We start from the raw sequence: 144,179 nt of genomic DNA on the forward strand, positions 1-144,179 counted from the left end.
CACTTCCCATAATCCCCTGCCCTCATCACTGCCAGTGTCATTGTTTCCACCTGTGTTTAATTTACTCATCATCCCTGTGTATTTAGCCCTGTTGTTTGTTCATTTGTTGTCGGTCGTTGTATGTTATGGTTGTCCTCTATGTGGTTTTCCCCTTGTGGATGTTTTGTTTGTTCCCTGTGTTGTTTTATTTTTTGTTATACTGTTCACCTTTTGCTCCATCATTAAACAGCTGCATTTAGATCCTCACTCCTCGTCTGCCCTCGTCTGATTCATAACAGATAATAAAGAGATGAACCGAGCTCTATTCAAGAGAATATCAAATGTCCAATGTCAAAGAGAGGAAGTGAAGGAAATGTTTCAATTGCTCAACTTGTGAGTATTTGGTGTTTGTATTTTAATTGTACAAAATTTTGTTAATTTACAAAAATATGATAATTATGGATTTAATTATTTTTGTTGAAGATGCCATATTAATTCCAGATGGGTTTTTAGCAAAGATCTTCACTTAACTCAGAGAGCACCTCTGAAGTTCTGACCATCAACATCATCAGAGCCATGAGCACATCAGCACACCCCCAAAGTTGTTGACCTGGGTTGGGGGAAATCCACCACTGAGTGAAAGTCAGATGGGACTTTAAAACAATTACATAGTGTCAAAAAGAGTTTATCTTTATCCATTATTTCTCATTATTTTGCATTGCATCAAGGTTTTTATGATGCTAAACATTTTTTAGTTTTGTTTGCAGTGTCTCAGGAATGAAGCTGAAATGTGTGTCAGCCAATCCGAATCAATAATTCAACAATGCCACACAATAAGATGAAATATACGCTGCATAGATTTTAGAATTAACCTGCTGCTTGAAGCATTTACACGCTTTATCTTACAATATGTTTTTTTTGTTTATAGGAATAGTTCACTCAAAATGAAAATTACCGCATCATTTACTCACCTGCCATCCCAGATTTGTATGACTTTCTTTCTTCAGCTGGTCACAAACAAAGATTTTGGAGAAATCTGAGCTCTGTATGTCCATTCAATGCAAGTGAATGGTGGCTTTAAAGGTCCAAAAAGCACATAAAGGCAGCATAAAAGTAATCCATCCAACACCATTGGTCAAATCCAGGTCTTCAGAAGCAATATAACTTTCACATTCTTCCTCTTTTGTTTTTGGCAATTCACATTCTTTGTGCATGTCGCCACCTACTGGGCAGGGAGGAACATTTATAGTAAAACAGACTTTAATATTGATTTGTTTCTTACCCACACCTGCTGTATCATATCACTTCAGAAGACATGGATTAAACCACTGGAGTCTAATTGATTAATTTTATGCTGCTTTATGTGCTTTTTGAAGCTTCAAAGTTCTGGCCACCATTCACTTGCATTGAATGGACCAAAAGCATTTAGATATTCTTCTAAAAATCTTAATTTGTCTTTAGCAGAATAAAGAAAGTCATCCACATCTAGAATGGTATGAGTGTGAGTAAATGATGAGAGAATTTTCATTTTGGGGTGAACTATCCATTTTTTAAATAATGTTTGATATAACAATCATTTGGCATATCTGGATGCAGTGTGATAGAATATTCACATTCAGTCATCTGATTCAGATATGTGGGTGGAAGGTAGGATACTTTTAGGGAGTACAGCTTCTCTCTCTCTCTCTCTCTCTCCATTTCTGTCTCTTTTAGTTTCCATGTACCATTTGCAGGTATGAGGCATTACAGTACTTCCTGTTGCTGTTTCTTTGTGTGGTCAGCTGAGAAACAGGGGGGTGTCCCTGGCTAGGGTGATGATGCCATCACAGTGATGCCATAAGCCCCCTGAAGTTCTGACAGACAACAATGAACTGTGGTGCTCTAAAAGTCAGACCCCATTAAATCTGTTGACAAAGGCTTTACGGATCTCCTGCTGTCAAGACAGGACGACCAGCAAAAAGCACCAAGCTTAGAGGAATTAAAAGCTTACAGAATCAATGACCCCTTGCTCTTTTTAGTCCGAACAAAACAAAAAACATATAGTTACACAATAGGTCCATAATGTCCAGTTAACCAAACATCAAGTGTACAATGTCCAAGTGTAAAGTGACTCTTGCATTTTTAATAGACTAATAGGTCTCACTTTATATTAGGTGGCCTTAACTAACACTGAATACATACAAGACTATGTGTTTACTGTGTAACTACATGTTGTTCTGCAAAATTCCCACATTTGCTGCTACTGAGGTTGAGGTACGGGTGGGTTTAGGAGTAAGGGTAGGGTTAGGATGAGGGGTTAGAATTAGGTTTTGCGGTAAGAATTAGGTTAGGTTTAGAGGTAAAATTAACAGTGTAACTACAAATGTAATTCAATGCAAGTACTTTAAATGTAATTACAATGTAACAACATGTTTGTACATCATAAGTACATTGTATCAAATGGTTAAGTACAAAGTAGTTAAGATGACCAAATATAAAGGGTCTGACTAATTATTAAGTCTAATTAAACTAAATTAAACTAAAAAACAACCTACAGTAAATAATATTAGCAATATCTATATAGACAAAGACTACAAAGAGAGAAAGATACTGATACTCACCCGTAATCGTGTTGATCAGAGGTTTTTAGATGAGAAACATTAAACGGAATTCAGTCTGTTCATTCCAGCATGGCTGTATGTGTTTAACGTGTGTGTGTGTGTGTGTGTGTGTCCAATCGCAGGTACTGTAGGCTAAGGATTGATATTGTGTTAACGTTCACTAGCAGGCTGCCCCTCTTGTTGTATCTCCCTCTCTTTCTCTAATGCTATCACTCTCTCTCACCCCCCCATCCCTCTCTCTCTCTCTCTCTCTCTCTCTCTCTCTCTCTCTCTCCCTCCGTGTTCAGCCTGTCAGAGCTCGGCTGCCCTACTATGTATTACCCCATGTACAACAGCCACACAGTGTGCCCCCCCCCACACACACACAGATCAGCTGTTGTTCCCCTTTGACGAACATGTGCAGCTATCATTGCTGACACACCATTTACAACTGACTCCTTGCCAAAATTAGTTTTAAAAGTACAGCTCATAGTGTCTGCTAACACTGTTAAAAAAAAGAATTTTAAGAATAAGTATTTTGGCTCTTTCAGGTAAAATATTTATCCTTAAAACAAGATACATTTACGGAAGAATCATTTTTGTAACCTCACTGGCATTTAATTATTTTATTTTTTTTCAAGCATAAAAAAAAAAACATTTGTGAGGTTTCCTCAAAACATGTCTGTGTTGTACTACTATCCCCAAGATGCTGATATTTATCCTTTTTTTCTCTCTCTCTCCATATTTCTCTCACGTTCATGTTGCAGTAGGAATATGCAAATCACAAAATCTCAAAATCACAAAGTCTCGTCCCACACCTTTTGTGCTTCAAACATTGCACATTACTCAAATATTACACTTAAACCTTATTAATATGTTAATATGTAAGACCATTCATATTGTAATTAACTTGATGAGCTCAGAGCTCATTTTTTCTATATTATTAGGCCCTCCAGCAGGGGTCTAATTACTCATTATTGTCTTGATTAATCAAATCCCACAATCTAGTTCATACATGTTCAGTTATGCCACAATTGGGAAATAAAGCTAAATAATATTCCATGATTAAAAACATATTGTTGCACTGCCTGTCCTGACCCACGGATTTCAGGTCATCATAGAATTAATTCCTGATGTCTAAATAGACCAATATAGTGTGCTGGATTTTGCAAGATCGGTTCTTTGCTGTGTGTTGCAGCGCGTGGTTCCATTCTACTTTAACGAATCAGCAGTCTGGAGCTAGTACAAAAGTGTCCATGGCAACGGGCTGAACCCATGCCAAGATATTTGGTCCTAGCGGGCTAAAGATAGACCCACACAGGAAATCCCATGAGATTGCAAACCATGTTCAGTGCCTGTAACTCATACTGTTAAAGCACAGAATGCTACAAAACAAAAGGAAATTGACTGATTGTGTATTGTTCAAGACGATCTGCTGTTATTAGAGTATTTATATCCCTTACTATACTGTTGAGTGGAACCATGGTTAAGTGATGGTATCAAATGGTAATACGATGTTACTTTGATACTGTATATAGTATACCATGGTATTGAATGATTCACGTTCAGATATTGCCAAGCTGACATCACAACAGCCGATTGTGAGTGTGAATATGTTTTAATAGTTCTGTAGACAAGAAGGTAACATTGAGTAACAAGTCAGTAGTAGAATCCAGTCAGAAACCTGTATATAATATAAATAATGGTATAATACTGGTTCCACAAGGTAGTGTACTTTAAAGTGCACCATGGTATTATCATGACACAGTACATGTCCTAAAAGCTATAAATGCTTAACAATTAATTAACATTAGTAACATATGAAAATGTACCTTAATAAGTACACACATATGAATAATATATTAAGGAGATGCCAATCTCAAGAACCTATGTACAAAAAGTTCAGTATGTTTTTATGATCATTATGCTTTATTAGATGCTTTCTCACCCATGGTACTCTGAATTATCTCAGAGATTACCATGGTATTATCTTGGTCCCATGATAAAATCTAAAAATAATGTGTCTAAAATTATTTCTAAACTGGTTGCTAAGACGTTTTATTTGGTTTTAGTATGTTGCTATATGGTTATTAATGAATTCTGGGTGGTTGCTATGTGGTTGCTATGTGGTTCTAGACTCCATCAATCCCACTGTTGAGCAATGCATCTGTTCTGTTCACCTCTATCACAGAAAAGTACCATAATATGGTACACATAATAGATTCATGACTGACATGATTTGATGACAGAATAAACTAATTATTCTACGGTTTATATCTCCATATCACCCTTACAAAAAGTGCTGTGGTGGTACCTTGGTGCAGTGATGGTTTCAGATAGTAATACCATGATGCTTTGATATAATACCATGATACTTACATGGTACTCTTAAGTATTCCAAAAAATAAAAATGATTTCTATCACAGTATTGTCTAAAAGAATGATTCACTCAAAAAAATTTACTTTCACCTTTGTCAGTTTTACTGACACCTCCTTTTGTCTTGGTTCTGGAAGTATTTTCCCCATTCATTCCTTCCATAGACTTTTCATAAAATCCTTAAAAAAAAGAATTGTAAGCCATGAACCAAACCAACCAGCTTTGAGGTGAATCACAACATCACAAAATTAGTTTTGAGGCAAAATAGTATTGGAAAATGTTATTGATTTTAGGTTGTTATTAGAAGTATAGAAACATATTTTAAGTTTATAGCAGAATATTCCAATATATACAAATAGATAAGTAGTTTAAGGGTAGAAGCGACACTGACTCAATTATGTCATTCACAGTGCATCATGGGAGTGGGTGGTCACTCTGAGGCATGTTTAACTAGCTTTGTTGCCAAGCTTTCTCTGATCGGTAAAGCATTTTTTGCTGGACCATGGGTAATGTAGTTGTTTACCATGAATTCCGCTATATATTTGGTTTTTTTGATTCCTGGGTTGTGTGTTATTTCCTAATTGCTCATGCCTCAAAAGTATAGAAAATGGCTATTATTCCCCACAAACTTTGCTTTTGTGACCAGGAGAGTGATATTTTGAAATTGACATATGTTCCAGAAAATTACAGATAGATTCGGTGCTGAGTAAACTTGGAGAAACTTCTAGAACTTTCTAGAAGTTTCCAGTAATATCAATAGTATTATAAATACAGGGGCCTTCAGCCCACCAGTTTAGTTTAGTTCCAGCTGACTAATTGGACACATTTTGCTATGTCTGTGGAAGCATCTGCTAAGAGGTGTGATCATATTTCAGCATGCCTGTCGGGGATCAAGACAAACCCTGGGCACCTCATTTCACCTGCAAGCACTGCAAAAAAAACTCTGGATGGTAAGATGGACAATTTTTGCTTGGAGTTTTATGTTATAAAATGTTTTCATTTTTTTTAAATTGTAAAAGTTTAAACTTTTTAAATGTTTTACAATTTTCAATGTTTTTGAAAAAATATATCATATATGAAAAATGACTTACACATTAGTCATGGGTGAAATAAATGTATTTTTGTAGGATGGTACAGAGGAGAAAAGAGAGCCATGAAGTTCGCTATCCCAAGACGTTTGTGGGAACCCACTGACCACTCAAGCAACTGCTACTTCTGCGTGGTGGACCCTTCCAAACGTCGGACTGGCAAGAATGCACCTACTGTCATGCATCCGGACCTTCTGTCATCCATCGCCCTGGTGCCACAGTGCCATGAGCTCCCCATACCCACTCCTGGCTCCTCTTTATTGACAGCTCATCCAGGATCCTCAAAGTCGTGGTGCTCCATAATGGAAACAAGTTCTCTTCCCCTGGCTCAATCAGTGCACCTCAAAGAAGATTACAACAGCATCAAGAATTTGCTGGACACCTTGAATTATGATGAGTACAGTTGGGGGCTTATTCGTGAAAGTGAATTACAGTATAATCATAAATCTCTTTTATAGTCATTTCTGAATTACTTTAGTCTAAATACATGTTAATTTAGATTCATTTGTTGATTTTTTTCTGACATTTTGTGAACGAAAAGACACAGATTAGCCCTTTTTCTCATTTGGAAATAGGTACATTTCAAACTATTACTGTCCTGGTCACAAAAGCAAAGTTTGTGGGTAACAATAGCCATTTTCTATACTTTTGAGGCATAAGCAATAAGGAAATAACACTTCCTATCCAGGAACAAAAATTGTGTTGCATAGTGACTCTTGTGACTTTATGTCTATAAATGATCATGCTGTCATTGAAAATCAATTACTCTATGAGATGAATGATTGGGATGTTTACTTCCAGAACCAGACAGTTGTGCTCTATTGCTATGCTAATGATAGCATAGTGTTTCCCATTAGCATTTAGCATGCTGGCATTCACTTTACAAGCTAGTTAATTGCAGAGATTCATTTGAGTTAACTTAACATATTCTTATTTAGTTGGATTTACTCAATTCACCATCACTCTACTTGAAGTATTTAGGTTGAGATTACATGGACGTTTTAATTTAATAAAACTGCTTTTTAACACATGGAACCACCATGATTGAAAGTTCAGCCAAAGTTAAGCCAGAGGTTTTTTTGAGTGTACAATGTAATACCATGGTACTTTTTTGCATGGGTCTTGGATAGGACACATTAATCATTTTTGGAGATTTGATTCTTACAGTAGCTAGCACATGCACACAGATACAAGGACAGCTTGCAGGGTGGACACACCAATGTGGGACATTACTGCTGGCTACGCCTTATACAACACTGTTGCAGCCTGCCACATTCCCGCTGGCCGTCTAATGAACGGAAACCCAGGGCGGATCTGTCACCAGAACGTTGTCCTGCCTCTCAGCAGCCGGGGACTGACTGACACTCAGCCAAGCTGCCTACACACACAGTCTGTCATGAGAAGAGAAGAGAAGATATAATAATCAGAACATGCACAAATAAAACTGTAACCCCATTTCAGCTCATGAGATACAAACTAGCCTATTATGAATTTGTTTGTCAGTTTTGTGTTGCAGATGCAGCTGAGATGTGATGTTGATGATTTAACTGAGGTGGACTATCTGAATGTCAGGTTGATGTCTTTGAAGCACCAGTCAATGTTTGATTGTTGTTTCAGACAGAAAGACACTCTTTCACAACCCTTCAGGAGAGATTGAGAGAGAGAGAGAGAGAGAGAGAGAGAGAGAGACAGATAGATGGATCCTTTAGAATGTCTTTCCCTCATCAGAGACACAAAAAGGCTGTCGATCTGCCTCCCACAACACATATACAACCCACAATTCTCTTCTGATGTCACTGAGCTGTCAATCACACAGGAATTGATTACAAATGTATGTGTGTAGCCTAATTCATATTTCTGCTAAAGTTGCATTGCACATTAGGTCAAATTCTGTTGTTTTAAATGTAATTTATAAATAAATATGTTTGAATTAATTTTACTATTTCATTTTATTATATTATTTTTTATATCTAATATTATACAGTATATAAAATATATATTTTTATAGATTTCTTATGAAAAAAATATATTTAATATTGTTTTAATTATCTGTATATGAACTGAAATATTGCCCACTCTATATTGCCTTGGCAATACTGTACTTAGCCAATAAAGCTTCTTTAAACATTTCAGATTTGACTGCATGGATCAATTATCCAGATAAATATGAAAAACACTTAGCAGTTGTCTACTGTGTTACAGAATTCAAAGATGTCTTGAGCAAACAGTTTGAGTTAGTTTATCTGTCTTCATACCAGGATCAAATAACTCTGTTGTTCTAAGACCATTCTAGATATTTATTCTCTAAAATGCATACAGATTTCATCCTGTTTACTCAGTGTACATTAGACTTAATTTTGTATAATGACATTTGGCTACTTCAACAACCAACCGCACAATGACTCTTAATGATCAGCATGGAGCTCTGCTTAAAGTAACATCTAGAGCCTGTCTAAAAGTGTGTTTCTGTGTGAAATTGCAATGCAGGCACCCGTGAAATGCATGTGCGTGGGTGTGAAAGAGACTGAATGATTAAAACAAGACAGATTTAACCTTTACTGGGAGCTTTGCATGAAAATCAAAATAGCCGATAATGATAACAAATCAAGCTTAACAAGCTTACAGTGGACATTAGATCAATAATGAGACATGCAATGTAAATCCATCCTATAAATCCACTTATCTGTGCCTCATTTAAAATGCTTTTCATCATCACTTACAATATTAAAGGAATACCCAAAAAACCCTGTATGACTTTCTCTCATCTGTAAAACACTAAAGGAGATGTTAGGCATTATGTTAGTCTCAGTTACCATTTACTATTTTTGCATTTTTGTTTTTCATGCAATGCAAGTGAATGGTGACTATGGCTGTTATTCTGCCTAACATCTAACATCTAACATCAGTAAGCCATAAAGGAACAAAGTGAAGGTAAGGAAATGATGACAGAAGTTTCATTTTTGGGTGAACTATCTGTGGATATGGGGGCGTGGCCGAGCGATGTCTGTGGAGAGTGTGCCTGGGAGGGGAAGAGTGGTAAGGATAGACACCTGTGGGAAATTATTTCTAACAGCTGTTTTGTGTTACAGCAAGAGATGGAGAGGGATAAAAGAGCAGTCCAGACCACCGGAGGGGAGAGAGAGAGAGATGTACACATCAGTGTTTATGTGTGTGTTCCTTTGTTGTGCTGAAAAGCAAACCTTGTTGTGTTGCACTGAAAAGTGTGTAAAAATAAAGACTTACGTGAACAGTTTATCCGGCCCTCACTTCCTCCTTCACAAAGAGAGCTAGTGATTTGTCACACTATCATTTTAAAACCCTCATTCACTATGTATTGTCCGTAATTGTCTCTGAATGTTTGTGTACTGTAGTTGTTTGAAAATTTTATACTTTTACTTGAGTACATTTTAAGTGCTGTAACTACTTTTACTGAGCTATTTTCCCACCGTCTGTGTTCACTACTTCCCTGTCCTAATTTAATTTTTATCTATCAACATGATTGGCTAGGGAGAGTCTTGTGACTCCCATCAAATCACATGCAGCTGTAGATTTGGTGCCAACTGTTATGGATGTGGAGGATGTGTCAAGCACAGTTTACTTGTGAACATCATGGCCGCACCTGGAAGGGCTTTTCGCAGTGAAAAAGGCCAATTGCTTGATCGTGTCATGTGAGTTTAACTTGCTCAAGCCAGATATCAGCATTAATCCTGCCTCTAATTTGAAGAAACATATCGAGGTCAATTTCATATTTCTGCTTACTAGATTCTGTGTGTCTATAACGTAGCCTGTAATTTAACTATCTATCACTGAGATTACTGGGCTGCTGTGAGAGATTAATGCAATGTTATCAATAGGGCTGGGCAATTAATAATCTAGATGTTTATCGGAAAAAAGTGAGATGTCCTCGATCAGATTTTTTTGTAGTTTTCTATATTTAGCCTATGATCTACATCTAGAACAGGTGTGTTCATTAGATTTATTGTGACAGAAAGAGCACCACTGTTTGATTGATCTAGATGAAATATAAAAGATTGACTTTTTATTTCCTGATGTCTGTAGCTGCTGCTGTTTGATTGACAGGCGGCTAATGTTTGAGCGCTAAAGCGGTTACACGCCTAAATGGTCAAATACACTTTATAATTCTGCCAATGCCCATCTTGATGAGGATTTAATGTAAACGCAGTCGTTTATGTCTAATTTGAATTTAAACAGTGGGACAAAATGCTTATTTGCATAAAAATGTCGGACTTGAAGTGTACATGTATCTGAATAGATCACTGTCTCGTATGTCATATAAAGGCAATTAATCAAACAACAATAACAAGTAAACAAGAACAACACTCACTACTTTTGGCTGAATAACTTGAGTAGCTTTAAAATGTAATAGAATATAACAGTGACATTTTTTATAATAATATTTTTGGAAAATATTGTTCATTTTTATAGAAATAATGACCACTGATGTAGAAAGTGTGTTAATTGGTATAATACATTTCCAGGAAAGTAGAGATAATAAAATTATTTATAATTATGCTCAGCCTTAATACAGATAGGGCTTAAAAGATACAAGATCTAAATCAATGTTGAACATTGTATCTCAAAAGGAGGACAATGTGGCCCCCCATGTGCTACATAAATAAATAATTCACACAAAAATGAAAGTTTTTCATTTACACTCATCATTTACTCACCCTCATGCAATCTAAGATGTGTATGACTTTCTTTCCTCAGAAGAACACAAATTAAGATTTTAAGAAGAATATTTCAGCTCTGTAGGTCCATTCAATGTAAGTGAAGAGGTGCCCATTTTTATGCTCCAAAAAGCAAATAAAAGCAGCATAAAAGTAATACAAACATCTCCAGTGGTTTAATCCATGACTTCAGAATTGATATGACAGGTTTGGGTGAGATAAAGGTAAATATTTAAGTCCTTTTTTGCTAGAAATCTCTCTGCCCAGTAGTTGGCGATATGCATGAAGAATGTGAATCAAAAACACAAGTAGAAAGTGAAAGTTAAAGTGGAGATTGACTGAGCAGGGAGGAGAATTAATAGTAAAAAGGAATTAAATATTGATATGTTTCTCACCACATCTATCATATAGTTTCTGAAGTCATGGATTAAACCACTGGAGGCACATGGATTAGACTACTTTTATGCTGATATATGTGATTTGTGGACTTCAATATTTTAGCACCGATTCACTTTATTTGTATGGACCAAAAGAGCTGAGATATTCTTCTAAAAATCTTAATTTGTGTTCTGCAGAAGAAAGAAAGTAATTTCTTTCATTTTCGGGTGAATTATTCCTTTACAAGCGTGATGTAGCCCCTGTACCAAACAACTTTTCCCAAGCCTACTCTACCTCCTCTATTGTGCAGGACATGTTGTGCCAAGTTATCCTGCTTATTTAGCATTTTTTTGCATTCCTTGCATTGTTTGAACATGTTTTATGCACAAAAATAATGCTCTGTTGGAAAGGGAAATTTAGACCCTAAACATAAACTGATTTTAATGTAATAGTTTCACACATTATGATTTATAATGGTGATCAGTGTATTGAAATAACTTTTTAATCTTTCATTTCTTTTATTTCCTTTTCTCCCTTTTAATTTTTGGAATCAGATTCATGTAGTGTTTATCATAGATAGGTGATTTATATTAAAAGTTGGCATACAGTGTTCATTATAATGGGGCATAGGTTTTCAACAATTATACAGTAGTACTCAATACTCACTAATCATGAGTAATTTTAAATGAGCTACTCTTTTATTCTTACTTGAGTAGTTTTTAGGACAGCTACATTTACTCTACTCACACAAAATTTTTGGGGAAGTAACAGTACTTCTACTTGAGTATGATTTTTCAGTACTCTTTCCACCCCTGGTACTGTATATATCAGAGCTGTTATGCTCTCATTTATGGGGGTGATAGTGAGACATGTGATTGTGCTGACAAAGATCTCAGAGCTTCCTGAAAATGACACAGGAACACATGGATTGCATTCAAACCTGTGAATCACTGCCACACAATGGCACATGTACAGATAGAGTTTGACATCTATTGCTTATAGTGTTTCAGATGTTTTATGATGACAAAATCCAACAAAGATTTAACTGTTAGCTGCAGCCCAGATCTTGCTACATGTATTGTTTCTGTTGCCATGGCAGCCAGAAACCCCTGCTGTGAGGTGGTCAGAAGGTTCCCCCTCCTTCAGTGTAAGTCAATGGATTTGTGTGTGTGTGTGTGTGTGTGTGTGTGTGTGTGTGTGTGTGTGGGTCTGTTTCATTGTATGCCAAGGTGAAAATTGTAAGTGTGATTGCTAAGAAAAGTAAAAGCACACTTCTCCTTACCAAGCCACATGATTTGAGGCATTGTTTATGTCTGTAGCACAAACTCATACATCTAAATATGAGCAATAGGAAATGTGATGCTTGCCTTGGCTTAACATGCACAGCTGGTATTATAATATAAAACAAATAACTAAACTGTGTCATATTGTGAATGGTTAAATATTTTGTACACCTGATTTTTCTTAATAGGATATATCCAAATGATCTACCACCTGTGCTGGGTTTAGTGACATGGTTTAAGTGATGTAAGGTTGTGTTTGTGATAGGATTTGGGAGCTGAAGGGCTGCATTTCTGCCCATGTAATGCTGGATCAAAGGTATTTAAAGGGAAGTGAATCTCTGGCGAGGATATAAGACATTCCCCCGGCCTGATTTGAGGGGAACATTCCTCCTGAATGAAATCATCTGGCAAGCTATCAGATAATCTCCATTGCTGATCACAGTGAGTTCCAGGATATAAGAGGTGAGAGATATTCCATCACTTTTCAATGGATAAACTGTTAAACATACATGTTAGTTGTTAGATGCTGACATCTTCTCTAATACATGTTTTTGGTCCATGTGTTGAGTTCAGCATTAGTGTTTTTCATGTTATTGTTGCAGTTTAACTTATTGTAGAAAATGTATTATTTATTTCATGGAAGATCAAATGGCAATTGCATTCTATTGCATTTCAAAACATAGAAAATAATGATAAAATAAGTTGCAATTAGTCTCTGCAAGGTTAGTACCAATACAATTAAATGTAACTTATCTGTATCTAATCTATCCTGAAAAACAATCAAACAAACACAATCTTCATTTCTCATATCCAATCTACATATCCATTATGCAATATGTCAACATTTCCTCCAATAAAGACTGAGGCTGATATGATGTAGGCTGTCTGTAGTAAGGCCCAGCCACCAGCAGATGGCAGACAAGCTCAACTGATCTTGAGCAACTGGTTTCTGGATGACATGAACTAAACTAAACAGCTTGTTTACTGAAAATGGCAGAAAAGTGTTTTGCAGCAGCAAAAATTACCATTAAGTGTTTGCAAGTGGAAAGCACACCTTTGTGTATTTCGTAAAGCAATGTATATTGTATATATAGTATTTCTGACGTAATTTAATTAACTCTTTAATGCAAACCTCAGGTCTTGAGTAACCTGGGACCTCATTCCACCCCTATACATCATCAGTGTTTTGGAGTTGTACCCACACCTCTTTAGTATTCCTCAGCCTTTCTGTTCTGAAGAGTGTAACAGGGCAAAATGGCCAAAAAAATAATATATTTTTTTAATGACTGCTTAATTATAAAGTGTATTGGGTCATTAAAGACACAAAATATGTAACAGTGTTGCTTTTTTGCCCTTCCAAGCTTACTATCACAGGATACATATTTATTTGTCTCTTACAAAGTCATATGAGTACTACAATAGTACAAATGACTACTATATGATGTTGATTTTCTGTGACAATGATGCATTACAGTATTCAATATGCATGTACACATAAATATTGTATGTTATTTCATACACAACGTGATGCTGACTGACGTGTGTGTGTGTGTGTGTGGGGGGGGGTTCACTACCCTCAGTGACTGTAGAAAATATGCACTGCATCATACATGTGGTCACTCTTAACAACAATATCAAATAGCACCTGACCCAGCTAAAACAATGTCCAAACGAACATGTAAATTTACAGCATTGCACACAAAAAAAGAAATAAATAAAATGCTGGGAGACAGTATGATGGTATAAATAAAATAAAAAAATCTCTTTAAACCTAGCACATGAGTTTTCATTTCAACCATCTTCACATGGCTATATGCAACATTTTTTAAAGTAACTAATTATTTTAAGTAATTATTAAATAGATCTAACCACCTCACCAGACTTGTGGTTTTGCATTGTAATTTTTAATTATTGAAAATGTTCAGTAACTGCTATATAGAGTATGTGTACTCTAATATCAAATGCAGCCTACTAATTATAGGTGAAATTAAAGCAGTTAAGTTGGTATTGTGAGCCAGCAGAGGGCAGTTTCCTTTGATGGATCAAACAGTCAATCAAAGTTTCACTTGATCTTTTTCTCCATCTTATCCATTTCTTTTTGTGGTTCTTTCTCTTACCTTTTTGAACCGAAACACTTGCAGACTTTATGCCGTAATCATAAATTTTACAGTAAATTAGTCATGTGGCATAATGCTTGATCAAGATAGGGCGCTACTTTGATCAAACTTAAATCTACTTCTTCATCCACATAAACTGAATAGAAAAATATGTGTGCCTCTATCTCTCTAAATGTCAGCATGGTGGTTGAGGTCATTGCAGCAAGTAGTTTTACGGATCAGTGCACTGATAATTGTGCAACACCTCATATGAAAAAGAGTCATGTGTCATTTGCCAGAAATGAGGTCAAGTCTTTATGACGTGTGTGTGCATGTATGTTGGAATGCAGGTGTAAAGGTGCAATTTCTGACTTACCGGTTTGTAACTTAAACACCAAATATGACAACATTTTTGTATATTATACTACCATCATGCTAAAAGAACTATTTCTGCTGTATATTGTATGTATTAGAGGTAGATTAATCAGCGCCGATATAGTTGCTTTTTGGAACTATCGGTTAATGGCAAAAATCAATGCCGATTGTTGTGGTTTTCATTTTTCAATAAACCTCATCTGGTAAAATAAATATATATACAAAATTGGTGAATATATAGGCTATATGAGTCTTAATTTTTGTCAATACTTGCATATAGAGCATTGTAACGGAACCAAGTCTCCATCATTTTAAGACAAGATGTCCGGTGTATTTTAGGCTCGTCTATAAAGTCCTACGTTGCACACCAAATCTTTATTTTTCTGGATACGATTGGGATTTTTGTTGCACAATAAACTGCTTTTGTGATTTTAATAAAAATGTCTGTGCCCTTCATAGTAAGGAAAGATTAAGACATTTTGTATCATTCTATAAATCGATTTTAAAAAACTATTGTGCGATTAATCAGTTATCTGCCTTTTCCACCAGCTTTTTTAATCTGGAAACTCCACTTTCAGACGACCACTTGTATGTTTACTGAATACTCAGTATATGGATGGCTTATGAAGTCAAGTATACAACAAGAGCACACATTGCAAAATACTGTATTCTGCTATTCAGTGTGTCCTCACGTGTCACGAATGAACACATTTTTTTAACATCTACAGTATATATTTGTTATTTTATGATCGGACTGTCAAAAGTTAAAAAAAATAAATAAAACACTAATAAAACTTAATACTGCAAAATAACAATTTATTTTAGAGATGATAACAGGACTACATTTGCTGAATTAAACATGCAATGAAGTGAGGTCATACTACTGTTATACTATGTGAGTAGCATACTACTGTTTAAAATAAACAGTAGGAATTTACAGTACATCCTATGCAGTAATCAGTACACTAGTATAGTATTCCATTCCAAACATAGACTTAAGATATAAGAAATCCCCTTCAAAATGATTTGTACAATGTACAAATGAATAAAATGAAAAGACCCCTGGTCTTTCTAAAGCTGCATTTCTTTGTTGAGAGAGCAGCTCGTAAAAGCTGCTGCGTTGAAATGCTCTACATCCCTGAGGGTGATAATGAAAATATATCATCCCTTTCCTGCAGAATAACTGTAGTACATTGACTAGCGTGTGAATTGCATGTGGTCTTTAGAGAGGAGCAAACTGCTTTTTTCTTCCATTCATGTTTTTTGTGTGCACCAGGGACCACATCTCGTCACTTCACAATTACTATATATTTTTCACTGGGCCCAGAATTTGAAACTTTGTTTTTGGGACATTTTTGGCACTCTAAGTTCTGTAGTATTATGTAATAATCCCTTTTTGTCATTACTGTAGCAACACTGCACTGTTACAGGCAAATTAAAATTAAAAAGGAGATTTTATGTTATTTTGCTCTGGGGTGTTTGTCTTCTAAACAATGATTTAATTAAAATGTTAAACAGCTGTTTCCAAAAACACCTCGGTTATGTCCCTGGTTCCCTGAGTGGGAACAAGATGATGCATAATTGCATTGGGACACACCCTGAGTGTCACGTGATCGGAAGCCCTTGTACAATCATGCCAATTTATTGGCTAGTGGCATTTAAGCCCCTATGGAGTTACATCAAGAGCTTCATAAAAGCGCTCTCTTTAGCGCCATCAAGTCATATTTTCTGCAGTAAGGTACTCTAGCTGCTAGAGAGTCTCGTTCCCACTCAGGGATGTTCCATTCCATAGGAACACGAGATGTGCAATCGCATTGGGAACGATATACATTCATGCCATATGAACAGTAGCTTCCAACTGTCTACCTGTGAGGCAAGCATGTAGTGGCACACAAGCGAGCAAAAGTTTCTGAATAAAACAGAAAATTATGAGTTTAATCATGTTCCAATAGAGAGAACCTGGGAAGCAGGTGTCAAACCCTCATCCAGATTATAAAATCTAACAAAAACATGTGGAGAGGACCACCCTGCCACCTACAAATGTCCTCAATGGATGCACCTCTATCCAAAGCCCATGAGGATGTTATGCTCCTCGTATAATGGGCTCAAATACCCGAAGTCGAAGGTAAACGGTGCACTTTGTAAGCACTTTTTTTTGCATCAGTAAGCCAATAAAACAGCCTTTGCTCGGACACAGAAACATCCCTGTTGCGGCAACCAAAGCAAATTAACAACTGTTTTGAGTTATGCCACTGGCTAGTACGGTCAACATAAACTCACAGCGCCTGAAAAGGGCAAAGCATATATAATATTTCATGCTCCTCCGACTCAAATGGGGGAGGATGGAAAGCCTGAAAATTCATAGTCTGCAAGCAAAATTATGTAGAAACGACATTGGGCAAATAGCCCAAATGAGGTCTTAACACCAGTCTTAAACACCCTGGTGCAAAATCCATAAATACAGGATTGATCGACAAGGCATGCAAACACCAACACTTTTAAATGATGTCAATGCTACTAGCAGGGTCATTTTAAAAGTCAGAAACTTATAGCGACTGTCGCCAAAGGCTCAAACATAACACCCAAGAGTGCCTCTAAAACAACAGATAAATCCCATAAAGGAACATGGATGGAAGGAAAAGGTCTATAAAAGGTCCGAATAAAACAAGAGCCAACCGACAGAGACTCCATTGATAAGCGCACGGTCAGTCGCTATACCCAAATTATTGTATTTAGGCATAAATGATGAGCGCCCTAAATGTATCTGTACTTGGGGGAAAACTGAGCCATATTCTGGTTGTCGGACGTTCGAGGCACGTACAACGGCTAACTCATCCCGATATTGATCGAAGGGCAAACAGGAGAGAAACGGGTACATTTATACGGTCCAATTTCGTTCAATGAATAGGGGCTCACCTTTTGTTACACAGCAGACAAAAAAAGAAAAATGAGATAAAATGCCTCGCATCTGATAGCATCCTGAAAGTATAATGGCAACGACAAAGCGATCACGCATTGGTTCGCCATCACTTTGTTGGGGAATATTCTCTTATTCCAGACCCCTCATTTTGTAGCTGGGCTCATTGATCCCCTCCACCACAAGCAATATGCTTCAAACGGGGAGGGGAGGGAGAGAGAGGCCGAGGCCAATTTGTTTCCTTACCTTCAATGACGAATTCTCTCATACAGCGTTTTTAACAGTAACGGCTCAAGACGCGCATGGCAACTCTTTCGCACAATTGTTCATCTGAAAATAGCCATTGAGTTAGGCCTCAGAGCATGTCCAATTAGTCCAATTGATTACATTTATGCTGCTTTTATTAGATTTTTGGAGATCCAAAGGTCTATTCACCATTAACTGTCACTGAATGGACCTACAGATCTAAAAGAACCATGCATACAAACTGTACACACAGACAATTTGTCACCTAAAGTGTGAAGTAACCAGTCAAAAGTGCCTGACCTGAGGCACTCATGCATTGCAAAATGGACTGGCCACTGGCTCTCATGCTCACAGCTTTGTTATATTCACTGACTGTCCTATACCATTGCTGCCCTTATCCTACTATACAATATGATTTTAAGTTGTGACCTTTAAATGCTCATATGCTATGAGGTAAATTTGAGATCAGTGATTTATAAATAAACTCAGTGATGCTGATACATGGTTATTTCACTAAGGTCACTGCGGCACTTAAACTGCATTAATTAGCATTTACATTTCTAACTGCTGTGGAAGGAAGCAGCTTTAGTACTGAGACATCAAAATGGTAAAATGCTTGTGCAAAAGGAATTTTACAACCTTGATTACCCTGAAAACTTGAAACTTGATTGCTACATAAGCATCATAAAAGTATTAAAACATTGCTATTTATTTATGTAAGTTTTTGTCAGGATACACTGAAACAACATTTAGTTGTACACCAATACAAAAGGTGTTAATTAACAGAACTTCTTACAGAGTATCTTAAAATCTTGAGCTTACTCAAATCAAAGTGCTATGTTAAAAGAACACAGTTCACCCCAAAATGAAAATTCTCTAATCATTTTCTCACCCTCATACCATCCCAGATGTTTTTTCTCTTTTTGTGAATTTATTTATTCTGCTGTCACAAACAATGGATTTTAGATGAATATATTAGCTCTATTGGTCCTTACAATAAAAGTCAACAAGAGTCCAAAACTTTTAAGCTAAATTAAAGCCCATGAAGGCAGCATTAAATTAATCCATATGACTCAAGTGGTCAAATCCATATATCAGAAGCGATATGATAGGTGTGGTTGAGAAACAGATCAGTACTTAAGTCTTTTTTTACAATAAATTCACCTACCTACCTAGTAGGTAGCGATATGCAGGAAGAATGCTAATCGCCTAAAACAAAAGAAGAATGTGGAAGTGACAGTGGACAGTTATAGTAAAAAATGACTAAAATATTGATCTGTGTCTCACCTATTGTATAGCTTCTGAAGACAAATATTTAACCACTGGAGTCGTTGGGATTACATTTAAGCTACCTTTATGCACATTTTGGACCACAAAGGTTCTGGCCACCATTCACTTGTATTAAATGGACCTACAGAGTAGAGATATTCTTCTAAAAATCTTTGATAAATTTTCTGCAGAAGAAGAAAAAAAAAAAAAATGACCCATGCATCTGGGATGGCATTAGAGTAAGAAATAAGATAATTTGTGTGTTGAATGCAAAAATTATCCTAAATGTTTACTACAGCCATTTTTAATTACTTCCAAATTGTGTGAGTTTAGACTTTTTAAAGAAAAGTGCAATGTAATGTAATGTTAGCAAAGGTGCCATCCGACTCTCATATTAATTGATTTTGGATGAGCACTCAAAATGTTTCCGATATTCTGATAGGTTAGCAAAAATTCTGCCATCACCTAAACAATCACACTCATTTCCATCTTATGGGGCGGCTCTGGCTCAAGTGGTAGGGTGGGGGTTGGCCACTAATCACAGGGTTGGCGGTTCGATTCCTGGCCTACATGACTCCACATGCTGAAGTGTCCTTGGGCAAGACACTGAACCCCAAGTTACTCCCAATGGCAGGCTAGCGCCTGGTTTCACTAGCTGCCAAGTGGGTATTTCGCTGGTTTAGTCTGCCAACTGGTCTCCCGAAAAACCACGTGACAAGGCTGGGAGACCAGCAAACCAGCTTAGACGTTAGCTTAGAGGTTAAGAGGTTAAGTTCATAAGAGATATCTACAACCCTTTCTACTAGGGGAGTAAGGGAATCTTCAGTTTAGAGTTTGCACAGTTTTATTTTCCTTTAGTTTACTCATAAGCTCCTTGGAGAGGAGTTGTATCCGGCAGCGCTCACATTCAATTTAGGTCAATTCACCGACCTACTTTATATTCCACGGTTTAATTACACACGGCAGTCATAACGAGACCAACGTTTCACAATCACGAAGGGAGCTTTGTGTGTTTGTGTGATGTTGCGCATTCTTGATCTGGTGTGAAATTAATGTTTCTTTTAAAACACCCTCATCAAATGCATAGCCATGGGATCAGTGCTGCATGCCAGTTTTGGTTTGTCTAATTCAAGAGATGTTGGATGGTTTAGGGGAAGGGATGTAAGTTATCTGACCGGGCACATTTTCGGACAGAGTGCATTTGTGCGAAAGTATACACTGTATACTGCTTATTATGTTTTAAAAATATGATGTGAAACTGAATGTATTATGCAACGATAATATGGTTCCAGTTATCATCTTGCAAATAAATATGGTGTCACACTTTTTTATACAATGTCTTAACTATTAGCAGTCTGGTCAAATAATGATTTTTTTTTTAAATTGTAGTTGATATTACTTCAAGTTTATTTATCACATTGGAGATGGGAGGTCAAGTTAAGTGCATTGTGGGACATTGTATTCCATGCAATGTGCTCTGTTGTATACGGCACATTTTGGGAAATGTTAAATGGGCATACTGTGCACAATATGCATACTATGTACTCTAGAAATAGTAAGAGAAGTATGGTATGTTATTCCAAATATTCCCAGTGTAAGTCTGCAAAATTTGTGTCAGGCATTTTTTAAGCCAAATGCAGCAGTGATGAAGAAACAATTTAGGGGCCGTTCATACCAAGCACGTTATTGCATTAAAAAGGCTACCATGGCGAAATAAATAGAACAGAATGCAGGTGTCTCTAGAAATTTTTTTCAAAGTTCTTTTTAACTCGACATAGCATCTAAAAAATGGCGCTTCTGTGCAAATCAAACTGAAAAAAAAAACTGAGAATTTGTCACATAGAAACATTCTGTCACAAAGGCAAATTCCTAGTGTGTGTGTAAGCATACTTGGCAATAAAGCACATTATGATTCTGAAAACAGTGCAGACGGGCACTAAAGCGTCTTTGGTGTTAACGGCCCCTTGCAAAGCCATTTTGTGGTTGAAAAAACAGATTACCAGGTTAAGTAGCAAATGTTTATTCAAATACTAATACAACAAAGTTTTCTTGCTCTACCTTGTTAATTGAGTAAAACAAATAAGTAATGTTTGTGAGAAATGGACTGTATTCTCAGGGGTGATGTACATTACGTGTCAGTTTGCTGTGAACACATAACATCACTATAACAGGTCTGATTGGATTCATTCCTATCAAAACTAAACCTCATAACACATGTTGATGACAGTTTCACAGAGTGCTACAGAGTAAGAGTTTCTTCAACACACACACACACAATTTTTTAAATCATGATTACACATTAACCTAAAAACTATCTGCTGTGTTAGAAATACTGTAACATACAGTGTATTCTGGTGTGATTTAAATAAGATAATCTACTGTATAAAGATTGTCAACAAGTGTTCTATATTTGGCATAAATAATCACACTTGCAGCTGCTACATTAATGCATAATTTACAAAAAGGAATCAAAAAACCTTTGAAATCTCAAACTACCATGCAGTGACTACAGCTGTCCTGACACAGTTTCTGGGTCAGTTTATAAGAATACAGATTTTTATAGAAATGTTTTAAAACAGAGGCTCTTCCCTTTAAAATACCCTTTGCCACATAAATGTACAGTTTATAAAAATGTACAGTTTATTAATATGGACTCTACAGTATGTTTGCTATAGTTATTAATAGCTAAATTGACACTAGATTTAAAGGGTTAGTTCAACTAAAAAATGAAAATTCTCTCATTATTTACTCGCCCTCATTCCATCCCATATGTGTGTGACCTTCTTTCTTCTGCTGAACACAATCGAATATTTTTAGAAGAATTTCTCAGCTCATTAAATCAATACAATATAAGTGAATGGGTGCCAACATTTTAAAGCTCCAGAATCCACACAAGGGCAACATAGAAGTACTCCAGATGACTTTGGTGGTTAAATCCATATACTGTATTCTGAAACACTAAACATGAGTCATGTTTCTGGTGGATGAATCTCATGATTTGAGATTACCTGGACATGGCCTGTGTGTGATCATGACTGGAGATATTCAAAGACGGAGTCATAACGTGCTATTTTCATGTTGATATAATTACGATGAGTTTAAACATTTACAATTGAAATATTACTTGCTTTGATGAAAATAAACAACACTCATTCACATATTTTGAATGTATGAATATTACACTAATAGCGCTTTTCTGACACTACACTCAAAGCGCTTTTACATAAAGAACAGGGGACTCAATAACGTCAATCAATACCAGTATATTTTAATATAATATTTCAAGTGTTTTACCTACTATTAATGTTTGTATTGTACTACACTTACCAATGTAAGAGATGATACTCGTGATACGGATGATAAAAGTTCAATGGAAGACTTTGTTAATGTTATATTATATTGTACAACCTCAGCTGATAATGCAAGTGAACCGTAATACTAAAATAGTATGTCTATGAATGCACACAATAACACAGTAAACTAAAAACATAAACGAGGATTGAATAACAATGGGGATAAAATATACTTTATTAAAAATGAAAATAATATGCTTAAAATGCAATATAACAGTTTACAGACAATTTCAGAAGTCATAAATATCGGTAAACATGTCACAGTAACGCCCCCCGACAACGTAGATACATCGCGATCGGTTAACACAAAAGTATTGTTTGATTCATACAAGCATAACAACCAATATTAGCTTCAACAACCCTACCAGACAACATATCCGAGCATTATAGCAGGTAAACCACTTCACCAAATGGACAACAGATAAACGTCCATCCAGATTGTTGCCTGGTGATGTGAGTGTGACTGAACTGTAGTTTTTTTCTTCTTTTTACAGCTACTCGCAAACCAAAACCGTGCATTATTGTCATCTACTCTTTGCATGGGAACGAGACAACCGGCTCTTCCTTTGTTCACGGACATGACGTAATGATGCAAGGATATACGTCATAAGCCAGCGATTTCACGCCAAATCGAACCGGATGGCTCAAAATACAAATCCTTTTTATAGGCTTACCTTAGAGAATTGGGGTAAGGTAAGAACATTGTTTTAAACACTGCTTGTGTATGTACTTAATCAATAATGGCAATTTGTTCATAGTGCAGCTTCACATATTGATCTGTTTCTCAACCACATCTATCATATCGTGTCTGAACACATGGATTTTACCACTGGAGTCATATGGATTACTTTTATGCTGACTTTATGTAGATTTTGGAGTTTCAAAATGTTGGCACCCATTCACTTGCATTGTGAGGACTTACAGAACTGAAATATTCTTCAAAATATCATAATTTGTGTTCTGAAGAAGAAAATCATACACATCTGGAATGGCATGAGGGTGAGTAAATGATGAGAGACTTTTAAATTATTTGAACTATCCCTTTAACGAGCAACACTATGTGAACAGTAAAGCCATTTTTATTTTATTTTGAAGTATACAAAACATAATATATCTGTTTGGCTTTAAAAAACGGAAATGGAACTAGTTACAAAATCAACACGGAATATTGGCTGGCTACTAATACAGCTAACCTACAAAATAATTGAGACAGAATTGTCAATCAATAGGGGAAATAAGTAAAAAGTATTATTTTATGCAAATATACACTTGAGTAGAGTGGAAGTTAAAATTAGGTAAGCTTTTTACAATAATACTGAACTCTCACATGGTGTTCTAATCAGGTATAAAGCCAGAAAGCAACATGAACTTTTTAAGTAGATTAGATGCACTGGGTAGTCTCGCCAACAGTTAATTCTCATTGATCCAAAATTCTTCTCTATATAATTGTATATAAAACATCAAATATGTTCTTTTTAGCTGTCAATGTGTCATGCATCACAGCACTTTCGCTTTCAGTGACAGACAAATGACTTGAAGCTGAAAAGTTGTCACATTGCACCTGATTAGGAAATAGGTACAGTGACAATGGAAGAAATGAATATTCGTATTGCAAGTAGTAAACATGAAGTGCATGTCATTTCGAGACTTTCATTTGCTACAAAGAAATTTCGAAGCACTTACGGTAATTCAAAAGTTCACACGAGTGGACATATAGGAAAACAATAACATTTTCCATTTTCCAAGAGCTTTTATTTTTATTTACTTTCTTTTTATATATATATATATATATATATATATATATATATATATATAGTATTCTCAGAATAGGGCAGCATAATTTTTAAAAGCTATTTACAGAATACAAAAATAAGAGTTTCAGCTAGCATAGTTATCAGTGCACAATATGAATGAGACTATGATTTATTAGCGCAATGTGCAAAATTTCAGAGATGATAAATGCTTAATGTGTTTCAATATAAACTTGACACGGTCACAGTTCTAGGTTCGCAATGAGGGTAAAATAATTTCTATGTCATTTATTGCCGCTATACTCTTATGATAACGTTATCACAAAACTAATAAGAATTTCAACAACTTGGGTTTTTGTGCATTTCCTGCTGTTATATAATTTTACATTTCAGTGATCTCATGCATAACAAGTGATGGTATGAGTCATCAGAAAAACAATGTTAACAATTTATATTAATGTTCTATGTTCACATTACTTAATGCAATACTGTAGGTCCTGTATCCTGTATCATAAGCTAAAAATTAACAATCTTTTTTTTTTACACCTTTTGTTATTCTTGGATAATCTTAATTTAGAAATATACTATTGTTCCTTGTTAGTTCAAAATCTCCTTGCATCTCCTTTACCTTTTAACATGTATTAGTAGATAGAAATTAACATGAACAAAGAGTAATAAATGCTGTAGAAGTATTGTTCCTTGTTAAAGTTCAATATTTGTTAAATTATGGTAATGGGTAGAACCTTGTTGTAAAGTGTTACAGAAATAAATATAGTAAATCTTTCCACAAAAACACATCTAAACTCTAATGAGTATTACATTCTACTCTTTGAAAGCCGGCGTGGTGGACGTTCCCTTGTAAAAAATTTCCCTGGTTGTGTCCGGGCTGTTTCCTCTCTCAGGGATCAGGATCCTGTTTTTTCTGCGCAAGCTAGAATCGCAGCTCTCTGGCCCAGACTCCGTCATTCCCATGGGAGTGACCCTGATGGTGGAAATGGTCTGGTTGGGATGGTGGTCTCTGCTTGATGTGGAAATGCTGGGAACAGTTGGCACGGCAACGGCTTTAGGGCCGTTTGTCTTTCTGTCCATAGAACTGTTCCCGTTCCGAGTGGATTCCGAGCTCTCTGAATCTTGATTCAAGTCATTAAGCTCAAATGACCGTCTATAACTATTTTGGGACTTCCAGTTCCAAGAGCCGCTTCCATCTGTGGAGTGTGCATGCACTAAGGGCCGGCCGTTTTCAGGATGGGCTTCCACTCTTATGATGGCCCCTGTGCTGCTCTGGCCTCCAGACTCCTCAGTCAAGCTCTTGTAGCGCTGCAATGGTGCTGTAGAGCTGGTGTGGCTACTGCTCTCAGAACTGGGAGAACATTCTTGCAGAAGACCTTGCTGCTTGGACGTTGCAATGACCTGCATGATTCGTGGCTGACCATTAGAATTAATCCTAACCACCGGTGCCTCACACTTGTCCACACTTCTCTCCATGCTCTTCAGCCATTTGTCCTGAACGCTGCTGCCCATGTTCTCTTGCATCTCCTCTGGGATGTGCACCAACTGGACAGGCATCCGAGTTCCACCAGCGATTCCGCTAGGGTTGTTAGGTAGAGTCGTACTTCCAGTAGCCAATTTGAGGTACAGCGTTCCAGGTGCCTGGTGTTCACAGTCGATTCCCACAAATAATGGTTCAGAGCTGCAGCGGACCTCCATGCTGTTGGGTGGGGATTGTCCAGTTCCACCTTCAGTGGTGTGTAGGGAATGTTTACGATTCTCATTTTTGCTCTTCCATTGTGACAACAGCTGCTTGGATCGACTTGAATCCACAGAGGAGGTGTGAATGGTGGCATTGCGAAAGGCGGACTCATCCATAGTGGGCATATGCACTCTGGGCAGGGTGTTGAAGGTCACCATGTTCTCCTGTGTGGAGACTGTGATTCCACCCGGTCTCTTAAGGCAGCTAAGAGATCGGGCCTGGTGGTGCTGGGCATTCCGGTGCAGGATGCTCTCAGAGCACGATGATGAAAGCCTGTCTCCGCCACTGCAGCTCTTGGCAGTGAGGTGGTGACCCTGCTGGCAGAAGTCAGTCTCAGTTTGGTGAAAATCCCGAACAAAACAATTATTTGTTAGATTCTCCTCGCTGGGTTGGAAATTCCCAACAGCAAACAAACCCTGAATGGATGAAACACAGTATTTCTAATGTTACTGGAATATCTGCCATTTCAAAATGTAATTAGAAGCGCAATAGTAATACTTTGTTTTTGCAGACCAATTACAACAGCAGTTTTTGATTTTATATTGACATATATTGCAATGAATGCAGTAATGCACTAACGTTTTCAGTTGACATTGTAGAAATTCCCTCTTTGAGTATTTGTTGATTAAAATTTAAAACATAGAATAAGTAGTGTTCAGCCATGTCACCATTAGACAGCTTTTGACTGATATGGCCTTAATCTCATGTGAGTGCACATAATTTTAACCATAAGTAATGTATGAAAAGTATGCATTTGATTCCCATGGAATACACATACTGATCAAATGTATACCCTGAATTCACTGTAAAATGTCTAATGAATGCATAAATGTAAATGCAAAAAATTCAAAAAATTATATTATCAAGACCTTTTGATGAAATTGCTCTTAAATGAGTATTCAGGGTCAATAAAAGTCATGCTCAATCAACAGCATTTCTGGCATAAAGTTGATATTCACAGATCAAATTCAAATAGTCTCACTAGGTAAACAGCGATGCCACCACCAAGCAGGAAGCCCAAGTAAACATCAATGGCATGATTCTTGTGCTGTATGATACGGGTCAGGCCGCAGATGATGGCACAGATAGTGAAACAGAAGACCAGCAGAGGCTTCAGCAGTTTGGAAGAGTCCGTCAGTGTGCTGTTGAAGTACATCTGCACGAGAAAGGATGACTGTTATCAGAGTCATACTGTGATGTTTGCAGGCTGGAATAGATTCAGAGGCAGTGAGCCAGAAACATCAGTTTTATCATAGCATGTATTACACTATATCACTTTGATAATTTTAAGATTTTAAAGACCAACATTTTATACTATTCAAACACTTAAAGGGACAGTGCACCAAAACATTTTAATACTGTCATTCCTAGCCTGCACATCTTTCTTCCTTGTAACACAAAAGATGTTAGGCACAATGTTAGGGCCTGGTAGCCTCAAGTCACCCTTTACATTCATTGCATCTTTTGTTCCATGCAATGAAAGTAAATTAGTGATGAAAGAATGGTGAGTGATACTTAAACATCCTGCCTAACATCTCGTTTTGAGTTTCACGGAAGAAACAAATTCATACAGGTTTGGAACAACATGAGGGTGAGCGTTTCGATTTAGAAGAATCAGAATCAGATGAATCAGAATGAGCTTTAATGCCAAGTGATGCCCTTCAGGTAGGCCAAAACCAGTCTCTCAAATGACATCATGACTACATACAAGAGGGTGACAGGTCTGTAGTCATTAAGTCCTGTGATTTTGTTTTTTGGGGACCAGAATGACATTCAGACAGGCAGGTGAGACACCATCTGGGCATGAAGCTTTCCAAGTCTTTTATTTCTGGAAGACCCGACACTCATCTTCCGTACAGACCATAAGTGCAGGTTGAGTAGCAAGAGGGGGGAGGAGGGGGGTTCCAGGAGGTGTTGTTGTGTGTGTGTGAAGTGAAGATCAGAGCAGGGAGGGGTGTGAGACTGGGCTTTTCAAACCTGCAGTAAAACACATTCAGTTCATCAGCCATTTGTTGGGGAGTGTCTTATACTTGTCAACACTTTTCAGGCCTTTCCACACTGATACACGATCGTGGGCTGAAAACAGTTTTTTCAGCTTTCCATAGTAGCTTACTTTAGCCACTCTGATTTCCGTATTCAGTGTGTTTCTGGCCTGGTTGTACAAGATTTTATCCCCACTTCTGTAAGCATCCTTTATGGCATGACAATGCGGTCTGAGTTTTCCTGTAAACCATGGTTTATCATTATTGAATGATAAAAAATGTCCTAGTAGGGATGCACATATCCTCACAGAAACTGATATATGATGTCACAGTATCTGCAAGTTCGTCCAGGTCTGTGACTGCAGCTTCAAAAACACTCCAATAAGTGCAGTCAAAGCAGGCTTGTAGTTCCAGCTCTGCTTCATTAGTCCATTTCTTACAGTCCTTACTACAGGTTTAGCTGATTTTAGTTTCTACATTTTTCAGGAGAAGGTCAAGAGAAGATGAACAAGACGGTGATCAGAGAGTCCTAAAGCTGCACATGGGACAGAGCGATATGCATCCTTTACAGTGGTGTAGCAGTGGTCCAGTATATTTCTTTCACTGATGGAGCACGTGATGTGTTGTTTGTATTTTGGCAAGTCACGGGTGAGTTTAGCTTTATTAAAATCTCAGAGAAAAATGAGAAGAGAATCTGGGTGTTGTTGTTCCGTGTCTGTGATGGGATCAGCCAGCTGTTGCAGTGCTGTGTTCATGCATGCTTGTGGCGAGATGTACACACTAACCAAAATAAACTAAGAAAACTCCCACCACAAGTAGAAAGGCTTACAGTTTATGAAGAGCACTTCTAAATTATGACAGCACATCTTATTCAATGCTGTTACATTTGTACACCAACATTCGTTGATGTAAAAGCATGTTTCCCGATGATTCCGCAAAGTGATCCGCTCTGAACAGCCGGAAGCTTCCGGCAAATGTAGCGCACTGTCCGGGATGGCTTCATTCAGCCAAGTTTCCGTGAAACAGCAGTGTTAGAAAAGTCCTTATTTGTTAGAGTGAGCAGAAGCAGTTCATTCGTTTTGTTAGCGAGGGAGCGGACATTTGCCAGATGAAAACTTGCCAGATGAGTCCTAAAGCCGCATTGATGAAGCTTCACAAGCACGCCGGCGTGCTTCCCTCACTTGCATCTCTTGGAGCACTTGTAGAACACAGCTGCACCTCCAATTAAGATGTCAAATAAAACGTCAGAATAATCACACACCGGCAAAAAATTATCACGTATGCCCTGATGAATATTCAGCGGTTCATCCCTGGTGAAACTGATCGGGAAAGAGTGACAAAAAACATGACAAAAAACAAAAGTAACAAAAAACGCCAGAGAGATCCACACCAAAGCAGCCGTCCGCGGCGCCATCTTGTTATTGTTACATTGTATAACAAAATTCCATCAACTTGAATAGAGCCATCTTTAACAAATAAAATAATAAAAAGCCTAAATATTTTTTTAATATTGTTAAAAATTACACAATTAAATTTTTCTAATTTTGTTATGAAACTGAGTTGCCCTACAAAGCCAAAACGCAGTAACTGTGCCAACGCTGAAACTGAGAAAGTCACTGAAACTTAGACCAAGAGACCCAAATATGGTCATAACTCAGTTTTGACCAGATATGTAGGTACTCACATGCTACTCAAAAGTATCCAATGCTCAATTTTGCTGCTTTGAGAAGCAAATATACTGTAACTGCATACAGTAAAAGCTTCCTGATGTTACTGCACAAAATGCAGTGAGAGAGCTGTAGTCACGTTATCCTCACAGAATTAGGTTTTATGGAAGGTAACATGAGTGCACTTACATTTTTTGTTCACCTGTAACAGCAAAGTAAATTGCAAGTGGCAGTTACTCACCGAGACATACACAGCAGCAAAAGACGCCAGTGTGGCGTGCTGAGACGGGAAAGATTTTCTGCAATAAATGAAAGCAGTTCAGATCAGATTTGGCAAAACGCTGACACATTTGATACATTCCTACACATAAAACATCAAATTTAATTGTCTTCTCAAGATTTAGATACAGTATGGAATTCATAGCCTACACATAATTACATTTTCTCAAAAAACTCAATATGGTTATTTTACAACAGCAGGTGCTTGAAATGATTCTAGGATAACAACAATCGGGAAGACTAGCAGCTGTACATCATCGCACCATTAGCTGGGTAATTCCCAGCCAATCACATGTAAGCTGTTGCTTTATAAGTCAGCTCACAATCTATCACATTGCTGTTTCAGTGTGCTAACACGGCAACCTCCACCACCCCACCACCACCAGTTTAATCCCGTCCTGCTCTGGGGTAGGCTCCTTGGATGTCAAAGCTGTTTCTTCAATCTACAGTCCCTATTCTTAGGCTGCATTGATGCTTGGCATTGATGTGCTCTCATGCCTGTTTCATTGGTAAGAAATCCAGAATATCAGGAGTTCACACTTGAGCAGTACTTAATGGAAAATTGTGTCATTATTGCAGAACCAGCACCACCAGACATAGTTGCTAAATTTTTAAACAACTTTCTCAAACACTTTTCTTGCTTGCCATTGGTCGACAAATAGATAGTCTCACCCTAAACTTACTCCACTGGTTGAGCCAATATTGCTATGTCGAGCTGGCCGGGTGCTCAAACAAACAGAGCAATGTTTTGATAGCACCATAGAGCAACAGAGTTTACATTTTCCATGGACATCAACATACGAATGGTATGCTTATAGTTATCCCTGCAGATTTAACTGGGATAGGAGAAGTATTTTAACATTAAAGAAAAATACTTCACCTTTAAGCAATCAACTTGATTGTGTCAGCAGCAGATGTTCAACTAATCTATTTTTTACATGACAATACCACTGTAATCCAACAGGGATATAAGTCTCTGCTCTTGATGAATCAAGTACAATGTGAGTTGTACCTGCCAGCGTTGATGACGGCAGCATCAGATCCTGAGCAGATGTCCTCCAGGATGAAAGAACTTTCATTGCAGGAGGTGTTGAGGTGGGTGTAACTGGGCTTGCATACAGTCAGGAAGTAGGGGGCAGGGTAACCCGTCGACAGCTGGATGATGTCAGTTATTAGCGCCGTGGCACACAGGCCAAACACGTGAACCCCTGAAAGGAAATATAACTAACTCATAGAACTAAAAAAGAAGAGTTTGAATCCATTTTATTTCCAGGAATGTTTTGAGACATTTTGGAAAGATGCATATTTTGGTGCAAATATTTTGTGTACTTTGTATATTATAATCACCAGCACAGAGCCTGGACCCATAGAATTTGGCAGAAAGTTCAGCAAATTTCTAAACAGCCTTCTAATGTTTATGAAATATTGTGATTCATTTTTGATAATGCTTAAACAGTTCACCCATAAATTTAAATGTTGTTGTTATATTTCTTCTGTGGAACACCAGAAGAGCAATTTTGAAGAAATGCTTTCCGATAAAATATCAGTTCATAATGACCACTGTTGTCAAGCTTTAAAAGGGACAAAAACATAATAAAACACCATAAATGTAGTCCATACGACTCATATATTATATTCCAAGAATTACGCTATTTAACACCTTTGTGTGTGGAACAGACAGGAATTGTAGTCATGATTCACTGATAATCTTTCCTTTCACCAGAGCTAACAAATCTTATTTGCATTTGTGTCAATTAAAACATTGCAACTTTAGATGTGTCATGCCAGCTTTGATGTCATTGACACCAAACAGCATAGGTTTTTGCATGTGTCCTAACCAAATGTGACATAGCAGTTTAAATACTGTATGTGGAACAAAGTAGATTTGGTGAGCTGCAGATGTGTGGTGGTTATTTATTTATTTTTTGTCCTTTTTGGAGATTGACAGCCATAGCCACTATGTACTGTTGTTGCATGGAAAATAGCTGCAAGAACATCCTTCAAAATTTGTCCTTTTGTGTTTAACAGGAAAAATAACAGCATACTGATTTGAAACAACTGATGACAGAATTGTTTATTTTTGGGTGAACTTTCCCTATAACTATCACTCAACCAAAACTGAAAATTCTCTTATTGTTTACTCACCCTCATGCCATCCCAGATGTGTATGACTATTTATTTTTTCCTCAGAATTCAAACAAATGTTTTTAGAAGATTAACAGATCTCTGTAGGTACACTCAATGCAAGTGAATGTTGGCCAGAACTTTAAATGTCCAAAAAGCCATCCATATCTTCTGAAGTGAAATGATAAGTGTGGGTAAGAAACAGATCAATATAAAGTCATTTTTTTTACTATAAATATCCACTTTCACATACTTCTTCATTGTTTATGGTGATCCACATTCCTTTTTACTATAAATTCAGCTCCCTGGCCAGTAGGTGGCATATCTCTCTGGTACCTCTCTCTCTCTGAATAGTTTTCGATCATGGCAAATTTTGATTGGCAGATGTCTTTCGAGGTCCCGCCTCCATGCTCAGCGAGCATATAAAAGGCCGGGAGAAAAAAAGGGCTCATCAGAAACATCTCCTTCAGCAGTCGAGAATGTATCTCTCTCCGGTTTTAGCAGATGAAGTTCTCTTCAGTACTACTAGCAGTACTAAGTTTGCCTATACATGGGTTGCCCAGTGAAGTATATACTAATGATTATCAAAACAGGAGTGGTATTCCTCTTGATAAAATATTGTTTTGTGTGTTCAAATTTGTGTGTTAAAAATTGCATACAAACAAACTGCAACATTGTGATATACGTCCTTTTTAGGACGAGATAATCTTAAGCATATTTGATTAATATTTTCTGTCTTTCAGGCTTAGGCAGCGCCCACGATGAAGCAACATTCAACGATGCCCAATGTATTCTAAACGAATGCATGTGCATTGACATGCTACGCTAGCGGTAGGCATTCTTTTTAAAGCACGCTTCCACGTCTACAGTTTCCAGCAACACCTCTTCTGGGGAACACAGACAGGTGTGGCATGAGGCTCAGATACGGAGCGCGGAGAATTCAGAGAGGTTCCTGCCGGCGCAAGTTTGCGGCTTCCTGCTCTCCATTCGTAAGTGTTTTCACACATGGAATATGCCAGCGAAATTAGCAGATGGACGTAGGGTTAATTATCCTTTAGCATATTCCCAGAAGAGCAGCGTTGGATGGTGAGGCATGTTACAGTTCAACCAAACTGGCATGTATTCCTTCTAGCAAGCAGTTCCCCGTAGGTGCCGTCCTTCCCTGAGACTCATGCCAAACTCTCCAAAAACGTTGCATGTGCCCTACTGGGTTGGCACCTTTACCACGTTAAAACCAGAAAGGAGCAGAAGGGCTTTACTATCCTTCTGCAGGTGGGAGAAGCGTTTTTTATTACACTTATGCCCTGATTCTGCACCTAGTAGAGCCCTTCACTCCCATCCAGATCTCTTAGGAGGAAAATCCTCACGTTCTTCAAAGGGTTGCGCAACAACTTGCATGGCGTGCTACTGACATATCTGGGTGAAGTATCCCTCTTAATAAAATACTGCTTTGTGTGTTTTCAAAAACTTTATACAAACAGAAGGCAACACTCGTGATATATATGTCCTTTTTGGGACAAAATGATCACAAGTGAATTTCCTAGACATTATTCTCTTTCAGGATTGGGCAGTGTCCACCCTGAAGCAGCATTCGGTGATGCAATGTATTATCTATGGATACAGGTATGATTATCAAAAGAGGAGTGGTATCCCACTTGATAAGGATGTTTTGTTTTTAAAATATTTCATTTTTCATACAAACAAAATGTAACACTTGTGATATATACATAATTTTTGGGATGGAATATAGCATGTGTATTCTCTGGAACATTTGTTGTTTTTAATGCTCGCAATATATTGAGCATTAACACACTACACGTTCTCGTCGAAGAACTCTGCCATGTCTGCAGTTTCCTACAACACCTGTGGAGCACAGACAGGTGTAGTTCAAAATTCAGATATGGAACGCAGAGAATTCAGGGAGGCTCCCACCGGCGCAAGCTTTGTGGTCCCCTTGCTCTCCATTTGTAGTATCTTCACCTATGGAATATGCCAACGAAATGATCTGCTAGACAGAGGATTCTGGCATGCATTCTCTCTCTAGGCGAGTGCCCTGATAAGGGGCAATCCTTTCTGGAGATGCATGCCAAGCTCTCCGAAATGTGTCATTGGCCTTACTTGGTTCGCACTAATGTTTTAGGAGTGAACGCCTCTGCTAAAAACAAAATGGCTTAGGTGTCTCAGCTGGGCTTGTTCAGAGATGTGAATATGCTTTCTCCGAAGAATAGCAAACTGCAAGGAAACACTTGCAGTTTATGAAACATTTCCTGCTGATTTGTGTTGCAGCCGCTAAAAAGCCCCTTAGCTCATGATTTTTAGTAGAGGCACACCCTGCCGAAAACAATGCTCCTCCAAATTCAGCCCTGTCAAACAGCGCCGAACTGGTAGTGAGACCACAGCGCCAATGACCATGACACAAAGAGTCACAGCCAGACTCGCGCCACGATGTGGAAACCCACCGTGCCAGCCCAAGCGGCTGCTGGCACTGATTTTAGCAGTCAGGAGCTAAGAGTTGCAAGCACAAAGACTTTTAGCTGGCACATCTGCAGCAACTGGCAATGTGCATGTCCACAGGTGTGCACAGTTATTTAATTCTCCATCACTTGATGAACTTCAAAATTAGGGAAAACTATTACTCTGAAAGTATTTCTGAGAGCACCTAGTTTATGGCCGCATCAGCAGCTGCCACACTATGGTGTTCACTGCACATAAGACCCCTTTGTTGAGTCAGTGCGAGAGGTCTATGGAATGCATGATGTCAAAGGATGATGTCTGCGTTTTCTAATGCCACTATCAGGCAGGTGCGCCAATTTAGTCTCCATCACTTGAAGAAAAATGTACTCCTTTAAAAAGGAAATTCTGGCTCCGAAATTATTTTGACCAGACCTCCAGTATAAATATGTTTATTTAAATGAACAACAGAGTCAGTGGTGACATATATAAGTACCCCAGAGGGAATGATGGTGGCGATTACTGTTAATTTGATGCACCATCCTCCTTGGCGATGTCATAACACCTTTCCTAGTAATGATCAGAATACAGAATACGCTCGCATTGTGCTCAAATCTATTTCCATTCTAAGAAATTTGATTCTTTGAGCCGGTATGAGTACATGAGAACATACCTGAGTTACTGGGATGACTGGCTAATTTTATCACAGCCATAGGCTCGGTGTTGCAAGCACAGAGGTACCTTGCTTGCACATCTGTAGAAGCGGAGTATGAGAGTCAACTGGAAAAAATTTACTCATACCGGCTCAAAGAATCAAATTTCTCAGAATGGAAATAGATTTGGGCACAATGCGAGCACATCTGGCAGACGCACACATCCACTCCATTATCCGCACTTGCAAGTTTCAAGTTGGGGGGAAAATGGCTCCTGAAATAATTTTTTAGAAAGCTCATGGGTTGACGGCTGCCTCAATAGCAGCCACAATGTTGGGTTTACTGCACATGAGACCTCTTCAGTGCGGGGGTCAGTGCGAGAGTACCATGGGATGCATGGAGCTGCGGTAAATTACATCTATAATCTACAGTTCATCACCTCACCTGATGTGAGTTCTATGAAAAAAAAGATTGGCTAAACCTCATCTATGGCAGTGTGACTAAGTGTCACTCACTGTCTCAGACTGCGATGTTCTTCTAAAAATCTTTCTTTGTGTACAGCAGAAGATAGAAAGTTATACGCATCTGGGATGGCATGAGGGTGAGTAAATAATGAGAATTTTCATTTTTGGGTGAACTATCCCTTTAAATAATATGATTAACATATTTTACCATATTTAAACCTATTTAGAAGAATTCCTCATATTTTCCCCAACAAACAACACAGAAAATGCTAATTTCACATGGGCCTAAACATAGGTAATGGAATAAAGATTAATCATGATATTTATAGTAGAAATGTGACCTACCCACAAATCTGACACCTCGCCGGACAAAAGAGTTAAAATTGCAGCCAGCCGCGTTGATATCAGCTTCAGCCCCGCCCCCACATTGTGCTCGGGACAGACAGCAGAACAGAATCCCCTCTCCAATCATGATCTGCAGACATGCAAAGCACCGGTTCAGAGTTGGGAGCAGCTGAAGAGATAAAATGTTCTAAACGGTGGATATCTCTCCTCTCAGACTGCACTCAACTGTCTACTACTAACTTTTCACAAGGTGCACATACTGTGTACCAAATGCACAGTAGTAAGACACATGATCTAAACTGCAGAGGCATCTACCAACATGCCTTTAAATAGAACAACCATAATGTTCTTTTCTACTTGTAAATGCACAGTTTTGATGAGCCATAATGCAATCTGCGCTCACTTGGGTTGGGAGAGCGGCCGTTTTGATCATTGCACACTTATGTATTAATGCCCATCTTAAGCAGGGCTGTCTCTGTTCATCAAAGATGCATCCATCCTTAATCAGCTCCAGATCTAGATCTAAGCACAATGCTGCTTTGATGGAGATTATTAATTTCAGCTCAAATGGTCCCAAGCTTTAGAAAACCTTGTTTAGATCCTCACTCCTTCATCCAAACCTTATGTAAACTTCTCTAAATCTAGTCATACTCTAGCTCCATATAGACCACACTGATGGCAATCTTCTATTCTTTATTGCATTGGTCGCCAGGTGAAGAGTTTAAATCCCAGTGGGATGGTTGGTTGGATATCAGTTGTGCTCCACATTTCGCCTTGGTGGGGAGGTGCTAAGGATACAATCTAAACATTGCCACACAATGACCTGAATAAAATCCCAGAATGCATGCAGATCACACCATCCAATCCCATTTTACCAACTCAAGCCACTCAGACACACATATTGTGTCATGGCACCTGGTGAAACCACAGGAGATCTCAATGCCTGCAGTCACTTCCTGCTTGATACTAAATCTGGCCTGTAAGTAAACAGATTGTAGACCAAAAATGGGTGAAAGAGAAAAGTAATTTTACTGACTGTCAATAGCTGACAGCCAAATGGCTTTTTAGACATGCATACTTTGCTGTGCATTTTTCATGCTGCTGACACTTGTTAGAATCAGATGCAAATGTGGTTAGAGCTCTCTGTGCTTGCATTTCAAACAAAATTATTTAATTACCTGAAATAGCTGGCATGCTGGCCACATGTCACAGAGAAAAGAAGCAGATTGGCCATTTATGAACCCTTTGTACCCTTATTTGTTTAGTAGGCTAAGTTAAGTCATTACTTGTTGTTTCTCTTAGGAAAGAAAAATCCCAATAGAATGCTCTTTAATATTGTTTCTCCCTGAAGTCTTCTTTAATAGTCGACAGTCTTTTCATTGGCCAATGCCAATACAAATATCTATGATACTGATATAAATAATACAATTTAATGATAGCAAAGATCTCCATTTGTAGTATCTTCACCTATGGAATATGCCAATTAAATTATCTGCTAGACAGAGGATTCTGGTATGCATTCTCTCTCTAGACAAGTGCCCAGAAAGTGGGCAGTCTTTTCTGGAGATGCACTATCTGAGAACTCAATAACTATCTGAGAACTCAATAACATCTCCTAAGCAACAAGACCAACATTTGAGCAATACAACTTAAATAAAATTTGAATAAATCTAAATGTATTAGATATTTTTTTGTTGCTTAGATTGCCTTTGATTCATGATAACCTGAGATGTAAATCGTACAGTATATCATAAATTATAAAGCAAAAACTAAAGCTCTTGTTTGAAATATTTCTTCTGCTACAGAAAATCCATAAGTCCTATCAGTTGGAAAAGATATTAATCAATAACCTAATCAGAATTGAAATGGCTCATAACCCTGTGAGAGGGCCCTGCAAAAAATTGGAGGGGCTGCAGGGACAGCACCATATGCCAGTGTCAAAAATAATAAAAGAAAATGTGCAGACGTACTTGATAGCTATTCATGAACTTAAAATAAAAAAATGCCTGCATTGTGTTTAGGGAATTTGCCAAGGGTGAAGATTATCTGAGTAAGTAACTATCATAAAAAATGCAGAGGATCGGGGCCTGGATATCTCAGCGAGTATTGATACTGACTACCACCCCTGGAGTCGCGAGTTCGAATCCAGGGTGTGCTGAGTGACACCAGCCATGTCTCCTAAGCAACCAAATTGGCCCGGTTGCTAAGGAGGGTAGAGTCACATGGATTAACCTCGTGATTAGTGGTTCTCGCTCTCAATGGGGTGCGTGGAAAGTTGTGCATGGATCGCAGAGAGTAGCATGAGCCTCCACATGCGGAGTCTCCGCGGTGTCATGCACAAAGAGCCATGTGATAAGATACGTGGATTGACAGTCTCAGTAACCATATTACCCTGTAGCTCAAGACTGAAGCTAAGCAGGGCTGATCCTGGTCAGTACCTGAATGGGAGACCTCCTGGGAAAACTAAGGTTTCTGCTGGAAGAGGTATTTGCAGACTGTGTAGGTCCCAATGCCAAAGTATAGTGATGGGGACACTACACTGTAAAAAGGCACCCTCCCTCGGATGAGACGTTAAACTGAGGTCCTGTTTCTCTGTGGTCATTAAAAATCCCAGGACACTTCACGAAAAGAGTAGGGGTGTAACCCTGGTCAAATTCCTCCCATTGGCCCTTATCAATCACAGCTTCCTAATAATCCATATCCATTAATTGGCTCTATCACTCCATTCTTTCCTCTCCACCAATAGCTGGTGTGTGGTGAGCTTACTGATGCATTATGGCTGCCGTCGCATCATCCAGGTGGATGCTGTACACTGGTGGTGGTTGAGGAGAGTCCCCTGTTCACTGTGTAAAGCACTTTGACTGTTGTGTCAGAAAAGCGCTATATAAATGTAACATACATTCATTCACCACAATACTAATTAATGGGAATTGGGCATTCCAAATTGGGAGAAAAGGGGATAAAAAAATCCAGAGGATCAGCAAGAAAGGAACTACACTTAGCTCACTACCACAAACTGCCATTAGCATTGCAAAACCATTTAGCCATCCTGTAATTTCCAAGACAACAGAGTCATCTGCCCTAGGAACTTGGCATGAATTCAAGTATGAAATAATCACGTGTTTCCGCATGGGTGACCACTCTGCCACGCAACCAAACCACACTTGTGTGCTTCATGACTTTACACAGGTACCATAATAGAGAAGAAAATTAACTGTGTCTTTAGGGCATTCTCAGAGGGCTGGCAGATGCTCTGGCAGTGATGTATCCGAGGTGTCATACAGTTGAGGGGAGAAAGATGTGTCTGAAAGCTCACAGCTCATGGTGAAGAGTGAAGCACACTTGGGTATGTGAGCTATTCATGGGTGAAATTTTCCATAGTTTTTTTGCAGTTTGTGTGTCATCTGTGATAATTGACCACAGGATGCAGTAACTGTATTTACCGGTAGTTTCATGTGATTTACCCAAGTAGCACATGACCCAGAATCAACTACCTTGCTGACCCTGGAACAACATTACTATTAACCAGTCAGATTTTAGGCTTAGGTTTAGGGTGGGAAAATATATTTAGAAATGTCTTTGAAAGAAATTCAGGGTTATATTGCTGACATTATTCAGTGTACAATACGCAAAAGCATAGCTAGGGCTAAAGGGGGCATTGGGCTAGATTTTTCTTTGGCCCCCAAGGAACTTCTCGCACCCACCTCCCAATCTGATGAAGAGACAACCACTTGCCCACACTAAAAATCAAAAGGGAGGCTAGGGTGGGGAGGAGGCATTATTGTCCCCACAGACTTTCCTTTGGCCCCCCCAAAAACTTCTGTCACCACACAAAAACCCTGAGTTCTTTGCAGTATGTGTATGTTTGTGTAAGCAGTAAATGGTTAGACTGACCATAATGGCAGGAGCTGCAAAGGTGAGGCTGTGGAGCATAAGGAATGGAATGACCTCATGTGTGGGTTCGATATAAGGCAGACTCAAACTGCGGTCCTGGCAGCTGAAACCCCAGCGGACTGGTTTGAAAATGTCTGTCCATTCCAGAAAATACACACTGGCCACAGATGAGACCAGAAGAGGAAGCTAGTAAAGAAGGGGAGAAAATAAAATATCAAATAACTCTTCAAAAACATTTTTTTTTTTTTCATTTTAATTTTTTTCATGTGCTCATTACATGACCCTATGGAAATAAATGTACATTCAGCAAAGTGAGGGGTCTTGAATGACTCTGATAGGCTTTATTTTGTGATAATGACCTGCTGACTGTAATTTTTCCTGCTTATTACATGGCTACTTACCAAATAAATAAATGGACATGAAATATTGATTTGAGTTGAAATTATTCTATCATATGAGAGGAGATAGACCGCAGAGTGATATTAGTGGCATGCAAAAGTTTGGGCAAATAAAATTGTCTAAAATATTAAAGAAATTTGTATTCTTTAACTTTATGCCTTTTGGAAATCAGGTCATCTTTTGCTCGCTTAGCAATTCACAGCAACAGAAATTTTGGTCAGTGGTGCCCACACTTTTACATGCCACTGTAACCTTAGCGGCTTTCAAAGTGCTTTACACTGTGACTCATTCACCCATTCACACACACACCAATGATAGCAGAGCTGTCATGCAAGGTGCTAGCCTGCCATTGGGAGCAACTTGGGGTTCAGTGTCTTACCCAAGCACACTTCGGCATGTGGAGTCATGTGGGCCAGGAATCGAACCGCCAACCCTGCGATTAGTGGCCAACCCACTATACCACCTGAGCCACAGCCTCAGCTTAGACACTAAATTAACACTAAAATGGTCTTGACTGAGCTGGACTCGAACACTTATATTCATATATTGGTCTTTGATCACTATAATTCAATTTTCAGTTGCAAACGCACAGCCTCTGATGAAGTGGTGATGAAGCCACACATTTAGCAGGTTGTAGCATATTGCATCGGAACAACTCTGTGCCCTTTTGCCATTCAAGTTTATGCTATGTCTGTTTGGATAAAAATTAAATCCGCATTAAAGGAGCAATATGTAACATTGACATCAAGCATTTAAAATAGGTACTGCAGTCCAAATTCAAAATATTGGAGAGAGTTTTCTTCCCCGACTCCTCCTCCCCTGACTCGAAGCTCAAGTGGGTTGCCAGGTTGGGGACACGCAACAGGAACGAGCAAATTGACAAAGGCAAGCGGCGAGGCTTACAATGAAAGTTGATCAGCTAATGTATACGTTTGCAATGTTTTTATTGTTTGCAAATTATAAACCAGCTCATATGGATTTTTTTTTAACTCTGTCAATGTTAGCTATATGTATTGATGGCTTCCGTGACTGCAGTGTGCTGTGTTTCCCCGCTAACTTGTTTCAAATCTGGCAATCCGGGGTGTCGAAATACTATTGGGAAAAGGGCAGTGGGAAGGATCATACAGGCCAAAACACAAACAAAAATTCTGGCCCAAAACTCACATTTCAAAGTAGAATATACTGGCAGTAGCATTGTTTTCGAGAAGCCAGTATTTCAACTTAGCATGTTTCCTAAATCTCTAATAACATATTATGATTATTTTAAGATTTAGTACAGCACCATTAACATAAAAGGACTAAAAAGGACAGTACCATAGTTTAACTATGATTTATTGGATATGAACCACTGAAACACTGGACATTGCATTCTTTATATTCCTTGCTTTTTGGGATAACCATCGTAATCCTTGAAGTACCTTGGGATACCATTTAAATACCATAGCGCACAAGTATGGTAATCATTCAGGACCTTGGTATACAACAAAATTCCATGGTACTGTATTGCCATCTGAATCTACATGGATTTATCTTGTATCTACATGGATTTAAAACTTGAAATCTGGTGTAATTTAAATTCTAAATAAGTTTTGAGGGGTTATATCAAGTGCTCTTACAATCTCTTACAGTATCTCTCAAAAGCTGGTGCTTTTCAAGTCAAGTCAAGTCAAGTGGTTTTTATTGTCGTTTCAACCATATACAGTTAGTACAGTACACAGCAAAACGAGACAACGTTCCTCCAGGACCATGGTGCTACATAATTTTGAAGTGAATATAGGTCAGTGGTATCAGCTTGTCCACAGCACAACTCTGCAGCATCAGCACACAACAGCAGCTGCTCGCTGTAGTCATCTGCATATTAAACACCTGTGAACAGATTATTTGGCTGCATTTAACCTTGCAAGCCAGTAATTATTGTGCACTCAGTGAAAGTTCTTTACAGTAGATTGACCCGAGTAGATTGACCAATCAGTAGATTGATACCTACAGTAGATTGACCAATCAGTAGATTTACAGTAGATTGATACCTACAGTAGATTGACCAATCTACTGTAAAGAACTTTCACCGAGTGCTCATTAATCACTGGCTTGCAAGGTTAAATGCAGCCAAATAATCAGTCAGAAAGAATACAGGTCAGAGAGTTTTGTTACCATGCAAAAATGCTTATATGTGGAATATGGAGAGACTTATGATTGTCTACACTATGAGAATACTTTCAGTTCATATAAATGCAAGAAACTAACTATGGACAAGATGTTGGCTCTGTTCTAAAGGTAAGTGAGATACCACACTGCTTACCTTGATACTTTAATAAGTACAAAGAATTACATAGCATGCACACACAGTGGGTGATCTATAGTTTCTTTAGCCCAACTGGTAGAGCACAGAGCTGGCAATGCCAAGGTCATGCATTTGATTCCCAGGGAAAGCACATAGTAATAAAATGTATACCTTGAATGCATTGCAAGTGGTTTTGGATAAAAGCTTGATTATCTGCCAAATGCATACTGTAAATGAAAAAGCGCATTTAAAGTTATTACTGTAGGTGAAAATTTTCACTGCACATTCACGAAGCATTTTTGTATCGTCTTATCTGTGAAGAATACATTTGATGCTGACTTTAGAATGTGGCCAAAAAAAATTCAATTTTACTAACCCTTACCTAACTCTAACCCTAAACACATACTTTTGCTGCCTCCTTCAACTAAAAGAAGAGGTGACAGTAAAGTCTGAATAATGGATAGCTATAAATGGGAAGGATAGCATTTCTTGGTTGCTATTTCCAGATCTATGTGGAACAGGCACCATCACAGCATGCGCAGATGGTGTCTTGTTGGTAAAGGACCCATTACACTAAGAGTACTCTGCACTTGATGTCATTGCTGAGGAGATGTGCTTGGGACAGAGATTTCTGTGACCTAATGAAGATGCAATTATGTTCTGAGAAGCACAAATATAGCCATTTCTGAGTTCAAGTTAAAGGTGATGTGTGTAATTGTTTTAATGTAAAATACTTTCTCTTGCACTGTCAACCCTAATGTTGTCATTATTGGAAAAATCATGTTTTCTTAAAGCTGAAGTATGTAATTTCTACGCCACTAGCACCACCAAATGGAATTGCAAAAATAAACTTGATTTTCAAAACAGCTTTCGGAATACGCCCCATCTACCATTGGTCAAACAAAGAGATAGTCCTGCCCCCAACTCATGACTGAGTAATGTTGTTGGGGTGGCTCTAATCGGGTCGCTCAAATCAAACAGAGCAATTTTAAAAGTTTTAGACTTACAGTCTCTTCAATGGCAATAATGGTATAAAGCTATAAAGCTCCTAGGTCACATCTGATTTCCACAACTCATGTTTTCGTGAGTTTTTTGTAAACTTAAGGTCCTTGGACAGATATTGTATCAATGTTTTGTCTGCGGAATGATCCAAAAACACTTTAAACTGCAGTACAGCCCATTGGAGAGACTATCCCTCACAGCCTTGTTGTCATTCAGATGGCACTAGTGTGAATAAGGTCCAAGTTAATTAAATAACTGACCTAGTTGTATTGTATAATCTGAATTTGATGAGTCCATCCAATTAAAATGATTATGTTGAAACAATAACATTTAAATAGCAAATCTGAGTTAAATCTACTTACATCAACTTAAATATCCTAGTTAAGTTAATTCTATATGAACACCAAATTAAGTGAACTTAATTAAACAAGTTTTGGAGACGACATCCCTCAATGATAAGGAACGAGTTTACTCAATAAGTTAAGTTTTAGGGTAATTTCCCAATTAATGTGTAAACTCTGTGGCTCTGTGGAGCTTTCAAAACATTGCTTTTTGTGTTTGAGCTTCCCAACCAGCCTGACATACAAAAACATTGGCTCAACCAATCCCATGTGTTTGGGGCAGCCAACCTGTTTGTTCAACCAATGGCAGATGGGGGAGTGTTGGGGAACAGAACTTTTTTGCCATTACTTTTATTTAGTTGACATACATTTCACACTTTACCTTTAAACATAAAGCATTCTAGTATCTCTTTAAAATGTTCAAATATGATATTTGAAATTTTATCCCAATTTTCAAGACTTAACATTATAACATATGTAATGAACATTAATGCAAACCTGACTGATGAAATGCAAATGAAGGAAGGAATAAAATAATGAATGAAAATGCCTGATTCGGCACAACCCTGTATAATTCATGTGAGTACAGGTTTAGATATTTCTCTTTCTTTAAGTACTTGATCCCTTGTGTCGTATACAGCGTGGAAGCCGAACTGCCTCAATTCTTTAAGTCACACTGACCTACATATATGCCACTACCCCATTGTGATGCATAGAGAGTGGAGCAGTACCTTCTAGGGAGAGCAAGCAAGGATGAGAGCATTCATAGCACTGGCTGACAGTAAGCACAGCATCCTAATGCTGACATCACAGTCTCCCAGAACACGTTGGTTTGTGCACATCAAACTGCTTATTCATTTTAAGGAAAATCTGTGATATTTTCATAGAAGTGATTAATGTTGGAGTACTGTAAAAGCCGGGGTACACAGTAAATGCCCAGATCTTCTTCTAATAATAATTAATTTAGATGCCTAGCCATGATGCTGATACAGTATTCATAATGATATCGAATCCAAATATTGATTATATACTTTTTTAATATTTATGTTTTTTGTGTTTTTGCTCTACATATTGCATGCAATGAAATGTGAATATTTTAATGTGACCTTTTTAGTTTCTACATTCTTATGCTAGGTTAATTATTTTAACGGTTCAACAACCAGCTATAAAGAAAAACAAGTATTTTTTTTAACTATATGATCAAGGTGGTATTCCTGTAATAGGAAATATTAATCACAAGGGATATATTTAATATTTTGATTCTCAAAAAAATAAAAAACAATAATATATATATATATATATATATATATATATATTAGTTTATCCCAGACAAATATGTGATAAAATGAATAGCAAGTGAATACTTTTGCTTAAGATGGCAATATTAACTCAAATATTTCTCATAAAATTCTTCTAAGACAAATTATTTGTATAGCTCTTCTCTTCTATAAATATATATATATATATAGTATATATATATATATATATATATATATATATATATATATATATATATATATATATATATTTATATATATTTATTTACTTAAATATGCTCACTCTAACAATAACTAACAATAGTAAAATCACTGAAATATCATTAAAACAATGCAATAGTCCAATATTTCTGAAATTCTGATCTAATAGTCTAATATATGGGATTTCATTGTGCAATTGAAAATCCCATATATTAGATTTGTTAAATTATTTGTCCTGAGATTTGTTAAATTATTTGTCCTGAGATTTGAAAGAGAAATGCATTCTTATCGCATAAATTATTACCTTGCAAATCAAATGTGCAAAGGTAAACAGGCAGACACTTACCTCCACGAAATAAAAGCATGGCAGCAGTGTAACGCTATCTTTGATCATCTTCTCTTTAAGTCTTTCCCTCGCAGACATAACTGTCTCTTCTTTCTCTCCCAGCATTAAGAAGCGCTAATAACCTGTTGTGTCCTTAACGCCGGTCCACTTTCATCCAGCCAAACAAGACGCTTAGATCAGCCTCTGCACGCTCCACAAGGCAGGCATGATGGGGATGCATGCACACAGAATCGTACAGCATTCACTGTCTCAACCTATTAACGATTTACAAGCGCGCACCTATTTGAACTGCAATTGAATATGAATGAAAAGTAATATACAGATAGAGACAGAATTATTGCCGGCAAAATGACATCAGATTTGGTTGGATATGAGGATATCCAGATCCTAAGATATTTGGTTCCAGTGGGCGGAGCATACATTAATATTCATGAATTATCCTGACATGCGTATTGAAGTGGAACTGAAATTGTTAGCGCACCACGGTCATGATTCAAGTTCAACTTGTCTAAATGATTATTTCGAAATAGTAATTAAATGTAAAAGTTAGACTAAACTATTCATTTGTCAAAAGTGCTTTTGATTAGTATGTGTGTTTTGCATTCTTGCATGAATAATTACAGCCACTTTAGGAAACAGGAGAACAAGCTTAAGCCATCAAACCACCCCATAGCTTTTTAAATTCTTAATTGTGTTCTTCTGTTAAGTCATTTTTTGCAACAGTTCATAGGTTGTGTAACATTTTCCACAAAGAGGTGTTTTATTAACAATTAAGGTTTCAATACTGTAATTGGTTGTCAGAAAACAAGAAATAAAAATAAAACAAATGATACTTTCAGTGAGTCAGCACTTTATGGCAAATTTGCATTACAAAGGAGGTTTAAACATTTCTACTGGAAACAAGAAACAAGTTTTTTGCCTTTATCACAGTTAACAACCTGATAGCAATTAATGTGGGTCACTTATCAATATATGTCATAATATAATATAATGTTGCAACATAAAATGTTGATTTATGCTTTGTCATTGTGGCATGTTTATTGTTATTATTATTATTATTATTGTAGTGTGCAGAGGCTCACGGGTTCTCATGCATGGGAATGAGAACCAGCCCAGTAGCTACCATAAGAATATATATTTTAATTGAGATGATAGGAAATAGTACATATGTTATCATTACCAATATTATGAATGTTATGTTTTAGTTTTGTGTTTGAGATGCACTTGTTTCTACAGCAGATTTATGTTATTATTTTGGTACAATTTCAATTCAAAGAAGACACTGTGAATGGACGTTTTAGTGTGTTAATATGAAAAATATTTTGGACATTCAGTTGGCTTTACAAACTTTAAATGTGTATTAACCTGACATGATATTTTAAGAATACATTCATGCTCATGTGATGTAAATGTCACTGTGTCTTTCAGATTGAATGTGAGAGCTGCAGTGGTTAGTACCACTGGCAATATTTTATCCAGGAAAATATGTAGGCTGTTTCATTTATCCAGTGTGCCAAGGCCATGTTTTAATAAACTATTATCTGGGGCACTCGCTAATCTTGTGTTTAGCTTTCATTATCTTACCAAGAAGAACCATGCTCATTGTGACTGCTTCCTCAAATGAGGAGGATTTGGTAACATTGTATCATGTGACTAATATTTACATATAACACAGAAGGCCAGAATAGGTGCAACATGTCTTTGGTGTTTGAAACAGATGATTTTGTCATTGAATAGGATAAACTTGAAAATAAGCAATGAGAAGAACACTTGTGAATGAGACTTTGTTCTGGATCATGTATTTAACTATTTATTTACTGCTTTATTGCTTGCTAGTCACTATCAATTCCTTTCATGCAGTCGACTATATATATATATATATATATATGAAGACTGAAAGAGGTTGTGTATATTGTCCACAGTGCACCACATCGTCAATAAACAGACAATATGGTCTATTTCATGTACGCTATTAGTCCTACAGTCATAGCCTGTTTACAAAATGAACAAACACAGATACTTTTTCATGCGATGGACATTCCTCCAATCATTCGCGTTTATTATACGAATACGGACAATAAGATTATTTGAAGAAATTAGGACTTGTTCTTTCAGAATGTATGATGAATGAAATGAACGTTAAAAAGGGGCTATACAGTATCTGTGAAGAAAATGTTAAATATGGGCAATCAAAAATCAGATATTTTTTTTGCTCATTACACCAAATTCACAGTTGTCAGAATAGGCCTAAATTGCAATACAATACAATGCAAAGCAAAGTAATACAAAGCATTGCAATATAATATCAAACAATTAAAGGAATATTCTGGGTTCAGTTCAAGTTAAGTTAAATCGACAGCATTTGTGGCATAATGTTTTTTACCATAAAATACATTTAAAAAAATAATTTCTATTTTTCTTTTAAAAATAAAGAAATAAATCTGGGTTACATTGAGGCACTTACAATGGAAGTAAATGGAGATAATCTGCTAAATTTAAAATACTTATGGTTTCAAAAGTATAGCTGAAATATGTAAAAAAGAATATGCATGTTAACATTATATTGGTGTGATAAAAAGTTTTATCCAATTTTACAGTTGTGTTGCCATAACAACGTAAGGCTCTAAACTCTAAAATCCCAAAAGGGCTGTAAAACGATTTACAGCTCAAATAATAAGCAAGTTTTAACAGAAGAATTAATATAGTGCTTTTATAAAATTATGCTTCACATTTCTGCCTCCAAAAAATGGTCTCACTGTAACCTCGATTTTTTTACATTTTGTTTTTGGTAATCAACATTATGTCACAAATGCTGTAGATTAATCTTAACTTTTAAACAAGTGAAAAAAACATTCCACTGCCTAAGGAGAATTTGAGTTTTGGGCATAGAAAGTGAATATAAATAATAATTAAATATAATATTACCAAGTGCTATGTATTATTTGCAAATTTAACTCATCCCGGATTAAAACGATTTACATAAATATTGGTCCATTCTACTGTAACAACTTTCTTATGTCGCTATACCTGAAATCAAAAGAACCCAACAGTTGAGCGCGTGTCCTGAGTAAACATGCCTGCCATCAGAGAGGTAAAGTGAGTAGGCCTATATGTAGCCTACGCTGAAGACGCGCCGGCGCAGAACAGCAGCACCGTGTCAGAGAGGGAATTCTCATTAACCGCTGGGTTAAACAGCCAAAACCAAAGCTGTTTTAAAAGTTCATTATACAACAAAACGCGAAGACAACCACTTTTTAATACGAGCGGCGAGCAGCAGAGAATAATAAATGCCATCTCCCTCTTCCAGCAGGGCTCGTTCTGATGCTGTTGTGAAGTCAGACTGGCAAAGGTAGGACTCAATATTTCACTGTGTCGCACCATATACACGCACTTTAAATCATGTGATGCGTTCATTCCATTTACGGCTTTATAATACTGCACTGCGCAGTGCTCGTTCACAGTACACTGTATACAGAAGCACATCGTTGCAGTTAATGCTGTTCATATCATTCTAAACATGTAAGATTGTTTATCAATCAGTCATTCGCTGTTTTGAACACCTGGGTAGATATGGCATGGAATATATTTTGTGACAAGATATTCTGTGGAATTTGTGTCAACAAGACTCAATGTAATTTAAACATTTAACATTTAATTCCTTCCATTTTCATATGAAATGATTATTTCTCCTTAATTTTCTCATTTGTTAAACCTCTCTTTGCTGCATGTATCTTCTCTGAGTTTAGGCCTATATACATATTATGTCAATTACATTCTGGAAATTAAATTATTAATTTATGTAAATTAATATCTGGAAAAACTCTTAGATAAAAATTCTCTCATAATTTACTCACCCTCATGCCATCACAGATGTGTATGACTTTCTTCTGGTGATCACAAACAAAGATTTTTAGAAGAATATTGAATCTCTGTTGGTCCTCACAATGCAAGTAAATAAGTACCAAAATTGTTAAGCTCCAAAACTCCTGTGGTTAAATCCATATCTTCAGTAGTGGTTTGATGAGTGTGGGTGAGAAACAGATACATTTTTAAGTCTCTTTTAAGTATAAATCTCCACTTTAAGTTTCACATTCTTCTCCTTTTCTTTTTGGCAATTCACAATCTTCGTGCATATCACCACCTACTGGGCAGAGAGGAGAATTTATAGGAATAAAGTACTTAAAATGTATCTGTTTCTCACCCACACCTATCAGAAGATATAGATTTAACCACTGGAGTCTAATGGATTAATTTTATTACATGCATTTTGGAGCTTCAAAAATTTGGTACCCCTTCACTTGCATTGTATTGACCTTCAGTACCCCTTCACTTGCATTGTATTGACCTTCAGTACCCCTTCACTTGCATTGTATTGACCTTCAGAGCTGAAATATTCTTCTAAAAATCTATTTTTTTTCTGGGATGGCATAAGGGTGAGTAACTGATGAGAGAATTATTTATTTTTTTGCTGAACTATCCCTTTAAATGACTAATTAGTACATTGCTGATTATTTTTTTCATCCCCTTTTCTCCCCAATTTGGAATGCCCACTACTTAGTAGGTCCTTGTGGTGGTGCGGTTACTCACCTCAATCCAGATGGCAGAGGACAAGTCTCAGTTGCCTCCACTTCTGAGACAGTCAATCTGCACATCTTATCACGTGGCTCATTGTGCATGACACCGCAGAGACTCCCAGCATGTGAAGACTCATGCTACTCTCCACGATCCACACACAACTTACCATGCACCCCGTTGAGAGCGAGAACAACTAATCGCTACCACGAGGAGGTTGCCCCATGTGACTCCCCTCCCAAGCATCTGGGCCAATTTGCTTGCTTAGGAGACCTGGCCTGGCACTCAACACACCCCGAATTCGAACTCAAGACACCAGGGGTGGTAGTCTGCGCCAATACTTGCTGAGCTACTCAGGCCACATACATTGGTCATTTTAAAGTTTGAAGTCATTTTTATGGAGCAGGAATTTAATACAAATGTATAATTGTAACAACTAGTCATGAACTCAAGCCCTTGGCAGATAAACAGATTACATTTAGACTATTATAATAAATGGAAAAATAAATTACATTCAGATTTTTAACCAAAAGTTTCACAGTTGGTACATGGAACAATGTAAACAGTCCTGGCAGGCCTGAAAACGCTTCAGTAGAGTACACTTTAGAGAGGTCAAATGGCGTTTGGGTTGCTGTTTGAAAATAGATAACTCCAACAGTCTTCACTCTTCATACAGTATGTTACTTCATTGATGCCATCCATTATATATTTTCCTTTTCACTGTTTACCTCTGTTTGGCTGTCTTCATCATGTTTATGGTCTATAACTCTCTTGAAAAGACCTTGATGGATTTATGATAGACTTTTGATGAAGTTTGTGAAAAAGACACAAAGAAAAGGAAAAAAACTATTTCGATTTGAAGTCCACTTTAAGAAAACACCTCTGAAATACAAAACAGTACCATGCTTGAGCAGGGGCAACCATCAAAAAGATGATCACTAGCGACATCCAGTGGTTTTGTTGTAAACTTGCACTTGCATATTTAATGAATTCACTTCTATTTCTTTCAGTTCAACAAATGAATGGGATAATGCCACAAAAAATTCACAAGGAATTCTACAAATATCTCACAGTGGAGGTAAGATGCCAAATAAAAGCCATCTACAGTGATCTGCCTAATAATGACAAGTTACTATTTAATGAACATGAAGCTCATACACAACAAACAAGTGAAGAACGACAGCTGGCACATCAGGAACCTATCTGATGGCTCAAAATTTTCCTTATATGTGAATTTAGAAATGTGAGTGAATTAAACATATTTTGCCCTATCGGACAGAAAACACGTTGGGTTCAATATAAAAAGTGTGGAATTGTCAAAGTAGATTAAACAAGTGTATTCTGTAGATATTAAAGTTAAGATTTTTGATAATGAGAGCTGAAAGCAATGAAGGCTGTTCAATCATGGGCTATTATCAGAAATAAGCTCCATAATAATATTGTAATTGGCCTCATCTAAAATAGGAGCATCGTCAACCTGCCAAGGGTGTGAAATGAACCTCTGTGTCCTATCTGTCCATTTATACTTTTTATCACTGTGTGAGGAATACAAATAGACAGCAATTAAAGCCACTTATGGATTTGCAAACAAACCTCCCACACCGCAATGATTGGGCAGTCTTTGTTGGCTGCATTGAGAGTGCAGTGATTACACTTCTACATCAGTAAGTATCTGATGTGGGTAGAGGAAGAAAGGCACCCACTCGGGTAGTCCTCTGCTGCAGAGGGAGGTGTTCTACTGCAGTCTACTGTGTGTGGGTTGAAGTGAGATCCTAGTGCCTCTACAGGGGTCAAAATCAATGCTTTTACAGCCCAGAATTACAGCGTTACTCATCACTCTGAGTTCTGGTCTAAAGGCACAGAATCCCTTCATAGTTAACAGAATAACTTGCTGATGGATTGCAAAAAATTGCATATATTTGGCCTATCAAGACTATATCTAAGTGAGCCTCTTAATGTTTTATACAAATAAGAAAGTCATATATTCTTCTGTATATATCAATGAATATTGTCATTCAGGGATGCATTGTTTAGTTATTGAATGCATTTTATATGCATTGCATTTTTTATTATAGTTTTAGAGCACACTGTACCTTTCAGCTTGATATTAGAATGGCACACATTTCCTACTGAATGCTATAAAACTTTTCTTTGTGCATTTTCCACATGAACGACACTGGGGAATTGTTGGGATGGTTTGAGCCTGGCAGCTAAAGCATATCTCATCATATACAGAGTGGGAGCCATCCATTAAAGAACCCAACTGCTGGAAAAGAAAACTGAATAAATAAATAAAATAAGTAAGAAAGAAATATCTTCAGTCAATCTGTCAAAGTCACTATCATATGTCTAGTAGTCAATCAACCCTCACTTTACATGCAGGAAAAACACTAACCAAAACAGGGACAGATTTCTCATGATGGACAGGTTTCCCCTCCCTGTGTCTAAAAGCCTCATTTTCTTTTAAATCTGTGTTTCTATTTTCAGTGTTTGCAATGCAGCACCGTATTGACATTTCATTCTGGTTAGGGATTGCTAAAACTCTAATCTAAAATATTAAACTTCTGCAATTAATTAATTAAATAATTAATTCCAAACCAGTTAACAAACTCCATAAAAACTAAAGTTCCGTCATGCCTTAGATGCAATTTGCTTGTAAGGTTCATAATGTTTTAAGGAATTTAATTAATTTAAATGTTCTCCCATTGACATATATATCATTATGATAAAATGTTCAGCTTTCAAAAACAGCGAGATGCAGCACAATGGCCAAGATGTCCATCTGACACATCTACATCGAGAACACGTCTGATGCGAACGGCTTCTTAATGCACAGCTGACTTAAAACAAGATGTGTGCTGAGTTTCATGATAACGGCAATGCGGCTTTGATGCTGCCTTTGATTTTCACAGTACAAAAGCTAAACCTATCTAAAACTTCAAAGGCATATTCTGGGTTTAATACAAGTAAAGCTTAAATGACAGCATTTGTAGCATATTGTTGATAAAAAAAAATTCAGACTTTCGTTAAAAAATAAAAAAAATTATGTTACAGTGATGCAATTTAATTTAGTTCCTTCAGATTAAGTCAGTTTCATTGAACAATGTACTACAGTAGTTTTACCTCAACTTCATTAGGTTCATCAAGCTCAATTTAATAATGTTTAATGTAATGAATTTTCTTACGTTTGTCCAACTTATTTATTTTAATTAATCATTAGTATATGCCACGTGAGCAAGTGTAAGAAGTAAGAACATTGAAACTGTTGCACTGTAAATTTGATAGTGAATGCTTATGGAGCTAAGCAGCACCAAATAAATTATCAATTGAATGTGAATGGCCATCCTCAACTTAAGCACATGTGCCAATCTTCCACACAATAGTAACCCCTAAAACTTCAGCCTAACAGACAATCTTTTTAAATTCCAATATTTAAACAGAACATTGAATATTCCCATACCAAGCATTGTAAATGGAAATCATCTGCCCATTTTCATCAATGCTCCAAAAAGTATTCATGTAGCCCCAACTCAAAAGGATTAGTAAACTTTAATTTTACAAATGTAATTGCATAGAATGCAATGAAATCAAGTTGTGACAAAAATTAAGAATTGTGTTGCTTTAGGTCATTATAATTAAAGGGTCAGTTCACCCAATAATGAATATTATCCCCTAATTTACTTACCCTCAAGCCACCCTAGGTGTATTTGACTTTCTTTTTTCAGATAAACACAATCAGATTTGTATAAAAAAAAATATCCCAGCTCTTCCAAGTTTTATAATGGGAGTGAATGGTACCTTAGATTTTGAAGCCCCAAAAAGTGCATCCATACGGCTCCAGGGTGTTAATAAAGGCCTTCTGAAGAAAGTGATGCGTTTTTGTAAGATTTATACAAAAACGGCATATTTATAACTTTATAAACTATAATCACTGGCTTCCTCTATCCTCTGCACTTCCGCATTCGTTACTTCTCACCGGAGATTACGCTACGCCTACGTCATATGCCGGAACTCGATTCTCTTTTGATGTGCGGACGGCCGTTACTGGAAGCCAGTGATTATAGTTTATAAAGTTATAGATATGGATATATTTCTAACAAAAGCACATTGCTTCGCTTCAGAAGGCCTTTATTAACCCCCTGGTGCCGTATGGATTACTTTTTTGATGGATGCACTTTTTTTGGGCTTTAAAATCTAAGGTACCATTCAATCCCATTATAAAGCTTGGAAGAGCCAGGATATTTTTTTATATAACTCTGTGTTTGGCTGAAAGAAGAAACCTGGGATGGCTTGAGGGTGTGTAATGTATGGGATAATTGTAATTTTTGGGCGAACTAACCCTTTAAGTAATCTGAACCTTCAAAAATCCTTTGTTTTTTAGTGTGTTAACATGCATATTGTCTTAGCGTTTACGTATTGGCCCCATCACTTCCATTGTAAATGTCACACTGTCTCCCTGATTTTTGCTTTTTATTTTTAAGAAAAGGAGGGACAAGCTGAAATTATTTTTTAAATGCTGTCAATAAAGCTTAACTTGCATTGAAATATTCCTATTCTTTAGCTGCATTGCAAGTACTGCTATTTCTTTTACAAAATGATAATCTCATTTTAAATGGTATGTCATCCTGAATTTTTTTCTTTTTATGTGTGTACTCCATGGCAATTTTTAATTTTTTTCATCTGATTTCTCTCCCTTTGGTCAATATTTTAAGGCATTTGGAAGCATTATAATCTGCTTTTTACTGCTTATTTAAAGTTTTCATAAATCGCTCATTCGTGCAGTCAAATCTGTATTCATCTCAAAATGCCCCAATCAATAAGTCCTAGAAGCTCTTAATTACTTTTTGGGAGGCAGAGACTCACAAAGAAGCTTTTCGTACAGTGTTCTTGTCAGTGGGGTCAAAGAACTTGATTTCACTGGAGGAGTGCAGCAGAGTCTTTAGTCCCTCCATGATGTGGCAATGTTTTCTGCTGTCCGTAGGGATCAGGGTTATGAGGGACTGTGCTGAATTAGCTTTTGTTGTTAAATGCCTGTAATTAAATGCTTGGTCATCCTCCCCATGGAGACATCCTTATTAATCTGAAGGGCTGAGGCTGACACAGGGCTGCGTAAATGAAACAGTTGTTTGCCGTGCCAATCAGCGACCAAGCCGTCTGCAAATATATGCAAGTTGCAATAGATACCTTGTTGAGATCAGTCTGGAGAAGAGAATCATAGAGGGGCTTTGGTTAGAAATATCAATCAAAAAGAGAAGCGTACTTGACATAACTTCTGTTCTGGGTTGCTCTTGAAACAGAATTATGATTTTCTGTATAATTGCTTTTTTGTGATGCGGAACAGGCAATTGTCAATTGGGTGTTTATTCATTTAGCTCAGATTTCCACTTTATAAAGCTAACTCCATGTGCCAGAAAAATTTATATAGTGTAAATAACAGGGCAATAGTTATAGGGCACAATTTGTCAACTTATACAAATACTTTAAGACAGCAAGATGCTTTAAGTAACGAATTAAGACGATGCTTATTCAAAATAACCACTTAAGAAAAGGGAGCCTCATTTCATGTTCATTTCAATCACATTTTACTTTTGACATTGCATTGCATCATTACCTACAAGTAGTCTATATTCAAATTAATTTCCATTGTGGTTGGATCAGTCAATGTGAGCAAACTTTGGACATTTTTCATTGCAAATCTATTCCCCTCACTATGTGCTTAATAGGGGCATTAAGCCCCTGCAATAGGGAGGCTTTTTACCCCAAATAATAACCTTTCACTTAGTGGACAGTTATTGATATAGATATATAATGCTTTAAAATATTAAATGGAGAGAAATCAGATGAAAAAGAATGAAACATTGCCATGGAGTGATACACTCATGAAAACAAAACAAAAACAAAACAAAATACAGGATGACATACCATTTAAAACGAGATTAGCAGTACTTGCAATGCAGCTAAAGAATAGGAATATTTCAATACAAGTTGAGCTTTATTGACAGCATTTGTAGCAAAAAATAATTTCAGCAATATTTTTCAAAAAAGATTACAAGTGAGATTAAATGGCCTCAAACCTTTAGACTTAACACACAAAAATCTCATGGATCAGGAACATTTTGCAGTGTATAGTAACAAACAGGTTTTAAGGAAAGTGCTGTGGTAGTTTTTGTTGCTATTTAGTGTTTTGGGGGGAAATCAAATCAAAGGAGCCTTTTACCCCAAGGAGCCTTTAGCCCCGTTGAACCCTACATGTCTTTTTGCTGTGAGATCTTTGCTGATTTTGCTGTTGAACATTTTTACTGTAACTGATATTGCGTGCATATATATTTATATACCCACCACAATAAAAAAATAAAAATAGATTTGAAAAACTGAAATAAAATTCTTCACTTTTTTAAACAACAATATAATCTTTAGTGCATAAAAATGATATTGTTGAGAAGTTGTTGTCATGGCCAAACACCCTAAGATTTGGAATATCTGAAAAGTCCAGGCTGTCCTCTTAAGATACCCCAAGATTTACTACTATGGCATGTATGGGCTAGAAATGTAAATAAAAGTAATGTACAAAAATGAATTGCTGGGTCTCAGGAGGATCATGACCTTTAAAGCTTAATCTTTCACATATGAATAAACAAACACATAAAATAAAATACATTTGAGATTTTGTTTATTGGTTTAAAAAACTGCTCCATTAAATGAATAAATAGAATTGTATGATTATTATTTCATAGGCTTTATAGGGCTAAAATTACCAGGTGGTTAGAAGTAATTGAAAAAAATTGCAAACAAAACAAGTTAGTTCTGGAAAAAGTCTAGTGCATAATTTGTTCCAGATGCCACTTTGTTTTATATTTTGTTTGCTAATTCAGTGACATGATAAAATGTCATTTATTTTAAAGTGTGGCTGACATAGGTGTCTCATTCATTATCATCAACCATCATAATGTACCTGATAAGTTGCTATAACATCAGTAGAGCCTATTCTCAGTCAACCTAATGTCTTCACTTGTAGGGCAAGATTAGGAACTGGGAAACAAAAACAAACTCAGGCATGGCTGGGACATGGCATGGGGCAGGCTCAGGCGTGGCTGGGACATGGCATGGGGCAGGCTCAGGCGTGGCTGGGACATGGCATGGGGCAGGCTCAGTCATGGAAGCCAGGATCTGGATAGGGATCGAGAGGAGGACTTTCTGAAGCCAGAGGATCTAGCGTTATCCTCACGTATTCCTTTAATGTGTAGTATCCAGTAAATCTCTCCACCGGTGAGCTAATAGTCCAATCCGGTAAATAGACTCAAGATGGGAGTCTGCAAATCCTGTGAAGCTGGGAATGGCACTGAAGGGAGTATTCCCTTATGGGTATTTTCCACCAGCTCCATTTGGCCAGTTGTTCCGTAAGGTTTGAAGGATGTCATGATAGCAGGATCTAGATGCAGCTTAAATTTAATAGCAAATAAATCCAATACACGGTAAACACGGTAAAGACTAGGAAGTGGGTAACAAAAACAAAAGTTACATCCAAGATAGCAACCAGTACATGAACTGAAAACAAGAACTGACAGACACTGAGCAGAAATCAGATCATTATAGACACAAATGCTAATGAGGAAATGGAACACGGGTGAGAACAATAGGGAACAGCTGATAGAGATGAAGGCAGTGCATGTTGGGAAGTGTAGTCTGGGGAAAACAGAAGACAGGGGATAAACACAAGGAAACACAACAGTAGATCATGACACATACATATGCTGTGCTTTTAATAGATACCCATATTAAAACACTCATGGAATAGTGCATAAATCAACTGTTCAGCTAACAGGTATCCCCTGTAATTTATCTCTCCATCAAAAATCTGTGTCATAGCCAAGGGTTTTCTAATAAAAGCTTGCACTGTCTTAACAAAAGAGAAGACATTTCTGCTTCTCAGGTAATGAGACTTCTTTGTGTGGCTGTTCTCAGTGATGTTCATAAAAATAAGTGAATGCTTCTGGTGGAGGAGAGAGAGAGAGAGAGAGAGAGAGAGAGAGAGAGAGAGAGAGAGAGACATGTGAACAGTGAAAAGCCCTGCCTATGGGTTCTTTCATATTTCCTGAATGATCTCCATTAATATTGAGTTTAATGCTTCATTAACCCAGTGCCTTTTATATGGAAAAACTGGATGATTAAAGTGCTCCATAGAGCATCTGTCTTGAAGCTATGGAGACGTTTAAAAGAATCACGAGATGGATGAATAAGTATCAGAACTGCAGCTCAGTGAATAGCAACAACCTATTAGATGGAGCGAGAGAGAGCCACTGTTCTTACTCATCCGATACATCATATACTGTTGTAGTCTGCTTTGATGCTGGTCTACGTTATGTGTCTGGAACATTCTGCAGGCTCAATGGAGACCGGGCCTTCAAGATCATACAGTATCTTTACAGAGGTATCAACAGAGTATTTATCTCCTAGAGCTGTAGGACATTATTTATGTTAAATTGTGTGCTTTATTAGTGTTAAAATTGTCTCGACCAATGGTGTGAGTTTTGGCCGTGACTATAAAATGTATACAACCAATGGAAAATGGGGGAATCTGTTTGAAAACATTGATTATACTCAGCAGCATGGTGCTAAATTATAAGATAATTTTTTATTTTAACAGAACTGATTCTTGCAAAAAGTGTTTACATAGACTTTAAATTAAGATATTGTATTAATTCAATAATTTTTAAGACAATGCCACTGTAAAGGGATTCATGGAAAGGAGGAGGCAAGAACCAACTTGACAATATTAATTATATTTAATTAAGAACTTAAATGAAAAGACACAAACACACACATATGACGGACAGCTGCCCATAAACGCTCTCTCTCTCTGTCGCACCACCATCCGCAGTCAGCCTTTATCCTTCTCGGAGGCTTGATTAGCCTGATAAGGGGCCGGGTGTGTAGAATCACGGCCCTGCCCTGCCCTCTGCTCTGTCACAGCCACTAATAACATAAAAACTCAACTACACATTTTAACATCAACAACAACCATCTATTAATTACTCTTATTTAAGTCTTACAGGCCTTACATAGCAACCGTTCTTGATTTATTTTCAATCTCACATGATGATATGAATGAATAGCAGTCCAGTTTTTTTTACCAACAATAACCAGCTGAGTCATTCATTGAGGTGGTACGTTTCGTGCTGTAGATTCAAGAGAACTGACTCGTCAGTGTCATTTGTTTGGGAATCAGGCTGTATGTTTTACATTGTAGATTCAAAAGAACTAACTCATGGGAGTCATTCGTTGAGGAATCTGACTACACCGGTTGCGCTGCATGTTTCCTGCTGTAGATTCAAAAGAACCGACTCGTAAGAGTCATTTGTTTGAGAATCGTCACGCTGTATGTTTCGCACTGTACATTCAAAAGAACTAGCTCGCGAGTCACTCGTTCAGGAATCAGCTGCTGATTAAATAGCCGTGCTTTATTGATCCTTTTATGGCTTGGCACAAATATAAAAAAAAAGCATGTTGAAGACAGGGCATACATTTCTCATGTAGCATATTGCAAAGGATAAAGCTCACAAGTTGCTTTGAAGTTTATTTTTGTTATTTTGCATTTTAATACATGCTGCTTTTTTAGAAGCTATAATAAAGACATTTTTGCCCACAAAATAATCTTCTTTTAAGGGGTATTTAGAAGTATTTTATTCCTTTTAGAATTTAGTTTTATTACTTTGTTATATTGTCTCCTCTTGATAATTTTGGAATGTCCTTGTAAGAAATTATGTGGTATTTTACTGTAACAGAGTTCAGATTTATTTGTCATCAGTGTTAACTCAATATAGGTCAGTCGGGTCCTTGGTGTGTTTCTGAACAGTAAAACTGTAGAATAAGCTTTTCATGTTCATTGATGCATCATACACAGAACATGCTTGTATCTAGTAACAAAATTACCAGGATCATGAATCATATTCTTGAGCTCACATGTTAAAGTTGTTCACCCAAAAATGAAAATTCTCTCATCATTTACTCACCCTCATGCCAATCCAGATGTGTATAACTTTCTTTCTTCTGCAGAACACAAACAAGATTTCTCAGATGTCTCAGCTCTGTAGGTCCTCACAGGGCAAGTGAATGGTGACCAGAACTCAGAAGGTTCAAATAGGACATAAAGACAGCATAAAAGTAATACATAAGACTCCAGTTGTCTTTTGTAGTGATATGATAGGTGTAGTTAAGAAATAGATCAATATTTAAGTTATTTTTACTGTAAATATACACTTTCAATCTCACTTCAACATTCTGTAACTTTCACTTTCACATTCAGCCTACTGATTGGGGCTTGTCAAAGGTGGAGGTTTATAGTGATTTATAGTACCCTGGAAATAGTTTTAAAAAATTAATTACCACAGCTGTGAGGGGGTTTCAGTTACAGCTACTTAGAGAGTGACTGTTTATTTGGTATCTTCTCACATTTGTCTTAATCCACCGCTTTGTAATATTTTATATTTTTTTTAACTTCTGGAAAGTCATTCAAATGTAATAGTGGATTTTTTATTATGCTTTTGGAGCAAATGGATAAGTGGAAATAATATTGGCTGTGGTCTCCCATTCAACGCTGTTTACCCTGCAATCGTTTACTTCCATGTTCCAAAACCTGGAGTGTAAAAAAGGTCTATAGTGTAAATATTATTGTACAATAAATACATCAGTAAAATAACTCAAATAAAAAAAAATTAAGACAAATTTTAAATTAAATTATTTGCTTTGACCAAAGGCGGATCCTGGCACATGTTAAACAGGCATCGCGCAGGGCAGCATGGGGCGTGTGCTAGCGCTCCCTCTGCAGACATTAGAGATGCAGCAAATATGAACAGTTTAGTTCTCTGTTCTGCTCACCCCTCTCATAAAAAAGGAACTTGTAATCTTGTGGATTATGTTTCAGTGGCTCCATGTGCTTTACTTTGCCTCCCGATCTCACTTCGACTGTTATCTGTTGACATCACTGAAACAAGAGAACCGAACTGCCCACAGAAAAAGCTTTACCTGCTGAAAGCCAAACGTGGTGAACAGTAAAATGCAGTGTCCTACAGTACAGGTCAAGTTAATTAAATCACAAAATATAATGTGTCCAGTAACTCCAGCACTGCTGTACATTTGTGATTTTTCTTGGTTTATTGGAGTCTTTCAGTATTTGAACTTGAACCATTTCTCGCTGCCTGGTGACATTCACAGTAGGCTAACAGCAGGCAGTCCTGTGATAACAGTAGTACAGTTTTGTATTATACTGTATTGGTGGTCCGTCACAGTTAGCAAGGACAGCTGAGTCTTAAAAAATAATATATTTTAAAAATGATATAAAATTAACAGTTGTGTTTGATAAATTTAACTTAATTTGTGCATAATACATATAGGTATGAACTCAACTCTCTTGTGAATGTGCGGAACGCCGTTACCAGAAGCCAGTAATTATAAAGTTATAAATATGGTTATTTTTCTTACAAAAATGCATTGATTTGCTTCAGAAGACCTTTATTAAACCCCTGGAGCCGTATGGATTACTTTTTTGATGGATGGATGCACTTTTTGGGGCTTCAAAATCTAAGGTACCATTCACTCCCATTATAAAGCTTGGAAGAGCCGGGATATTTTTTATATAACTCTGATTGTGTTTGGCTGAAAGAAGAAAGTCATATACTCCCAGGATGGCTTGAGGATGAGTTAATTATGGGATAATTAAGGAAAGTCCGGTGAGAGTTTTTGATGCTATTTTGAGTTTTGGGAGAAAATAAATTAAATGTGCTTTTAACCCCAGGGGAACTTTATACTAAAAAGAGACGCTCCAACCAGGGGTGGTTCTGCGTGCCATAATGACGACATCCCTAAACACCACCAGTGATTTTAGTCATGTTACAGTAGCTGCAGTGATGGTAAAGTGATTGTGTGCCCCCCTACTATTAATTTCAAATGCCCCCTTATGTTATTCATCCAGGCACCATCACTGTATACAGCTCTGCCACATTACCCTGTCACATATATGCCAGCACTGTAATTTATTCTCTCCAAGATTAACCTGAACATCTGAGGGGGTTGAAGCAGGGGAGATGATTTCTTACTACATTTTTATTAATGTTTTGAAGTGAAAAAATGAATCCCCATAAGACTTTATCACAGCTGTCTGACGCTTTAATAAAGTGTATGAGGTGTGTTATTAAATAAGACATTTCATAACTGAAAAGACCAAGTGACAAAGCTTTTGAGGAAAGGTCACAGTTATTTTAATTATACAGTGTTGCGGTACATCAAGAAGAAGTCATGAAATTGTGAGCTTTTAATTTTATTCTGTTATCAAAAATGCAACTGTGTAACCTGCTATTTAGCTGAACATGATTCATTTATGGACAGTGGTTCCACGTGATTGAAACAAGTTCTCTTAACAAAATGGAATCAATTTAAACACAATAAAATGGACCATGTAAATATAACTTGAATGAATGGTGTTTGTTTAACTTAAATGAATGGTGTTCGTTTAACATGGATCAGTTATGTTCTACTACATTTAAGCCTTCTAATCTAGTTTAGCCTACATGTTTATATCACGTTAGATGAAGTAGATTAGGTCAAGTTACTAGAACTAGGTATAATGCCAGTTATAAATATCAATTCTATTTTCTCATTCTTCAGTGAGTGTCAAACGAGACTACAGAGGCAGCACATGGTATGAAACTACTCCATTTATTGGACAGAAGTTCTGAAGTCTGTTGTATATACCACATTCAAAGCTTAAAGTTATATGTAACTTTTTTGTTAAAAAATAATAATGTTATTAATAAGGGAGTGCAACAAAAATCGATCTTCCAAACCATGTATTTACTTTACTCAAATACACTTTGATAAACCCATAATAATGGTAACATATTCTAAATATTTTAGAGCTGCCGGGATGGATTTCGTGGGAAATTGCATACAAATGTAATTCGTCCATGAGTGTTGACGTCATATCCATACACAGAGAAAATAAGATCCGGCTACTGGAGTGCGTGTGAGGGAGTATCATGAAGCTGAAAGTTTGTTGTCTAAACGAATGAGTAAAATTAACCATGGATCATTGAAAACGGCAAACCTCCAGGAAATCACTTTGTAAAAACAAAGAAAACCAGAACAGAGCAGAGTCCACAAGCAAAAAGGGAAAGCGACAGAGTCCGCTCAGATGACATGTTTTCAGATATTCCTCTTTTCTTTTCTTTCGTTATTTATCTGTCCATTCACTCTGATAAGATGTCCTGCATTCATGTGTACACTGATGCCTCAAACTACTTTCATCCGCACAGAGGAGCAGAGCCCAACCACAACCAAAACAATGTTCTTCCACAAGACACATGCAGTTTTATTTTTTAACCGCTAGAGGGACAAAAGTTACATAGTGTAGCTTTAAGGGATTACTGGTTCAGTACAAGTTAAAGGAATAGTTCATCAAAACTTGTTTTTATATTGTTTTGAAATTGTTTTGGTTTGTGAACGGCACTTGGTCTGTGGTCTAAGCAAGTTTCTCTTGTATACAGTGACGCGCTTCCTGCCTCCTCTACGTGATGCGTGACCTTACTAACGAGCTTAAGTCATCCCTCTCATGAGCGTGTCACAGAGATGTAGGGGCGTGAACATTTGTAGTTAAAAAGTTTATAATTATTGTTTTGTTTCTAAAAATAATAAATCGTTTTGGTTCAGAAGAACTTTATTTGTCGAGTCGAGTGGATCATTTTGATGCACCCTAAATATGCATTTTGGATCGTCAAAAAATGGAGTACATTCACTGAATAGTTTCAAGGAGGAGGCCTGAATTGAAATCCTAAAAATCTTAAATTCTGTTTTGATGAAGAAAGAAACTCGTAAATTATAAGCAAATTTTCATTTTTGGGTGAACTATTCCTTTAAGCTTAATTGAAAACATTTCATGTTGCTTACCACAAAATTATTTTGACTCATCCTTCCTTTTCTTTAAGTTAGGCACTTACAATGAAAGTAAGTAAGTAATAAGTGGACTCATTTTTGGTCAATTGACTGCTTTTACTTTTACAAGATTCAAAACGTAAGTCTCAAGTATGCATATCTTGTTTTTATTTTATAAATTAAAAGAAATTATTTTGGTCCAATCAAAATATGCAATTACTTATGTTTAATTAACCACAACTCAAAATGTAAAGTTCTGCAAACTTAATTAATATATTTATACAACTTAAAAAACATGTGTTTTTAAAATCAAGAATATGCTTTGTATTAAAGTATTTTTTTAAGCCAGGTTAACTTCAATTATATAATTTTAGGTGACTTGAAATGTGCTAGCAGTATTACTTAAAAATAAATTCTCTCTTCATTTACTCACCCTCGGGACATGTATGGCTTACTTTCTTCTGCAGAACACAAATGAAGATTTTAGAAAAATATCTCAGTTCTGTAGGTCCATACAATGCAAGTGAATTGTTACCAGAACTTTGAAGCTCCAAAACTGCAGAATAAAAGTAATCCATAAGACTCATTAAATCCATAACTTCAGATACAATAAACAGAACAATAGATCAATATTTAAGTCCTTTTTTATTGCAAATCTCCACTTTCACTTTCATATGTGAAAGTGAAACTAAACAGGCTTTCAGATATAAATGTGAAAGTGGAGATTTATAGTAATAAAGGACATAAATATTGATCGGTTTCTCACTCACACTAATTATATCACTATAATAGAAGACATGGATTTAACAACTGGAGTTGTATGGATTACTTTTATGCTGTTTTTAACTGCTTTTTGAAGCTTCAAATTTCTGACACCCATTCACTTGCATGGCCTAACAGAGCTGAAACACTCTTATAAATATTTGTTTGTGATCTGCAGATTAAAGTCATACACATCTTGAATGGCATGAATCGGAATCAGAATCAGATTTATTGCCAAGTATGCTTACACATACAAGGAATATATATACACAAACATACATACCCGTACACACATACGTAGTGCAAATCTACATACAAATCTGTTATATACAGTGCTTGGGAATGTAATGGCCGAAGAGGTTGGATGTGTTGGACAAATATAAGAAGACTAAACTGTGTATTGCACATAATTATTGCTCAATGTGCCGATTTTAACTGTTCATGAGATGGATAGCCTGAGGGGAAAAACTGTTCCTGTGCCTGACGGTTCTGGTGCTCAGATCTCTGAAACCTCGACCAGAAGGCAACTAAAAGAATTTTCATTTTTGGGTGAGGTATTCCTTTAAGTTTCAAAAATGCTTAAATGATTTCGAAATATGTGAATAAAGTAATTTACCCCGCATGTTTTGAAGAAGCTTGAGGCATCTTCTCTCAGCAGCACAGGAAGTGCATGAAGCACAGTGGTTCGACTTGTGTGGACACTATGTTGATCCTGAAAGTACATTTGTAATCTAATGTTAAGTGTTGAACATGTTGAATGCGTTATTCAGCCTAAACATTGTGCATTATCTAAAACTCTTCAATTTGCAACCCAAATTAATAGCTTTTATAACCTTCACAATAGTCTGAAGATAGGAAAGCTAAGGCCAAGATATAATCTGTAGACAATTTTGGCTCTTTCTAAGCAGATTTTTGGGAATTAAACAGAGTAAAATGTGTTAAATTAGCCTGAGAGTACTGTACACCTAATGGTTGCTAAAAGCATCACACAATTAGCCAAACTATTTCAGAAATAACATGCAAGTGATGGGGAATTTGTAGAACTTGTAAGAAATGAGAAATGTTGCAATTCTGTTTTGATTCTTTTGTGAGTTTTCTGAACGCGCAGATTCTGTCTGGGCTAATAACATAAACATATTCATAACAACAACATAACATGTGAATACAAGAGGGCAAAGAAACACAGACATTGGACAATAGATAATTGGAAAAGAGTGTTATGGATCTTAACCCCAATGAGCTTTTGTGGGATCAGCTAGACTTTAAGGTGCGTGAGAAGTGCCCGACAAGAAGGCCACATGTATGGCAAGTGCTGCTGGAAGAATATCTGGACAAACTGACAGCTAGATTGCAAACGATCTGCAAAGCTGTCATTGCTGCATGTGGAGGAATTTTTGACAAGGAATTTTTTTTTTCAACTTATAATGGTAATTTTTCCACATTATTAATGACCTGACAATACATTGTGATCAGTTGAATGCCACTTTGGTGAACAAAAGTACCAATTTCTTTCCATAAGAGCAAAATCTGTACATTATTTCAAACTTTTGGCCACTAGTGTAAGTTTATCAGTTAAATTACACAACAGTAACCTTAAAGAAATACTTAATTTAACAAAGAATCACAGGCCATCTCCACTAAACAAAAATTCCTCAATGTTAAAATGTAGATATTGTTCCTCTGTTCATCCACCGAGGAGCTGCTTAAGTTAAGCACATGCTACATGTTTCAAAATAATATCCTGTAGAAGAACAAAACGCTCTTTAGATAACTGTTTTATTCTGCATATCCTAAAATATCATAATTAAACTGAAGTTAAACTAAGAGGTTTCTTCAGTTACCTAAACCAGCAACTTGTGTATGTGCTGTATGTGTCCTTCCAACATTAAGGTGTCTGATCCAGCTCAATATTTTAATGTTTTTAATGTACTTTGCTCATCACATAAAAATGTTAATTAATTTGTTCAATACACAGTAAGATCATTTTATTCATTCAGGCCAAATCCTTTTTAATTGCCGTTATACATTGTATTTTGACAATATAGGGCAATGCAAGACAAACAACAGAATAAAACAAACAATAACAGTTGTTTGTATTTATTAAAGAAGGCAATCCGGTCAAGTTATATTGGCCGGAATGGACATTTCAAAGTAGAATTACAAAGTACAAATTGTGTTTTGGCCTGTGTGATCCCGCCCACTGCTCATATCCCAATAGTTTTCCACACCATGGGTTGGCAGATTTCAAACAAATTAGTGGGCAAACACAGTGTGCTGCAGTCATGGAAGCCAGCAATACATCTAGCTAAAATTGAGTTAAAAAAAATCCATATGAGCTGGTTTATAATTTGCAAACAACAAAAACATTGCAAACGAATACATTAGCTGATAAACTTACAGTGTAATGCTCGTCGCTTGCCTTTGTCAATTTGCTCATTCCTGTTGTGTGTCTTCAACCTGGCAACCCGTGTGATCTTGCAGTGCTCCTGTCAAAACATTAATATAGTTAACAAACTCAATATTATAAATGCCCATATTTAATTCCTCAATATTTAATTTATCTCTTCAAATGGAAACACTTGATGACTATGCCGACTGTGTCTCAACTGATTACTTCCTGCTGCCAGTTGCCCTTATTGAACAAGCTTGATTGAAACAAGCTCTTTCAAAATAAACTCATGGATTTAAGCCAAAGAGTCACCTATTCAAGTCAGTTTAACATGATGCAATCGTGTTTAAACAAGAAACCTGATACAATGGTGTTAAATCAAAATAAAGTGTTTAATTAAAGTGAACAGCCTCCAAAAAAAGTGTAGTTGTGTAGTTTTGTGCATCATGGAAAACATACATTTATATAAGACCATATTTGATAGTTGTTTTTGGATATATTCCCTCAGTCTGGAAGGAAATGTTTCTACTAGTCCCTCCTTTACTTAAAAAATTTTTAAAATAAAATAAGCAAAAATCTATGTTACAGTGAGGCACTTTTACAGTACAATGGAAGTTAATGGGCCAAATCCATAAATGCTAAAACATGTAGGCTACTGTTTCAAAAGAATAGACAATTTCAAGGACTATTCGTTGGTGTTAGGAAGTGATGTCTTTGTCCCTTGAACATTTCATATCTATCTATCTATCTATCTATCTATCTATCTATCTATCTATCTATCTATCTATCTATCTATCTATCTATCTATCTATCTATCTATCTATCTATCTATCTATCTATCTATCATCAAATTCATATTAGATCTTCAAAGATGCATAAATCATTCAAAACCTTTCTGTCATAGCCTGATTTATTTTTATTTGACAGTGGTAGTTTGTCAAGTTACAATAGTTTTATTGTTGTAACAAGTTTTATAAGTTGTTACCCTGGTTAAGAATACCTTTTTCTAAGGTTATCCTACTGCGTGATTAAAGGTGTCATTTGGTGATTGCAGGGAAAGCGCATCTATCTCTCTCACACACTCCTTGAAGCTTTAACCCGTCTAAGCGGATGATGATGAGGCGCGGGCACGGCGCCTGATGTCTCTCCTCCTCATCATTATCAGCCTGGAACGAAGAGCGCGCACATATCGCGCTCAGCCTCTCGCGCTCTCTCTCTCATTCCGGCTCGAGCGGAGTGCCATGCGAACGCGTGCTTTTTCACGTGCCAACCTCGCGTGCGCTCGAAGCGTCAGACCCCGCCGAGATGCGGGAGGTCTAACGGGCACTGTACTTGAACCAAAACCGGTGTTTGGAGGTTCTCCTGTGGATTGTTGGTAAATGTTCCTGCCCCAACCTCTGACGACCATGCTTTATTTCCAGCTGGTGATCATGGCGGGCACGGTCATGCTGGCGTACTACTTTGAGTACACTGACACGTTCAACGTGCATGTTCAGGGCTTCTTCTGCTACGAGACCGCCTACACGAAACCTTACCTCGGACCCGAGGATACGAGTGCGATTCCGCCCGCCCTGCTCTACGCGGTGGTCACTGGAGTCCCCACACTGGTGGTGAGTTGGTGACTGATAAAGAGTGTGAGTGGCAGTTAAAGCTGAGCTGGCTAGTAATTGAGAAGTGATTTGACATTGAAAGGTTGTTAGTTGATGAACGATCACTTGGTATTAATTTTCATTGGTAAATGTTTTTGCAAGTGACTTGCATTTATTGATGAATAAATGAATGAATGCACGAAAACAGATCAGACTATAGATTGAGAGCAATTTGATATTCATATAAAGTGTTATTGATGAATAAATAACTTGCTATCAAAGTGTTCATTGAGTACTTTAAATAAATATAGATTTTCATTTATTGTTCAAGGCGCAAATAGGTTTAACAAGGACACGTGTGTGATTTGATATTGATTGAACTTTTTTTAAATTTCATAATCATATCACGTTATGATCACTTGAAATTGACTGAATTTTGAACTTTTAATTGAAGTTAATATTCATTTTTATTTATTTATTTTTAATTATGTCGGTAAGTAATTTGTGTTAATTGATTGACGAATGAATGATTGCATGAAGATCTATAGAAATGTCTAGAGATGTATACAAATGTGAGATGTAGGTGTCTATTTATAGGTGGTTTGTTTTTAAGTGTATGTTTTTGAGTGGTTGATATTTGATATTTATTTGGATTAAGTTTCATGGATTGACCAGTGATTATATATTAATTAAGAGGTGATTAATGTTGATAAATGATTGGATAAGTTGTGGATTCGATAATTGATACATTTTGATGTGATTGATAAATGAATGATCGCATGAAGGCAGATCAAACTATATGTAAGAAAAGTTTAAACAACTTTAAATGTGTGATTTGATACGAATTTGATTGATTAGTGTTATTGACTGATATGTAACTGCATGAAAGTACATAGATCAAGCTAGATATGTGAAGAGAGCTTAAATAAATAATAATAATAATAATAAAAAAACAATCTTAATATGTGCAGTGGTTTAGTGCAGTGAGAAATAACACCAAGAATCTTTAAAACATGGTGTGTTTGTGTGTGTGTGTGTGTGTGTGTGTGTCATAACAGCTTTTAGTGAACACTCTTGTTCACCATCACTTATGAGGGCAGCAGCACTGCTGAATATTCATTCCTATGTTTCTCTGTAATTTAAAGATAATTTCTAAAACCCTTAATGTAAATTAATCTCATTATCATGTATGTAGGACTACATGAATAACTAATGGCCTCCCCATGTTTACGGCATGTGTTCAGTCTTCGTAGATAAACATAATGAGATTATCCATTGTACATTCTTGCACTCTTCCCATATGCTCAAAATAAGCCTTTGATGTTAGATTACTCCAAGCATTGCCCCACACTAAATGTCCTCATTAGCTTGACTTGTCACTGTTCACTGCATAGTTGTTGAATGAAGCTTGTTGATTGAAAACTGAAGATTATTTTGTATTTTTCCACAAGGCAGAACAGCAAATGGTGAGAATATACACCTCACATATCACTGTGTGTAATTTAGTTCATCACAGGCAGTGACTCACTCTGAAATGCCTCCACGCTGGACCTTTGCAGCTCTGTCAGCTCTCGGTTTGGTTCTTTATTTACCTAAATATGGTTGACAGATGAATGGCAGCATATGGGAGGATGTGCTTCAAACTTGCACTTTGGACATCTCACTCTACATTAACATTTAGCTTATGATTTATTCTATAACTACATTTAAATAGCAACTTTTCATTTTATTTAGACCCTCCTCCCCCAACATTTTGGTGTAAAATATGCACAGATCAAGAGAAAGTTAAACTAAGTTTTGTTTTCTGAAGAAAATGTGAGTGGTGCTTTGTCCTGGGTGGTGGCTAAAGTGTTTTGAGTTGTTTCAGTTGCTAGGGTGTTGTTAGGTGTATACTTCGGTGTTTTTGAGGGTTGCTTGGTTGCAAGCCATCCGCAAGTATTTATGTCCCTCGTAAAGTCTATGGTTTGGCACCTGACAAAATATAGAGGAGAAAGTGGAGAAAGAAGACACAAACTGCATTGGTTCCTCCATGTATTGTTACCGGCTGCTGCAAATTTGTATATGTGAAGATGAATAAAATTTGAAAAGCTACTTCCTTTCAGTGAAATCCCCATAGACTGTTACCACTGTTCCCAGATAAAGCATTTTTCATTTGCAATACAGTGCAGACAGGTTATTAATGTGTTGCTACATGGCAGCTGGGTTGTTATTTTTTTTCCATGACACCTTTCCGAGCAGAATGACACAGACATATATTGGATCATGTTTTTCTAGACACAAAAAAAAAACAATCCAGCCGCCACAAAGCAACACCTTGACCCCGACTAAAGCTGTCGCAAAGAGAGATGAAATCTAGCTCCACAAACCACTGCTCATAAACTCTACACCAGACTACTATTGAAGCTAGCAGACTCTGATTTGCAGTCTGAAAGGCTTGCAGTAAATATACGAGCTCTGGCTGGAAAGAGATATTGCCTAGAAGCTGATATTGGCAAAATGGACAGTTATGTGTTAGTGTGCATGGTAAGGAGAAAAAAATAATTTATACAGGAAATGATTTAGTAATACTTTACAATAAGGTTACAAATAGTTTACATGAACTAACAATGAACAATACTTTTACAGCATTTATTAATCTTAGTTAATGCTAATTTTAACATATACTAATACTTTTTTAAAATCAGGTAACACTATGCACTATGAACTTACATAAACTAACAATTATGCTTTTATTAACTAGCATTAACAATGTAAAAATATATAGTTAATTGTTTGTTTATGATACCTAATGCATTAAGTAATGTTAATGAATGGAAGCTTATTGTAAAATGTTACCAATTATTTAAAACCACATTCTTTCTGTACAGTCAGAATTGTCTGCCTTAAGCTCTAGACATTATGTCACTTGGAAAACGCAGACTTGTATGCCCATCATATCTTCATTTAAAAAGGATTACAACATAAAATATTTTAATACAACTAAATCTTGTGATAATGAATGGATTTAGTTGTGTTGATCGTGCCAGACATGCTGTACCATAACAAACCATCAGAGATTATTCTGAATAAAGTTTTGTGATGCTTCTTACCCAAATATTTAAAGTGATAGTTCACCCAAAAATTATCATTCTGACATTTACTCATTTTATATCCTAATGTTGTTGCAAACCAAATTACTACTTCTATGGAACACAAAACAAGATGGTAGGCAGTATGTTAGGGACTGACAGCCTCAGTCACCATTCACTTACACTGCATTTTTTTCATAAAGTGAATGGTGACTGGGATGGAACATTCTGCTTAACATTACCTTTTGTGTTTCACAGAATATAGAAAGTTGTAGTGGTTTGGAACAACATGAGGGTGGGAAAATGATGACATAATTATCACTCTAATGGGGCTGATTCACAATACAATTGCGTCACTTTTGTTGCGTTGTATTTCAGCGCAAAAACCTGGATCTTATTACTGGATCTATTTTTGAGCTCTGAATAATCACAAAATGACAAATAACTGCAAGTTACAACAAATACAATAACAGCAGCATAAATTAAATTGTCAAACAGTAAAGCTATGTGTAGAACATTGTCATTTGCATAATTTATATATACTGCAATGCATTTCTGGGAGCTGAAGTATTGCTGAATAATGCTCACGTCTGATATGTAAGGCATGAAAAATATTACTTTGTAGCTATTTGAGTCTTTGAGGCTTACTTTGTTTAAAGGATAGCAGAAACAGCGCTTGTCAAAGCATAGGTCTTTTCACTTTTTCTTAAGAATAATCTAGGGAAGGAATTTTAACATTGCACATAAAGTGAAAATTTGAGCAACTATAGCTGCAAGCAGTGATACCAATCAAGTCAGTCAAGCCAATTATCTGCACCATGAGCAGCAAAAGAAGCTTTGTGACATGTTTTTGGTTAGAGTCCGATGAGCAGTTAGAAAAAGTAAACTTTCAATCATTAAAAACCCCATTTATTTTAAAAATAACTAAAAATAGTTAGTTCTTATAATTTTTGTCAAGTATGTGGCACTGTTCTGAAACTGCTGAGGTACTATCTGGGCATGATGGTTATCATGCAGGAAAGATCAGGATCAGGCTCTCCTGACCAGTAGGGGGCAGTGCACCAAAATGCTGCAGGTAACCTCAGGGCCTAATGGTGATGACATGTACCAAATTTCATCCCAATCCCTTAAAGCATTGCGGAGATACAGCCTCAAGTTAAATTTTGCACATTCTTCATCAAATTCGTTGAAGCACAATTCGATAACGGTATGGTTCATCAAAGTTCTGTGAATAGCTTTTTGTCGTAAGTTCCTCCTAGATGATGCAGGCCAATTTTCATGCAAATCGGACAAACGACCTAGAAATTCAAAATGGCGGAAACATTTTTATGATGTATGGAAAATATATTGAATCTAATCGAATTGTCTTGAGCCAAGGAAGCAGAGGAAAATAAATCCAGTTTCTAGGATTCACGGTTCAAAAGTTATTAACATAAACGTGAGTACAAATTTGGGCAGTTGGTGGCGCTAGAATGTTTGCTGTGGTAACAGACCGGACTGTCCTCTATTTGTGTGCCAAATTTCACAACTTTCCTGCAAGCTGTTCTATGAGCTTCCATAGACTCAAGAGTGGAATAATAATAATAATAGGAACAATTTGGGGCTTGACCCCTAATTAATCAGCAAAATATCTGCAAAGATCTACACTTTAATTTTTTCTAGACATATTTATGTTTGTATGTTTATAATGTATATGTATGTATGTATTCTTTCCAAATTTGTTTTCATTGATTTTGAAAATTGAAATTTTAAGCATTGTCATCAGTGTCCTGCTGTGTGACAATCTCTTCATCTAACTATTTTAAACAATATTTTATGATCTTGTATAGCTTGTATAGTATATACCTATATTATTATTATTATATTTGTTGTTTCCACAACCTCATATTAATGAAGATAATAGTTTATTTGCACTTCTAGAAATTTTGAAAGGTACAATTAATTTTAAGGTAGCTAATTAGTGATTAAGAAATCAAAAATTGTAAAATATAAAAACTGACTTGTCATAGCACCTAAAATATGTAGGTTTTACTCCTAACATCGGTATGTTGTGAAAAGGTTTTCTGAGATGTTATTTGTCTGAGCTACAAAGTACTTATTGTTGTATTTAAAGTACTATTCTTCTCTAAAAAATCTACTCATCACATTTACAGTGGTTTTATATGTTTAGAAGTTATGACTTCAGTTTTTGCACTGGTGGGGCTCATTGTCATGACTAGCAATCAATAGAAATGTATTTTTTTTAACACAAAAATTCTACATTTTGCCGGAAACTTAAAACAATGAGCGTAGTGTGCTGTGGGCCACTCTGGGCCAGAATGTCCAGGGCCACTTTTTAGTCCCAGTCTGCCCCTGGCTATTAATGCCAAATAGTAGGTGGTAAAATGAATTTTCAACCAATCATATCAGCAATAATTAATCACATAATCAACAAATTATGATGAAGAAGAGCATTATAACCTGGCATATATCCAGTTGTGCATTGTTGTCAAGTGCACATTTAAGAGACTATTCAGATGTCTGGAACAAAGTGATGCTGAACAGTCCCAGCAGGGTGTACCAAATGTGGTAGTCTGTTGCATCCTAAGTTATATAGCGCTCAGAATCTGACCACAAGATTAGAATCGCATGTGCAAATTACATTTAGCAGCGATTTTGTGGGCGCGTTTGCGCTGTTGCCTGATGTTCGTTATGTCATTAGTGAACCGGGTGCTAAACCAGCACAGAGGGCACGTGCAAAAAAAGTCAACCAGTTTCAGATCATTACCAATTTATGCATTCAAACAGTTTATATGAATGTGTAGGGATCATCAGGAATCACAGATTCTTAACGGCACCTTGTTTGTGCTTGGCCATTTTCAGTTTGGGCTGTCAAAACACTCATTATGTTGAATTTATTGTGTCTGGCAGGGGCTTTCTTTTAGATAGACTCATGAAGTGCAGTACTTAAGATTATAAAATGGACCAGTGTTGTTTTAAAATCAACTGCAGTGGTTGAATTATGTGTGAGGCGACTTTGCAAGTACTGACCCCAGATCAATGTTTCTTTCCCCTGTGGATGAAGCTTTTTACCACAGCTCTACATTTATTAGCCCAAACTATTGGTTACAGGTGCAGCAAACAGATGGCAGAATTGTAAATGTTTCATTGCTCAAAGTTTGGTTTGGGTGAAGCTTTTCAGAACTTGATAGTGATCAAACCACACAGTTTATTTTAGTGTGTCGGGGAAGTTAAAAGCAAAAAGACTTGACCTGAATTATCAGACAATCTGATTTTATTGTATTATGCAGCAATACAAAAAATAAAGAAAAATGTTTGTTGTATTTTTCAGATTGTTACAGCTATTTTCTCTAGCATTTTGATCTAATCCAGTACATTAATAAATCTTGTGACCAGAATGTTTGGATCGGAACAACATGAGGGTTAGGAAGCTACTTTCTGGACATTTTAGAAGCGAGTTACTGAATTGAGTGGTAAAACGGTTTCTGACACACAATTTTGGGCTTTTTTTTCCTGAAAACGTAATGAGTAACATCAACTGGAGCAAAGAGGATCTGACCTCGGAGAGTTCAGCTTCAAAGAGTTAGGATCTTCACCTTTTTCTGTGTATCCTTATTAAAGACCTCACTATCACTCTTAGAGATCCATTATATAGAAGGTTACTCTGTCAGGAGAAAATGGTCCATAAGGAGAATTAATTATCTGTAACCAAGTCCAAACAAACATCTCTCCTCAGAACACTGTCAATGGCAATTATCTGGTCCATACATACCAGCGAGAAACCAACAGATCTTCAAGTCTATGAGTGATCAAGATGCCATGGTTGATTTGGTGTGTTGGTTGAGCCTCAGCCTACTAGGCTGAAAATGGTTTTCTGGTCCTGGGTTTGGCATTTGTAATGGGCATTCTGTTACAATCATGCTGTCGTGCTGTATAGGCATGACATTATTCAGGACCTTATGTGTTATTTAATCAGCAATTGACTATGATTTAAATGGACTACCCGGTCTCATAGAAACATTACTATATGTACATTTTTCCATTGCTCGTTGTACATATTGTGTCAGTTTCCTGGTGAAATTAACTCTAGGAACACTAAAACAATGATTTTTATTCCCTTTCACACAATTCACATTTAAAACAGCAGATTATCTGTTCATAAATATGTACTTTCCGCTCTGTTCCTCGCATAATGCTAATCTTATCACATCAAAATAGGTGGACTATAGCGCATGACTTAGGTGCTACATTTTATCATCTGCATTACATAACCAAATACATTTAAAAGCTTGTTCGTGCGTGATCATATTGCACGGTAGCTCACATAATAGAACGTTGCACTTGCGATGCAAAGGATATTCTTTGAATATTCCAAAAATGTGCATACTGTGCAGAGTGACCGTATACATGCTACTGCACAAATAGTATATAATAATAGTATAGTATGTTATTCCAGTCATTGCTAAATCTACATAAATTAGCTCAAGTGTATCTTTTAAGACATTTTATTGACTGTATTCTACATCCTCATCTAGAGATCTATTGGCAAAACCAGAGGTTGGCAAACTGTTATAATTGCACCATGGAATGGCAAAGTCTCTCCACTGAGTTGGAGTAGTGTAAGGTATGAATTTTGGTTTATGTAGTTGTACTCGTTACGGATTAAAGTGCCGCGTACCTCCATCATTATAATGCAGGGAACAGTATGCCTATTTATAATGGAATTAACCACGTTCAACAACCATTGAAAGAAAGATATATGAAAAATAATTAGATAATTTGTCTGAATAAAATTCACCCCCATTAAAATCATAATACAACGTCTTGTTGTATCCGCTCACAATTTGTATTGTAAGGAATTAGCTTTAATAAGGGAATTATGATTAATTCACATATTGGAGTAATATTACTCTCATGGCTTATTGAAAATAATACTACAAATATTTTAGGTATAGCTTTAGGGCCGGATCTTTGAAAAAATCAAGTGACGAGATTATTTATCAAAATATACCACAGTCAAATTATCATTTGAATACAAACAAGACTTTATTGCTAATCTAAACATAAAACTATTCCAACACATACAAATATGATACAGGTTGGTGAGTAATGTGAACAGTGACTTGGATGAAATGCTCTATACAGAGAAAAGGAACTATGGAGTCCGTAGACGATGCCTTAAGGACCATTGATCCTATTTTGAATCTAAATTGATTTGCAATGGGATTACCGAAAGTTATAAATAATACACCAGAACTTTCAGAAAGAGATGTACTTGCCTGTTGATGGGTTTTCTTGCATTGCTTTGTTCTTTGGCTCTTTGCAGAAAGTTTTTTCCATCGATGTTTTGGGCATCTGTTAGATCGTGGATTGTTTGTTTTCTGTTGCGTCGATGGATGATGAGGTGGCTTTCTGCATGGAAGACTGATCACCTCGATTCCTGTCACGTGTGTGGGTCGTAGCACAGAGAACATAAGTTCCTCGGATCTTGGCCTCCAAGCCTTCTTGGACTTCTACATGGTACGGAACTTGAGAGATGCCTGGGCGAGGCTGCAATCCACTAGGGCAAGAGAGCGGAGCTGAAGAGGAAGTGGAGCACGAAGATGCCGAGTAAGAGAACTCAAACTCCACACAGAACTCTAACTTCCAGGAATCAACTGGGGGTTGTCCAAACTTGCCTTTAAACCCATTTGGTTTATTTTCAGAATTATGTAGATATTGTGCATTAAGGGTGTCAACTCAGTGAAGTTGTGTGAAATGTTCCTGGATTAAGATGAGATGTCCTGAGATACACAAATACAAAAAGTTAATTTGTACATTTGAAGTTGTGAGCATTTTTAACCCAAAAATAAGGTTCCACATTTCAGATCCAGTCTGTTCAATCTCTGTGTCTTGAACAATGACAGGAAATGTCTCATGACTTATTTGGAGCCTAGAAAATTGGTTATTGTCCAGAATAAAGAGTCACAGAATTGGTGTTGTTTTGTTCATTGTAATTCAGGAGGGTCTTCACAAGGAAACCTGCTTTAGCTCTGTGTCTTTTATTGCCCATAACTTCTGCCCTTGAAGCAGGTGGGGGTACTCTCTGGAAGTGTAGTCTTTAAGTCAAATGAATAATTATTAACATGAGTATTTTCGGTATGTGCTATCTTGGACAAGTCTTCCTTGTTCATTATTGGCTAAATGCGAGCTTCAGCTAGACTGAAGCTAGACTCCTTGGCACCTTTTACGCAGATGTGCACTTCTCATTTAGCTGGACCATGCTAGACTATAGGGTCCAATTTTGTCAGCTCTTGTTTCTGGCTCTTGAGGAATTTCCAGGGGCCTCCAAGTGTGGAAATGTATGATTCTTCAGCCTATGAGATCCTACACTAACCTTGTGCTTCAAGCTTAACCTAAAAGATTTAACCTCTTTATTCTAATGCAGATTTGTTCTTTTGTGTTTATACCACTGTTTGATCCATCTGTACTGTAATCATTTGAACAGTCTGATGTGGAGAAACCCGTTTCAGATTATTAAAAGGTCATTTTAAGCAGTGAAAATGGTTTTAATGTATATGTGGAAGAGCCATTTATAAAGTATTCCAGCACTTAACCTCTGTCATTATAAACACTCAAGTGTTTAATCAACATTCAGTTAACCTACATATTTTACCCCCTGTTGTTAAAATCATATATTATATTAGAGTAACTAAGAATTATTTTGATAGATGATTTTCACAAGCTTTGCAATTTATGGATTAGGGTTTTTGTATGTGTAAATACTTTGTATGCATGAACTATGTAGGCATATACATTGGTTTGAAGTCGATATGAAATCTACATGGCAAATGATTCATATGTGCATGTTATTCCTAAAACAAAAAATCCTTCACTTTCTAATATGTAATCAAAAACTTGCTCTGCCTCTGAAACGACTTTATTTATTAAGTCCTTTTATTGTTTAAGCCCATCTATCATACTACCTGCAATATAGAGACCACTTTTCACTATCCAATTAAACCCCACCCCTCATTTTTTCATGATAAGTATTCGGTTTCAATCTGAAATATGTCACATTATGGAAGTAAAATGGGTTGCAATTCTTCAAACCTATTCCTTGATGGATATACAGATCTTTGTGAGGAATTAAAACAGAGGTGTGATGTCTTTCTAAAGCTGTTATGTTATGAACTTTTTCTTTCTGTCTTTCCCTATCATTCTCCCTTTTGCTGGAAGCTCATAACCTAGATTACACAAAGTGTGTGTGTGTGTGTGTGTGTGTGTGTGTGTTAGGCCTTGGGAAGTTTTTCTGTGTTTCGAAGTGAGAAGGGAGGTGATGGGGACCACTGAACTCTAACACTTCTCTTCATCTCAAATTGTATGTGTGTGTTTGAGAATGTGAGATTAGCTCTCTCAGCTTTTAAAAGTAGAAGATCCTTCCTGCATGCTTAAGCCTCAAAACCAAATTTGTCCATCTCATAAATCACTTAGACAGAATGGAAAGACCCCAAAGCCCCTTGTTTGCATCCTTACCCTGGTTTCTTTACATCAGTCAGCCTCGCCAGATCCCAGCATTCATGAACAAGACCAGAGAAAGAAGGCGAGTGACCACCAATCTGTGTTACTTTACTTATCACAAAGGTTACAGTTCTGTACTATCTGTCATACATCATTAGTTAATTTGACTAGATCCAACCTGTGAAGAACACCTCAATTATGAATGGATTTTAGATGAATCTTGAAAATAAACACATGGTAACCTGAAAACAATAGTGTCCCTCACTACTCTCTTAAATTCAACATGAAACAGCACTCACAGCCCATTGTACTTGTTTAATGTGACATATTTCTTAGTGAAACATCATTTTAAGAAAGGGAAAATCATTTCAGAGAAAGAGCAAGTTATTATATTTGAATTAACAATTCTGAAAATATGATATGCACAGATGAATCGATAACAATATGAGCAGAAATGTTTATGACTTTTGTGTTTGTGGACAGGGACAAATTGTATTAACCAATAGTATCAATCAAATTAACCAAATGATTAAATTTTATTGGAAAAATCAAGGCCCTTCCTACATTATTTCCCACTATATATTCTTTGAACTTTTATGCATTGCGAAAAAAAATTCTCAATTTGTCTCTATTACTGAACATGATATCAGTTATGAAGATCATTTATGCAAATTCATGGCCTTGTTTGATTATCTGTCAACACTGAAAGGCAAAGTAGGCATAACTAGATGGAGTTTACAGTGTGAAAAAGCCTCTAGTCAGAGCAAGCAGTAATATTGAAACACTTAATCTTCTAATGGATGCAAATAAGGGCAGAACACACTCTGATATGCATTCATGGGATAGAAATGGTGTCCATTCTCATAATGAGCATCAACACAGTAAAACTCACTACATACTGTATTTATTGGAACAGTCAGTGGCACGCTTTAACAATACAGCAATAGACTCATCAAAATTTGTTCTGTTGTAGGCTTGATGTCATTTGAAATGTTTTTTCACTCAATCGCTTGTTCTGTTGCTCACAGTTTCCATTGGCAACTAAGCTTCATCCTTTTTGTACACAGCAGGAACGTTTTATTTGTGTAACATCATGTCTGAGTAACATTCACCTGTCTAAAATTCTCTTAAATCATATATCTGTCTTAAAGTCTTCATGAAATGAAAATTGGAGTTTTGTGGCTTTTAGTCTATTATGTAGTCTATGAACTTTAAACCCTTCTACATGCTAGTGTACTCTTAAAAGTTGACACAACATTAATTTAGCAGATATATTGTATGTATATCAAATTTACCATCTTTCCCTTTTGGTAAAAATGACCAGAAAATGTTGATTACTCATCTTGTTTGCAGGGGCATACACATTTTTGTCCAATAAAATGCTCTCTAAAATGAGACTGTACCCTCCACCTAATACAGTACCACCTGCCCCTACTAGCAATATGCATGGCTTTGGCTGGTTCTGACATAAACAAAAGGCTATTGGCTATTAAAAATTGGACAAGCCCTTCAAAATGTCAAAACAGGAAAGACAATTGTGTTCGTCAAGCCATTGCAAGCTTTCATCTTTAACATCCTGTCTTTAATGACCAGCCTGTTTGACAACCACTCAATCTCAGCTTGAGAGAGATAAAGTATGCTGCTTTCTTGGTAGATTGTAAAAGTCTACAGCCTTAGGATATATCTAGCTGTTTTTTTTATCTCTCAACCTGCAAACACCTGCCACCTGTGTAAAAGGCACAGATCTGTGTGTTAGTACTTTGAACACGCTGTGTAAACACTGCTGATCACTCATCATGCTGGATATTGGTGGATGGTTAAAGAAATTGCTCAGCCAATTGAGTAATGGCTTTTTAATGAGGAACCAACTTTGCAACACCCAGAGAAAATTTACAGTGATTATGATTTCAGTTCATTTTCATTTATTAGTGGTGCTTGCATTATTTCTATTGCTCATACTTAGGGTTAAGGATTTTTCTAAACATTTCCCAAAAAACCCACTCACAACATCTGAAAATGTAAAATTTTAGTTGCTAATTAAATTTCAGATCTCTGATTCTTTCTGGTGTTCTACTCTCTTTCAGATCACTGTGACAGAGACTGTGTTGTTTTTGATAAAGTACACATCGAAAGACCTTGACAGTCGTGAGAAGACCATTGTGAACGGGGACTGCTGTTACCTCAACCCATTAGTGCGGAGGAATTTCCGTTTCCTTGGTATGTCACGGCAATTCTACTACATTTTATGGATCCTTTTTATGAAACATTGTGCTTTCAAGTCAAGTCATATGTAGTATCTGTAATGTCTTAAATACCTTAAAGTCCCCATTGAGCCATTGCATTGAAAACTTCATGTAAAGTCATAGCTTAATATTTTTGTCTTAAGGACCCCAGCAATCATGCCAAAGGCAATTGTGGCAAGGAACGAAAACTCCATAAGTTGTTATATAGTGGAGGAAAAACCTTGGGAGAAACAAGGCTCCGGGCTTTAGCTCTGACATTCAATGTACAGGAAAACCATGGAAATTACATTTAAGTGGTTTATTTGTCTTAGCAACAAACAGTAAACAAACAGTAAGTGCACTGATGTCAAAAACCTTTAGATTTCAGTTTAGAATTGGCTGTGGAAGTGTCAGAAGGAGGTTATTTTTATAGGAATGTTTCACCCAAAAATGACAATTATTAATTTACTGACCTTCCTGCCTTTGCAAACTTTGACTTTCTTCTGTGGAGCTGACATTGACTAGTTTAGGTTATATCTAGCTCCAAAACTGATAAAAAGCATAATCAAAGTTGTCCATACTACTTCTGTGTTGTCTTTTGAAGCCATTCAACAAATCTCAATCATGCTTCCACATATTCAAATTGTGTGTTACGATTGGTTATAACACAATGTGAAAATCATTGATGTCAAACCTGGTGGTAAACATCATGGCACGCAAAGACGATTTTTAGAGCTTCAAGAGGGAAAGATTTACCCTTTGGAATTTCGACTTCCTATGAGATATATATATATAAATAAAAACAAAACTGTTATACAGTATATACTGTATAACATTTGTTTTGTTTTTTTACAAATTTTACATTTCGGTCAGTTGTTCACACAAAGCTTTCACATGGCTTAAAAACACTTGGAATATAGTGCATCATATGGACTACTTGAGATACAGTCACAGCCCCAGTCACAGTCTGCAAAGAGGCAAAGTGACCTAAGAGCAGAGGAACATTTCAAATTTTTTAACAATAAATATTCACTTCAGCTGTGCCGGCGAAGACTGAGGATCCCAGCAACGGCTGCAGTAGCGGGGAGAAGTTTGTGGATGCATGCGCGCCATGGCCGTGCAATGGGAAAATCCGTGAATAGTGTGTTCGTAGGCGAGTGTGTGCATTGTGGAAGTCAGGAGCAGATTCAAAGGAATCCTTCGTTGAAGCATAGTGATGTGCAGAAAACGGCACACAGCAGACTGGAAGGCAATCACTTTCCCGACACACGGGCAGAGATGAGGAATCCTCCATTAAATATTTGTGAGCACAGAGAACAACAGACAGCAAACAGGAAGTTAACCACACTCCCAACACGCAGGCAGAGGTGGGCAATCAAACAGATACACGAGACAGGACCAACTAGGCAGAGAAAGTGAGGTAAGTTACTTCACATCAAACAACAATCTAGCAAAGATACTGAGAACATGAAGGGATTAAGTAGGGAGTGAAGCAGTGGAGAACCAGGTGCTGCTAGCACAATAATTAGTGGCGTGATCAGCATTCCCCTGGGAACAATGTTCCCATGGAAACACTGATCATGCTTGAGGGTAGTGTCAGCAAAAAATAAGGTAGAGAAAATAACAAACCAACAAACTCACCAGAGCTGTGACAAAACCAACTAGCTCGGAGGTAAATCCCAACCTTACAAACTTTGATTTGACAAAAAAGTATTTGAAAACCAGACAAAAGTACAAGACTACAGTGCCAGAGTGTGATTCATATTAAACCCAGAAATTTAATGTCCAAGGGTGGGGGGAGTTGGGCGTGGGGGTTGGTTGGCATGGTGTCTGTGATCATGATTACAATAAAATGAGAACATGGCAAATATATAATATATGCATTACATAAAACTTTATCTCTTCATTTCTTTATACTACATATGACATTTAAAGTTTAAATCACTTTGATTTTAGCCTTCTAAAACGTCATAATGTCAAGTGTATTTTAATGTCTTTCTAGGCAAATAATAACATTAGAACTGTAACTGTACATAAATATTTAAAGATGTAAAGACTCACAATTCAAATTTTCAGAGCTTTGTATTTTAGACATTTTAATTAACATGGCAGCAGATCTAGTGAAAATATGTACAGCAATGAAATGCTCTTTACGGAAGTTATTGTCTTTGCATTTTTATATGCCATTAAAAAAAATGCAGGATTCCAAGAATTGTAATTTTAATTGTAATATTTTGTGACAACAAAGATTATTATCATTCTGCACTGCAACTTGTGATGATCTGCTACCGAAAGCACGTTCATCCATTCAGCTAAGCATCTGTTCTCGGTGGATCTTGCGTGATCCTTCCCCCACAGTCAAGTGAAGCTTCGTTGTGATGGTGCAACAGCCAATATTTTGTCTCTTTCAGCCCACTTCTTTGGGTGGGATGATAAAATATGGTAGAGACCATACCCGCTAATCTACAGAACGCAATTATCATCTCTTATATACCAGAGGATACAGACAGTTGGCAACTGTTACGTGATACATGACTGAATGTTTATTAATCAACATGCAAACCTCCCAGTCATCCCAATTAGCCACTCCAGCCCTGCTAGACTATGTGCTTAATGTATGTAATGAGAGAATTAACTACAATGCTGTAACTGAATTACAAAACTATAACAAAAATTGTAAAACTATTTATTTAAATTTGTTGAACGCAAGTAAAAAATAAAAAACACTATACTCTAATTGTTTCGCAAAATTATACATTTTCTGCAAATATTGGAGTTTGAAAATAAAAATTTGACAATTGCATTATTCATAGTCCATCGTGGAAGTGGACGGTCACTGTCAGGTTCGTTTGGAATGCTTTGTTCATTGCGATTCTCTCATTGGTGGATCATTACAAATTCTGCTATTAAACACAAAAAACTAGTACAAGCGTTTTAACAACATCTGAGCTCACGGGTCGGTCTTTAAAAGTTATAGTTAAAATATATTTCCCTATGGAGAAAATTGATAGGATTTTTAGTTTGAAACAACATAAGGGTGAGTAAATGATGACAGAAGTTACTTTTTTTTGGCGAGCTGTTCGTTTACTTATAAGTCAACATGTTTAGAAGTGAGTTTGTTCCACACAAAAGTGGCTTTAGGAAGCATGGCCTTGTTTAACCTCACATGCCCAACAACATCATGATGGTAAAGCCTCTCTGACCAAGTCACATGATCTTAATGCAGTTTACAGTTAAAGACCTCTGTTAGTAATGCTTCCAGGTTTGTGCGCTCGCTCGCTCTCTCTCTCTCTCTCTATCTGTCACGTGCTCTATTTCACTAATTTTTGTCCTCTAATGCTTTACTGTATTCATGAGATAAGGCAACAGTATTGTAATGGATTATAAGCCTCATCCTCAGAGGAAATCCACCATCTCCTATTAATTTCTGAATTTGCTCATTTAATGAGCCCCTATTCAACTCGCACTCTTTTTTTTTTTTTTTTTTTTTAGGCAGAATACTCTTTAGTCATAGTTTTACAGTGCCTAGTCATCCAAGCTTCAGGATTGTTGGACATCTGACTGCATTAGCGGTCTTAAAGACAAATCAGATAAGCAGAATTGTTCTAAAGCCTCCTACAGGGTGCTGAGAAGATAACCTTTACTCCACTGACAGCATCTGTCACCTTTCAGCAGCAGTGAATGTGACCCAGAGGAAATTGGATCTTTCTAAAACCTTCTTTTTACAATGCATGACTCTTCAGCAAGAGCATTCCCTGATGGTTCAGTTGAACAACGTTTTGTTTTTAGAGATATAACTGTTAGTTTGAGCTCAAAATCAGACATTTTTTAGTATTAGTTCCCCCAAAATGTCAATTCTGTCAGAAATTACTCATGTTGCTCCAAACCAATTTGACTACATTATAACATTATATTAACCAATCACCAATCAACCTACCAGACCAGAATTATAAGTTTTATCATTTAAATTTTTGGGTAATTCCTTTAAACCTCAAATCAAACTCAAAAGATAAAGCACTTAGATTATATTATATGCATTTCCAGCAAGGGGAGGCTGCTTGAAATGAAAACCTTTTGAAAATAATTTTGTTCCCTGTTTTGGTTTAGGGCTGAAGGTAAATCTCAACATAAAGACATCAAATGAGACTAGTTGCTTCGTGACCTAAAGTCACTGGCTTGTTATTTGCATAATGACTCACACAGCAATGCTCATTGGGAGAGATTAAATTTAGAAAATGGTTGTGGGTCATGGTGCACTTGTGTTTAGCTCAGAGATGCTCGTCTTGTCTATGCCTGGGAAGAACTCTTGGTTAATGTTGACTCTTGATACCAGAAAATTATCATGAAGGAAAACAGAAGGCATTCCAAAGCTGTGTGTGTTTTAGTGCCCTAAAATGTCAATATATAGCTTCTGTTTTGCCTCCAAGTTACATAAATGAGATACTAAATATGCAAGATATATGATTATGAAACTAAGTACTAATGGGAAACCTTATAAAAAATAAAAATAAAAAACAGGCATGTTTAGATTAAATATTTTGTATTTTAGCCCAGCTAATTATGATTCATTTTGGTAAAAATGCATTTTCCAGTCTAAAGAAAAGCTAAATGGGACTAATATGTCCAGACCATATTTCACACCACCTTAATATTAAAAAAGATACAAGTACATTTTAAGATATAATATTAATAGGCCTACTATATAAATTATATTTTGGTTAAAGAAACTATAGCATACAATTTTTTCCAAGTGTTTTTTTAAGACTATTAAGCAGATTTTCTACCCAAATTCCTTATTGTTAAAAAAAAAGTTGTATTTTTTAAATGTTAAAACAATTTATATACATCATGAAAGGATTTGTTGTACTGCCAAAAAATCATTTAGTACAGTATTTTTACTGTAATGTAGTAAAAATAAAATGTTTTACAGTAATCTAACTAGTTGAAACATCTATTGAATCTAATTAATTTAAACATCCAGGCGGATTACTGTATTGATACATTTGGAGGAATATTGGAGGTAATTATAATTGTATTAGTTTAATATCATACAAATAATCATAAAAGGAAAATAATGGTCCTAAAATAAGTGTAATTTTATGTAACATAACTTCTTTCTTTTGATCTTGAGGTCAAATTACGTTTTACTTCTGTTTGTGTGACACACAGAGCCAATTACATTTAACATGAAACATTTTTATTATCCCAGTCTATTTTATTATAGACTTATGTCTTAGACCCTGAAATTCTCAGGGCAATCTATAATTAGTTTCATTGGCATCCACAGCTGTTTAGATCACCATGTGTGAGAAAGTGTGAATAGACAAGCCATATTTAGCTCCAGTTTGCAGACAGAGCTCAGTTCAGGGACTGTCAGCATCAAAGTTATCTTGCTGCTCCCACTAGGCAGCTCTGCTAAGATGACAGAACAGGATGAATATGATGTCAGCAGTGACCTTTAGTTTGCCTTTTTATGCAAAGCCTAAACTAATCTCGAATAAGACAAGATTCACCAATTACCATCCAAGTTATGTGGCAAATTTGTTTTTTCCTTATGTAACGTAAAAACTCCAAATGAGGCATGTTGCTCTGAGCGACTGTATTTAGGCAGGGCATTGTGCTAAGCAGTGCTTTGTTAGATTGATGTTGTCTCTGAATTGCACTGCCAAGAGTTGTGAAATGACTTATTGTTGACACCGGTCTTTCAATGGCTATAATAATAGCCTTGTCAAATCTGTCAGTCTGTTTAGCTAAAAAAAATATATATATAAGCAAGCAGAACATGACAATTTGGAGTAAAGGAGAAAAATGAAGCTTTCTCTAAAACATTGATGACTTTCTGTTCTTCAGCTATTGTCTGCTATTGTAAAACTCCTCAAAGAGAAGGTGATATTGTGAAGTAGTGTAGGGTGTTGCATATATAGTTTAGAGATGTGGACGGGATCAGTTATGTAGGGTATTTTGCATGCATTTTACCACCATTATATTTAGGGTGATTTGCACGCATGCTAAATTTAGGAGGGAATTTAGGGTCTTGAAATATGTGAACTATGAACTAAATTAAACTGCCCTTATTAAGTAATTAAATGTATAACGGAATTAGTTGTGTTCGACAACCATTATAAATTAGATAAATGACAAATAACTAGATTATTTGTTTTAATAAATTCTCCACCATTGAAATCGTAATACAACATGTAGTTGTATCAGCTCACAATTTCTACTGTAAGGAATTAGCTTTAATAAGTGAATTATAATTAATTCACTTATTGGAGTGATATTATTCTCATGGCTTATTGAAAATAATATCTGTAACGGTTACCCTGTCTTGTCTCACTGTTGCCCTTTGTTTGTAATTTTGTCACTTTTGTTATTCCTTAGACTTCACTTTTGTCACCCTTGTACCTCCATAGTCTTGTTTTCCCTCATGTTCACTGTTCATTGTTTTCACCTGCCCTTGTTAATTTGCCTTTGGTTTCTGTTAATCACCTTGTCACCTAGTTTGTGTTCTGTTTGTTCATTGGCCCCTTTTTCCCATGTTTTTGTATTTATATCCTGGTTTTTGGTTTAGTCCTTATCTGTCGTTGAATGCTGTTGCATGTAGTTTGTGCTCGCTTCCACGCCTGTGTTCCAGTTCCTGTGTTTTCGTGTTTTGTTTTCATTTCTGTAACGAATGAGGTCGGAGTCAGACAAGGGATGAGGATCCAAATGCGGGTTTATTGATTAAAGGAAACAAACAGGCATGAATAAACAAAACTACCACGATGGGCAAATGAAAACAAAACACGAAAACACAGGAACTGGAACACGGGAACACAGGCATGGAATAAACAAAACTACCACGATGGGCAAATGAAAACAAAACACAGGCATGGGAGCGAGCACAAACTACGTACAACAGCATTCAACGACAGACAAAGACTAAACCAAAAACCAGGATATAAATACAAAAACATGGGAAAAAGGGGCCAATGAACAAACAGAACACAAACTAGGTGACAAGGTGATTAACAGAAACCAAAGGCAAATTAACAAGGGCAGGTGAAAACAATGAACAGTGAACACGAGGGAAAACAAGACTATGGAGGTACAAGGGCGACAAAAGTGAAAACTAAGGAATAACAAAAGTGACAAAATTACAAACAAAGGGCAACAGTGAGACAAGACAGGTTAACAGTTACAATATCACATTTATTTAGGTACAGCTTAGAAGCTAAATCTTTCAGAAACGGGGATGAGATTATTTATCAAAATATACCACAGTCATGTCGTCTTTGAACACAGACAAACTTTATTACTATTCTAAACAGAAATCTAATCTAGCACATATATACATAAGACAGGTTGGTGAAAAGAGTGACAGAATGTGAAATAAATGATCAGTACAGTGAAGATGAACTTTACGGAGTCTGTTGACAATACCTTAAGAACCATTTCATCCTTTGAGTCTACATCGATTTGCTATTGGATTACCCAAATTATTTGATTAATACACCAGCACTTTGAGCACAATATTGGAGATGTACTTTCTTGTCTTTGTGGTGTTTCCTTGCGTTCTTTGTGTTGTTTGGTTCTTGGTCGAAAGTTCGTTCTGTCGATGTTTTAACTTCTGTATGATCTAATTTATTGTCTGAATGAGATGATGATTTTAGCTGTGAAGTGAGGCCTTCTCACTCCTTCTTGGGACATCGAATCCCGAGCTTTCGTGGATCTCACATGGGAGGACCTGGCCGCCAGCGGAGCAACCAGACTTGGCATGTGCAGGCCGAAGAGCCTCTAGAGGATAAAGAGATGAGACGCCAGATGCAAGAGAAGAAGAGCGACGAGCAAGATATGAAAATAGTGTTCTTCCTGTTTGGAACTATTTGAACTGAAATTGGCCATATCCCCCAAAGGTGTCCTGCGCCAATCAGAAGTGACTTTTCAGAGTCACATGGTCAACTGGGCTGTCTTTTCCGACAGTTGAGTTATGGTCCTTTGTTTCAGACTCTTTCAGATGTCCCTCTCAAAAATAATGCATATTTAATCATGAGCTTTTATATCTTGAGAATGGTACAAGAGACATGATATTTGTTTTTATCAGCTTTCTCTTCATACACCAGCAAATGCTTACATACTAAACATGACATTTTTTATGGATGTTATATGTGTAGGTAACAAAACATGAAAATCCCTGGTTACAAAATGATATTGGTTTTACACGTTGTTGCATTATATCAAGTTAAGCCTTATAGTTACCATTCTTAGTAGAATGAGATGAATCATACAAAATTAAAGATTATATTTATCAATTATAGGTGATTGCACATCACTACACACATTTTAAAGAGTTCCATCAGTTCCATAATCATTATTTTGTCAAGTACAAACGTCACCACAGATCAAAGTGATTTTCAGCATTATCTAGCAAGGCTAGATTAAGATGAAATGTATTAGAGTTGTGCAAATCTGATGGTCCTTGTAACCTTACAAAAGAGAAGTCTAGTTTACTCTGTGTGGGGTTCTTGCTGAAGGCTGGTAATTTATGATGTGGAAACATTCCAAACTGAAAGGCTGGGTTTTCTAATTTCAAATCATGTTGGTGGAATTCTTCTGTATATATAATCTTACAGTAGAGACATTAATACTAACAAATGTATGTATCCATCATAATTTCAGTTAACAGTTCTTCAAGCTCCTCTTTTCCTCCTGACTGGAGTGCATAATTGGATGTTCTGTATACAAACATTTTCCTAGTATTTTCTAACTGTGATGGTGCGGCCTACACACGGTGGCTACAAAAAAACAAAAAAAAAATACAAGAATAAATGTCTGGTATTCGGGTATACTATCAGTGTTATTAAAACACCCATAAATGCCAACTATCAGTTATGGCCAAAACTCAAGTATTGGTGCTGTTTAATCAGCAAAAACAAACAAATGCATGTTCTGTTCTTTGCCTGTAATGTTTTGGTGGTAAATACAAAGGTACATGTCATTTAATTAACAATGAATCTGGTTGTTATCAAAGTCTCTTTCAATGCAAGTCAGTTCACTCGGCGGCCATGTTGGAACGCCTCCTGGCAGCTATTATTTACGGAAACGAGGCATTAAAGTACCCCTATCTACTTGAATGGGAAAACTTCGAAATTTCCAAAACGGTTGGTCACGATGACAATCTGCAGTTCATTCGTAAATTGTGCTTTATTTTATCTCTGATAACGCTAAAAAAATATTATTCAGGCTGGTTCATTCTTGAATTGATTGATAGGCAGTGTCTGTATCTAAAAGGTGATTGGCTCTTTTACCTGAAATTTGGAAATTCCACAATGAGCTAAACACTGCAACATAAACATTCTGACCAGTGAGGGAACAGTTTGTTCATGTGACTTTTATAGAGCTGTAAAAATGTACGTATTAATGCATGCGAATATTTTAAAGTGCCTTAAAGTTGTTGATTTTTTTACATTTTTACATTTGACTCTGGTGTTTTATTTAGCTCTGTGTGAGTTCAAAACACTGGTTGAGATAGGGTGGAACCTTTGCTATGTGTCTGCCTGGGGTCATTACACTGATGTGCACTAATGTGCACATCAAACACACAACAGTGATTCCATGTCAATAATCAAGAAAGGACCTCTTAACCATATTGTTTTTACAAAAAAACCCAAAGGAATCTGTGAAAAGCTGCATTCACATGACTCACTGGAGGGAAACCTCAACATTTCCCCAGCGTAGCATTGTGCTTCTTTACTGGACAATTTTGATGAAGTATCATTACATGTGCCGTGCAAGTGCTAAAAGCAAAACAAGATGTTCACTGCAGTGCTTTTCATGTGGATAACCACAATTAATATAATGGAGGATGAGGATTTAAGAGATTTATTGCTCCTTGCAATGAAAATGCAAACTAGAGGGACAAGATATTTCAATTAGACAACCTCCCACTTAGACTTTAGAAAATGTTTAATGTTAATCAAATTGGTGCTATTTTAGTGCATGTCTACCTTAATACTGTGGAATACTTTGTTTGGAAAATGTTAATAAAGCATTATTGTTATATACTAAATGCATTTTAAAAGGAAAATAAGTAGTCAACTTTAAGAACTTCCAAAATCTGCGATTAATCGCAATTAAATATTTTAATCGACTGACAGCTCTTGATATTTGTTAAAAAATGTGGCCTGTTTTAAAATGTTGCCTTCTGAAAGCAAACCGAACTAAGGAAAAAATGCAGCATCGTAAGAATGTAGTCCGTTTTCAGAACAAATCAAATGAACAACAGGTCTGACAACGCCGGAGACAGTCTTAAAATTCACTGGAGCAGTTTGGAGATAAGTCTCATAAGCATTCAGATCATTTTGGTCCCAAATAATCTATGAACCCGGTGGCCTGTGGGGTTCAATTGTAATGTGAGTGTATTAGCTCTTTTCCTTGTGGTATTAAGGTTTGGTTTACAGAGCAGCGACAAGAAATACTCCAGTTCAGTTATTTGAGATTTGGTTATTGCCTCATCAGCTCAGAACATTAGCTCCTCTAATGTGTCCTCACAGCTCAGTGGTGAGATGAGTGCCACTGTGGAGATCACCTAATCTTTTGTCGCATCACTCGCCTTAATGTGCTTAAGCAGGAAATTTGGGTTCTCTGCACCCTGTACTAACAGAGCCCATATAAACGGGCCAAGCATGGCTTCTGGATAATTTAACCAATTTTCCGGGCCTGTTTGTCAAATGCATATTTTAATCCCCACCTTACGAATTCCCTTTAAAGGACATACTTTTAATATTGTAAGCAAGCAGTGAATTTTAATATCAAACAAAGTGTGTATAATATTCGTCAACTGATATGGGTTTTTGAATGGCCAATGGTTATATATAGAGTGCACAGTGACTAATGGATGTATATAATCCTGATATACAGTATATTATATTTGTAATAGATAATGTACTGTACAGTCAGCTCTTTAATATCGCAGGATAAACCCCAACAGGTTGATCAGTGTCACCTTACTTACTATATACAGTACATGAATAAATGGACATAAATAATTGAAGTTTAAATTATTTTGTTATGTGAGATTAAAGATTCTATGGAGTGATATGAGAGACATACAAGTAGCACAGCTATGTAAGAAATTGGTGGCCTGGGACAACTCACAATTATATAGTTTAGTAGTCATTCTACACAAATATTTGACCGCACAATGCAGCAATTGACCAATCAGAATCAAGGATTCTAGATAGCCATGCACTAATACAATCAAATGAGGTATAAACAAAACTGCTGTTAAATGAACATTAATTGTGCAAACTATTGCTCAAAATTCCTTAAAAATTCACCAAAATGTTTTAAAACAGACAATGTGCATTATACGTCATCATGGTTGATATTTTTTTGTTATTCGGCCAATATTCGATATATTGGTTGACCACTATTGTGTGTACTTATATTTACTGAAATCTATGCTCCCCATTTCTTTTCTCCATAGGTGTGTACATGTTTGGTCTTTTCACAACGGACATCTTCGTGAACGCCGGTCAGGTAGTGACGGGGAACCTTGCCCCACATTTCCTGACAGTGTGTAAGCCCAACTACACGGCTCTGGGGTGCCAGCAGGCTCTGCGTTATATCAGCCATCAGGAAGCCTGTACCGGTAATGAAGACGATATCCTGCGAGCCCGCAAGACTTTCCCTTCCAAAGAGGCGGCTCTCAGCGTGTACGCTGCCGTTTATCTGGCTGTGAGTAAGCAATTAATCTTTAAAAATGGTACCTCCTCTGAACAGAGTCCAGGTTAGAGTTAATTACAAGAAGTACAGCTTAATACACATGCACTTGAAATGACAACATGAAATTATTATTGAAATGCTTTTTTAATTAATGTCACTGGGTTTAATGTACATGATCCATTAGTGTATGCTATTCTAAATAGAGAGAGCAAACCTTTTTATTTATTATCTTTCATCAAAGAATAGTTACTTTCTCCACTTCTGAAATGAAATATCTGCTGACTTAACCAAGGCCACGCGTGTAGAGAAAAATAATGACTAATAATAGCATATTCTAAGGGGCTGTTCGCACCAAACACGTTCTAAAAAATGCTCAACACGGCTCCATGAATGGAGAAAAATGCAAGTGTCTCAAGATGAACCTTTAACAGTTGGTGTCCTTTTTATCTTGACATGATGCAAAAAATCGCATCAATCACTTCCGTCAAACAAATTTTTAATTGGAAAAGAATTGAAAAGTGCGTACGGATGCAGAAACACACTTGGTCTGAGCAGCCCCTACCATGTTTCCATCCAATGGTAATCCTTACAATATAAAATCAAGTTCCACACTTCATCATTGTATCATGTTCTGTCACTCATATATATGTCACAATATTGTTATTTGTAATGCAATTTGTGGTGTTTCTTGCTATTTTACATACTAGGCTTAGGGATTTGAACAAACTCCTAACTCCTTGTCCTGCACTGTTTATGCTAATATATGAATCATACCTTGAATATGTTGGCTTGTTGAGGAGAGGCGTGCTGTTTCTTTTTTAAATAATCATAAGTAAATTTTTTGTCTGCTGGACTATAAAACGGGTGACAAAATAACAAAACGTTCTTAATAATATGTAAAAATCTAGTTACTTTATATACATTTCTTATATGTATAACAAATACACTGTAATGGACCCTATCAGTACTTGTACTTGAGTTTACAAAATTCCCAAAAAAGAAAGTATTTTGCTGCTCTGGTTTTGACTTTGAGCTCTGCTCTTTTTTAGATGCCGCAGGTATATGGTGTTTAACTCTGCTCCCCTTATAACAAGCACCACTTATTCATTCCATTGTTTTCAGCAGGTTTGCATTTTTAATGGCCAGCGCATTGATATGTATATCTTAGCATCTTAGAGTGATCTTCACGGAGCACGCTTATCTTGAGCACATCTAGGGGAGATTGCACCATGCAGCGCTGCTTTTGAAATGCAAATGCAATGTCACGGGTGCTTCATTTGGATTCTGTCCATAGCCTGACAAAGCACAGATATGGCACAAAGAAGTATTGCATGAACACATTTCTAGGAAAGTGCAACAGGGAAAATCGGGAGCTCGTATTTTACCCAAGAACGCTGCTGTCACCCTTAACAATCCAAAAATAAGAATTAGGATTAACATGAAAACACAGCGCAAAAAACATTTTCATCATTATAAGTGACAATGGCTGGGTTTCCCGAAGCACTAAGCAGAACATTAGTGTAACACATAAAGAATGGGAAAAGATGAGGCGGGAATCAGCTGAACAATCAACATAAACTTTTAATGTCAAACTCAATTTAAAACCAACATAAACAAACATGCAGCGCGGCTGCGTGAGTCTCTCTCTCTCTCAAACTTGCACACCCGCCCCTTATCTCGCTCTCCTGCTGATCAGCTGATTTAGCGCTGGCCATGCTCCATCACGGCCTGGCCATGCCCTCCTCCTCATCACAGTTAGTAGCACTTAAGTAGTACTTAATCTCTAAAGCGCATTTCCCAAAAGCATCATTATGTAAGTTGTTCGTAAAAAAATTTTAAATCAACGAGAGCTTTAAACTTAAGTCCATTAAATGGAACTTAAACTTATCTTTCTGGCATCTTTCACAGTTTATCAAAACCATGGGACATTTAATAAATTGTATTACTATATTTTGATCATTGGAATGCCATTGTAAACTATTTCAGAGGATAAAAAAGTATTTTAAAAAATTGCATTGGAATCAATAGGCAGTCTCCGCAGTCTCCACATGCGACTTGATGATGGGTCTAAATTTACAAGACACATAATATACAGTTTAATGTTATATAAGCCTTCTTTGAAAAGCATAATTGTAATGGCAATAGAAAGACTAAATGTTCTTTTTAAACAGATTATTTAAGAAGACATATTTGAGTAATATGACCATGCAGTTTAAAACTTAAAAAATTGGACAAAGTAAATTATTGATTATCATAGCAGATTCTCAAAGTGAGAGTGTGCAATGAGAGATTCCCTCTCTCTCTCCTCCTCCTCCTCCTCCTCCTCATCTTCCTTCCTCCAATGGTTGGTTCAAATAGGCTCACCTATAGTCTTTTTACAAGGCAATACAAATTGCATGCTGCATAATGGCATAAGTGCACAGTGCCTCATTAGGGGTTAAATCTGTCCTGTGCCTTGAAGTCTAACCAGATAATCTATTAATATTTAGATAGGCCTATAAGTAGTTCAGTACTGATGCCTGTCATTTTAATTCTGTTATATGTGCATTTGTTCAGTTTCCAGCCAAAGTAAATACATTTTAGGCTACACGAGAGCCCCTTTACATCGCGTGCATTCACGTTACATGTATATATTGCATCACTGTCATTAATCTCTATGATTTAGCATCAATACATCTGAATCTTGGCTGATTAGCCGATTGGGGGCTGGGCATGCGTAGTCCCTGCCCTCATCCTCCTCACAATATGCAAAGATAAGTATAAGTAATAGTGCTGGGAAAAAATATAGATTTTACAATAAATCGTGATCATCATTTGAGTGATCCCCATATCTACTATTAAAAATTAAATTCAAGTTAAAAGGCTCCCTCTATAATTTATAGCATTAGCTAAGAGATAATTTATTTTTATATATATATATATATATATATATGTATATATATATTAACAAAATGGACATAAACTGAAGTATACCCAAATTAATCAGAATCAAATAGAAAATCAAATAATATCAAAATCAGAATCAAAAAGAATCTAAAGCTTGTGAATTGGAATATAATTAAATCCGGAAATCTGTATACCCAAGCCATTCGTGGCTTGATTTCCTCAGAATGGAAAAGCATTCTGGAGTTACCAAAATTGTGGTGCTGTAAATAAATTGTTACACTGTAACATTGGCTGAAAAATCTAGAAAACCCCGCAATTACAACTAATTATGTAGCTATATTAAATTAAACAAATACATTTAAATATGACCCCCCCTCCTCATTTCAGCTCTTTTACATATTAATGGCCACATTATAATCATTTTCATGGCCTCTCTTCATTTTTCACCTTTCTTTCTAATTGGCCACAAATGACCTGTTTTGGTGTGAGACGTCCTGCACAGGCATTGGGGAGACTATGAAGGACACAATCCAAAAATCAAGTAATGAGCATCTGGCTCGGTTTAGCCTACTCTCTCATCTGTAATGTCATTCCAGATGTGTGTCGGGCCTGTGAGAAATTCCATTCCACTGGGAGAGAATATTTCATACCGGGCTGTTAGTCAAGTTGGCCCTGATATCTAAAATCCTGAATAAATCATGGTGTCCCTGTAGGTTCAATATTAATATAGACACAAGAGAAGTGTAGACAAATCTGATTACTGTATAGAATTTGCTTCACTTTGTCAGGAAGCTTTGAATTTTTGGCTTCCTTCAAGGTGTCTTTGAATGGACATGCTTCTCCAAACAAATAAGTAGATCAATCACTCATGCAAGTCATTGTTTTAGCTTGTATCTGAAGAATAAAAAGTTTGATAAGATTTTTCTAAGCAATCGAGTTAATTATATCTAAAAGTTCAAATCTCATTGGCTGGATCGTATGTAACTTCTTATCGATGATTGGCCAGTTTACATGTCAATCAGGACTTCTTGTCTGAGTGGGCGGTTCCTGACAGGAATGAATTAATGTAAACAGAGACACTGTTTGATGCCCTGTGAGCGAAATTACGGTTCTAAAGGATTGTATTTTACTGTGCACATGTAAACTTTGTGATGATTATAAGGTTACAAAGACATTCAGGGCTTTCCAAAAACATTCAGGGAGGAAGCCCGGTAAGCCCACCTCTAGCACTGCCTCTGGCGGGTATTGATTTCCAGTGGGAAATAATTGGATTGTGTTTAAAAATAAGAGGGATCGGTGACCTCAGCCTAAAAGTTATGTCATTTCAGAGGTGGAGCAAGTTATTACATTTACAAAGACAAACTATTTTATTTAAGCAATTTATTATTTTGGAATAACATACACTGATAAGTTGTACACAATATGACTGGCATATGTATTTCGAAAGGAAATTGGGTCCATTTTGATTTTATGTTATCTTTTGAGTTAAATAAGCTGTAACCATTTAGGCAAACTGAGTGTTTGATAAAGTGGTAGATCTTTTAACGTGGCATTTCCAAATCTGAATCGCTATGGCTGTCACAAATAAAGTTCAAAGGGCTTTTTACAGCATCAGATGATGTAAATCAAAGTACATCACAGCTGATGGCCAGTCCACCCAGGAGGAATGACATACAGTATCTCTCCAGGAAAAATTTCACTGCTGTGCAACAGCATGTAAAATTGATATTTTTGCAACTTACTCTCTGAAGCCTTCAGGCAGTCCATAAGCTCTGCCCTTGACCTGAGAGATGTTGTTTTGTTGAGCTGAAAGAGACCACTTTACATGATTTTTGACAGATGCCCCAAAAGGAGATGACTGACAACTCAATCAGCAACTAAACCATGGGTGAAGAATGTAGGACACATGAAAGCCATGAACATAATTGTGTAAAACACATCCATTGTTTGCACTTATAGTTAGTTACCTGAATACCTGTTTCAGCTATGCATGTAATTTTTAAAGATTTAAAGTGAGGCACTATCCACTGCCTCTGTATTGGGAAAATGCACCAAGATATATATTAAAACAAAGAAAGTCATGTAAATTATGACAGAATTTTCATTTTTGGGTGAAAACGAAAAGTCCTTTCCTTAAAAGGACTGTGTGAGTGCCATAATGCCCTATTTAGTTTAATATTAATATTTATGTAGTTGCTCTGCCCCATATATCTCATTGTCCACATTCACAGACGTTCCTGTAAAAATAAACAATGGCGGGCCGAAGAAACCTCTAAGCCATGTTTTGTGCATTCACTGCAATTTATTTGTCATTTTAGGAGCCTTGAGCCTCCTTAGAGACAATTTCTGTGTGGTTTATACTCAAAAACACACATTCAAACATGTTGACCTTGTAGGACACAGTAAATGCCTACTCAACCCATTTCTCTCTGGACACTAAAGAAAATTAGGTCACAGTGTGATGGGGACCTTTGGATCTTTAAAGGAATTTGAGTTTTTGAGTAACATACAAAAGGAGAGCGAGCCAGTGCTGTAGTGTCTCAGACTCGTACGAGGTAGCAATGACTGTCTTTGTATGCCATTTCCTCAGGAGTGATGGCTGATTATCAACGACCTTCAGTGTAGCACACATGCAATGGAATGAGTCAACAGGAATGCAAGACATTCGTCTTACTTTTTTCACAACACAAATCTCTCTCTGGATGGACAGGAATACTTTGGGTGCAATGGCTTTGCCTACCTGATTTAGATGAGAGTGTGCTGTAACTGTTTACTGCACACCACTCGAGTACATGCAGACACTCAACAATGGCTTACATACTGCCATTCTAATAAAGGCCATATTCTTCCTCCCAGAAGTCTGTATAGAAGGGTGTGAATTACAGAGGGTTTAGGGTTGGTCTGAACCCCTGATTAAAACTGGATGCCTTCACAGGACACTTTGAAGGGAGAACAATCATGATAGATATGGTGTAGCGTCACTCCAAACAGAATTTCATATAAAAATGGCTTAAAAAAAAAAAAAAAAGTACTGAATTACTTATTTTTTAGCTCCACACCTTTCTGTCCTCCGATAATGTCACAGTGGAAGTTAAAATCTTTGAAGGGTATAGGGCATAGGGATGATCACTTCTAAATGAAATGCAGCCCACATTCATTTGAGGAGGTAACATAACAACAGCAGACTACTCAAGTGCATCAGGCTGTACATCAATACAATAAAATCACTATTATTTCATTGTTTATCACTTTATTCATAAATAGCCTACTGTACCTTTCTATAAGACATGTTTTGATTAATAAGTCTTAAAAGGATAGTTGATGATTGGCTAAGTTTGCTAGGTGTGCCTGAAAACAATTTGGAAACTCTTTGAAAACTTTTTTTATTATAATTAATGCCAGGGTAATATAAGACAAAGTACAGTGATTTGAATGTACATTTAAAGGCATTGTTCACTCAGCAATGAAATGTCATGCCTTCTGCGGAAAAAAAAACAAAACAAAGATTGTTAGAATAATATTTCAGCTCTGTAGGTCCATACAATGCAAGTAAATGGTGGCCAGAACCCTGAAGGTCCAAATATCACATAAATGCATAATAAAAGTAATTCATACAACTCCAGTGGCTTCTAAAGCAATCAGTTTTGGGTGAGAACAGACCAAAATCTTATTCCTTTTTCACTATATAAGTCGACATCAGCAGTGTCCTTGGAAATCATGATTTCAAGCTTGATTACACTTCATATAGCGCTATCTAGTGCATGCGTCAAGCACTAGGAAGTGTAATCGGATTGAAATCATGATCGTGCCCAGAGACCGCAATGACAAGATGTACAGGGAGTTATATTTTGATTTGTTCTCACCCAAAACCAACTGAATCGCTTCAGAAGACATTGATTAAACCACTGGAGTTATATGGATTTCTGATGCCTTTCTGATATTTAGACCTTTTCAGAGTTCTGGCCACCATTCACTCGCTTTGTGAGGATTAACAGAGCTGGAAAATTCATATAAAAATCTTTGTTTGTGTTCAGCAGAAGAAGGATAGTCATACACATCTGGGATGGCGTGAGGGGCGAGAAAATTTTGAGAATGTTTTGGGTTAACTATTCCTTTACACACACATACATACATATATAATATATAACCGTAAAAAATTTACCCTTCTAAATTAAAGCGTAGAAATGCATTCTGTCTGTAAAAACGGTCCATTCTCTGTTCTGAATATCACAGTTTAGTCATGTGTTGTTTTGTTTGTCACTGGTTTCAGATGTACATCACATTTACAGTGAAAGCCAAAGGAACTCGTCTGGCTAAACCAGCTATGTCTTTGGGCCTGATGTGCCTGGCCTTTCTCACGGGTATAAACAGGGTGGCAGAGTACCGTAACCACTGGTCAGATGTCATCGCCGGGTTCATCATTGGAGTTGCCATTGCCACCTTTTTAGTAAGTTCTTAAATTTCATATATTTAATTTGTTCACTATACACGATGCAGTGAACAAATGCCTAATATTGTGTAGGTCCCCTTTGTGTCACCAAAACACCGCCAACCCGCATCTCAGAATAGCATTCTGAGATTATATTATTTTTACCACAATTGTACAGAATGGTTATCTGAGTTACCGTAGACTTTGTCAGTTCGAACCAGTCTGGCCATTCTCTGTTGACCTCTCTCATCAACAAGATATTTCCATCTACAGAACTGCCCCTCACTGGAGGTTTTTGTTTTGTTTTTGGCACCATTTTGAGTAATTCTAGAGACTGTTGTGCATGAAAATCCCAGGAGATCAGCGGTTACAGAATTATTCAAACCAGCCCATCTGGCACTAACAATCATGCCAAGGTCCAAATCACTGAGATCACATTTGAACCAATACTGATGGTTGATGTGAACATTAACTGAAGCCCCTGACCCATATCTGCAGGATTTTATGCACTGCACTGCTGCCACACGATTGGCTGATTATATAATCGCATGGATGATTGTTGGTGCCAGATGGGCAGGTTTGAGTATTTTTGTAACTGCTGATTTCCTGAGATTTTCATGCACAACAGTCTCTAGAATTACTGAAAAAAAAAAAACATCCAGTGAGTTCTGAAGATGGAAATGCCTTGTTGATGAGAGTGGTCAACATAGAATTGCCAGACTGGTTCGAACTGACAAAGTCTACAGTAACTCAGATAACCTTTCTGTACAATTGTGTGAGAAGAATAGCATCTCAGAATGCTATTCTGAGATGCGGGTTGGCGCTGTTTTGGTGGCACAAAGGGGACTTACACAATATTAGGCAGGTGGTTTTAATGTTGTGGCTGATCGGTGTATTCCAGTTCTTGAAAAGCCATACAGTATCTTTGTGTGAGGAACTTCCATTTTGGGGTAAAATAATAACTTAAGACAGTCATGGAATTGACAAACCTGGATTTCAGAGCAAGGATAACAGGATAGAGCAAGGATAGGGAGGCAACATTGGCCAGAGGGAAGCTTAGATCAAAAAACACTCATGCTAGATGGCCAGCCAAGCTCATGCAAACCATCAACCGTGTTGAAGAACCTCTACTTTAGGCCTCCTGTTCCCAAAGCCAGTTGTGCTGTGTTGCTGCCAAATGCAAGAAGATAGATTTCACCCTCATTCCACAACCCACATCTGACACATTATGATATAGGACTCGGGGCTTAGAGCAGATGGTAATGTGTTTGTGGTAACCGTGGCTGGTGTGCTCTTGAGCCCAACCTCTTAAAGGTACAATTTCCAAAGTGCAAGACACAAACACACTGGCTGGGCTTGGGTTTATTTACCCAAGGTATAAATGGACAACTTATTTAAGTAGGGATTTACTTTGAATCAAGTTTGTGGAATATCTGAATGCTGAGGTCCAAAAAGATTCCAAATTTTGGGATAAAACATAGCTATGAAAGTTAATCCATGAAATCCAACCTCACATGCACTAAATAGAGCATGTCATTTACCAAATCCTAAGCTCTTGACTCCATCCTGAGTTTGCAGCTATCTCAGGCAGTAGCGATTACCAGTAGCGATTAGCAGAATAACATTGGCTAGGGTACAGAATTTTTCACGTTAGCTGCTAATTAGCAGACAATGGTAAGGTATATGTTTGATGTGTGCATCATGGATTTTTACAACATATGCAATACGTTGCTACAATGTTCAGATGATTGAAGGGTATTCAGCATATGCTTTGTGACATTTAGGATTTACAATTTTTGAACTCAGTTGTTTGCACACAAACACAGTATGACACTTAAAACTGAACAAGATGCTTTCCAGATGGAAATTCTGATTACTTAAAAAATGAATGGCACACCTCTCCTCAACAAGCTGCGCAATTTAAGATATTATTAATATTTAGAGCACAAATTGCCAGATGTAGTATGTGCATGGATGTATTTAAACTATACATCTGCATACCTCAAGAACATAGTTTATTATCAGCCATAAAGTATGTTCATCAAATGCAGTACATACTCCAAAATGATGGCAGTTCGTAAACAGCTAGTGCTTAGTGTTCATCGAACTCATTCATCAAACACATTTTTGCATCCATTTGTGCTTTTTTACTTTTTTCGTTGTTTTTTAAATGCTGCGTCAAGTTAAAAGAACATCAACTGCCAAAAACGAGTTTCGAGACACCTGCTTTCTTCTCTTTGTTGCGCTAGCTTTTTTTTTTAGCACAAGGGCATGTTCGTTTGAGTGGCACCTTAGACCTTATAAGAGAGACATCATTTCTTGTTAGCCAAATTTTGGTGTAATTTCAGGCGATAATTATGCAAATGTTGTATATCTTCGAATAAAATCCTCTGTCAAGAGATTAAAGATCTGAAAATGAATTTACAAAATAGTTGAAAAACATTGTAGATCTCTTGTCTCTGAATTAATTTCAGCCCCTGACAAGATAATGGACAGTAATCCTGATCCCAGAGAGTGGTTGATGTCTGTTTTAATGAACTGTCACACTGAACTCTTTAATGATTATTTGATTGACTTCAACAATTAATTTGTCTGAGGTGAGGCAGTATTGGTGCTCATCAAACAGCGTGTCAATGTGTTTCTCATGTCTTGTACATCAGAGTATTTTAATTTAGTGCCGTGTGAGTTCAGAGAGTAAGGAATCGAACGTAGCCGTGTTTTGAAATCCGCAAGATTGTTGAAGGATGTTGACTTTATAACTTAATAACTGCACTGGTGTATCACTGGAGTGGGCTAAGGCAAGCTCATGTTTAGAAGTTAGGGGCCAGATTCACAAAACACTTTAAAGAATAAAAACGGAACTACTTTATTACTATTTTCTTCTTATTTTCTAACTTAAGAAATAACATTAATATGTTGTATTCCCGAATAGATGTTATCTTTTTTTCTTAAACCATCAGCTTTTACTGCTAGATACCTTCAGAGAGAGGATAGAAATGATCAAGTTAACCTAAACTGCATCTGTTTTGTGTTTCACTGACATTATACATGACTTCAAGAAAAATAAAATGTGTAGTACAACCTTTTTAAAGAACATCTCTAATAGAAACTGATCAAAGAGATGGATGGAGACAATACATAATCTTAAGAAAACATGCAGCTGCACTATGAATGGAGCACACAATGTAAACTTAATACAAAGCCACTATGTGCTACACAGTCATGAATAATCTTGTGTCACAGTGAGTAGAGAGTGAAATAACAGTAATTTTGTAAGTAGGCGTGTCAGTTCCTTTAAGAGGAACTAAGCTGCTTCTGTTCATAGATAGATGGATGTAAGTTATTCGATGGATGTTATTAGATGGATTGATAGATAGATGGATAGATGGATGGATGTAGATAGATGTTGGATGGATGGATGTTATTAGATAGATAGCTGGATGGATGGACGTTATTACATAGGTGGATGGATTGATGTTATTAGATGGATGGATGGATATTAATAGATAGATAGATAGATGGATGGATGGATAGATGTTATTAGATGGATGGATGGATGGATAGATAGATAGGTAGATAGATAGATGTTATAAACTTGTATAAAAACACAGGTAACACATGGAAGCCATATGAATGAGCTTTAAATGAATCCTACTTACCGTGTTTGGCTCGCACAGCTTGCTGTATACAGTTTTGCAACACAAATATGTATTTGCTTGCATGTTGAGAGCTACGTTTGTTCAGATTTATCTTCGAAAGCTGCTGATGTTAATAAAAAGCTCTCCTACACAGCAAACAGGGGCCAAAGTAGGTCAAATATTCTGTTGGTAGTTTATATTCATCCATCATATATGCAGCTTCTCTCCAGCCAAACAGAACATGTTCGAATCATAGACCCACATTGGTAGAAATGAGGCCGAGATATTTTAGAGTGGGCTCCTTATGTGATAAAACACTCTAAACATGCAATTACAATAATTTGAGTGTGATAGATAATCACATGATTCTTTATGCATTTGCTTCAGAAAAACAACAGCTAAATGCTTCCATAAATCACAATATTCGCAGGAGACAATTCATAATGGTCTCACAGCAGGGTTAAGCAGTTTAATCATCAAGACCAGAGACTGAGAAACCAGCAACATGCGAAATGGAACAATTAAATTAGACTAGAATAAATAGAAAGTAGAATAAATTCTACTTTAATATATATATATATATTGAGTAGTGCTGATTGAGTCCATGCAAAACTCACCACAATTCTAAGGTGTTCTAGGTTGTTTCCTTAGAAGTTGTCTACTGGCTCAAATCTGATAAGCCTTCCGGCAAGTCTATATTGTGGTTGTTATGGATAGCTCCTTCTTTTATTATATGTCTGAGATTTTTCCACCTGTTTTATCACCCACAAGGTGAACATCCCAAGTATCATTGCTGAGATTTGATGCATGATTTATCATTCACTTGTTTTTTTTTTAAATATGAAGAAAATAGTTCACCCAAAAATTTAAATTCTGTCATTACTTACCCTTGCATGCCATTCCAAACAAAAGGAGACATTTTGAAAAATGTCAAAATAAAAACTCAAGCTCCAAAATTGTCATTAATGCACCATTAAAGTAATCCATGTGACTCTATATCCTAAGTCTTCTAATACCGATTGATAACTTTGTGTGAGTAATAGTCTACTCATAATGCTACTCATTATGCAGTTATCAAAAAACAATATTTTGCTGGTTGGACGTCAATACCAACAAACCTAATTTGTTCTTGTGCATCTCGTGACCAACCGTCATTATGTCAGATCACCGCCGTATTTGTTCTAAGAGCAGCATACTGAGTTGAATAAATGGTTTAATAAAAAAAAAAAAAGCTACAATGTGGGGGCCTGTGAAGCTCAATGAGTATATGTGCTGACTACCACCCCTAGAGTTCGTGAGTTCGAATCCCAGGGCATGCTGAGTGACTCCAGCCAGGTTTCTTAAGCAACCAAATTGGCCTGGTTGCTAGAGAGGGTAGAGTCACATGTGCCCCACCTCCCCACCTCACACGTGCCCCACCTCCTCATGGTCACTATAATGTGGTTCGCTCTCGGTGGGGCACGTGGTGATTGAGGCGAGTCACTACGCCACCACTAGGACTTTGAGCGCATTGGGAATTGGACATTCCAAATTGGGGAGAAAAAGGCTACAAATGGCTACAATGTTGGTCTGTTCCTTTTGAGATTTGAGTTATCATTCATTACTCTTTAGCAGTTAAAATTATTTGCAATTTAAGAGAAAATCAACCTACAGTTACCTCTGCATTTTAAGCTTAGATGAGAGAAAATATTTTCACTTCAAAGAAATGACACACTTCACCAAAAATATCGAAGTTGCATAATTGCTGTTTTTCATGTTTTCAGGTTGTGTGCGTGGTTCACAACTTCAAAGGAAAACAGCTTCTGAATGAGGACCCCCCACAGGACCACCCAAGTAACAATCCCATGGTCAGCTCGCCCAGGATGGAGAGTCCACTGGAGAAGTACATCACCTCACAGGTGAACGGCACATTAGACAAAAACCAGCCATTGTGGCGCTGCTTTTGCTAAATTATATTATGGGTTTCCATATGTGTATCGCAACATATCCAAGATGAAATGTCCACTGTGTGGCACTAAATGCATGTTAAATGTTCTCCAAACATATGAGGTTTTTAAGGTTAATGCTCTGTCAAGTTTTAAATAATAAAAAAACTGACCTCCCTACCCTAAACCTTAAACCTAAACCTATAGTGTCATAAAAAGCAAATGCGAGAAGAAAAACACAATAGCTGAAGCAACCACGTCATTTCATGTGCTTCTATACGAGTCTTACGATTCACACACTATTGTAAAAGTGTTTCGTTATCACAAGATAACATTATGTGAGGAACAGGGTGAAAATGTAGTACTTATGAATCCATAATTTACCGTTTTACTGGTGATTTGTGTGAAGGGGAATAAAAGTCGTTGTTATAGCGCCTCTAGTGTTAATTTCACCAGGAAAATGCCACGATTCATAAAACGAGCAACGCAAAATCATTTTGAAATATTTAGGTACAGTATATAAACTAGTGCTGTAAATTTAACACATTAATTCAGTGCGATTTAATTTACACATTTATGGGTCCTTGGACAAGCTCTCATTATAAATCTCTGACTGTTTGACAGATTTACTTGCAAAATGGATTGCTGTGAATTGTATGCCAATTATTGACTTGTGTTCAATAATATGCAAATGAACAATTAATTGGATTATAAAGTCGCTTTTTGTATCATCTTATCAATACTTAATTCCTCTGCCACAATAATGTAATGTATTTGAATTATCTAAATATATTTTTTATGATATTATATATATGTATAATATATATGTAATTCTATAATTTTTTATATATATATAAGTTGAACTTAAGTGCTACGTTATGGGAGCTGTCCAGTCCAAAGGTCTGATCACTTTGGCCAGTATAGGTCCAGGGGTTTGTCTTGAAATACTGACAAACATAGAAGTTGTTTGTAACCTTGTCGAGGCACCGACATTTATTGCCTAAATATTACAGAATTTAATTAAAGAAATAATTATGGCTTTAGCAAGACAGAGTTTCAGATGTATTGATGCTCAATCAAAGATATTAAGGAAAGTGATGCAATACATGCATGTAACATGAATGCACACTATGTGAATCATAAGGTGGCTCTCACGTAGTCTAAAGTTTTTTGACTGGAATCTGAACAAATGCACTCAGAACAGGATTAAAGTGATGGACATTTGAACTACTCATAGACCTGTCTAAATATAGTTGGAGTTCAAGGTACTGTGTACTTGTAGCCTTACTGCCATTATGCATCATGCAATTGTCTTGTAAAAAGACTATAGGCAAGCCGATTTGAACCAGCCATTGGAGGAGAAAGAAGAGGAGGAGGATGAAGAGAGAGGGGAATCTCATTGAACACTCTCACTCTAGTCTCCTCTTTTAACCATATTTTAACAATTTATTAAGGCATATTTATTTAAGTTTTAAACTGCGTTATATATATTACTTACATATGTCTTTCCTAAATAATCTGTTTAATAAGAACATGTCGAAGTGCCGCTTACATTCTGATTAGTGCTTCGGGAAACCCAGCCATTGTGTAACAACGACAACGAAACAACGAAATCTGTCAAGTATATTTTAGTTTGTTTTAGAGTCATGAAAATGTATCTTGGTTTTAATTTTTCCTATGTAGTTTTTGTTCTTATTTCAATTAACTTTCATATGTTTTTAGTTTTCGTTAACGATAATTACACTGCCTCGGCTCGTACGTGCCCTGTTTTTAGATTTAGTCTGTTGATTCAGCTCTCTGAGGTCCTGATTGTGTCAGTTTGAGTGCTCCTATCATCAACACCCTTCAACGTTTTGTATATTCGTAAGTTCCTGTCCCTCAGGTGACAGATCTGAGAATGGATGACGAGGAAAGAATTCTGAAAGAACGTCTGCTGAGTTTCTTTAGCTGGATCGCAGGCAAAAACAGTCGCTTCCGACAACTTGAGCACAAGGCAATAAACGTATGCGCATCTGTGCGAAGAACTCAGCCTGCCAAAGCTCTTTGAGTACACCGCCTTGTCATTAAAACCCATTTTAAAACCAATCATGTTGATTTAGTCTGAACAAACCAATTACCTGTACCTAATTAGAGTGTACCCAGAGCATTGGCATCACTGGCTGAATGATTACCAGTCCAGTGCTGTTCGCTCTTCATTGATGTATCTGATGTTATGCTGAATCTCCTGTAATGATGTCCTTTTCTTTTCTGTATCTCAGTTTAAAACAAAGTTGAACTGTTACTCCATTTATTCCTTGTATCTCAGTTTAACCGTCATTAAGTTTAAGGGGTCATTATAATTTTCCACCTATAAAAAAAAAGGACTAAATGAGTTTCTCACAACTATTTTTCCTCCTCTCTTTGACCCTTGGAATTAAACAGTCTGTTTTATGCTGCTGTGCCTTTAAGAAACCCCCTTCGCATATGAAACAGCACTTTGATCCACTAGGGCATGCCTTGTAGGTTTGTTGATGGATGTAATATAAACAAAAGCCTCTTTGCGAAGTCTACGTTACATTGTTATAGATTAGTAAATCAATTCTCACCGAAAAGTTCTGCATTAATGGATAAAAGGGATAATTTACACCAAACGCATCTTTGTGCTAAAAAGCTTGATGCAGTTACATGAAAATAGGTGTCTCTTTATTAATAATAAACTTTCCTTACGTTTGGTAGAGAAGCAGGTGCTACACAGCCTGTATTTCTGAAAGTTGGAGTATGTTTTCATAATACACCAAGCTCTTTTGTCTCAAAATATCAAGGATTATTTGATTCCTCATGATATGACCTTTTAAGCAGAATGTGCATTTAATTATTTTGGTTCATAAATTCACAAATATAGGTGCTGTTTGTAGGAACGGCATTATTTAACAGGAAATAAAACAGGTAATTTAGGAAGTAAAATTTTTATGTTTTTTGTTGTTTTTGTTTTCTGTGACAGGAGACTTTAATGTTTATAATCTATTGGAGGGCATTATTCAAGTCAAAGATTCTGTGATCTAATAAGGATTCCTTGCACATATATTTCATTCTAGACATGTTTTTTTTTTTTTTTTTCATAGAGAGCTCCCAAATTAATTTTAAACCTGAAGTAAAACTTGGTGTTTGAGCTGAGTGACCTAAAAACTCTAAGCAATTCTGCACCTCGAATAGAAGTCAAAATACACTACTAAGCCTCCAGAGACATGAAACTTAAATCCTCCATTTCTCAGGCACTACTGTCTGCATTTAGCTCTCTGGTTGCAGTTATCCTCCACAGCTGAGAGTTAGACTGGATGTTTAGAGTTTAATTAAACCACACGATACCGCTGAGCCTGTTAGACTCTGAAAACATTGCAAGTATGAAATAATTTTATTTATTAATTAACTAATTGTTAAGTCACAATCTAACAGTGCATGCAATCAAACAAGATAATAATTTAATGCCAGTTTGCAATGTTGATTTGTTTCTGGTACTTTGCATAAAAAATTATAAAAGTAGGGCCTGAAACCCTTTAAAGTATTTCTTTTTTTTTTTTCATCAAAGTGTTAGTAAAATTAGGTGCTTAACCTTCAGAAAATGTTGATTATCAAACCTCAGGATTTTTTAAAACATAAAAACCATTTTTTTTCTGTTTTATATAATTTTTCTATGAAGTTTGCATTTTTGCAACCCCGTTACTAAAACGAATGTCCAACAGCAGTACCATGATTTGTGATTTTTGTAATACATTTTTTGTCAATTAATATTACATTTGTGTTAATGATTTATTAATAATAAAATAATAAGTTATATTGTTTATTTTAAATGAAAGCTTGTCTATTTAATTTGGATTTTTATCTAATGTTAAGGCTAAATTTGCAATCCTGTTACTTGCAAACCTCTTGCCCATTCAGGCATAGACATTTGACAGTAGTTCTCACAAAAAGAAAACATTGGATTTATTGTAGTCATCTAATGCTTAAAAGTAATGTGACATGGAAATGTACCATATTCATGGAATGTGCCTTCTTTATGAGAGATTAAATGTTAGTCTAGTTTGCTTAATTAGCTGAAACAAACTGTAGTCTGGGACTTGTTAGTCGCAAGATGATTTATTGGAATGCATCAGATGAAACATGTTGGATGTGAGGGCTCTTTCCACCAATAAAAATGCTAATGTCCTATTTCTTCTTTAGTCAAGGGTGCTGATTCAAAATAGAAATATATGCTTAATTTGCAATATTCATCCTGGGCGAAGTTCTATGATGAAGTTTTGGACGTGATAATGTCCCGTGAGGTTACTAGGACCAAAAACCTAGTATTCCACTCAGATTTATGCTAAAATATCACCTAGACAGATTGCTGTTATAACCTATATCGCAGTTGAAAGGGAGGGAGGGAGGGAGGGAGGGAGGGGGGGGGAACAAGGCGAGGACAATTCACATCTCTGTTTTGTCTCTTTAAATCAAAGTAATTTGTTTGTCGAAACCCGTCCCACATTCTCTGAGGTCCCAGTATATATCAGTGATATGACCAGCGGAACGTTTTTCTATGTTTGCTGAATCTCTGATGAACTCCAGCTGTATTATTTACAGATTTTCCAATGCAATATGTAGTTTCATTGCAGTACCTCTGTGTACCCTTTACCTGCCATTAAATAACTCTAAATTCAACTGCAACTCCAACAAAATTCCTTTCAACTACCAATTATATTTATGTGTGGGTGGCCTGTGTAGGAAAAAGAACATCCCTTTTCTAAAGTACAGTTTTGGTAAGAGTGATACACTCCATCAGTCCCAACAAACACAATACGTTAACTTGATCTCCCTATGTAGAAATGATTGATTGTGACAAGGACTCATGTACTTGTTATATAGTATAAATAACAAGATTATCAAGGTTGAACAAAGCCATCAGTGTTTGCTGTTTCCTGTGCCCAATCTCACGCAGGCACTTTGGCAGCTTGTAAAATGACAAGCGAAAAAAACCAGAGATCAAACCAGGCCCAAGCAAATCTGCCTATGTATATTTTACCTAAACTCACACCATTAGAACCTCCACCACTAGAACCTCAAAGAGATTTGGGTCGTATAAAAAGAAATTGTCACAACTACTGATGTAAAATTGACCTTTTAGCATACAATGTATTAGCCATTGCACATTAGTGTTCGGAAAACACTTGCACTAACCATACAAACCAAACTCTGATGTCAAATGTATGCAGGTCTGTTTGGAGAACTCAGATGCAGGTACTGTTTTGTGTACTGTATGTTAAAGGGATAGTTCACCCAAAAATGAAAATTCTCTCATCATTTACTCACCCTCATGATATATCAAGTGTGTATGAGTTTCTTTCTAAAGCAGAACACATTAGAACAATGTCTTAGCTCATTAGGTCCTTAAAATATAAAATGTGTCCTGGGATATAATTAGGGTGACTAAATAATGAGAGAATTTTCATTTTTGGGGACAAAACATGACAAAAAACAATTATAATTAAAAGCACTTACTATTTTTGGTGCAATCTCCTTCTTTTCTTACCTACAGTATCTGCAGTAATAAACTACTATCATTAGCACTCACAATGATGTTGCAAATGTACCACAGTTTGGGAGCCAAAAATACAGTGTGTTAGGAGATTTAAAGGGGCATGAGAGGGCTGGAATCAAATTTGGGTTCAAACCAAGTAATCGAATCAAGTGTGAAAACCTCAACAAACCTAGTGTGGAAAAACAATGCATACTAAGGAGTCTTCCCAAGTTCAAAACAGATTCGTACAGGTGAGATAGCCAATTTGATGCCCTTGTGTTTGTGCTGATGTACTTCTTCTGTCTCATTTTGTCAACAGAATCACATCGCCTTTGCTGAGATCACGTGACCTTGAGTCGCCGGTGTGGCAGACACACTGGACATCAACGCTGTTTACCGTCCAGTCCCAATAATCTCGGCTCAACGCTAATGCAGTGCTCATTCTCTATGGTGTCATTTTGGACTTAGTGTATGTGTGTGTGTGTGCGTGGAAATGATTGTCCTGTCAACTGTTACCATAACGCAGCTAATGACTGAAGCTACACTATACCTTTTCATGCCTGGTTGTTTTTGCTTACAATTAGAGCATTCTGCAAGAACGTCTTGTGTGTATCTGGAGAGCATGTGTGTGTTTGAGTTTTGGAGGATTATTTGGCAGATTCATGCTAATATCCACCTCCGAAATTCAAAATGGACTAAACCTAAATATGTTGATATGTGTTTTCTTTGTCATGCATATGTATATATTCCAGAAAAAAGTGTTAATTCCTGCATTCATTTGTTTCTCTTTTAGTGCTTACATTGAACAAGTACACATGCAAATACACAGTGCCCTCAATCTAATATCAGCTAAGGTATAACATTTGAAAAGATTTGTGTGGAAAGCTCACATCAACAGTAACACTTAACAATAAGGTTGTATACGTTAATGCAAAAGTTAACATGAACTAACAATAAATAATATTCAGCATTTATTAATCTTGGATAATATTAATTTCTACTTATGCTATAAACATTTTTATTTTATAGCCATAATAATAATATTTTAATTCAAGTTATGGTTAACCTTATTGAGAAACTTATTGTTAAGTATTACCTAAAAACTTGGACCAAATTTCATGATAAACCCTAGAAAAACTGTACAGCCAACACAACGCAGTACTGGCCTCACAAATTCAGTTCCAAATACATTGGTTAGATAATTCATGGGCCGTGACTCAATTTAACACACTGGGCAATAACATTCAAGCTATCTGTAAACCCTACAGAGTTTAGATCAGTCTGCTGTGAAGGGTACGTCATCTGCAAAGACAATCATTAGGCATCTCACTAGAATAATGGGTCAGTTCTGATGGGTCCATTTAACCCAAGCTCAATATAATAGCAATACTCTTATAGGCATTTGTTTCTCACAGTAGTTCATTCCTTTTTTAAGGCCAGCATATCTTAAATATTTTACAGTAGATCTATATCATAACCTTTGATGAGAAAGTCATCCTAACCTAGGACGAATTGAATCAGAAAGCCACCTTTCCTCCTGTGATATTTAAAACAAACAGTGATGCCTCATGTGGAATGAAGATCACGGTGGATATACTGTAATTAGTGAACGATATATATATATATATATATATATATATATATATATATATATATATATATATATATATACATATACACCGATCATTATATATATATACATATACACCGATTATTTCTGTAACTGCTGATCTCCTGGGATTTTCACACACACCAGTCTCAAAAATTAGCTCCAAATGGTGCCAAAAACATCCAGTGAGGGGCAGTTCTCCGGATGGAAATGCATTGTTGATGAGAGAGGCCAACAGAGAATGGCCAAACTAGTTTGAACTGACAAAGTCTACGGTAACTCAGATAACCACTCTGTAAAATTGTGGTGAGAAGAAGGTCATCACAGAATGCTATTCTGAGATGCGGGTTGGCACAGTTTTGGTGGCACGAGGGGGACCTACACAATATATATACATATTGTTCACTAATTGCAGTATATCCACAGTGTTCTTTATTCCACATGAGGCATCAACGTTTGTTTTAAATATCACAGGAGGAAAGGAATTTTTTTATTTATTTTTTTTTAATTATTTTTATAAAAAATTTTAAATACAAAGAATGCAATGCTACACTTTTATTTATAGTTAAGATATTTGGCACTGTGTTTTGAACATACTCTAGTCTATGCCAAAACATACTCTATGTAAGTATATGAACGCAGATTCTTCTAGCTGCACATGCTTGATTTTGTGCATAGTCGTGTTCCAAAATTTGTTCGACCACAATTCATAACACAATGCAAGTAGCATTCTCAACATTGCCACAAGGGGTGCTAGAGTGGTGTAGTGACCCGCCTGGCAAAGGATGAATCTTAGTTGCCTCCGCGTCTGAGACTGTCAACCCGCGCATCTTATCACATGGCTTGTTGAGCACGTTACAGTGGAGACATGGCGTGTGTGGAGGCTTCACTCTATTCTCTGCTGCATCCATGCTCAACTCCCCACGTGCCCCACCAAGAGCGAACCACATTATAGCGACCATGAGGAGGTTACCCCATGTGACTCTACCCTCTCTAGCAACTGGGCCAATTTGGTTGCTTAGGAGACCTGGCTGGATTCACTCAGCATGCCCTGGATTTGAACTCGTGACTCAAGGGGTGGTAGTCATCGTCTTTACACACTGAGCTACCCAGGCCCCTAATGGGACAGACTTTTGAAGGTAACTCTACAGTAACCCAAAAAGGCACATTTCCTGTTCAACCGGGCCGTACATATGCAAAATATGTTCACAAGCGCTTGCATCTGTGCATGCGTACTTGCATGAAGTATGTTTCTGGCCTTATTGTCTGTGGTAAATGACAGCATGCCACATGCTGTCCATAGACATTTAGGCCAAAATAACTTTTTGCATTTTGATGTTTTATTCATTAAATACATAGTAGTTATTAGGAATGGTGATTCCCCTTGTAAATATAACTGGTCCTGCTCGACCTGCTCTGAATTGGATTCGAACCGGCATGGGAGGAAGGCACGCTAACAAGGAGGCTAAAGGTTTTAGCCCCTAGTGTCAGTCTCAAATGTGCCTCTTGAGGCCAGGGGAGTGAGGTTTGCTCACTGCACAGCACGTTTCATCTTGCAACCATTACACTCAACCCCCTAAACCTCATTCCCATCCTGGTCATGGCACCACTGGAACTGGTCCTGCTCCTGCTCGACCCGCTTTGAGTGGAATTCGAACCGGCGTGCCGGCATTGGAGGCTAAAACCCCTAGTGTCAGTCGCTAGTGCGGCTCTTGAGGCCAGGAGAGTGAGGTTTACACATACCGCTCAGCTATTACGTACAAGCTGGCTACCATTAAATAAAGCATGAAATGTGATTTACAGATATGGCTGATCCTTAAAAGAGCAATAACATTTGATTCTAATGATATTACATTTACATTAAATTCATCCATTTGGCAGATGCTTTTATCCAAAGCTACTTACAGTGCATTCAAAGTATACTGTATCGCTTGAGAAACTTTCCCATTTGGCATTCCCTGAAATTCTATGTATTTTTTTATTGTCACATAGTATCTTGGTGTGAAAATTGTATATTAATGCTAAAGCGCTAACCACAGATGTCTTTCACTGTGGGACACTGGGATAGCTGCACTTTAAAAAGCTGGGGAAAAAGGGAAAAAATAAAACAAGCTTTATAAAATTAAAAAGAATCAGGATTGCTTTCAGTCCTGTGAAACAAGCATTACAATTAGCACAGCACTTGCAACGAACAGTATTATAATGAAAACATGGTGTGTACAGTGTAAATGCACATGATATCATTTTTACCCTCCCCCAGAGATTATTGATGTTTATTTTCTAATGTTTGTGCTGTTCATCTATGTATGTGTGGGAGTATATGGGTATAGAATGGCATACTGTAAGTACATATTGTACTGTATTATTTATATTCTTTTAATCTTAGCTGTGGTATTAAACATTGGATTTTTTTTTAAAGTGTTTATTTTATGTTCGATCATGGTCTGTTTTTTAGTTTGCACAGAATTTTTGTTTTTTAAAAGACGTTGTTTCAACCTCAAGACAAGGCTTATGATTCCTAAATAGTTCTTCTTCTAAAATCATTCCTCATCTCACTGTTCATTTATTTGGATATTGTAGATGGATTTCTTATTGTATCTACAGTACATGAATACATCTCTTTGAATCCTTCTAGGTATTTCTTGAATTCATGACCTTTTACACTGTAGAGATGATAAAATTTAAAGTTTTAATAAAAAATATATTCTAAACCCTTTGAGGCACACTTTCTTACCAGCACTTCACGGATGTGTACGGACCATAAAATGAAGGGCATCTTATATTGAAGGCTCTCAGTAGCATTTAAAGAGCCCTGTGGCATCTATAGCCCCTGACCTCTGGAAAACTGTCTGGTTTATTTTGCAGAATCTGTAGTATATGGGAGAAAGTGGCATGGTGGGGAGTTGGAGGGGATTCGGCATTACTCTGGCATACTGACTGAGACTGTATATCCTGGGGAGCAACAAACAGAGAAAAAGCATTCAGAAAAGATGGAGCGATTCGTCTATCACACATTTATAACTGTCACTCAACAGGGTCAAAGCCTCAGTACATAGGGGAAAGTTTCTCCATTTCTCTCTTCTCCCTCCATTTTTCTCTCCAACATCACAATGATTGATTCTTTTCCAAAGGGAAACATGTTCTCCACTAATCTCAGCTTCCCTCTTGATATCCCATGTCTCTCTTAGTGCAGATTGAAAGCACAAGCAAACTGCTGAGAAACACACTGCGCAGGCTTTAGAAGTCTCTCAACTTTATAAAGCTTTCTTTTATTGGTGCATTGTAAGAGATGTTTCGTCATTACTCATTGTTAAGCAGTGTACAAACATCACACTAATAAAGGTTGATTGGTCATTGCTGTGCCATATTAATAGCTGTGCCCTGGTGTTTTATAAAAACTAGAATACTAGAAACACAACAAAACACATCCTAATAAAAAGTGATACAACAGGATATTTTCCATTATCTGTCTAAGGTTTCATAAATAATCCAAATTAGAATTTTTTTTTTATGTCGGAAAATTCTAAACACGCCAAGGAACTTACATACTGTGACTGAGTGACACTGGCAGAGTGAATCCGCATTTTCACCAAAATAATGTTAAAATATAATTCTTTTGATAAATGATTGTTGGTACACCTAAATTACTAACTGTAAAACTCTCTCTCTGCAAGGACAACAGGAAACAGGTCTCCAGGATACGGTAAACTTTTAATTATTTTCTTTTCACACTACTTTACAGACACTACGTATAAATGGCAAAACACTGGGTCTGCTTGTCGGTCACTCTCTCCTCCTCTGTGGCTGCTGGCATTTTAACCGCTCTCCTCACTCTACTGCAATTAGAGACAGGTGTTAGACCTAATTTGGCCCAGGTGTGAGCGCCCTTACCGCTTCTCTCTCCCGGACGGGCGCTTGACCACGCCCCCGCTGCCACACTAACATTAAATAATCTTTTATCTTTATCTAAACTGTCGCTAGAGGTTATTTAATATGCACATTCATATAGTTTTGCTGGTATTTATCTAACACTACCTTTTAGCTCACAATCAAACAGTTGTTATGATGATCTGGATTTGTTTTGAAAATGGATTAAAGATTGTATTTTGTCTAAGAAATGAATTAATAATGTATTAGGTGCTATAAGGTGTAATTATAATCGATTATTAAATTGCGTAATCGTTGTACTGAATTTTCATTGTAAGCTATGCATTTTTACACCTTGTGTGTGGTTACCAAACATGCACTCAAATCATTGAACTTATCACAAGTTTTCGAAAAACCAAGCCATCCATTTGTAGTCTAATTTGCTCCTGTAACATCAAACAATCTTAACAATACAGTATAGCCACTAGGACATCTGAAATCAAATTGAGACTGTTTGTGTCTAAAAAATCTTTAATTCCTGTCTACCATGAAACAGATCGTTATTCTCGTGGAACAATCGATCTGCATTGGGGCTTTCACAGCAAGGACAATAAGCCTTATTGTGTCACAAATTGTTTCAGTTTGTGTTCAGTTCGCAATCGTAAAATTTGACCTTTTCACATTGAAGGGAGAGTTCAAGACAGGACATTGATTAAGTGACGTGGGTGGGAAACAAGTGGACGTGACAGACTGACCTTTAGCTTGAGAACAGCAGTATATTCTCTCTTACCATCATCCTGAATGTATCTGAAAACTCTCTTTGTTGTCCTTGCTTTTTCCAGTCAAACATCTGTGTGGCATCTCTTTGGTGTCCCCCTGGACTGTTTCTCACCTGTGGTTGAAAAGTGCTACATAGGCATTCATACACAGCTTGGTTCGCACCAGTTCATACTTCAGAGGTTGACAGGCTGTTGTAGTTACTGCAGGTCTTTGTGATTCATCACCGGCCCTTGGAAGCACAGAGGGCTGGGCTTCCTTTCCGCATGGCTACCCTGCACCTGAGTCCCTCTATAGACTCTACTTAGCCGTGCCACTCGCCGGATCACAACACCGGGTCTGGCGCAATACAGGCCATTGGCAGGCGATGACAAAGCCAGATGGGCCACCTTGTATAGGTTCTCCGGGCACCATTTCAGTCTGTGACCAGATGCCCTTTTCCAAAGCAGTTCTGGACTCCTTGTTTCTTGGTTCTCTAAGACAAATTTGGTGAACCGCCAGGCCACCTTTTCCTCTGTTTTTTAGACATTGATGGAATCCACTCTATCAATGGCAGAGTCCCACTCATCTCTACAAAATATACTTGCATTGCTTTGCATTATTCTAACCTTGTTTTCAGCCTCCTGGTATCCATGAAATGCATTATCATCAGTAAAAAAACAACAGTGGCAAAAACAAGAGTGTTTAAATTTACTGCCATCAAAATAAATCACTTTAATTTTATTTTTGTGCCCAGCCGGGGTTGTTGTCAAAGCACCTGTATTAAAATATAGTGGGGTTCAAAAGTCCAGAAGTGAAAATGCTCCTATTTTGCATTTTCTAAATCAATATGGTTTTATTTTTCCATTTCAAATTGTATTTGACTGAAAAGTTTACATGAATTTCAGATTTTTAGAGCATCTTGAGCAGTGTTGGGGGTAATGCGATAAAAGTAACGTGCATTACGTAATCAGATTACTTTTTTCAAGTAACAAGTAGATTAACGCAATATATTTTATTTTAGATCATTATATCTGAGATACTTTATTTAAAAATTATCGTGTTGCTTTTGTACACCTCTACTGTCCCTGTATTGTGAGAAATCAGAAGTAAAAGTGTGCAAACTTCAGAGAGGAGACGTAGTGCATGATGGGCATTGTAGTTATATAGAGTGTGAGGCCAGAGATGACTCACTTCTTTTTAAATGAATGGGAGAAATTGGAATGCCCAACCAAGAAGCTCTAGCACCCAACAGTCAATGGATGTAGAAAGTCCCACCTTGTGGGTAAAAGAGCCAATCACCTTTTATATACAGACATTGCCTGTCAATCAACTCACTAATGTGCATGCACATTTCGTGTTTTAGTGTAATATGAGGTCAACATTCGTTTGAGTGAAACGTGATTGATTCATGGGTTAATACATGCTGCATTAAAAAAAAATCAGTAAATGTGTTTAGGCAGAGGGATTATAAGACTTGTCTTCCACTGGCCACAACATGATACACAGGGTGAAATACTCATTCAATTCATTCGATGAATTATGACTTATGCATCCGAACTGCTCCGTGTTACAGCTCCCCTTAACTGGGAGAATGGGATGAGAAAAGACTCTGGATCATTGACTCCAAGCAACATTCTACGTCGATTGTGTACACAGTGAAAATGTAGACACTGCACAATGTCACCCACACAAACATCAAACACCATTAATGTAACACAAATGACACATAATATAATGATCATTAACAAAACAACATAGAATGTAGCATCAAACACCCCAATGTAGGCCTACATAACTGATATCAAAATAAAGAAGAAATACAACTAATTATATTTTAATCAATTATTTTTTTTTACTGTAATTATAACAATAGTTTACCGTAAAAGTTCATTGTCTTGTTAAACATAATGAAGCCTAAATTTTCCCCAATTTTTATTGGACTCCCTCTAGATTGTACAGGCTTGGCCTTAAAGATATACCTACTTCCTGGCAATGCCAGCTGGAGGATGGGGACATAGGCCACTTTTTTTGGTTCTGTACTAAGATTCAAGAGTTTTGGGCTTTTTGACAATTTTCTGATTTTCTCGACATTTGAAGTATCGACATAGAGATTATGCGCTTCAGTTAAATGGAAAAATATTATGTCGACACTTAACGACACTTAGCGATAATTGGCATTTCCATCAGATTTATTTAGATCCTTGGATGGAAACGTTGTTAGTGAGGCACTTACAATGGAAGTGAATTGGGGCCAATTTTTTTACGTTAAAATACTCAGTGTTTCAAACGCATAGCCATAAGACATAAAGGATATGAGTGTAAACATGATTTTTAGTGTCATAAAATCACTTACAAACCAATTTTACAACTTCATTACCATGACTATGTAATGTCAACAAACCCTACATAAACTGTAAAAATTACCATTTAAACAACAGTACAGCTCAAATAATACATGAGTTTTAACAGAAGAATTAATGTAAGTGCTTTTATAAAATTATAATCTTCATTTCGGTGTATGAACTCTCCAAAAATTGGCCACATTCACTTTCATTTTCCCCATTTACTTCCAATTTAAGTGCCTCACTGTAAACTCGATTTTGAAAAGGAGGAACGAGTCGAAATACATTTTTGTGGTAATAAACATTGTCACAAATGCTGTCGATTGAGCTTCACTTGTATTGAACCAAGAATATTCCTTTAAAATTATGAATATATATATATATATATATATATATATATATATATATATATATATATATATATATATTTTTTTTTACAGTGAAAGAAATCAGAACTTTTGTATAAATGAGCTACTGTTACAACAAACATACATTTGCTTACATATAATTAGTGACTTAGAATTAGTGCAGAATCTTATATATTTCTTATTAATTTTATGTCATAATTTTATTTGTTTTAAATTGTTCAAAATCATAGAACTTTTATTTACTTTCAGGTTTAAATTAGATTTTCACAGATTTCCAATGTGGATTCAGACTTTTGAACCCCATTACATATTGAAACACTCTTTGAGAATGTTGGCACTAATCTAATGTTATGTCTGGTTTAGTAACTGCTGGGCAAAATATAAACATTTCTGTTTAGTCTTTTTAACACAGTTATGTCTATTAAGAAAGTTTCACACCCTCTTTCTTTTTTGCTCTTGGGACTATTGGTGTCCACAGGGCTGCATTACAGACCCTGTGATGTCTGAACCCTGTTAGGCCAATGATTAATCACAGGTCCCGCTATTAAATGTCAGATCTAAGCACAGCGTGGCCAGGCTCTGATCGATGACCCACTCTACGGCTCTCTTGCAGAACGCTGCTCTGACACTGTGGGACTTGGTATGACTCACCATTTGCTAACAACAGAGAGGGAGACTGATGGAGGTTTTAAATACAAATGTTTTGAATGCCTCACCTTTGGTTGCTGGGCTTCATAGGAGACAAAGTGGGAGAGGCATATATAATGAGATTGGAGTAAACAACATCTGGATTTGCACCTGTATGACTTCCGCATAATACGTGATAAGTCAAAAGTGACTGTTTGTTTGGCTCTTTTTTATACAAAGTGTTCCATGAAAATGATACCTGGTGTTTGGAAAAATATCCTAACCACACACCATATTCCCAACTTTCAGTAATTTATTTGTATATTATGAGTTCCCAGAACAAGGAATGTGACAGATCTGGCAAAAAAACAAGGTGTAAAATACCTAAATGGAGAGCAATACATTAGCATTTCCATGAATCTCCATGCAGTTGACTGGCATATGTAGCCCATTAATTACACAACCTCTAGGGCTGCCATCTTTGCCTTGTGGACACTCCTAGCTAAACATCTGAGTTGAAAAATTTGTACAGCTCTCTTCCAGATAAAGTATAGGATGAGACGGGTCACTGGTATACTTATGCATAGGAGAAATAGTAACACTGAATATGGCGCACCATTCTTAGAATGGAGGTATACGCCTTAAAGAGTAAATCACTTTTTGACCATCGCCATCGTCAGTTTTCTCGAGAAAGCGCATAAAGTACATTAGCTTGCTACCTTTGATTTTTTATCTGCCAAACTGTTAAAAACTGCCACGTGAGTAATTGTCACAGTGCAGTCAAAACAATTTTAAAAAGCTCAAACAAACAGAATAAACAGTTAAAACAGAGTAACATTTGCGAAGTAAGCATTTGGCCTCAATGTGTTGAGAAAGCAATACATGCTGTGTGATAGGCAGGAAGTCATGCCTTTCAGCCCTGAATCTGATGCATACTGCGAGGTGATTCTGATGCATGCTGGTTAGCAAGCTACACTCAGTAGTAGACAAATGTTTGCGACACACATAATGGATGCCTCCAGATCCCCACATGGAATTTCACAAAGCAGCAGGTGAAAGCAACTGTGTAATTAGACAGAGCGCACCAACGTCAACCATTATCTCCTTTCCTGCTGCTTGAACTAAACCACGTTTAAAAGTAACGCTGTGGGACTGTCACTCAGTGTCTGATTAGGACTCTAACGTGGCATTAGAGCCATTTCAGAGAACGAACTGATTTTTACCAGATTCATTACAATATAAACCATTACTTGGATCCCATCTTCTCCACTGGCAGAATATGAATGGGCTTGATTGCATTCCATTGACTCCATTATCTGTATCTAAACCTTCTCAGGCACAGTACAGGTTCCTCTTTTCATCTTTTCTGTTGAAAGAATGCAAATGAGTACACAAGGATCATAATGTTCCAAACACTCAATTTAAAGTGGTTTTATATCCTTTGAAAGTGTAAATAATGCAGTACAATGTATCTCTTGATAAAGAATACAGACGTTTTAACGTTTGGTAGGTGAATGTTATGAAAGCCACAGCAAAGCTGAAATAGAGAATCTCAAATGATAACTCAGTATCTTAATTGTTTCCCCAAGAGAGCAATGAGGTCAAATGTAGAACTTTTGCTTATATATCCTGTTTTTCTTAGTTTTTAACCAAAGAAAGACGGTATAAAATAACCTCTTGAGTTTCAAAAGAGATCTAAACTAACTAAGGTCAGATTTGCCAATCGAAAGTATGTCGAAAGTAATATATTTATAAATGAACTCAAAAATGTATTTTCAAATTCTCCTACTACCTCTCCCATTTATTTAGGCAATGCTATCCATGTTAATGTTATAGATCTATACTCTAACTTTATCTCAACAACTGTCTTAATTGTTTACATTTTTATTTATTTTAAGGAATTTTACCACCCGGCCTTATGACAAGTCGCAATAACTAGTATGGCAAAACAGTTTGCTCATGCAAAAACATGACTTTTACTCCAACAGGAAAGCAGAAATAGCCAAAGAACTATATGATTTTTTTCTAAATTACTATATACTATATCTTAAACTTGACCCAACCCCTAAAACTAGCCACAATTTTAATACTAAAATCAATGTTGTGTACCACAGAAGGGAATCAGGGTTTTAAACAGGCATTCTTACTTTTTTAGTTTAACCCCATAACCCTAACCTTAAAGTTTAACCCCTAACCCTACACCTAACCATGATTTCATTAATAATGAATAATAAAACACTATTGTATACCATGGAAAAAAGAAAACATTGGGGTCTGGAACGAGATGAGAAATGTGTTACAGTTTAATGACATAGGTCAGTCATATGTATTTACATAAACAAATATGGAATGAATAGTACAATTTGTTCACTGACTTTTCCATTTCTAAAATAAATTGTTGAATAGGAGGCTAGCTAAAATTTGATGCTTGTATTGTAATGATTTTTAAATTCTGTTTGTTAATTGGTTATTCTCTGTGGGACTGGAAGTTGTACCTTTACGATTTCTCCATCTCGTAAGTATTATTACATGTTGTCATTAGACTATTTTGGAATTTTTGGAGAAACATCTGAAAAGCTGATGGTTAAATGAAACATATCTCCTGAAAGAGCATTCTTTAATCAACATAATTTTCCTCTGGGAGAACACAGAAGCATACAAGTTGCATAATTTCAACTCTCTGGACTTCAAAAGCTATGATTTTAATTGTTAGTGCTTGCTAACCACAGTTTTGTCAGATAATTCAATTTGATTCACACAGAAAGCAAAGATTGACAGGAGGCTAGAGTATATGCAACAGGTTGTATTGAATTGCTTTTGAAATGATTGCAACAGGAAGGAATAAACAATAGCCGAACAGTCTCACTTCTTTCCAGGATACTCCTAGCATGCATTCAAATGAATTTAGCATACAATCTTAATCAATCTCTCTGAGGTGAGTTCGAAGCATATTATAAATTTTCTACAGCTCATCAAATCTGTGATCTGAGAAAACATTTGTTTACGTATATAGCTCCTGGACCAATGAGTCATGGAAACTCCATAATTACTCATGTGAATTGTTTTCCATTACCAAGACTCATATCGGCCCTACATACAAGCCACCTCTAACATCTCCAAAACACAATTGTAATACATAAGCGAGACAAAGTAGAGCAATTTTCTGTTTCAGCCCTGTGCTCAATGCAGCATACAATAGAAATGGCCAATTCTGATGGTGTCAATTCTCTATTTTTTTCCCTCCAATGGCTTGGAGTACAGCAGCACCGAGAGAGATTACAGCCAACACAATCATGCAGTATGCCAAAATCCAACATTCTCTCATTCTCTCAGAAAATGGGTTTTGAGTTCAAGCTAGTTACACTATCAGAAACCATTAAAAGCTATTTAAATGATAGGAATTGTTGACACAAAAATGAAAATTTTGTCTTAATTTACTCACCCTAATATCATTCCAAACCTGTATGACTTACTCTTTTCCATGGAACACAAAAGAAGATAGTTTGTAGAACTTCTGTGTTGCTCTTTTGCATACAACAAAAACATATATAGTGACAATGGGCCGTCAAGCTCCAAAAAGGACAAAAACACATCATAAAAGTAGTCCATATAACTCGTGTTCCATTTTAAATTTTCTGAATACATATAATAGTTATTCACAGAAAGTATTGCCCTCCGCTGGAGCTATCAAATCTCTTTCACATTTTTATATATTCAAATATGATGCATCAAGACTAGTCATGCCCAAACGGCCATTGGTTCATGCATGTCTTATAACTGATTGTGATGTGACAAGTTTAAATACTGGAAGCAAAAAAATAATTCAAGAGCTGCAGTGGAGGGCAAGCTTTTCAGTGAATAACAACATGCACATTCTTCCAAAAATATTGGGGTTAGCAATAAGTGCGTTGAGTAAATATGCGTAATTAATACAAACTGTATACCGCTTTCTTATATGCTGAAATTATAAATTTCCTAACCCCTGACTTATAAAAAATATATTATTTTACATGTTAAAAATATATTTATATTTTAATAAATAAAACTTATTTATTTATTGGTTGGTTATATGTTTTTCCCCTTCACGTGTACTTGTCTTTATGACTCAGTGATTGTACATTGTTTCATCTTATTGAACATTTATATAGAAAACAAATCCACAGTTTTAGCACCATTTGTGGACTTTTCGGACGGTTCTTCACCCGCCATAGGCACATTTTCCAATTTATATAAATGTTAAATAAGCGATATGGAACAATTTAACCGTGATGCCATGAATCTATGGAGTTTCCTTTGTGTCTTTATTATTCAATCAAACATACTTTGTTTGAGAGTAAAATGTACTATTTTGTAATTAAAAAAAAATAAAAGAGTGCAAAAAAGTCTTCTAAATGCTCAAAAATAAAGAAGTTGATAACAAAATTATTTGCAGTGCGTGTAATCTTTTGAAAACTTTTTTTTTTTTGTGCACTTCAAAAACTTTTCATCACAAACCCACACATTTTGCTCTCTTTTCTGCTGTCTTTTTTGCCGCTGTAAATATTTTGCTTGCGAGTTGAAAAGTTTTGCTTGCGAGTTGAAAAGTTTTGCTTGCGAGTTGAAAAGTTTTGCTTGCGCGTAAAGCTGTACCTCAGTGGGCGGTCTCTAACAACCAGATGAAAGGCCTTTTTCTATTGGTCACCCTCGATTGAAGTGACCGGTTGGCCACGCCCATTACAGTTTCCCGCCGCTGCTGCTGCTGCCATCATCGTCGCACTGCGGTCAAGCCAGCCGTGGTTTGAAAATACACGGTCAAGCCAGCCGCCAAAAAAAGAAGTGTGTGCGCCTATTACTATGAATACGGTAATTTCAGTAACAGCACAGAAAGAACGCGCTTTCAGAGCACTTGAGTTGCCCAGATCGATCCGTCCGTCTGTCTATCTATCTTTTTTCTTTCTTTCTATGTCTTTTTATCTATCTATCTATCTATCTATCTATCTATCTATCTATCTATCTATCTATCTATCTATCTATCTATCTATCTATCTATCTATCTATCTATTTCTATCTATCTATCTATCTATCTTTTCTTTATTTCTATCTATCTATCTATCTATCTGTCTATCTATCTATCTATCTATCTATCTATCTATCTATCTATCTATCTATCTATCTATCTATCTATCTATCTATCTATCTATCTATCTATCTATCTATTTCTAAAGGCCAAATTTCTAATAAGTAGAAAAAACTAATGGTCAGTTCTTGTAGGGGACGTCCCATACCATACAGTATACTCACCTCATATCAAACCAGTTTACTGTAGCATTTTGGAGAAATGTCACATTATTTGACTTCAGAGGCCCATTAATACCTCATTTCTAATAAGTAGAAAAAAATAATGGTCAGTTCTTGTGGGGGACGTCCCATACAGTATACACACCTCATATCAAACAATTTTACTGTAGCATTTTGGAGAAATGTCACATTATTTGACTTCTGAGGCCCATAAAGACCTAATTTCTAATAAGTAGAAAAAAACTAATGGTCAGTTCTTATACGGGACGTCCCATACAGCATACTCACTTCATATCAAACCATTTTACTGCAGCATTTTGGAGAAATGTCACATTATTCGACTTCAGAGGCCCATTAATACCTCATTTCTAAGTAGAAAAAATAATGGTCAGTTCTTATACGGGACGTCCCATACTGGGCTGGCTTGACCGTGTATTTTCAAACCACGGCTGGCTTGACCGCAGTGCGACGATGATGGCAGCAGCAGCGGCGGAAACTGTAATGGGCGTGGCCAACCGGTCACTTCAATCGAGGGTGACCAATAGAAAAAGGCCTTTCATCTGGTTGTTAGAGACCGCCCACTGAGGTACAGCTTTACGCGCAAGCAAAACTTTTCAACTCGCAAGCAAAACTTTTCAACTCGCAAGCAGAATATTTACAGCCGCAAAAAGACAGCAGAAAAGAGAGCAAAATGTGTGGGTTTGTGATGAAAAGTTTTTGAAGTGCACAAAAAAAAAAAAAAAGTTTTCAAAAGATTACACGCACTGCAAATAATTTTGTTATCAACTTCTTTATTTTTGAGCATTTAGAAGACTTTTTTGCACTCTTTTATTTTTTTTTAATTACAAAATAATTAATTTTACTCTCAAACACAGTATGTTTGATTGAATAATAAAGACACAAAGGAAACTCCATATGAATCGCGTCCCGCATTGATTCGAGCGGGACGCATCATTTTATCTTTAAATACAGGACGATCCCGTATTTTACCTATAACTCTATTTTACAGGACGGGTGGAAATAATGTGGTGACGTCTGAAAAACCAGGCGCTACTGCGCATTGTGCGCAAGGCGATACCAACAAAAAATAAACAAATGAGACGTAGTGAAACAGTCAAAGACATTCGTCTAGCGCATGCTTACATAGAAAAACAATTGAAAGCAGCGATGGACGCACAAAAACAAAACAAGCTTTGGTGTTAATGGCGAGTCAGAGCATGTTGAGCAAGAGCTTTCGTTAGGGTCCATATTGACGGTAGGCTACATACACATCGACAAAACTTCAATTCTGTTATTATTCATCACTTTATTACACATTAACAAATCATAAGTTTATCACTTAAGTTGTGAAAATACTTTAAAATAGTTGGTGTTTTGCACCAAGATAATTCGGTTGTGATAAACAAGCCTGGAGATTGAATTCGCGCCAAAATGTCCTGACAGAAATTATTTAAAAAAAAAAAGTATTTTATTTCAAGAGAAAGGCTAAATTGATACTTCAATGTAAGTGATAACTCCGTGTAAAATAGCAATACAACAAATTCACTGGTAATTTCTTACGTTCTCTCTCTCTCTCTCTCTGTCCTCCTCTTTGAAATGAAGGTAAAGTCTAGTGTTGGAAGATACTGAAAGGAACAGAGCCAATGACAAATGGGCTTCCCTGTGGCTGTTTGAGCCATCTGGTCACTGAGGCATTTGTGTACTTCCCTTCTCCATATCACCATGAGGAAAGCCAAGAACATGGATGGTTTTTGCCAGCCTGATTCAGATGCTTCAGTCTAGGAACAGCTGCTGCCGATGACAGGTGAATTAAACCACCACAGCACATCGCCTATAGGCTACAATGTTAAACGTAATTTATTTTCACATTTACAATTAATGTACCATTCAGCACACTGTATATTACGCTAACATTGTCGTGGTGACTAACATGCACATTTGTTGTAAATCACAAAGGGATAGTTTAGAATATTAACCTCAGTCAATATTTACATGGAGAAAAAAAAAGCTACAAAAGTTACATTTGACTGAGGCTCACAATCTACAATGGATTGGATTGTTCAATGGAAGAAAGATATACAGTGTTGGAACAACATGGTGGTGAGTAAATTATGACAGAATTGTCAACTTTGATCCATATTCCGAGTCTTGTTATTGTGAAAATTCTGGACTTGGTTTTTCTCTTCCCGTTCCAGGCTTCTGAAGTGTTCATGGCAGCATGGGCAGACTTCGACTCAGTAAAAACCTTGTTCGTTTATAAATTATGCGTTGCCTCATCCCAGTGGTTAGGCAGGGCAGAACAATGCTGATTTTTATTATTTTTTTTCTGCTGGCCCAGTATAGTTCAGATTTTTCCTTGCCCTATTTTCATTGGCCCCGCCACAAAAAGGGACACATTCAATTTTTTTAGTGAGGTGTCTGCACATACACTGGCTTCCAAAATTCGGAATAATGTACAGATTTTGCTGTTTTGGAAGAAAATTGGTACTTTAATTGCAGCCGTCACTCCAACACCTCATCCTTGAGTAATCATGCTTAATTGATAATTTGCAGCTAGAAAATCACTTGCCATTATATCAAACACAGTTGAAAGTTATTTGGTCCATTAATTGAAGGTTAACATTGTCTTTGTTTTTGAGTTGTCACAGTATGCAATAGACTGGCATGTCTTAAGGTCAAAATTCACTTTGGTGAATAAAAGTACAAAGTACAGTGCTCTTTCCATAAGAGCAAAATCTGCACATTATTCCAAACTTTTGGCTGCCAGGGTAAGATTAAAATTTTCATTAAACATTGTTATCATTACAAAAATGAATAAATAAAAACAAATCAGTAATAAATAATTTGATACGTTACAACTTTGGAATAAGAGTAAATCAGACAGCTATATAATCATAAACAGACTTTTTATAGAAGTATCTCTCAGAATGACCTGCCATATGTACTAATGCATTGGCATTAAGTGATGCTAAGCATTGGTGTTAATTATTTGTGCTTGCCAACATGAAGTCACCTTTAAGCCAATAAGAAAATTAAAGTTGGAATTCTTCAATCAGTCTTCAAAACAGAAAAAAAATTCATTCAACACCACTAATAAAATCAATAATTTTATGTCAGAGTTATTTAAAAAGCTCTTTAATGTTTAATGTGATTTGGCTGTGATGGTAACCTAGTTTAGGATCCATCATACAGCCGTTTGCTCACTCTCCCACAAGAGAGGATAAAAAAATCCACACACCACAAAACAATTTATATCCTTTCAATTCAATTTTTCTTTACAGCTAATTCCAAAAATACATATATTTTTGATAATTCCATGAGTCATTTCACCATTGTGCTGTAAAAGTGTATTTTCAAATCAGCTTGCAGTTTAATTACATTTTAAGATATTAGTGCACTGCATTTAAAACAAAATAATTCACTCATTTAATATTCATAAGAAATAATTAAATTACATTGTTGCATGATTTATACATTTTAATAACATGTAAACAATTTTGGAATGTCAGCATCTCCTTAAACATAGGACATTTTAGGAATCATGAAACTTCAGTATCCCAAATTCAATGCAAGAAATGCATCCATTCATGATACATTTATATTTATGAATGTATTTTTTTTTTTTCAAGTGAGGCAGCTCTGATAAAAAGTAAACAACTTTTGCATTGATCTGCAAGAGAGCAGTATATATGGAAAAAAAACAATATAGATCAAAATCCTCAGTGGAACCATGACAACTATAAAAGTCAGGTGATGCAACAGTCTTTTGCATTCATTCTCTGAATCCCAAACTCATGTTTTAAACAAAATGAAAATATGTCTCTATATAAAATATTTGGCAATATACCCATTATCAAAAGATGGACTTTGTGGCAAATGTAGTGATGAAAGTAAATTATGTTTCCATAATAGATATTTCTTGGTCATCTGGTGAAGTTTGTATGTGGCCAGTGTCTCTCTTTGACTGTCTTGGTTTTTAAATTTGAAGTTTATTGTGTTCGTAGGACAAGAAACCTCTCTTTGGTGGACCTTTGTTCGGCTAAAGGCACTGTGGTTGATTAGGAAGAGTCAATCCGTCCACTTTCTTCCCCCTCTGCCCTTTGAGAAAACAAGAAAGACTCCCAAACAGCCAAACACTGTAAGAGAACACAAAAACACGTATATAAAAGCAGTAAGCTTCAAGAAGCAGTGTGTTAGTTGTAGGTGATTAGCAGAGTATTTGCTATGGTTCTCTCTTCTCTAGGTGGTTGCTAGGTAGTGGTTTCCTGGCACAAGTCAAAAGATTCTACCCCCAAGTTTATTAACTTCTTGTCCCTGGACACAGCTTGCTCTAAAAGTGGACAATTTGAGGTATCTTTCATGCCCATAGCACAAACAGTAAAGTATGGGATGAGTTTGGTGCCAAATTTTAGTACATAGGGTTAGGGGTTCATTTAGATTCCTAACCCTAAGCTTGAGCAATAGTAATAGTGATGTTTGACATAGCAAGCACAATTAATAAACAATACTTCTGCCAATATAGTTAATTATTACAGTTGCCAGGTGTAACGGTAGCCAGCTGGTACATGATAGCTGTACAGTGTGTAAACCACACTCTCCTGGCCTTAAGAGACACACTAGTGACCGAGGCTACAGCCATGGCTTTTCTAGCCTATTGCTAGCACATCTGACTCTCATGTCAGGGGTCGCCGGTTCGAATCCCCATTTGGGGCGGGTCGAGTAGGACCGGTAACACTGTTGCCGTGACTCGGATGAGAGTGAGGTTTAGGGGGGTGAATGTAACGGTAACCAGCTGGTATGTGATAGCTATGCAGTGCGTAATCCTCACTCGCCAGGCCTTAAGAGACACACTCACGACCAAGGCTAGAGCCATGGCTTTTCTAGCATATTGCCAGCACATCTGACTCTCATGCCAGGGGTCGATGGTTCAAATCCCGCTCGGGCGGGTTGAGTAGGACCGGTGACAAAAGCAACATAACAACTTGGCACATTAATAAAGAATTTTACTGATTTGAGATCACAGGTGTATTGGCCATTTCACATGACTCATTCAATTACATTTTAGAGCTGAAAGAATGTGTTTTACGCATCCAACACAACCCTGCACCTTTGGACTCCTAATTAAGTTTTATTTTTTACATTATCACATCAATAATAAACCCCTGACTGCAGTGGGACAGATGGACATTTAAACACTTTTCACTCTGGGAGCTGACAAGTGGCTCCCATTTGGTTTTCAATTTCATTCACAAGCTGCCATCACTCCTCACCCCGAGTGCCACTAAGGTGTAACCTGATAAATGGCCTGTCAGGGGGTTCATCCTCTACCCAAGCCTCTCAACACCCCATTCTGCCTAGTACACCCACCTCCTTCACAGCCAAGAACCACTTGCATGCCACTTGTGAGTGTGTCATAGCATACTCTCTGGAGGCACATGGGCTGCTGCCAGCTGACTGTCAAAAGCAGTTAATCAACTTGCTTCTTCACCACAGGATGCAGAAGTGATGTGACCTCTCTAAACAACTTTAGGCAGAGCGTGCGTGAGGCCGCTGGACTATACTTGTCCTCCAAATCACACCAGGACAGTTATATTTGTCTCAGGACTGAGCTCTGCAAATAGTTCAGTTTGAAAAAGCAGGACATGTTTGAGTCACCCTCAAGGAGAGACTTCAAGCTGAGATAGATGCTGGAAAATCAGGATGTCAAAGTTTATCAGTGTGACAGATGTGGTCAGTATTGACAGGATGCTGTATCTTAGCAGCTGTGTAAAAGGGTGGTCACACTAAACTTGCTTTCACTTGTGTTTCATTCATATGTACATGCTAATGCCGGAGAGCAGGCACCCAAGCATATTAGGGATGTGCATACTTTCAAAGTCGACAAGTCGATGGGGTGCCTGAATGACTAGTTGACTAATAAGTTTTAATGTAGCCCTGTATAATTAGGCTGGTTTCAGGTTCTACTGACCCCAATTAGACACAATCCTTATTTTTAATTTGACACACCCTCTCAAAAAACGCTCATAGCAGGATGCTCAAAAAAACAGTTCAGGATGTGAATTTCAGAAATGTAGGATGGAAGGAGAAGAGTCATTAATTTTTATGAGTAAAGCTTTACATGATTTTTAAGGGTTAGGGGTAGGGTTGGGTTAGGTTATAGGTTCTCCGACCAATTAGGTAGCACTTTCGTGATGAATATTACTGAAGAGTCCAATCAGGTATCGCTTTCCACAATAATGTAAATGACTCTTTTCATGCCACCCTACGATTCAGAAATTTGTATGCAGGTCAAAATGCAACAGACAAATGAGGAGGAATAGTAGTAGTAATGCATGCTTAATCATTAGACTTACACGTGCTAACACACAAGTATTAAAGTAACTTGGCCCAAAATATTTAAGCTAGAGGCATGAATAATGGATCAAATCCCTGGCCACGGCCTATATTACCCTAGCCTTGTGAGGCAATTTTTACACAGGCAAGCAACGCTCACATTTTTTTTTTTCAGAAAATATAAACATTTTGTTATTATTTAAAAATAATTATTTATTCAAAACAGAAACCCTGGAGCATGACATCATGTCCTTTTGCTCATTTTCAAAGTGGGTCTGAAATAATTTTGCAATCCTTAATTTGCAAGAAAAACTAACTTGTTTCACCTGCTTGTAACATCCATGTGGGACACAGGACTAGGTATGAAGGTAAAGAGTCACTCAATCTCCCCTTTGTATAAGGTTTAAGAAAATAAAATGTTGACCCCTTCCAGCACTTCTCGGTCAAATGAGTAGAGGGAAAATTAAGTGGTCACATTCAGATGTGGAAAATGCATTTTTCGGATCTCCATGGGAGAATGACTTGTCTGCACATCATTTTCCCATTTGTCATTTTAAAATGACTTCAACTGCGAGAACGGTAAATTTAGAAGTGTGTGTGTGGGGGGGTAGAAGAAAAGTTCTTTGAACACAAAGATAGCCTACATCTCTCATGACAAAAGGCTTTATTTGCAATGTAATGCACATTAAGACAATAAAAACTTATGATAATGGCATGAATACACCGCACATAACATGTTAACCTTTCAGTGAATCTTTCGAGAAACACTAAAACGTTTGAGTTTATTGACAAGGATTAAAAATGCCAATACCTATTTTATGTAATCTTAGAGAATGCAGGGGTTGGGTTTGCAGACACATTTCTTATCTTTAACCACAATAATGGCTTATGCTTTGGTGGGAGGGGGGGTCGGCTAAAGAGCGCAACAATGACCGTCTTCTTGGTTACACAACTGCTGCCTTTATTTTATTTTTTTTAAATAGCAAGTAAAACAGTTGGCAATATTCCACAATAAACATTTTAAACAGTAGCATGCTACATTGCTGTTACGTTATATCTCTGCAAATTGCATATTTAATGGGCCATTCACACTGAAAATTTTGTTGATTTTTTCCCCACATGTAAACATTCACTAGATGGACGCCTTTGACCATTATGGCACGTATCAATGTTTTTTTGTTTTTCAGCATCTCGCACAGGAGCGCCTTTTTTTTAATTTATTTTTTTAGACGTGTCTAGTTAAAAAAAGAACTTCAACTTTTAAAAACGTGTCTCAAGACACATTCCGTTATATTCATTGTGCAACATCTAACTTTTTTCAAGTATGTGTTCAGTCTTAATGGCCTCAAATTCAGCAAGTGGTGTCCAATTAGCATTTTGGTGAATTAGCTATTTTAATCCAATGTAAATCTGTCTTAACATTTGGCAGCCCAATCAAAAATGTATTCAAGAAAGAGATCACCAAAAAAATAAAAAGTGCATAACAATACCATACCATATCCAGTACTCCATATTTTTCTGGTGTGGTCTGACACTAGTCCAGATGCTCTGAGCCAATGTGGTGGTAGTCAGACAATAATGCAAGTGTGGCATGAATAATAACATAAGCAATAATAACACAGCCACACCTGAGACATACTGTGCATGATCTGTAAACAAACTTTCTGATTCAGCTTAAGGAGAGTAGAAGAGAGACACAGTTGAAGATGTGAATTTTTAAAAGCATTACATCAGCTGTTGTTTAAACTCCATATCCTAAGAAATGTTTCTGTTTGTCTTTGTAAACCCTATGCAGGCTCTGTGCTGGCTGAATTAAATGTAACATTTAATATGACAGCTTCACTGTATTTGCCATCCTTTTCAGCAACAGCCTTGTTGCTATAGCGTCTCCATGGTAATCCTCTGAAGTTGCCATGGTACAGTACATGGCTGCTGTGTGCTCTGTATTGTATAGCATGCAAATGCTCAGCATCCACCCACAGCAACGCAGAGGGTTAGAATCTTCCTTATATTAGATGTTGCATTTTTATAGTATAATGATGTGTATAGAGTGGTAGGGTCAAATGTAAATGTATTCACAATACATTGGAACCAACTCTTTGGTGATAAAACAATAATAACTATAAACTTAATATAGACTAAAGGCCAAAGTATACTTTGGTTGTCCGTGCTGTTGATCGCTCGTGTACAGTAGGAGTGACGCAAATTTTGTCATCAGCACAGTCCGCACAGTCTGTCTGCGCTCTGCTCAGATTTGTACCTGCCATTGACTGTACTAAAAGTGTAATACAAAGCAGTTGTAGTGCACGTGCGTCGAACACATTCATATTCGATTGAGGTCATAAGAGTAAACAGTACTTTGAAAGGCAACAAGGTCGACAGGGTGAAATCCGATCTGGAATGCACAAAAATGAAATATACCCAGGCCTTAAGCATATAGTTACAGTTTCGCATTCAGTTAAGTAAAATGTGATTCATTCCGAATCAAAATTGTCGGCCACAGAAGTAAAGTTACCTCTCACTGAACATTTCTACTGTCGCTCAAAACAACACTAACCAATCATTTATCCCATTTTAGGATATCACACGATCAGGTTATAACTAAATAAATTTGTGCAGGCAGACTGTACAGTATCCTGCTTATTTCACAGCTACTAAACAAATAAATACATTCATAATTATTTTATTATGTGACCACAGGGTGATACATCAGACATGAAACTAGTCCACCTACTTTATAGAAAGTGTAGGGAAACCACAAATACGTCTAATAAGTTTTCCATTGCATTCTCTCACAAAAACGCATGGTATCTCTTTGACTTCTGCTTCTCCTTATTTTCCAACCTCTTCTCGCACCTTATTCTCTATTTTATGTCGTGTTTGGTGCTGCCTGGCTTTTCCTTTCACATTAAATACAAATCTTCGCCTGCTCCTCTTAAAAAGATTTAGTGAAGTTAGCCACATTTAGTTTGTAGCTAGTGCAAAAGGGTAGCTTTGCTGCAGTTTAGCTACTATAAATTATGAATAGCTTGTAGCAGGGCAAGCAACAGTTTCAAGATCCAACAATAGATTGAATGAGTTTTCTTCTGCAGCGTGCCTTAATTTTGAGCCTGCTTGCCATATGATAAATCCTCTCCATCTCCAGATATCCCTAGAGATCTCATAGAGAGTTTGTCATATTTCTTTCCTCTAAACACGCATTCATCCCTTCCTGTCCAATAAGAAGTTAGTCTCTTGGGGCCATATGAGGGTGTAGCAGTTAAAGGAATATTCAATACATGTTAAGCTCAATTGACAACATTTGTGGATTAATATTGATTACCACAAATGTTTATTTTGTCTCATCCCTCCTTTTCTTTAAAAAAGCAAAAATCGATGTAACAGTGAGGCACTTACAATGGAAGTGAATTGGGCAATTTTTTTATGTTAAAATACTCACTGTTTCAGAAGTATAGTATTTTAACAGAAGAATGATTGTGTGCTTTTGTTAAATTATAAGAGTCACATTTCTGCCTTTAAAGTCTTCAAAAATTGGACCCCCATTTCTTTCCATTGTAAGTACCTCACTGTAACAATGATTTTTGCTTTTTTTAAGAAAAGGAGGGATGAGTCAAAATAAATGTTTGTGGTAATCAAAATTATGCCACAAATGCTTTCGATTGAATTGAACTTGTATTGAACCCAGAATATTCCTTTAACCAGATATCACAAATGAGATACTACTACCCTCTGCTGGCACATATCCAGGGCAGCCATTTAAATGAGTGCAGGCAGACTGCCATATACATCTCTCTCAATTCTGTCTGCAGTTTGTCCAAGTCTTTAACAGGGATCATTTTTACCACCCTGTAGCTTTGAACATTTAGCTCTTATTTTCTGAAATTTTCTCAGTTAGATTGTTGTTTTGAAGCTGCTCAAATTAAAAGTGAGTAAATTATGACAGAATTATATATTTTTTTTTTTGGTGAACCATCCCTTTAAAAGTGATGTGTGCCATTTGATCAATTAGTAAAGTCGTCCCTTTATTTCTTCATCTCACCTTTTCATAGTAGTTCACATTCCTCTCTGCTGTGTTGATGAAGGCTGATCGTAGATCAGTTCTCATGACTTTCTGCCAGCGGGTCCAATCGCTCTTTAATGCGTTATTTGCCCACTCCAGCCGGTCTTCCATCTTATCTAGCTCATCTTGCATCTGAACAACAAAAAGACACCATCATCACATGTGATGCTTAACCCTGACCTATGACCCCACAGATGATAGCATGCCGGCACTGTGTGGGCAGGTTAATTTCAAGATGTCAGCATGCATTTTAGAACAGTTCTTCCTCCGGATACAGCTTATATAAACCCATTTTTACAGTGTTGTAAAAAAGTTTATTACTGAGAACCATAACTCTTGTACAAACCTGCTGAACGAACAGAAATTAATTCAGTATGCTGATATCTACTAGAACTGTCACTGTAATTAAGTTAAATTGTTTCTTGGCTCACTGCAAGTTCTCTCGAAAGAAAGTGAGTTTTTTTAAACAATGACACCAAGCATATCTGACAAGCTTGAAGATTTCTTTTGAAACAAGGCTATCATAACTGTCAGTTATCCAATTTAGCATACTGGCATTTGATGTTAGCATTTTGCGAAGCTAACAACATGGTTCTCATTTAAGCATAATAAATACATAGTACACACGAGTATTAGGTAAATAGCCACTTTTTAACTTCTCTGTATTGAATGAATTATAAGTACATCTTGATATATCCACAAAGAATCAATGCGATGCTGCCAGGTCGTTAAAACGGAACATGTTTTTTGCTTCCGTCTGTGCCGTTTGTTTTTATTGTTTTTTCATGTAAACAAGCTCTAGAGGGACGTCTTTGAACTTTGTACCACATCTTGCCATTTTTTTAGTGGCTTTGGCCAGACCACCATTTTTTTATTTTTTTTGTAAGTTAAAAATAATTTTAAATAAAAAAAAAAGGTGCCTCGAGACTAGGGCTGCAAATAACAATTATTTGGATAATCGACTAATCTAACGATTATTCGACTATTCGGTTGATTATTGCAACGATTAATCATTAGCTCTTAACCGACTATTCTCAGCTTGTGCCTAGACTTAAAAATGTTGTATTAAACGTGCTTACGAACAATAAAGAGGACAAAATCATCTTTTAAAAATATCTCTAAATTACATTCACTGAATTCCAAGAGAATTTTTATTTTTTTTATTAAGTTTAATTCAATACAAAAAAATTAAAACCTATTGTAATCAAGAGTTTTTGTCGTTTTCCATTGTTTTCCACATATTCTCTTAAAGCAAGTCTAAATATCTTATATGTTGCTTCTCAGGTAAATGTATCTTGTTTTAGTTAGGCTGTTTTTAGATATTTTAAAATATTTTTTTTTTCTTCTGCAGTATAGATACTAATGTAAATGTACTTTGTTTTAAAGGAGTTTTAGAGATTTGTTTTTGGAAAACAAGCCAAAAAAGACTGATCAAAAACTTTGTTGCAGTGTATAATGAGCTAAGACTACACTCTCTCACCTTTATTTTCACTTTGATCCATCTTTAACTCACAAAAACAAACTATCTTCTTTATAGAGCTGCGTATTGCCAATTTACTTCACAATAAGATAAAGCCTCAGTCGGGTGCAGTTTCAATCTCTCCACTTCACACGACTCAGACGTGGCGCTGACCGTGCAGAGAAATGCCTTTTTAGTTTATGATGCACTTCCTTATTATTTGAACTTTAATAAAGGATGCATTAAAGATATAATGCCATTTTATTTGCTTATTAGATGCTCTGACATGTAGGTTTTGCTTAAGTGGAATGCCAGATTTATCAATTATAATTCCATTATATTTTGTGATCTACATCTCCTGAAGCTGTTTGGAAAGTTTAGAGTGCATCTGAACATGTGTTTTCTTCACCTCCTCATTCAGGCGCGAGCTGCTGTGCTCCTCTCTCACGTCATCGTTAAAGTTTCATATATGATCTCATGTTACGTTAAATGAGATCAAACGACCATTCAACAACGAAAATTTGTTCGACAATTTTATTATTGTCGACGTTGTCCATAACGTCGACTAATCATTTCAGCCCTACTCGAGACACCTGCATTCTATTGATTCCTTGGAGTTTGGCTGAACGAAGGTACCTATTCTGCCAACCTTTTAGAATAACCTTCGCAGTGGGAGTGTGCCTATAATACCTTAAAATCCTCCCAACATAGGCAGCTGTTTTTTACGTAGTTACTGTTATGTCTAGCTCCGACAGTATATCCTGAACTGTGCCAGGCATATTTAAGGTCTTTTCCAAACACATATCACCCAGAACAAAAAGCACATTACATTGCCCTTCACTGCACAGGTTCTGATTTGACGTACAAATCTCCATCATACTCTATTTTGATTGTGAGTTCTCTGGGGTGAAAGCAGCTCCTGATGACAGTGTCAATGTCTAAACATGAGGACATTGAGAGAGAGCTGAACAGTAAACATGCCCCGAGATGTCAGGAATGACAGGCCTGTGGGATCTGCAGCCTTTCGGATTAGTGGGCTGAGACAAAGAGGAACATTAAAGAGAGAGAGAGGGATGTTTATTGACAGGTATGCTAATGAAGGTTAAGGGGTTGTCTGTTAAGAGTTCCATTTCCATTCTAGTATCTGTGTGTAATTCAGATAGCCTGCAGTGACGTGATTCTGTCTTGTGGAACAGCAGTTGTGTTTGGTGAATGGTAGTGGTGCTCTGGTGATGAGAGGCATATCTCCCTCCTGACAAACAGGCCGCTGATCAGACCTTGCTGTCACCAAACACACATACACAGCCAAACACACTGACTCTAATAATCCTCTTTTATAGTCATATCATGCATATTCACATACATTACTAAATATCCATCATTATTGGTGTATTTGAAGCTGCTCTAGAATGTCTCAAATGTTTACATAATTAATGACATAATATATTTAAACTTTTGGATAAATTACTGTGTAGTGGTTATTCCACCTGCTTAAAATGACTGAACTTTAATGCTCTCTTGTGGATAGAATGCACATAACCTCTTTTTTGTCATTTTATTAATATAAAAAGAGGGGAGATATTTTTTCAGGTTGATAGATATCGCCCAGATTGCTCCTTCAATGGAAGTCTGTGGGATTTGTTTGTACCCGTTTTGGGTACCATGATGAGTAATTGTAATAGTATTTTAGCAGGCACAACTAATGACACACACAAGGCTACAAGAGTCACATGCACCACACCTCCTTTCCATAAGAGAAAGCCTACTAGGTTAATACACTCGGATTGAAATATTAGGTGGTTATCCATTAAACATAGCCATGACTTGTTAGACAGCTTTACAGGCATAGAAGCATAGAAGTTACACCGTCAGCATGACGCACCACAGCATTCAAAACAGTAAAGCCATGTGCCAGTCTAAACTAAACTCAGAGCAGAGGCAGTAACACTAACAAAAACGTGTGAAACAAAGACAAGAGAACAACACGCCCTTGTATCAGGGTGTGGTCAATCCAGTTAAAAAATGTTACCATACCAGTAGTTGGTAGGCTAATAGTTGGATATAGCCAAAAGCAGCTGGTCAGGCCAAATCCAAACTTCTTTGAAATTTTACCTCCTTAATCTCCCCTTCAAGTTTCTGCCGTTTCTGTTGTTTGACCTCCTCAGAGGATCGTCCCACAAAGTTGTCCCATGCTAAACTCAGCACCTTAGATTCCTTTAAATGGACACATTAGTCAAATAAGCATGAATATTTCTTGGGAACAACGACATGGCATCACACCATGGGGATTCAGAAAAGGTGTATTGGAAAACTTGTGATAATATTTAATTAGGCAAGCAACATTGTGAAAATCACAAGGATTTGAATGTGTGTTTTATTTGGCCTTTAGGTTTCCTAAACACTCATAAGATAGTGTTTAATCATGTTTTAAAAGCATCTGAGATTTAAATATCAGTAGCAAAAATTGTGCTAGTTAAGTTTGACACAAATGTAAATAAGTGCACACTGTCTGTTTCCAAATATCGTCAAAAGACTGAAAAATATCAAGAGTTTTAGCTATATAGTCAAGCCATGTAAATGTAATATGTCTGAAGCTTGTTTTACATAACAAACTAAAGCAGATGCTAAAACAGAATGTGGAGGAGATAAGTGTATTTACATACTGGTTATATTCAAATTCAGCATGTGACATTAATTCTTCTACAGCGCCATTGTGAGACTTGAACAGATGGTTCTTAGGTAAGAAAAGACACCCTGACCATTGGGGATACCTTCCCATTTTGGAAATGGCCTTTTGTTGTAAACTGTGGAAGTCAGCAGGGACAACACTCAATCAAAGCTTCTAATTAAATTGACAAGATAGAAGCATTTTGGCTATGCTGCTCTGAAAACCTCCAATAATTTGTCCTTTAATGTTCAAAGTTTCTGACCCTGGTATTTAATGGAATTGCAGTAAAAAAGAAAAGGAAAAAGAAAGACACTTCAGTATGACAATATTAGCTTTGATAATACGAGTACTATTTACTGCGTCCCACTTGCAGTGCGATGCTGCTAAGGGATATCTACGCTGATCTTGAAATAGTCATATAATCTCTCCAAATTCCATTTACAGCTTAAAATATAATGCTATCTAATGAAATCCAAGATGACAGCTAGAGCTCCGTTTTATTAAAAATAATCTCTGTGAATTTGCAAAGGAGCAAATGGATTACGTGGAGAATGGAAAGAGTCGATAATAGACCTACCACTTCTCTGTCAGCCTTCTTTGTGGCAAGAGCTTCGGTCTTTGCCTCACACTCTGCCTGCATGTTGTCTCGCCTCCTGAGCACCGCCTAAGTATAAAACCCATGATCAATCTTCATGAAGTATGATAATCATGATCAATATATTTTAATAAAATGTAATGCAGGATAAATTAAATAATAAGCCTCTGGAAAACATAATGGTGGCTCTATTGATAACCATTTTGAATCAAGGTTCATATGACTCTAATAATTTTAGAAATGGGAAAACATGATTTTTATACCAGAACAAGCAAGTTGTTTGCTTTAATCAAAATAGAATGCTCAAAGCAATATTTAAAGGTGTTGTGTGTAATTTCTGTGCCACTATTGTCACTAAATTAAATTTATGATTGTTTACAAACAGGTATTCCAGAACACTCCCCTGTCCACCATTGGTTGGATAAACAGATAGTCCCCACCCCAAACTCTAGCCATCGGTGGAGTTACTGTGTCAGGCAGTTCAGCATGCTCAAACAAACACATCACAGACTCGTTGTTTCCACTTTTTTGGGAAACCAATCTACTAATGGCTCGCTTAAATTTCCTCGGTGTATTAAGCTGGAATAGGGGAAAGTATTTTAATATAAAAATAAATTACACACTTTACCTTTAACCAAAACCAATTAATAACATTCTAGACTTCAGGATGACAAAACAGAGAAATGCTTGCTGCCATACCTTGAGAATTTCAGTACAGAGTACATATTCATGGAGGGCTGGTATCAGGTTATCATTAAGCTGTTTGACCTGTTCCTCTGTCTCCTTACAGCATCTGTCTAGACAGCCTGCCATGCTTTTCAGGGGCTCTGCCAACTCCTCCTCTGAGTTTGACCACAGCATGTATGTGGGCCCACATTCCTTCAGCTCCTGCAGGTGCTCTGTGACAACCAACAGCTGGTTCATGCAGAGTTACGTTGATTCTACAATTCTGAGTATGCAACTATAGCTTGTGAAATGCTTTTCTTTGAAAGCACTTGTTCCGTAATTCAAACTGAGAAGATACAGGAAGAGACAAGTTTGAGGAGAGGTTAGACCAGACAGGCCAGACAAGATGAAAAGTGGTGAGATGTGATGAGATGTAAAGACAACAGACAAGAAGAGCAGTGGCGGGATGAAACGACGTGACAAGACCAGACAAGATGAGACAAGGCAGAGATGAGAGAAGTCCAAGTAAGTCAAGACAAGATGAAAAGAGCAGAAAAAAAGATGAGACGAGACCACAAAAAATTAGCAAAGGGTGAGATGTGATCAGAAGAGAAGAGATGAGATTAGATTAAATGAAAAGAGGTGGGGTGAGAGGAGATGTAAATACACCAGACAAGAAGAGCAGAGAAAGGATGAGACAACGTGTGATGAGACGAGACCAAGCAAGATGAGACAAGAGAAGAGATGATCCAGGTGAGAAGGTCAAGATAAAACAAGATGAAAAGAGAAGAGATGAGAATGAGACAAGATGAGACCAGACCAGAAGTGGTAAAACTATACAAGACAAAAAGAGCAGAGAAGAGTTGAGACAAGAAGAAAGGATATGAGACAAAGTAAGATGAGACCATGCATAATGAGAAGAAACAGAGACAGGATGAGGTGAGGTGAGCGCATACCAGACGAAATGAGAACAGATATGATGAGACCATGTGAGAAAAGGTGGGATGAGAAGAGACCAGACGTCAATACTCGAAAAAAGCAGAGATGAGAGGAGACAGCACGAGAACAAACGAGATGAAACTAGACAAAATGAAAAAACAAGGTGAAAAGAGTTGAGAAGAAATGAGATAAGAAGAGATGAAAGAGCAGAGATAAGATGAGAAAAAATGAAACAAGATGAGAAGAGACATGAGACGAGGCCAGAAGAGAAGAAAAGAGATGAGGACAGAAGAGAAGAGACCAGAAGTGTAGAGAAGAAGCCAGTAGAGAAGAGATGAGGCCAGAAGAGAAGAAACAAGGCCTGAAGAGAAAGAGAAGAGACGAAGCCAGAAGAGAAAGAGAAGAGACGAAGCCAGAAGAGAAAGAGATGAAGCCAGAAGAAATAGATCAGAAGAGAAAGAGAAGAGATGAGGCCAGAAGAGAAGAGACGAAGCCAGAAGAGAAGGAGAAGAGACAAAGCCAGAAGAGAAGAGAAGAGATGAAGAGAGAAGAGATGAAGCCAGAAGAGAAGAGAAGAGAAGAGATGAAGAGAGAAGAGATGAAGCCAGAAGAGAAGAGAAGAGATGAAGAGAG

The 144,179-nt window shown here is 36.8% G+C and overlaps 4 protein-coding genes across 9 annotated transcripts in view; 1 reads left to right on the forward strand and 3 right to left on the reverse strand.

Moving 5' to 3' along the window:
- The window catches only part of LOC127634888 (palmdelphin-like), a 33,334-nt gene extending 30,559 nt beyond the window's left edge, over positions 1-2,775 (reverse strand). For all 4 annotated transcript variants that reach the window (XM_052114624.1, XM_052114628.1, XM_052114627.1 and 1 more), the window contains exon 1: positions 2,580-2,775. The gene's annotated coding sequence lies outside the window, so the exon portion shown is untranslated. The remainder of the gene's footprint in view (positions 1-2,579) is intronic.
- A 22,295-nt stretch (positions 2,776-25,070) lies between these two features.
- Positions 25,071-46,170, reverse strand: LOC127635283 (phospholipid phosphatase-related protein type 4-like). The gene is made up of 7 exons (XM_052115195.1): positions 45,839-46,170; positions 39,992-40,177; positions 36,098-36,227; positions 31,073-31,268; positions 30,023-30,080; positions 27,115-27,288; positions 25,071-26,548 (listed from the first exon to the last, which is right to left on the reverse strand). The coding sequence occupies exons 1-7, from the start codon at positions 45,941-45,943 to the stop codon at positions 25,205-25,207; spliced, it is 2,193 nt and encodes a 730-aa protein (XP_051971155.1). The 5' UTR covers positions 45,944-46,170; the 3' UTR covers positions 25,071-25,204.
- A 22,501-nt stretch (positions 46,171-68,671) lies between these two features.
- Positions 68,672-113,578, forward strand: LOC127635212 (phospholipid phosphatase-related protein type 5-like). 2 transcript variants are annotated; one of them, XM_052115088.1, is made up of 6 exons: positions 68,672-69,094; positions 81,726-81,858; positions 93,331-93,581; positions 100,726-100,902; positions 106,286-106,420; positions 112,297-113,578. In XM_052115088.1, exons 1-6 carry the CDS (start codon positions 68,864-68,866, stop codon positions 112,324-112,326), a joined length of 957 nt encoding a protein of 318 aa, XP_051971048.1. In that variant the 5' UTR covers positions 68,672-68,863; the 3' UTR covers positions 112,327-113,578. The 2 variants fall into 2 exon arrangements, with proteins under 2 accessions (XP_051971048.1, XP_051971049.1); XM_052115089.1 differs by lacking the exon at positions 100,726-100,902.
- Positions 113,579-130,282: 16,704 nt separating this feature from the next.
- The window catches only part of LOC127635284 (sorting nexin-7-like), a 22,347-nt gene continuing 8,450 nt past the window's right edge, over positions 130,283-144,179 (reverse strand). The window contains exons 6-10 of one of the 2 annotated variants that reach the window (XM_052115196.1): positions 142,641-142,840; positions 141,924-142,010; positions 140,791-140,892; positions 137,199-137,351; positions 130,283-130,962 (exon numbers count right to left, since the gene is read on the reverse strand). In XM_052115196.1, coding sequence (XP_051971156.1) covers positions 130,885-130,962; positions 137,199-137,351; positions 140,791-140,892; positions 141,924-142,010; positions 142,641-142,840 — 620 coding nt within the window. In that variant the 3' untranslated portion in view covers positions 130,283-130,884. The remainder of the gene's footprint in view (positions 130,963-137,198; positions 137,352-140,790; positions 140,893-141,923; positions 142,011-142,640; positions 142,841-144,179) is intronic. The other variant, XM_052115197.1, reaches the window with a different exon arrangement.

Source organism: Xyrauchen texanus, chromosome 42, assembly GCF_025860055.1.
Source record: "Xyrauchen texanus isolate HMW12.3.18 chromosome 42, RBS_HiC_50CHRs, whole genome shotgun sequence".
Classification (NCBI taxonomy): Eukaryota; Metazoa; Chordata; class Actinopteri; order Cypriniformes; family Catostomidae; genus Xyrauchen; species Xyrauchen texanus.

Excerpts from the sequence above, each read along its gene's own strand:
- LOC127635212 (XM_052115088.1), top strand. The coding sequence starts at position 68,864 with ATGTTCCTGCCCCAACCTCTGACGACCATGCTTTATTTCCAGCTGGTG. Across the intron at positions 69,095-81,725 it reads CTGGAGTCCCCACACTGGTG|ATCACTGTGACAGAGACTGT; the intron begins GTGAGTTGGTGA and ends ACTCTCTTTCAG. Across the intron at positions 100,903-106,285 it reads TTGCCATTGCCACCTTTTTA|GTTGTGTGCGTGGTTCACAA; the intron begins GTAAGTTCTTAA and ends TCATGTTTTCAG.
- LOC127635283 (XM_052115195.1), bottom strand. The coding sequence starts at position 45,943 with ATGCTGGGAGAGAAAGAAGAGACAGTTATGTCTGCGAGGGAAAGACTT. Across the intron at positions 36,228-39,991 it reads TTGCAGCTCCTGCCATTATG|ATCATGATTGGAGAGGGGAT; the intron begins GTCAGTCTAACC and ends GCATGTCTGCAG. Across the intron at positions 27,289-30,022 it reads TTGCTGCTGTGTATGTCTCG|ATGTACTTCAACAGCACACT; the intron begins GTGAGTAACTGC and ends TTTCTCGTGCAG.